The sequence below is a fragment of the Mercenaria mercenaria genome, chromosome 17 (genome assembly GCF_021730395.1).
Source record: "Mercenaria mercenaria strain notata chromosome 17, MADL_Memer_1, whole genome shotgun sequence".
Lineage (NCBI taxonomy): Eukaryota > Metazoa > Mollusca > Bivalvia > Venerida > Veneridae > Mercenaria > Mercenaria mercenaria.
In genome coordinates, this window is record NC_069377.1 from 28,338,653 (window position 1) to 28,464,020 (window position 125,368).

Here is a 125,368-nt window from a genome sequence, read left to right on the forward strand (position 1 = left end):
TATATATATATATATATATATATATATATATATATATATATATATATATTTTAAACAAAATGAAGTGAAAATTTGGATATAATTGAAAAAATCCAATGGTGGATTTTGTCCCCCTTGGACAAATTGAGCATATGGGATTTTGTTTGAAAGGTATTTTGTCCGTATCCCCCTGCTTCACAATTAACCTAAGATATAATAGTATAAACTAAAACCTTCTTACTATTATAAGGCCCTGGGGGACATAACGTTACATCAAAGGAATGCAAGATACTAGATCCAAGTGACATATGATTTGGGCAACAGAAAAGAATGTACTTCATGGTATTGCAAGTGCAATCTAATGATAAAGCCTACAATTTTACAAAAAAATGAAATATTAAGAATAGAATGTAAAAGCTATTATTAATTTAAATCAGGATCCTATTTTCCGTTAAATTTTGAATGTAAATAGGTTTAAGACAGAAAGTTTTATTTGAATAAGGCATTTTCTCCAACTTTGAGTCGGCGTTGCTATAATTATATTCATACTTACAAAGTTTGATGAAGTACCTTCATGCAGTATTTCTGGAATAGTGACATTTTCCTTTGCAAACTGTTATTTTCGCTTAAAACTTTCTACTGCTAGGTTGTAACTGTCAAATATGTTAAGTAATGCTTTACAGTACAGACCTACGTGTTACCCGGGAGCTGACAAAAATGAGAATTTTACATATTTAACAAAAATTACATTATCATTACATGCAAATTGTCATCTACTATCTAAAAGTATTGATAAATTACAAAAGGGTATTTTCATTAGATGTAATGATATATAATTAGCGAGCAATACAAATAAGTTAGTGGTGGCATGCTGAAATATTCTGTATAAAAATCAGTTTTTCTTGCAGTCTCATGATGATTTGTCTTGAGAGGATAAATATGTTGGTTATGAAAAAGATATTTTCCATTTTGCTATTATTTTTGTATAAAAAAGTCAGTAATAAATTAGTCTCATATACCTCGTTCTAGCTAATATGTATTTATAGTATATTCAGTAATTACTCTAAATGCAACAAGGTGGGTTTATGACTTTAGACATATTATATATTTAACAAAGTGACACATAGAATGTGTATAACAATCCTCTGAAGTGCTGTGTGAATAACAACGATTTTTTTTTAAATTTCACGAATGTAAAACAAAATCCCCCCTACCCCTGTGTCAGGATATGACCCAGGGAAGTGCCTACGCCTTTAGTATCTTGAACAATGAAATGGGTCCAATCGCTAAGGTGACTATGTCTTAGACTAGCTGACAAACGATGTAGAATGTCCTTTGTTAAAACGTATAGCTGGTGAGACTATATATCTCACATATAAAAAATTTCTCTGGCTATCTCGCCTAAATGATTCGTGTACCAATGATTCGTAAATGATTTTAATAATGAGCTAGATAATTTCAGGGATCAGGCAAATCAATAGATACCTTCAAGTAATACAAATCAACTCAAACTCCTATATACTTGACTGGTCTTTTTGTTGAAGTTCCCGTCAGACAAAGTCTTTGAATCAACAACCTACGAGTCCTATCGCATAGATGTTCAGCCTATGTCCTCTTAATTGAAGATGTAACTCACTAAGATTGCCCTGACTCCTGGATGCTCAGCGCTTGTATGCTATCACATATAGCATTCAACTACTATATAAATATAACTACTGTCTCAGTAGATTACCAAACACTATGTCTCTGCCTCAGCTTTCCGATGCTCAGGCAATATTTGCAATCGTCTATAGTATTCAACTACCCTTAAGGTAAAACTCCTATGCGCTGGCCCTATAGCTCAAAACCTTGTTGAAATTCTGCAAATCTTCTTTAGTCTATGAACTTCAAACGTCTTCTTTTTAATAATTTATCCGCCCTGACAGTGTAGTTACAATTACTTCCCCATTAAGGTACTGGGATAAATTATTAGTTGAATCCTCGATGTGTCTACATCAATCGCTGGATACAGAATGACCTCTCTGTCATCCATCTACCTATTTATACCTTAGCAGAAGTGAGCTTTGATTGGTGCTATTTATAGAACTTATTTCTGATTGGTCCAAATTCGCACATAGTATTTTACAACGAGTACTTGCTCTAGCAAATAGTTGGTTCCCTTATACTATCGTATTTAACATAATGTGTGGTGCTGGGATCCAGCTATCAATGTGATTAACCCATATCGTCCATAAATGACCCAAATCCCATTGTTTACAGCAATCAACTATAGTAACAGCAATGATAGAATGAAAAAGGAGTCAAGCACTATCTGTGCTTACTTGATATATATATCAAATACATTAAATATACAAATTATTCTGACACCCTGCGGGCACCCCCCCCCACCCCCACTCCCTCCCGTTGCTAAATTTGACCAAGACGGTCAAAAATCAACACCATCGCCCACACTGATTTTGTTGCTTAAAACATTAAACGAAGATGAACAGAAATGAAAAAATATAATTAATTAAATGATAGTTATCGATTGTAAACGGAATAAGGTGAAAATTGACAATGACCACTAGCGGAATATTAACTATTTCCGATTAAAAATTGAGATTGCTGTCACATCCGCTTGTTGCTACGTGACGTGATGCGCTGAATTTCAGGTTTGTCAAAGTATAACAGTTTCAGTATTAATTAAGTTACTTTTGAAACAATGATGATCATTTAATAACACTATACATTTATAAATATTAATTAAGTAAGTATGAATGTGACACTTTAAGATGGAATTTAATAATGTAGTCATTAGTCCCTTTTAAAAAAAGTTTATTAGTCCCTTTAAAAATAAAGTTAACTTTTCATACGAAGTACTATTTTCAAACTTAGTGGGTTAATCTGTGAATAATGCTCCTTCTCAATATGTATTTTGCAATTAATACATTAACTTGAAAAGGGCAATATTAACAAGAGGGCCAAGATGGCCCTAGGTCGCTCACCTGAGAAACACACCATAACAGTGTAAACATGTTTGACCTAGTGATTTCATGGAAACAAACATTCTGACCAATTTTCATTAAATGTGGTCTCTTAATCAATTTGACCTAGTGACCTAGTTTTTGAGCCAAGATGACCTACATTCGAACATGACCTAGATTTGATCACGGCAATCATTCTGACCAAATTTCATGAACCTCAATTGAAAAATACAGCCTCTATCGCATACAAAACGTTTTTCTTTGATTTGTCCTAGTTTTTGACCACAGATGACCCATATTCAAACCTGACCTTCATTTCATCAAAGCTATCATTCTGACCAAATTTCATGAAGATCAATTGAAAAATACAATCTCTATCGCATACACAAGGTTTTTCTTTGATTTGACCTAGTGATCTAGTTTTTGACCACAGATAACCCATATTCTAATTTGCCCTAGATTTCATCAAGGCAATCATTCTGACTAAATTTTATGAATATCCAGTGTAAAATGCAGCCCCTATTGCGTACACAAGGTTTTTCTTTAATTTGACCGGGTGACCTAGTTTTTTTATCCTAGATGACCCATATTCAAACTCGACCTAGATTTCATCCAGACAAATATTTTGATCAAATTTCATAAAGATCCGGTGTAAAATGCAGCCCCTAATGCATACAAAAGGTTTTTCTTTGATTTGACCTAGTGACCTAGTTTTTTGATTCCAGATAATTCATATTCAAACTTGACCTAGATTTCATCAAGGCAATCATTCTGACCAAAATTCATGAAGATCAATTGAAAAATACAGCCTCTATCGCATACACAAGGTTTTTCTTTGATTTGACCTAGTGACCTAGTTTTTGAGTCAAGATGACCCATTTTCGAGTTTTGCCTAGCTTTTATCAAGGCAATCATTTTGACAAAATGTCATAAAGATCAGTTGAAAAATACAGCCTCTATCGCATACACAAGGTTTTTCTTTGATTTGACCTAGTGACCTAGTTTTTAACTCCAGATGACCCATTTTCGAACTTGGTCTAGATTTTATCGAGGTAATCATTCTGACCAAAATTCATGAAGATCAATTGAAAAATACAGCCTCTATCGCATACACAAGGTTTTTCTTTGATTTGACCTAGTGACCTAGTTTTTGACCCCAGATGACCCATTTTCGAACTTGGTCTAGATTTCATCAAGGTCATCATTCTGACCAAATTTTATGAAGAACAGTTGAAAAATACAGCCTCGCCTCTATCGCATACACAAGCTAAATGTTGACAGACAGGCGACAGACGACGGACAACAAACGACGGACGCCGGACATCGAGCGATCACAATAAAGACGCATCAATAGCTCTATGGTAGAATGTATTCTTTGAGTGTGGGAGGTCTCTGGGGTTCGATCCCCGGCCGCATGATACCAAAGATGTGATGTTAGTAGTGGTAGATCCCTTGGGCACTCAGCATTTAAATGGCTGTACCAAGAGGTAAAATAAGCACAGTTTCTGTTACTGGATACCTAGTATGTATGTTGATTATATTCGACGTTATATAAATCTTACCTTTAACCAAAGAAGTATAACACACTTAAAATAGTTTTATAGCTCTTTGCTTTAACACATTTTTCTTTCTGAATGAAGATAATATTTAATAATTTTCTTGACATACAGTTTAGAGCTGTGCTGTATTTTGTAAGTTCTGAAAGAAATATGTTTTTAGACATTTATGAAAGACTCTTATGTTGAATTCATCAAAGTTCTATGCGGACAGTTTTATGCGGATTACCAGACTGCATGGGCGGACATCTACTTCGCCAAAATAGGTCTTCAACCCTTCAAAAAATAATGACATTGATTATTTTACATGTACACCGTGTTTTAACTTCCGGTTTGAAATACATGCTGCACTTTCGTCAGATTGACATTGAATTATTTAACACCTTAAACATTCTAATCTTAATCGATTTATCACACTTTAGATAATTGAAACAATAAAGCAACTACGTTAAATTGTTCTGCGATCGTACAAAGAGTATGGCACGTCTTCTTAATTCCCTAGGAACTCTTGGTGTAGGCCTTGTTGTCGCCGGGTCGGTCGTAAATTCTGCATTATATAACGGTATAAAATACTGTATTTATACTTGTACTCATCATGTTTGTTAGTTCTTCAATACCCTGAGGGTAACCAGTCGCCTAGTGTCGTGATAAGTTACATGCTTTACTGCCAAAATTATTTATTAAAAACTTGAGGCAGTGGCTAGGGGTCTGGTAAACGGACCTCTAGACCCAGAGTCTACAGGTCCCTCTAGACAACCCGTACAGGGCAGGCTAGAGGTCCGGTAATCAAAATGAATACCGAGAACAGTATTTACAAAGAGCTAGGAGACTACATAATTTTTTATCTTTAAAAACGGGAGATGATTTCAAATATTTGTTTCGTATTTTTCTCGTTTTGAATACATGGAAACAGAAGTATTTATAACTTTAATCCCGGGAAAAACATGATTGAAAATTCGACAAATAGTTAATAGCAATTTGTATGCCGTAATCGGAAGTTTTTATTGTTTTTCTCAGGACTGATGAATAAAAATAATAAACTGAATGTTTTCTTCCCTATTTAAGACGTGGATTATGCTCATGAATTGTTGAATTCGTTTTACAGCTTGAGTAAATAAATAACGGTGACTACCGGAAATCGCTGTTAAAATTTCATATTCAGTGTGTATCGAACCAGAGTGAGAGCTAATTATACATAAAATATTTACAAAAATAAACGTAATAAAGGCACCTTTATGACAACTAATCATAACTTTTACCAGCAATTACCTTGTCAGGGATCACTTGTGGCGGCGATATTCTCGCGGTTTTTTGGTTAAAATTGCATAAATTTTGCTCAAAAATCGCATCTGCGCGGCCATGGGTCTTTTGCCGAAATTGCGACTTTTTGCTGCAATGCAGACTTAATGTTACTTGCTGATCGTATGACGTTTATTGGGCTCTTGAATTTTGCTTTTATCTCCTTAGAGCGACCGGTGATAATGATTACCAGGCAAAAATCACCTATTTTCGCCAAGTTGAAGCTTCCATTCTCGCGAACGGGTAGCAGTGAGAATAACAACAAGGTGGAGAAACCCCTGGTGAAGTCCCTTCATGAAAAAAATGCTGAACACTTGAAATTCCATATGAAATGTTTGTAATCGAGGGGGAGGGTAGGGTCATTATGAGTTTGACTTCAAAGCTGTCGTGGCCTAATGGAAGTGTATCAGATCCAGAAAGATTAAAATATAACTGAACTTTCACTTGGACAGAGCAGCTTCGAAGTAAAAGCTCAAAGTTAACTCCTTACTGAAAGGAAAAATGCATGTGGACCCAGCACTCGGCTACAGCTTCATCAACTTATTCAGGCACAGAATATTGAGTTATGTCAGTCTTCGACTTAAACCGCCAGCCCGAAGCCCGAGTCGAGTGATTTGCAGATCGGTCGAGTATAAAATCCAACCTTAACGCCCGACAGGTCAAGTGAATTTAACAGGATAACTTTACCTTTTAAACCCCTAATATCCAATATATGTCAATTGTGTACACTTTTCAATACACATTCCGCCATTTTTTATGTACATTCACCAGAGAGGACTTCCAAAATTTTCGAAGGACGACAAAAGCAATACTGTACACCATGATGTAACTTCAGTTAATGATGTGATTAGCTCCGCCCCGTAACTAATCAAAGCGGTTTAACTCTTGATGATTGACAGCCTCCTAAAGACTGTCGGCATTTCTTTAGATGTCATGTTTGGAGTGTGAAAGCATCGTGTTTGATAAAGAGACCGTCTGTAAATGTAAACCGTCATTCAGATCAGTTGACATGTTGAGAAGGCGCTAATTGTCAATAATAAAAAAGTACATGCAATAAAGAACTAATTGTCGCAATGATATCGACAATTTCAGCACAAAAAAATAAATGAATAAATTTTATTTGCAAATTGGTGAGTAAAATAGACAGTTCAAAGTCAAAGTTAAAAACCTTTTTTCCGATCAGTAATAAATTTGCTACTTACTTTGGATTTTCAAAAAATTATAAATCCTTCTTTTTCAGTATTAAAAAAAAAAACCAACACTTCAATCTGTCTCCTATTTACCTATATAATTTAGGTTTGATCTATATCTATGACACATTTTGATGAATAGCCTGAAATAAACACCAGCACATGGCAGCTAAACTTCAAAGGGAAATTTTCCTTTATTGATTTTTGGCATTTCTCTTTGATGTCATCATGTGGGATGAAAGTTAACTGGTTGGACATTGCCAGGTGACTGATGTAATTTGACATAATTCTACGTCAGGTGTATAAAAATGTACTTTAGATTTTTTTGTGGATTTTTATTATGTAGAGGAAGAACAGTAAGTTTGTTGATTTTAATAAAATGCTGACTGTTGCTATATACCTATAATAAAACTATAAAATATTTTTTGTTAAATATAATGTTTTCTCTCAATTCTATTACTTTACACATTTTTTGAACCAATTATATATGACGATGATAGTACTGATGATGATGATGAAAAAGAGTCATTGTACAAAGTAGTACTAGGACTCCAAGAAAATTTAAAAGGGACTCCAAAATCTGAATGTTAGGCAGTCCTGACTCCATGAAATTGAATCCTAAAGGAAGCCCTGCTGTGAATGAGAAATATGACTTTGAGGATGATGATTATGAGCCAGAGTTATCAGAGGAGGCCGTGTTTTTGTTTGTTCTGTCCTTCAGCTTCAGAGAATAAATAACAAAGAAACATCAACCTGTTAATGAGTTATGACTATTTATTTACAGGAAAGTATTGCTCTACAAAGCAATGCTGTTTCATTTCATACAATGCTGAAATACGAATTACTTTTCGGGCTAGCAAACTTGGATTCGGGCTAGTACTATTTCAAAGGCACTAGCCGGAACAGGCTACTGAAAAGCAAACATCTGTTTTTTAGCTCGACTATTCGAAGAATAGTCTAGCTATTCTACTCACCCTGGCGTCGGCGTCGGCGTCACACCTTGGTTAAGTTTTTGCATGCAAGTACATACAGCCATCAATTAAAGGCATATAGCTTTGACACTTATTTTTTCTTTTTCTAGGTCAATTACCAACCTCTCTGGGTCAAGTCCCATAACTCTGACATGTATTTTGAGCAAATTATGCCCCCTTTTGGACTTAGAAAATTTTGGTTAAAGTTTTACATGCAAGTTACTATCTCCAAAACTAATGCAGATATTGATTTGAAACTTCACATGTGTCTTCGGGGTTAGAAAACTAGTTGATAGCAGCAAGTCCCATAACTCTGACTTTCATTTTGGCCAAATTATGCCCCCTTTTGGACTTAGAAAATTCTGGTTAAAGTTTTGCGTGCAAGTACATACAGCTATTTCTAAAAGGCATATAGATTTGAAACTTACTTTTTCTTTTTCTAGATCAATTACCAACCTCACTGGGTCAAGACCCATAACTCTGACATGTTTTTTGAGCAAATTATGCCCCCTTTTAGACTTAGAAAATTCTGGTTAAAGTTTTACATGCAAGTTACTATCTCTGAAACTAATGCAGATATTGATTTGAAACTTCACATGTGTCTTCGGGGTTATAAAACTAGTTGATAGCAGCAAGTCCCATAACTCTGACATTCATTTTGGCCAAATTATGCCCCCTTTTGGACTTAGAAAATTCTGGTTAAAGTTTTGCGTGCAAGTACATACAGCTATTTCTAAAAGGCATATAGATTTGAAACTTACTTTTTCTTTTTCTAGATCAATTACCAACCTCACTGGGTCAAGACCCATAACTCTGACATGTTTTTTGAGCAAATTATGCCCCCTTTTAGACTTAGAAAATTTTGGTTAAAGTTTTACATGCAAGTTATTATCTCCAAAAGTAATGCAAATATTGATTTGAAACTTCACATGTGTTTTCGGGGTTATAAAACTAGTTGATAGCAGCAAGTCCCATAACTCTGACCTTCATTTTGGCCAAATTATGCCCCCTTTTGGACTTAGCAAATTCTGGTTAAAGTTTTGCGTGCAAGTACATACAGCTATTTCTAAAAGGCATATAGATTTGAAACTTATTTTTACTTTTTCTAGATCAATTACTAACCTCACTGGATCAAGTCCCATAACTCTGGCATGTATTTTGGGCAAATTATGCCCCCTTTTGGACTTTGAAAATTCTGGTTAAAGTTTTACATGCAAGTTTCTATCTCCAAAACTAATGCAGATATTGAATTGAAACTTCACATGTGCCTTCGGGGTTATAAAACTAGTTGATAGCAGCAAGTCCCATAACTGATATGCATTTTGGTCAAATTATTCCCCCTTTTGAACTTAAAACTCTTTTGATATTTAACCTTTTTGGGTAATATTTTCCTGCTTCTGGGACAATATTTCGAATAGTCGAGCTTGGCTGTCTTACGGACAGCTCTTGTTTGTAATAACAATTTATCTTTATAAATAAACAAAACAGTTCCTTTCAGAGACACTTTTATCATAACAGTCTTCAACTTAATTTTTTTTAAGCACTAACGGGCTAGTGCTTAAAAAAAATTAAGTTGAAGACTGTTATGTTAAAAGTGTCTCTGAAAGGAACTGTTTTGTTTATTTATAAAGATAAATTGTTATTACAAATAAACAGATGTTTGCTTTTCAGTGTAATAAAGGCTGTCCGCCGATGTAAAATCTCATTATAAAAAGAAAAAATCCCATTCATTTTGTCAAAATCTCATTGATTCAAGGCAAATGGGAATTTACCTCATAAAGGTATCTGCCAAAAGTGATCCTTGCCTTAAACGCTGGTACTGTAAAACGAAAGAAGTGTATTACAGTTCATAATAGTACATGTATATTGATTACCGGACCTCTAGCTAGACTCCGGGTCTTACCGTTATCTGTTTACTCAAGCAGTAAAACGAATTCAACAATTCATGAGCACAATCCATGTCTTAAATACTAAAGAAAAAATAAGTTTATTATTTTAATTAATCAGTCCCGTGAAAAACAATAAAAGCTTCCGATTACGGCGTACATATTGCTATCAATTATTTCGTGTTTTTCCCCGGGATTAAAGAATTATAAATACTTCTGTTTCCTGTGACTTACCATTTATTTAAAACAACGAAAAAATACGAAAACAAATTTTTGAAATCATCTCCCGTTTTTAAAGATAAAATTTTAGTCTTCTAGCACTTTGTAAATACCGTTCTCAGTATTCATATTGATTACCGGACCTCTAGGTCTAGAGGTCTAGTTACCGGACCTCTAGCCACTCTCAAAACTTAAAAGGTCTGTGGTTCAAATCATGGTCAGAGCACAGACACTTAGGTGTTTGCCCCCTCTTTCCTCCTCCACCCCTGCCAACTGTCCGCCAGTATCTCTCAGCTCCTTTAAGTGGACGCATTGGTCAAGAGAGCAAAGACGCTTTCCTACAAGGGTGAAGGACCTGGGTTCGATTCCTAACCTCCCATTGCGGTGTGTTCTTGGGCAAGGCACTTTATCACAATTGCCTCAGTCGATGGGTATCAGCAAATTGCTGGGGGTAAGGTATAATTGGTTTTAACTGTTCTTAATAGGGTCTCTCAAAAGCCCTATAGATCTCGTGTTCAATATTTCACAAAGGGATGGTAAATAAAATTTACCTTTACCCTCACCCCTGCCAACTGTCCATAAATCCCCAAATATCTCTTGGCCTTTTAAAAAACAAACTAAGCTCAGGTCTCAAGATTTTAAACAGGATTTTCTTGCCCAAGGAATATAATTATTGATCTGAGCTTGGTGTTGCGCACTCAAATTTACATTGTATCGTCTATGCTCATGTCTAGTACATAGTCTGATTGGTGCATGATGTGCAGTTGGTATATGATGCACCAATTGGTGTATTCAATGATGTTCCAATTGACGCCTATATCTTATGTTTCAAACAGGCTTTTTTGTGTTGCCGTAACATTTAATCGATCTCTCAAACCGCTTAACTCCGATGCCTGCTATCTCGGGGATATTTTCAAGTCTCATCTTGAAAATACGTGCACAAATTACCGTTTTAAGTCAAATTTTGGTTAGTTCACAAATGAAAATGCTGGACCCCTTCAGATTCGAGATAGCAAGTTTCAACTGTATATAAAATATTTGCATAGCAGTTACATGTCTTTTAGAATTTTTGGCACAGTTTCTGTATGAATAGTCACTTTGCTCTGTAAGATGTGTTGTAATGCAAGTTTTATTGTTAGTGCTGGCATATTCATGATTTTATCATTACTGCTGTTATAGTTGATGGTGGACATCGAGCTGTGATATTTGACAGATTCCGTGGTGTACAAGAGACTATTGTTGGAGAAGGAACACATTTCCTCATCCCCTGGGTACAAAGACCAATCATATTTGATGTACGAGCTAAGCCAAGAAACATACCAGTAGCCACAGGAAGCAAAGGTTTGTCACGTTTTATTAGATCACCGGTCACATACTGACAGGGTGAGCTTTTGTGATTGTCCGTCCATTCACAATTTCTTGTGAACACGATAGAGACCATATTTTGCAACCGATTTTAATGAAACTTGCACACAACTTGTATTGGCATAATATCTCGGTTCCTTTCGAAAACTGGCCATATCCCATCATGGGTTCCAGAGTTATGGCCCCGTAAAGGGCCAAAATTTCTATTTTTGGCTTGTGAAGATAGAGACCACATTTTGCAATTGAATTTAATAAAACTTGCACACAGGTTGTATTGGCATAATATCTCGATTCCTTTCGAAAACTAGCCAGATCCCATCATGAGTTCCAGAGTTATGGCCCCTTAAAGGGCCAAAATTTGCTATTTTTGGCTTGTAAACTAGATAGAGACCACATTTTGCAATTGATTTTGATAAACCTTTCACACAACTTGTTTTGGCATAATATCTTGGTTCCTTTCGAAAACTTGCCATATCCCATCATGAGTTCCAGAGTTGGGGCCCCTTAAAAGGCCAAAATTTGCTATTTTGGCTTTTGCAGCCATATAGAGACTTCATTTATGGTTGTATTTGATACAAACTTGCAAGATATCTTTAACAATGGGGCCTCTGTGGCCGTGTGGTTAAGGTTGCTGACTTCAAATCACTTGGCCCTCATCGATGTGGGTTCGAGCATTACTCTGGGCGTTGAATTCTTCATGTGAGGAAGCCATCCAGCTGGCTTACAGAAGGTCGGTGGTTCTACCCAGGTGCCCGCTCATGATGAAATAATGCACGGAGGGGCACCTGGAGTCTTCCTCCACCATTAAAGCTGGAATTTGCCATATGACCTGTCATGTGTCGGTGCGACGTTAAATCCAAAAAAAAAAATCTTTAACAACAATAGATCTTGGATCCCATGATGATTCCGTCAGATCCAATCATAGGTTCCGAAGTTACGGCCCCTGATTGACCCCTGAAAGAGCCAAAATTTGTTAATTTTTACCTTGTGAACACGATAGAAGTGACATTTTACATCTGATTTTAACCACACTTACACACAACTTAAGTCACAATTATCTCGGTTCCTTTCGAAAACTGGCTAGATTCCATCATGGGTTCTAGAGTTACTGCCCCTGAAAGAATGTAAATTTTCCATTTTGGCCCTTTCAGCCATACAGAGGTTTCATTTATGCTTTGATTTGATACAAACATGCACAGAATGTTTATCTTGATGATATCTAGGCCAACTTCACAACTGGCTCATATGGGGTCAAACACTAGGTCACCAGGTCAAATCAAAGGAAAGGCTTGTTATTGTGCTATTTTTTTAACCTGTCAAATGTGCATACATTATACGCTCTGTGCGTTCGATATTATAATATTTGGCCCAACTTCGGTGCTATCCGTATGTTTTACGGGAATAAATTTTGGTTAAGTGTCTAAATGCCATTATTAGTATTGTAAGTGAAACCCTTATTTGTCATTCATATCGATAGCTCATTGGTTACAACACATGGTTTTTATGCGGGAAATTGCTGGTTCGAGCCCATAAGTGAGAACATTTTTTATTTTCATTTTTAATTGTTCATTGGTTTATGTGTTTTAAATTACAAGGGGACACCTGAAAATCAAAATTCACGGGCTTCATGTTTAAATGTGTTTCGCACTGAAATTATAGCGATCAAAACTGAATCATGAATATAGCTTGTTTTAATTAATATCTATGAAATTGTAATATACTAAAATAAACCGTGAATAAAAATGATATTAAAGAAAAGAAATTAAAAAAGAAATAAAAAAAAATAGTTGTAAAAATACAATGGAGGAAATATTAGATAAAATGTACATGTACAAAGTGTTTGTGAAAAAAATACAGATACTGCACGGTTTATTTATGAGCTCGAGGTTTCATGCTACTGACAGTGACCACTGAGCTATCGTGACTATCGAACCTCGGTATACACGCTTTAAATATTAAACCATTTTAATTGCAGGTGACTTTCCGTACACTGTACGGAATGTATCGAAAATCAACCGAAGATTAAATATTCTGTGCACCGACCATGTAATCAATATGCAGTTTGACAGGTCAATAAAATAGTACAATAATACCCTAGAGGTCACATTTATGACTATATCCAGTGTTTTTTTTTTTTCACTTTTAGGGGAAGGGGGTCAGTGCCCTTTGGAGGGGGAAAAAACGACGTAAAACTAAGAAAAGGGGAATTTTCGTTGGTGTTGAAGTATTAAACAAGTTTCAAGTTTATTGATAAATTCAGGGCCCATAAGAACATGTGACATGACATATAACACAATGTAGCATAGTAATACCAGATGGCAAAACAACTGTTATAAATTATAACCAAATAAGTTTTTCAAATGTGGTGGATAAGACACCCATTTTTGACCAGAAAATGTTGAACATTCAGTCCCCAGAAAAACTGACCTACCAAAATTTACAACAGACATTAGGTCCCTTCCTAGACAAGCTTACTGTCGCTGAGTGGCTGCTTTTTTATGCCCCCGAAGGGAGGCATGTAGTTTTTGAACTCTGTCTGTCTGTCGGTCTGTCCGCAATTTTCGTGTCCGGTCCATATCTTTGTCATCGATGGATGGATTTTCAAATAACTTGGCATGAATGTGTACCACAGTAAGACGATGTTCAGTGCGCAAGACCCAGGTCCGTAACTCAAAGGTCAAGGTCACACTTAGACGTTAAAGGATAGTGCATTGATGGGCGTGTCCGGTCCATATCTTTGTCATCGATGGATGGATTTTCAAATAACTACGCATGAATGTGTACCACAGTAAGTGGAGGTGCAGTGCGCAAGACCCAGGTCCGTAGCTCAAAGGTCAAGGTCACATTTAGACGTTAAAGGATAGTGCATTGATGGGCGTGTCAGGTCCATATCTTTGTCATTGATGGATGGATTTTCAAATAACTTGGCATAAAGGTGTACCACAGTAAGACGACGTGTCATGCGCAAGACCCAGGTTCGTAGCTCAAAGGTCAAGGTCACACTTAGACGTTAAAGGATAGTGCATTGATGGGCGTGTCCGGTCCATATCTTTGTCATCGATGGATGGATTTTCAAATAACTTGACATGAATGTGTACCACAGTAAGACGACGTGTCACACGCAAGACCCAGGTCCGTAGCTCAAAGGTCAAGGTCACACTTAGACGTTAAAGATCATTTTTCATGATAGTGCATTGATGGGCATGTCTGGTCCATATCTTTGTCATTCATGCATGGATTTTAAAATAACTATGCATGAATGTGTGACACAGTAAGACGATGTGTCGCGCGCAAGACCGAGCTCCGTAGGTCAAAGGTCCTAAACTCTAACATCGGCCATAACTATTCATTCAAAGTGCCATCGGGGGCATGTGTCATCCTACAGAGACAGCTCTTGCTATTTCTGACATTTGCAGCCACCGTTACATTTGACCTGTCACAATATAAAATGAACTGTAAAAAAAAGTGCATTTGTTGGATTAGTTGGACAGTGCATTGAGTAGTCCCTTCTCAAAGCATAAAATCAAACCCTGACCGGCCAGAAGATGCAAAGCTCAACTGTGAGAATTCCGAAATTCGCGTTTTAGTAAAGCGCTTCGATGATACTGATTTATCATGGTAAGTTACTCGTATAATACCGGTGTCGATGTAAACAAAACGCGCGATACCACGGTGAACTGTTTTCTATATAAAAAATAACAAAATAAACTAGTAAATTATGATTTAATTGATTGGCGATTTTTTTTTATTTTCGGAGGAAAATTTACGCATCGAGAAGGGGAAACTTAGTTCATGAAACTTAGAATGTTTATCTTGATGATTCCAATGCCAAGTTCAAAAACTGGGTCATATGGGGTAAAAAAACTAGGTCACCTGGTCAGATTAAAGGAAAAGGTTGTTAACACTCTTGAGGCCACATTTATGACCCTATCTTCATGAAACTTGGTAAGAATATTTATCTTGATGATTTTTAGGCCAGGTTTGAAACTGGGTCATGTGGCATCCAAAACTAGGTCACCTGCTCAAATCAAAGGAAAAGCTTGAGAGCCATATTTATGACCCTATCTTTATGAAACTTGGTCAGAATGTTTATCTTGATGATTCCTAGGCCAAGTTTAAAACTAGGTTTAATGTGGGGTCAAAAATTAGGTCACCTGCTCAAATCAAATAAAAGCTTGTTATCACTCTAGAGGCCATGTTTATGACCCTATCTTCAAGAAAATTGATCAGAATGTTTATCTTGATGATTCCAAGGCCAAGTTTAACAGGTGAGCGATATAGGGTCATCATGGCCCCCTTGTCATCAATAATTTCCCTAATGTTGAAGAAGCCAACCACTTCATGTGTAGGACCCACCTGTAGGTTAGAGTCCCACTGGTTCACAGTTTAGATATGACATTATGATTCTTTCATCAGGAAGTAGATTCAAGAGTGATTAAGTTAAGTGATTTCTTCTCGTGAACAACTTGATTTATGTTAATCTTTGCCAGACTTGATCAAATTTAAAAAACTTTGTTCATACATGAAACTTTCTGAAATTTGGTCATAATGGCTAGCTAAACTTCACATGGGGGCTTCTTCAGCTAAAAATAGAAACAAAAAGGCTGTAAGGGCAAGAGTCAATCATTGATATGATTGTTGAAATGATCCATCATTGTGAAATAACAGAAAAATATACTGTGCTGTACTATTTGAAACAACCGTCTGATCTACATTTTAGGACTTTATGTATGATATAACTCTTCTCCTTTATTATTCAGATTTACAGACGGTGTCTGTCACATTAAGAATCTTGTTAAGACCAAAGCCAGAGGCATTGCCATCAATTTACACAAACCTTGGTATCGATTATGATGAGAGAGTCCTACCATCCATTACCACAGAAGTTCTCAAAGCCGTTGTTGTAAGTACCTCAGAGTGTGATAGAATGTAAGACAAAATTGCCACCCCCACCTCCCACTCTGAAAAAATATTTTTATTGATCTGGTGTAGCATTTTCTTGGTTTTATAAATTTTGTCTTTTCCCTAAAACTTCCTGTGCAAAAAATTTCTGAATATATTTCATGTGACAGTGCGGCTTATTTAAACAAGTATAACAATTTTTGTACCCCCTGACAACAAAGTTGTAAGGGGGGGTATACTGGTTTCAGGTTGTCTGTCTGTCTGTCTGTCCGTCTGTCCGTCTGTCTGTCTGTCTGTCCGTCTGTCCGTAGACGCAATCTTGTGCGCACCATCTCTCCTTATCCCCTTGACAGAATTTAATGAAACTTCACACAATTGATCAGTACCAACAGTAGTTGTGCATGGGGCATGTTAGATTCTTTTAGAAAAAAAATTTGCGGAGTTATGGGACTTTGTTTTTTTGTTACTATACTATATACATAGACACAATCTTGTGCGCACCATCTCTCCTCATCCCCTTTACACAATTTAATGAAACTTCACACAAGTGATCAGTACCAACAGTAGTTGTGCATCGGGCATGTTAGGTTCTTTTAGAAAAAAAAAATGCAGAGTTATGGGACTTTGTTTTTTTGTTACTATACTATATATACATAGACACAATCTTGTGCGCACCATCTCTCCTCATCCCCTTGACACAATTTTATGAAACTTCACACAAGTGATCAGTAACAACAGTAGTTGTGCATGGGGCATGTTAGGTTCTTTCAGAAAAAAAATTTGCAGAGTTATGGGACTTTGTTTTTTTGTTACTATACTATATATACATAGACACAATCTTGTGCGCACCATCTCTCCTCATCCCCTTAACACAATTTATTGAAACTTCACACAAGTGATCAGTGACAACAGTAGTTGTGCATGGGGCATGTTAGGTTCTTTCAGCGACAAAAATTGCAGAGTTATGGGACTTTGTTTCTTGTTAACATACTATGTACATACAGTCTGCATATGCAATCTTGTGCGTGTCTAATCTACCAAACCCTTACACACAATTTAATGAAACTTCACACAAGTGATCAGTACCAACCCTAGTTGTGCATGGTGCATGTTACATTCTTTTAGATAAATATTCTGCATAGTTATGGGACTTTGTTTTTTGTTACTATACTGTATACATACATGCTATATACATAAGTCCACATAATTATGCAATCTTGTGTGCGTCAAATTGCAGTGAACTGTGTCAGTGCATGCGGGGGGTACATTCATCACCTTTAGTGATAGCTCTAGTTTACTGATGAATTCCTTGTATATTTTAGGCCCAGTTTGATGCCTCAGAGATGATAACACAGAGAGAAATTGTGTCAGCCAAAGTCAGAGAAGAGCTGACAAAAAGAGCAGCTTCTTTCAGTTTGTTGTTAGATGACATTTCATTGGTAGGTTCTATTCAAGTAATATTTTTTCTTGGGTTTCTTGAATATCCTTGAATATTATATTTATCCAACTGCAAATTGTCTTGGGTCAATTTAAAGCTTTTCATATCTTTTTAATTAGTTACTAAATTTACATATAGCCCTGGCAAGTGTTGAGATAAACTCAAAATGACATAAATATATACATGTATGTAGGACAACAGAGGGTCACTCCCTGAAATTTAATGCCATAACTAAAAAGATTTGATCGAAATGTTGTAAAATAAAATACAGTAGAAGCGCGGAGCACATCAAAATCACATAGAGGCACACACTACAAACCAGACAAGCCTCGGATGAATTTACACTGAACTGGAAAGATGCAGCTCTGACATGTTGTTATCACTTTTTTACTAGTCTACATTTTTAACCCTTAATTTGGAACAAAATATATTCTGTTTAGCAAACATCCATCTGTCAACAATTTTAGATTTTAGCTGTTACAGTTGTTTTCTCTAATAATGAATTAATGAAGTTCTTTTACATTTCCTTTAGACACATTTGACATTCATGTCAGAGTTCACAAGCGCCGTAGAACAAAAGCAGGTTGCACAGCAGGACGCTGAACGTGCAAGATACCTTGTAGAGAAGGTATGTATTTGGACTCCACAAACTGATTGATTGATCTTTACCGTAACAGGGTTTTCTTTGAATTATCTTTAAATATAAGACAGTCATTATAGACTGGGTAGGGGACTGTCTTGGTCTCTCACATTTTCTTAAAAGTGTCTACATTCAGTCAAAACAGTACTAAGTAGCCAGCAAAGGAACTGATACAATCTGGCTGCTTAACCTTTACCCTGCTAAATTTCTAAAATGGACTGGTCCATCATTCAATTTGGTCAATACCACTTATTATTCAAAGGGGTGTTCACTGATAATTTTCTGACTAAATAGTGTATAGTGCAGACCATGATCATGATCAGCCTGCACAGATATGCAGGCTGATCTTGGTCTACACTGGTCGCAAAGGCAGAATCATTTGCTGCCAGCAGGTTAAAGTTGAAGTTAGAACAGAAAGTCAACTTGGGAAATTTGCTGACTGGTCGCTTAAGGCAAGTGGCTGCTTAATACATTTGGCTGCTAAGGCAGATTCAGCTTTATGTAAACTTTCTGACTTTATCTCTGTGTCTCTGTGTCCGAGTGCATAAGGTCGCTGTACCTCTGTGTCCGAGTGCATAAGGTCGCTGATTGGAATCACTTGCCCCTTATTGATGCTTGTTCAGAACCTTGTTAGGGATGTGGAATTTTTCATTTGAGGAAACCATTCATCTGGCTTACAGAAAGTGATGAAACCAAAAATACACTTAAGTTATTTTTCAATAAAATTTTAAACTGTTCCTAAATATTCAAACATATGATGTTTAGTAAGTGATATGCAAAATTTGTTGCATAACTGACTTGAAAAGTACACACCATGCATGGCGACGTCATACTGCTTTTATGACGTTCTTAACATCACGTATCAGAATGCGTTCATTGACTTACTTAAAATCATTGTAACTCTTGAAATAGTGAAGATGACTAAGAATGTTCTTCATGAATATTTTGTTATCTCAATTTTGATTTTTTTGTCACTAAATACAGGTTTTCTCATTGAACGGCCCAAATGCTTACAATGCTCATTATGCTGGTATGACAAAATTATGTTTGCAGGAAGAACAAGTGAAAAATGCTGCCATTATCCGAGCTGAAGGTGAATCAACAGCTGCTAACCTGGTTGCTAAGGCGATTGGCGAAGCTGGAGAGGGTCTTGTAGAACTGAGAAAAATTGAAGCGGCAGAAGACATTGCGTACCAACTGTCACAGTCACGGAACGTTAACTACCTACCCTCTGGACAGCAAACTTTGTTAGCTTTACCCTCACAATAAACTATTTATGACAGATAGAAAAAATAATTTGGCACTTGTGAGCTTGGACTAAGTATTAGAAAAAAAACGTTTTAGTGTGAAACCAGTCTCAAAATGTAACCTTTGTCATTGGTCAGTTTCAAAAGTAAGCTTAGAATCAGCCAATCAAATTTTTGGAGACTGGTCTCCTGACTTGATCTTATGACCCTTGGAAAAGAAAAAATCGAAATCACACTGTAAAATGTGTGAAGTGAATAATTGTTCAGATATTTTTAGAACAAAGACTTTGATATTGTTTATGAATATATATGTAAAAGAGTTAACTTTAAATAATATGTTCAGAGATTTGTATGGAACATATATAGCCTTGTAGATATATACAGTGTGTATATCTGAACAAGGAGGTTGTAGGTTTAAGACGTCCCAGCAACTTTACATCTTTGTCATTTTTAGCTCGACTATTCGAAGAATAGGGGAGCTATCCTACTCGCCCCGGCGTGAGCGCTAGCGTGAGCGTCACACAAATGTTAAAGTTTGCGTACCACCCAAAAAATTTTCAAAGTCCATTGAGATATTGCTTTCATATTTTGCATACTTGTTTACCATCATGACTCCAGTCTGTAAAAAGGAGGAGGCAACTCTATCAAGCATTTTGACTGAATTATGGCCCCTTTTCGACTTAGAATAATGTTAAAGTTTGCGTACCACCCAAAATATTTTCAAAGTCCATTGAGTTATTGCTTTCATATTTTGCATACTTGTTAACCATCATGACCCCAGTCTTTAAAAAGGAGGAGGCAACTCTATCAAGCATTTTGACTGAATTATGGCCCCTTTTCGACTTAGAATATGCTTATTGTAATGTTAAAGTTTTACTCATAGCTTATATTATACTATCAAGCACTGAGAATAGTCGAGCGCGCTGTCCACTGACAGCTCTTGTTACTGATTACTAGTACACTAGAACTTAATTCTACCATTGCTTTGATTGTAGAAGTAAGTGAAGCAACCGTTCATGTGTGATGTATGTTACATCATGTAAGGTAAATTCTAAAAATCAGTTCACGATATATATCATTTGTTCAAGTATTTGTATCTGATGAAAAAAAAAACTGGTTTTGTGTCCAGATTGATATGAATACTGTCAAGCCACCTTTTTTTGTTTCAGCTAGCAATATAAAATTTACGACATGCTAAAAATACATGTATTTTGTTATTTTCAGAGGTATGATAAAAAAACAAGTCGTATTTCTACTTAACATAATGTTATTGACTGTACTAAGAGTATAATTATATTTGTATGTGATGTGCTGGTAAAACAAAGAAATAATCTCAAAACCACAGTCTCTATTTACTTGATATATTCCTAGTCCTGTAATTATTTGTTTGGGGGAGGGTTTAAGGAGTGCTCTTGCCGGTTGGTCCATTGGTTTTCATGGTTTCCGGACGATAACTCGTGAAAGGCTTGACAGATTTAAACAATTTTTGGTTCACAGGTGTAATATCCTAAAATACAGGTCAAGTTTGACTTTGAGGTCAGTAGGTCAAAGGTCATGGTCACAGTGACCCGGAACAGTTAAACCATTTGCGGATAACTTGAGAACGCTTGGGCCTAGGGTCATGAAAGTTGATAGGAAAGTTGTTTATGACTAGCAGATGACTGATGGAATTGATTTTGAGGTCAAAGGTCAAGGTCACGGTGATCCAGAACAGTTCGACTTTGACATTGGCTTACTTCTGTGACAAGGCTGTAGTGTGGGGGTATAATTCGTCACTCCTGTGACAGCTTTACAATTTACAATTTGGACCTAGCTCATTATACATTGGTACCATTTTAATGCTTCCCAAAACAGTTTTTGTGGGTTGGGAGCGTGGGGATTATTGCTGCTTGTCCATCTGTCTGTCAGAAATCATTGTTCAAATGGATAATTCCAACAGTTTTAATGGAATTTGGCCCAAACTTAAGAAACATATCTTTAAAGTTAATGTGTGAACTATATTATAGAGACATGAATGTTCATTGCCTGGTTTAGGATAATTTATTATATGACCCTTTAAAATATATGGAAAGCAGTACTGTATAATATGCAATACTGATACCAGCTTTGACGGTGTTCAGCTTACAGAACTAAACACTGTGAAGTAAATTTTTGCAGTTAATAATATGCATTTTTGTACCTTGCCTGGTTTACGAGTTGTGGTCCTTTGAAATATTTTGTGCAACACCAACGGATAACTCTTTAAACAGTTTCAACGGGTTATCTTGCTCAGACTTGGAGCACAGTATCACTATAAAGTGAACTTTCATATATACTGTCAGGATGTGAATGTATTTAGTTTATAGTATTTTAAATCTAATACACAGTGCTGTTAATACACATAAACATTTTAGTTTTATGTTTTTACATAAACTATATATGTAGAAAGAAATTATATATAATTAAATATGAAATTTGTGAACTGAGGTTTCATTTGTTGAAAGGACTAACAAAAAGGTTAAGTAATCCAAAAAATGAAGGTTAAAAATGTTGAAACTAGCTATAGAAGCTGCAGAGCAGATACGGTTAAGATGCTTTAAACTATCGGTGTGGATAAACAGAAGAAAAAACTTTCTCAAACCATAAGTAGTTGGAAACCATTAAAGTTGTGTAAACAAGAGCTAGGACGGAGCTGGAGAGGGGCTGCTTTGGTTTAACAGCCGAAGACATGTGGCAACCTTGTTAAATGCATTTAAAGGCTAAACCAAATAAACGGGTGGTTCACCAAATTTTATGAAAGACACTGATGAAATTGACAGAAAAGCAAGTGAAATGTAAAATGTTGTAAATGTGTAACTATTAAAATACAACTGAACAAATGAGATGACAGAACTACAAAATATTGATAAGACCTTAAAGAAATCGAAAATGTGATTTTAAGTATGAAAAGGCAAAAATAAAATTTAGGATCAAAGAAATCGGTGATTGATGTATTGATGTAAGGAGAGAGTTTCTACAAAAGCTTTTAAAAATTGAGCCGTGCCATGAGAAAACCAACATAGTGGGTTTGCGACCAGCATGGATCCAGACCAGCCTGCGCTTTCAAAGTCTATTGCAATTAGAGAAACTGTTAGCGAACAGCATGGATCCTGACCAGACTGCGCGGATGCGCGGGCTGGTCTGGATCCATGCTGGTCGCAAACCCACTATGTTGGTTTTCTCATGGCACGGCTCAGTTAGCTTCCTACTTGGTCCTCTTTGTTGGTACTTGTAATATTGTAACAATAAATTCTGTTTAAACCGAACTGTATGAAACACATGGGCATGGGGAAATTTGACCAAGGTCGGTAGGGGATATTTCATCAGTAATAATTGCCATGCATAGGTTGTATGTTCCGCAATTATAGAGCGACCTTTTTACAGCAAATATCCTTTTGTCTAACAGCGCTCTTTGTTTAAATAATCTCAATGTCAACAGTAGAACTGAAGCTACAGCACTAAGGTAATTAAAAGTATGAAATGTTTAAATATGTGTTTTGTTTAGATCATCATCAGCAGCCACAAACCCAGAGAAATGCACTTCCTGTACACAAGAATTTTTCCGCGCGCGGGACTGCTTTCGTTGGCAGTAGCATGCAACAGCTATTGAGGCTATCAATGTAACCAGGGTCAAGACAAACACGACAAGCACTGCAGTACCCCAATGATCTGTATAACCATTTGGGTGGTAGTCATCTCTTTCACTACTGTCGTCTGAAAATGAAAAATATGTTTTTTTTCAAAAATATGTTTAACTTTCGCGGGTATTCACAGCAAATCGCAGTAGAATATAATTATGTCTCCACCCCACCCCTCACAACTCGGGGAGACATTGTTTTTGCCCTGTCTGTCCATCCATCCATCCGTATATCACACGTCATTTTCGATCAATAACTGGAGAACCATTTGACCTAGAACCTTCAAACTTCATAGGATGGCAGGCACATAGGACATTTTCAAATTGGGGGGTGGGGGAGGAGGGGCACACATTTTAGTTCTGCATAGTTAACCCATCAAAAAACAACTACAAAACTGCAGGGCACAGCTAAAATTGACTCCCTGTCAAAAGAGGCACAGCTAAAATTGACTCCCTGTCAAAAGATTGCTCAGATAATTACCTTAATTGGTCAAATTATTGGGGGAGGGGGGGGGGGGGCTAGCCCCCCTGTTCCTATGGCCCTGGATGGTAGGGCTGCTGGAGTAGACGACCCCTATTGTTTTTGGGGTCCCTCGATCAAAGGTCAAGGTCGCAGGGGCCTGAACATTGAAAACCATTTCCGATCAATAACTTGAGAACCACTTGACCCAGAATGTTGAAACTTCATAGGATGATTGTTCATGCAGAGTAGATGACACCTATTGATGTTGTGGGTCACCCTGTTAAAGGTCAAGGTCACAGGGGCCTGAACATGGAAAACCATTTCCGATCAATAACTTTAGAACCACTTGACCCAGAATACTGAAACTTTATAGGATGATTGGTTTTGCAGAGTAGATGACCCTTATCAATTTTGGGGTCATTTTATAAAAGGTCAAGGTCACATGGGCCTGAAGATGGAAAACCAATTCTGATCAATAGCTTGAGAACCACTTGAGGTTAGAGACCACCAATTGTTTTTCCATAGACTTACATTGTAACATTATGGTGTGTACGGCCTTCCATACATCGATACATGTATATCTAATTACAAGTTTTTCAAGAACTATCTTAGTTCTACCAAAATATCTGACGAAAAACATATGAATAGTGATACTTTATTTAAGTAATTTTCGTGTGAATGAGATGACTCCCTGTTTACATCATTGACATGGCGGGTGAAATTCGTTTGATTAAACTTTTTTCAATACACATGAAATGTAGCAAATTTTGTCAAAATATATGATAAAATACTGTAAATGCAGTGAAGAAATATCAATTCTGACCAATCAGAGCGCATGGATGTTACCTTATTCCCAGGTATACACTTACCTCATTCCCAGTAAGTTCCCTGTACTTTTTTGAATTGGTGGTCTCTGACCTTGACCCAGAATGTTGAAACTTAATAGGCTGATTGGACATGCAGAGTAGATGACCCCTATTGATTTTGGGGTCATGTTAAAGGTCAAGGTCACAGGGACCTGAACATGGAAAACCTTTTCCAATCAATAACTTGAGAACCACTTGACCCAGAATGTTGAAACTTAAATGGATGACTGGACATGCAGAGTAGATGACCATTAACGATTTTGGGGTCACTCTATTAAAGGTCGGGGTCAAAGGGGCCTGAAAATAAAAAAACGTTTCCGCTCAGTAACTTGAGAACCACTTGACCCAGAATGTTGAAACTTCATAGGATGATTGGACATGCAGAGTAGATGACCCCTATTGAGTTTTGGGTCACTCTATTAAAGGTCAAGGTCACAGGGACCTGGTCATGTAAAATAATTTCCGATCAGTAACTTGAGAACCACTTGGCCCAGAATGTTGAAACTTCATAAGATGATTGGACATTCAGAGAATATGACCTCTATTGATTTTGGGGTCACTCCATTAAAGGTCAAGGTCAAAGCAGACAGAAAATGGAAATCTCTGGTCAATAACTTGGGAACCTTTTGACCGAGAACCTTCAAACTTGATAGGGTGATAGGACTTACAGAGTAGATGACCTCTCTTGATTTTGGGATCACTTAGTCAAAGGTCAAGGTCACAGGGGCCTGAACCTGGAAAACCGTTTCCAATTCATTACTTGAGAACAACTAGGCCAAGAATGTTGAAACTTAGTGGGATGACTAGACATGACAAATAGATGATCTCTATTGCATCCAGCCATCAATGTCTCTTTGACTTTCACTCCTGTCCCCTGTTGACTTCTTGCCTATACGGCTATGCATTGGGGGAGACATGCGCTTTTCTACAAAAGCATCTTCTAGTTTAGGAAGTCTTAGTGTTGTTTTAGTATTAGTTTCGATTAAAAGAACTGCCACAATCGGAAACAATGAACACAACTAAGCAGAATAAAAACGCACCCGGCTTAAGACTGGTTTAGGCACACTGTGTTCATAACTAAATGCTTAAACTTAACCAGAACTCAACGTTACCATCAACCATATAGTACTGGAGAACGAAGCCTGATCCTTCAGTGTTGTTGTTAGTCTTGAGTACTATTTTGACATCTCTTCCTAGCACAAGTTTCTCGTGCATTGTTTCGTTTCCACACACCTGAACAATCTGTTCGATACCATTATAATCTGAAGGTAAAGTAGGGAAAATCTTCATACTTGATGTGCACGCTTTCTATCTATCCATTTATACACATTTAATGGGATTTTCATGAAAGTTTAGTAAATGGTTTTGTGAACTGCATGCATCATTCACGTTCGTTATTACATTATTCGGAAAAATGATATCCTATAAATGACCATGAGGATAATTGTGATTTTTTATCCACACTATCTGGGATATACAGCTCTTACCAGACATTATAACCTAGATCGCTCCCTGACCCGCATTAGGCTCTATTATTACCAAATGATCAGTTATACGATGTGTCTGTAGATACCTTTGTTAAGTAAATGGACCGAGACACCCCTACGACTTACTATCATTTTGTCTCTGGAAACAGCATACCATAAGATTTTACGACATTGTGCATCGGAAACAAACGAGTGTGTAAACTAAAAAAAATGACAAGAATTTTTTGTTTGGAATGACAATTAAGTGTTGTTTTTTTTTTGTCAAGAATGGCAATATGTTTTTTCAGGAATGATAAGTTTTTTTTTTCAGAAATGATATGAAGTTTTTATGCCCCCGAAGGGAGGCATATTAGTTTTCAACTGTCCGTCCGTTCGTCACAACGTTAACCTTTTGCATGAAGGCATTTTACTCGCGAACCACTGCACCCAGGACCTTCAAACTTCACATGCTGATAGTACTTATTGAGTACACGATCCCTACTGACTTTGGGGTCACCAGGTCAAAGGTCAAGGTCACCAGGTCAAAGGTCAAGGCGCTGCGGGGGCATTTGTCACCATTAGTGACAGCTCTTGTTTTGTCAGGAATGACAAGTGATTTTTGTCAAGAATGGCAATATGTTTTGTCAGAAATGATACGTAGTTTTTTTGTCAGGAATGACCGGTGATTTTTTGTCTTTAATGACAAGTGAGTTGTGTCAGGAATGACAAATGATTTTTCGTCAGGAAGGACAAGTAGCTTTTTGTCGACAAGTGATTTTTTGTCACTGTCTTAGAATAAAGATAAAAGTTGTTATTGCACTTACATTGGTACATTGTGAGGTTGTCGTTTTCACAGTTATTGCTGTCCTCCAGGTCAAGGTGTTTGAACTCGATGTGTATATCACTATACAAATATAGAGAGGAGATCCACCAAGTGCATATTATATTTCTGAAACAGATAAACATCCGTGAAACTTGTAAGTCAAAATACTTTGAAAAGAGATTCGCGCCATACGAATTTGACAGATACCTGTCAAAATATGGGCCTTCGTTGCCGAATGGTTAAGGTTGCTGACTTCAGTGTTGTTATATTTTCTGGTCCTTTGGGATCATGGAGTCCATTCAATATTTGTGTAATATGAGTTCCGCTTACGCCGGTGCTAGGGGACGTGAGAGGTGTTGCACATTTCATTACCTCTCATGCACAGACTCGATCCAACCGAATCTGCTATTATTCTGCTTGGTTGCATTCTATGCTTCCAAAGGATCTTTTTACAGATTTTATTTCGAATCACTTGTCCCTAAACTCTTTGGGTTCGAAACATCACTTAAGTGTATAGTTTTTTCATGTGAGGAAGCCATGGCTATCCAGCTAGCATACGGAAGGCCGATGGCTCCAACCAGATGCCAGCCCATGCAAGAAATAAGTCGCCATATGTCATATACTTGTGTCAGTTTGACGTTAACACCAAACCCACTCAAAAAATATGTCTATCTCCCATTCTCCACTGAAAAAAAAATCTTACACTCAAAATATCATAAAATACATTTTTCTTTTTTTTGGCGCAAAGCCAGCAAAGGCCATACTTTCAAAATACATTTCAAATGCTTGTGTTAACTCACCTTGGATACGCCTCTGGGAAATTAGGAGATGTCAAATTTTGCGGAGTTTCGGTAGCTGGTCTGAAACTCTGCCCACAGTCACCACTTGCATCTACATAAACTAAAAAACAAAGTAAAAATGCCGACCACAAGATACATTTCAATATCCAGTATAGTTGGATTACGTAATGTCAGAAAATTGTCTCTTTTGCCCCCTCCCCGCCCCTCGCTTAGCAGCGCGGATCTTTGGATCGCGGAGTTGTGAGTTAAATTCTCGGGTGAGGCGTATGTTCTCCGTAACGATTTGATAATAGACATTGTGCCAGTAGTCATTTCGTCCTTCGCCTATGAATCACGTGGAGAAGTTGACAGTTACTTGCGGAGAAAAGGTTAGTACTGGTACAGAATCCAGGAACACCGGTTAGGTTTACTGCGCGCCGTTACATTACTATATAAACGGCTCTAAACCTAAATATAAAGTTTAATTCATTGAGAAATTCAAAGTAATTAAAAAACGACATACCTGTAGGTTCTGAAAGTGTTAGAAAGAGCAACATAAGTTTTATTGTACTATTAATTGAACTCATAGTTAATTAATTATAATTCTATAATGAATTTAGTATCAGTTCCACATGTAAAACCTAAATTTCAAGTGTCTTAATTCATATGAGAAAGTTATTTTGCTGCGATATGAACACATATGGACACTTTCCAATTTTGTTATTCATTACATTCAAAAGGCTTTTTAAAACTCCAAAACATCACATGAGCGGTTTAAAATCACTGACATCTACAGATAGAGTTCGTATTTTACGTTTCAATAGAAGATATTCACGTGTTTTTGACTTTATGCAAATCGACTGAAGCAGCTTAATGTGTTATCTTTATATATTCAATGCAGTTCAAAATAAAGTAACACCATCCGTTCACCTAAATTGTATAACTTATATACAGTTGTGTTATCTATTTCCGTCTATTTTGATGTTGGTGCCATCTTACACATACCATACTTTTTACATTTTGTTATAGCTCATATATGAGCCGTGCCATGAGAAAACCAACATAGTGGCTTTGCGACCAGCATGGATCCAGACCAGCCTGCGCATCCGCGCAGTCTGGCCAGGATCCATGCTGTTCGCTAACAGTTTCTCCAATTCCAATAGGCTTTAAAAGCGAACAGCATGGATCCTGACCAGACTGCGCGGATGCGCAGGCTGGTCTGGATCCATGCTGGTCGCAAACCCACTATGTTGGTTTTCTCATGGCGCGGCTCATATGTAAAAATATTTAGACGGATGTTTTATTTCTTCGTTAGACATATCAGAAAGGGATCTTTGGCCCAAGTGGATAAGGTCTTTGGCTTCTAATCACTTGCCCTTCACTGCTGTGGGTCTGAGACCTTGCTTAGAGTATAGAGGAATTACGGAAGTTTGATAGTTCTACCCAGCTGGTATTCTCATCCTATCCGCCAGGGGTTATTCAAAACCCCGACAAGAACAAACTAGGGAACCATGGTAAACCTCTGCTATGCGAGAATGCCCAGCTGGGTACCTACCCGGTTTAGTGAGTGAATCCTGGAACAATCAATAAATACAAAATGGAAACACGACGTACTCACACAGTATTTTTTGTAATTAAGTAATTTGAAACACAACACAACTGTATCAACTTTATTAATGATAATCCACATGGTATATAAAGGTAAACAAAGTATAAAACAAACAAAAGAAACTGAAACAGGGAGCGTGTATTGCTTGGCATCAGAAATATTATTCCGTGAATACTAACATACATAAAAATCTAGTTTTAAAACGTCAAACTGGAACAGAAAAATGTGCACTATAAAATACCTTTTTCTAATCACCAAGTACAATAAACTTTAAAAACGTAATGCTTTAAATAACTGACTCAAACAACAATATCACATGTCGAGTAACATATTATACATGTTAAACATGCATTTGAAAAAAAAAATGTAATTGAATTAAGATCTGTAACGATATGATAATCACAACAAAACCGATGTCACTTTTATTAATCCAGTGCTTGCATGTTTAAACCACTATAGAGAATTGTAGCAAACATATGAAATGTTGTATATGCTACATATACATATATAGTATGATCTTATTGCACAAGTCAGAAACAATTTATAACCAGGACTTTCTCAGGGAATATTTGTTTTTGGTTAAAAGCTGTCTTTTTTTTCAACAGTAATGGCGGGCTGTTCAGTAACCTAACCAGCATCCCTGAATTCAGTACCAATCCTAACCTGTTCTCCGTAAGTAAAAACCAACTTCTTCATATCAATCAGAGGACGTATGATTTTTAGATACAATGTCTTTTATGAAATCGTCACGAAGTACATATACGCCTCGGCCGGGGATCGAACTCAGGATCTCGCGATCTGTAGATTGAGCCAAGCTGGCCAGCAAAGGGAGTATTTTGAAAAATGGAAAAAAAGGTGAGATTCGTGATTTAAATGAACACATGTTTATGGCTTAACATATATGCCACGTGTGTCTTGATAGTCTGGAATTAAGTTTTGAGCAAAGCGTTAAAAAGAAAAAAAAAACAGATGAAAACAAAATATTGGGACTAGGCAGACACGGACCGTATGACAAAATGAGACACCTCGCGGAAGTAAAAAATGAGATGTTTAACGAAGTCTCAAATATATAATGCTCGTAAAAATATACTGTGTATGTCTTTAAAAGTAGACACTTTTCCCTACGCTTTTACACCCCACCCACAAATTACAAAAGTCAAATGGAAATATGACATTTATCACCAGATTACGAAAACATATAAATGTATATTATACATAACGCTGTTATATAACTGTTGTATCTTGCTGAAAAATGTAGACACTAAGCCTTGTCTATCTACCTGTCTGTCTAATATCTGTTAAAATTACTGCATACAGACACCCACTCAAATGGTCTGGTAAATGATGTAATGATCACATTGTACAAAAACATGAGAATTAACCAAACATGCTTATATATATAATTTTCTGACTAAATATAAATGATAACGGTACATGGTATTTACAATTGTTGATTAAGACAACAAAACTAAACGTAACTTAACTAAAAAAATAAAACTGGAATTACAATGAGACATAGCCTGAGTAAAATAAATTGGAAAGATTGCTTTAATTATACATGTATATTCTCGCATGGAGAACAGTTTGGTAATGGCCATTATAATTCCATTTTGTTTGCAACTAAAAAGGAAAACAGGTAAAAATGAAATGAAACATCAAAAGTAGTAAACAATAAAAAAATATCAAAAATAGTGACCTGTTTAATTCATTTCAAGCGCATCGTTGTACAAATTTCAAAAATCATAGTGATTTCACTGGTACATATCACTATAAAATAAAACAGAAAGCATCTATCATGCCCGCTTATATATTGTTCTATTTCAAACAGAAATTGTAAAGCTAGTGTCGTACATATTTAATTCGGTTGTCCGATGCACTGAGATTGTGTGTTAATTATTTTTCATCTTTCTAACACGACACGAATTATTTTCCTGTTAAACAAAGAAGACTGAAATGTTTGTACGTAAAAATTCTTACATCATAAAGTGGAATGTCATGTAGCGACGCGCTAGAAAAGACAATTACACTAACATGAAGATAATTTGTGAATGTATTCCAAGTTTAATTTCCAAGTTTATTAATAAATTCAAAGAGAGAGAGAGAGAGAGAGAGAGAGAGAGAGAGAGATATATATATATATATATATATATAATTTCTTAATAACGTGTTAGAATCGAAATAATATCTCTCAAACAGTACTTTTCTCTTGAAAAAATCATAGTTTGTCAATTACATGTATATTATTATCACTCAGCATATAATTCCTTCACATATGAACTCCAGGCAGTGATTTTATTCAACTACAAGTCACTGTCTGGGATATATCATTTCTTAAGTAAAAGTAATATCTATCGTATCTTTAATCTCAATGTATGTGGATGGAGTTTGATTTTCTTGTAAATTCAGTACGTTACCAAAGCAAAGAAAGAAAAATCAGCCAAAAATAATGAAAGAAATATCACCAAACTACTCTGGTAGACGCCCAAATTATGAGAACATTTAACTGTATATTTTTACATCAAGCTTGTACATGATTTTTGTAATCTAAAGATTAGTTAAAATCTGTCTGTTTGTTAAAATTATTGAAGCATACTATACATATTGGTTCAAATGATGTAATGATTATATTGTACACAAACATGAAATAAATCAAAACATGTCGATTACATGAACTCGATATCTAGAACTCGCTTATCTAAAAATCCGCCTATCTCAAACCCCGTCTAGAAAAAAATGTGCACAAAATATCACATTAAGTCGAACTTCGGTTACCTTAAAGTAAAACGCTGGATCCCTTCGAGTTCGAGATATCGAGTTTGAACTGCATAATTTCTAGACTAAACGTTTACAATTACGGCATATGCTACTTACAATTGTTGATAGAGTCAACAAAACTGAACCATTAACATAAAACTGGAATTCCAGAGATATTGTCTGAGCAAAATAGACGCGAAGAGTCGGTTTAGTTGTACGTGCAGAATGGAGCCTATATAACAGTTTGGTAAATGTCTTCTAACTTTACTTTGTCGGTAACTTAAAATATAAATTAGATGAAAATGAAAAAAATATATCAAAAAATAATTACAAAAGCTATTGCCCTATTTAATTTAATATACCTGCATAGTGTTATTAGCTTCTAGAATCATAGCGACATAGCCTGTAGGCCTACATATCGCTCAAGAATAAAATAGGAAGTAATTGCCTAACTTGGTTCCTTTCTTTATCATGCTTACATAATGTTCTACTTAAATAAAAATTGTAAAGCTTACGAGCCAGACATATTCAATTCTCTTTACCAATGAAACCGAATTTGTTTTCGGAGTATTTTACATCAGCTATGTTAATCTCGATCGTTTCTTTAATCTCAACGTTTGTGGGTGGGGTTTGATTTTCTGGTAGATCTAGTATCTCATCAACAACTTTATCAAAGCTTGCCATTTTCAGTGCATTGCAAAGAGCTTTGACAGTGGCCTCCTTGTCAGCCTGTTGCAGCCATATTTTCAGTACTTCCAGAATATATGCAGGGAAAGATATTATTTCCAATCGCCATTTTTCTTCTTCCGGATCAGTCTTGGATTTCTCTATTTTCAGGTAGGAATGAAACAGTTCATGCCGTCTTTCACCATGTATACCACTGGCAGCCATAGTAAGTGTTTTATCATCTTTGCCCAGAACTCTATCATAGTATGTTTTCACTTTGTTATGTTCTTGCGGAATCCTTGTTACACCATATGCACTGTCCATCGCAGCTGTTAAATGAGATGTAGCCGTGAGTAAACGCTTGAAACGCTTGAGATTAAATGAGATTAAATAAGAAAATAGTATAAAGGTACATAGAAAATTTCGGAAGTATAAGTTTACGAATGAAAATGCATTACCCTTTTATTTTTAGAAAAAAAAAGTAGACCTAACTTAGTAATCGTATCAGCAACGACAAGTTATTCTTATGTTCTTGTTGTACAAATTAATGACACCTACCAAACTCATCAATCGTAACAAGTGTTGGACGTTCTCCCCTCACTTTCTCTTTCTCGTTGCCGTCTATCTCGATATTGTCTTCGCCAAAGCTACTTTCACTGCTAATCAGGGCTGCTTTTGATTCTACCAAAGCTTTATCTTAAGTAAAATAAATATACGAATATGAACTTTGCCGAAACCGCTTCCACTATAAATAAGTCGAAGAACACGTCCGCTAGCTAAGAACCAGAAACTATAAAACAAAAATTAAACATATAGACAGGGTAATTCATATACTAGTCTGTTAACCGACTTGATAGAAACAGATATATATACATGTATTATGTATATATATTATTTTACAGAAAAAAACTCGAATAGCATAGAAGTTATCTCTAATGGTTAAAGTACAGTCCTTACATAATTCAACATCTACAAAAATACCGATCTGTTTATGATTTTATTTTGTGTTCTAGTGCCAGCGATCTAGTCAACATTTCTTTTTGTTTAAGTTAAATACGTTTTGTAATCATGCATAAGTATTCCATACTAAATTAGCAACAAACTGTCATACAAGATCCAGAATCATTAGAAATTAAAGTGCAGTCAATCTTCGTTCGCTCGAACCCGACGGGACCCGCAAAATTTGTTCAAATTACATGTAGTTCGAGGCATCGATCAAATACATCATATACATGTATAGGAATTTTATTTGCCGAGACTCGACGAGACCCTTCTAGCGAAGTGTATGTAGTGTTCGAATTATCCCAGTTCGAGCGAAGGAAGTTTGACTTTATATCAAATATTCAAGGTATTACGTAAATATTTAATAAATAAGTACAATGTCAAATCGTAAGAAAGATATAAAATGGTAAGTTTTGTCCCTTTATCAAGGATGTACCTGAATTCGGTGGTAGTCTATTCCTGGTTACACTGTGCTGTCCTCTACGAGTTCCGGCATACACTGCACATAGTAGTGCTATTAAAATCAGAAACAGCAAGATTCCCGCGGGAATCCACACTGGAAGATTGGCAAGGGGGTGTGACGCGCTTTTCTCGTGTGGATTATCATTTTTTTCTCTAGATACGCTTGATCTTGGTTCAAGTTCTGTTTCTGGTTGAACTGTAATGACCTTTTCCAGTTCTGCAAAAGAAAAGAAATAGTTGATACATCAACAAAAAAAAAAAAAAGAGGAAAGAATTAACACAAAAATTTAGTCTAGAGTTTTGTAAAATATTGACTAGCATACAGCGTACCTTCTGTTGTCTTTATCGTGCACATACTGTTTGGCTCCTTCGAGTCGGCTTTATACCTGAAATATAATGTATTTTTCACATTACTAGAGTACGATGTGTTACAATCTAGAAGAAGATCCTTTGAAAGCATAGAAAGTAATCAAGCCGAATGTTACCAGACTCCTTACCGTGCTAAATTTCTATAATGAACTTGTCCATCTTTCAATTTGGACAGTACCATTAAGTGTTAAAAGGGTTGTTTACAAAAAGATACTGACTGAATGGCGAACAGTTCAGATCATGATCAGGCTACATGGATGTGCAGGCTGATCATGATCTACACTGGTCGCAAAAGCAGAATCAATCGTGTCCAGTATGACAAGGACTGAGTCTGTTCATGAGAGGTAATGAAATGTGCAACACCCTTTCAGTCCTCTAGCACGGAATGTACTTCCTGATCCTAAAGGATCTGCAAATATAACAACACTGAGTCCAAGTACAGGGAAACTTTCTACAGCCAACACATGACACTTGAAGACCGATGTTGCAATAGTTAATAAAATCATAAAACATAAAAGCATAGTTAACTCAATTATGTAACTGGATGATTTTGAGTTTGAAATTGACCAACAATAAGGCAACATTCAGGGCAAGTTTTATAATCTCAGAATAGACAAAAAGCGAAGAGATCTGAATAAAGTTACGAAACAAATTTAAAAGTAACAGACAGAATTGGGCCAAGGTAAGAGTTTTCGTTAGTTAGATATTGCTTCCATAATTTATACTACATTAAACCAAATGTTTATGCTCGTTAATGTTTAAGAATAGAGTAATCGTATTACCTGACCATGCACTCTCCACAATGACCAGGGCTAGCTCCTCCGCATCTGACAGAACCATATCTACGGAGTCTAAGGCAATCAAGCGTACAAGGTTTACACTTCGAGTCGTCAGAATCTAGTTCTCGATACGTACCGCCAGAACATTTGGCACACGGATAACAAGATCTAAATCCATGCTCATCTTCTAATCTTTCCGCCTGAAAATGTAAAATTGAACATTTCTAACCAAGAAAATTGCATTTCAAGTTCACGTAAGCAGTTGCAAATGGGTAATTGTAAGATTGTTTACTATTATAAAAAAAACTGCTTATATGTACTTTTGATATCTAATTGCTTTGACAACAATCAACTATTGAAGTTTGCCAAAAAGCAAAAAGCAGGAAAAAATCAAACAAACAAACAATAATATGCCATTCTACAGCTGTAGACTCATCAGAGCGAAATGGACCGAATGCAGCTATCGATGTACTTACAGTTGTGTTCCATCCTATGCCACCACCTTTACACGCTGGACATTTCTTACAAAAGGCTTGGCCATTTTTCTTCACTCTGTAGTATGTGTTATCTGTGCACTTCAAATCATTCGTACAATTGACACACAAGTTACACACAAATAGGATGGCACTGACTCCAATATAGATCTTTCTTACAGATATGCCCATCTGTGTAACAAGAAAAATAAGTATAGGTTATAGATCATTTACAGTATTGAAGCGCAGCGACGTTAAAGCAAATTGTACCCATAATATAGTAACCTATCTATATAATTATTAATGGATTCACTAAATACTGCGCAACCTAATATAATATATAAATAAGTTAGACAAAAAATTAAAAATCTCTAGAAGTTGATTGCATGTTTAGACTAGTTAAACCATAAATCGGGGGACTATTTTACCAGCTAACAGGATAAAAATCGATGTGATATGAAGACAATTGAAAATGCACTCAAACTGCTCGGCTATCTAGATATTACAAGATTACGTATACTAATTTACGATATTTAAATAAACCTATTTTTGGAGAAAAACTATTCAAGCCTAACCTTTTCTATTTGGAATAAAACTAATCGAGTGTATCCTATTCAAATTAACCTATTATGTCTAGGAGCGTACCCTATCAAGTAAGTCTATAGTCCAAATAGAATAAGAAATAATCGAGCGTGTACAATTCAAACTACAAGATGCTTTTGTAGAAAAGCGAATGTCTCCCCCAATGCATAGTCATATAGGCAAGAAGTCAATAGGGATCAGGAGCGAAAGTCAAAGAGACACTGATGGTTGGCTGCAGTCAAATCATCCCACTTATTTCAACATTCTGTGCATGCTGGTTCTCAAGTTATGAATAGGAAACGGTTTTCCATTTTCAGGACCCTGTGACCTTGACCTTTGATCGAGTGACCCCAAAATCAGAAGGGGTCATCTACTCTGCATGTCAAGTCATCCTATTTAGTTTCAACATTCTGGGTCAAGTGGTTCTCAAGTTATTGACTGGAAAGTGTTTCTATGTTCAGGCCCTGTGACATTGACCATAGCTCAAGTGACCCCAAAAACCATAAGGGTCATCTACACTTTAAGTTCCATCACCCCATGAAGTTTGAAGGTTCTAGGCCAAATGGTTCTCAAGTTACTCATCGGTAATAGATTTCCATGTTCTGTCCACCGCGACCTTGACCTTGACCTTTAATTGAGTGACCCCAAAATCAATAGGGGACATTTACTTTGCATGTCCGATCATTAAATGAAGTTGCAACATTCTGTGTCAAGGGGTTCTCAAGTTACTGACCGGAAATGGCTTTCAATGTTCAGGCCCCTGTGACCTTGACCTTTAACAGAGTGACCCAATAATCAATAGAGGTCATCTACTCTGCATGTTCAATCATCGTATTAAGTTTCGATACTCCAGGTAAAGTGGTTCTCAAGTTACTGATTGGAAATGGTTTTCCATGTTTAGGCCCCTGTGACCTTGACCTTTAACAGAGTAACTCCAAAATCATAAGGGATCATCCACTTTGCATGTCCAACATACAAATTTAAACTTGGTTTATTATAGGGTCTAATTTAACTCGGAAAGTCAACAGTTGGGTCTGAAGTCGATTGTCGGGTCACGAAGTGGAAAAGTGGGTCTTTTGAACCCAACTACTTTTTTACCATTTCGCTAACGGTGTAAGGGGAGGGGCGTTACCCCTATGAAACTAGCCTTATGTGTTAGGAACCGATAAGTGGGTCTGTTTGATTATATCTGATTGGTGGGTCAAAATTTTATTTACAAATTTTGTAAAGGCCCTTTAATTAACTAAATATGAGTATATTTGTACATATATTCTATTTAGAATTTTCGAATTAAAAGTATTTCAAACAATGTCCCACTACCGGCGCTTGATAATATATAAGAACAATCATGTGCTCTGAATCAAATTATGAAAAACTAAATTAATTTATGAATAAAAATATACATATTTTAGGTGAGAGTTTTCAAAATATGTTTTCCCATTGAGTTTTGCTTAGAATGTACAGTTAGCTTCGTCCACAAATAAACAGACAGCAAACTAGCCTTTTATTATACGACATGCGTGTTCTACTTTTTAACCTTTCCATTGCCTTGCGTACCAACTGGTTTTGTCTTTGCTTACCTACTTATCCAAAAGCAAACGGGATGAAGTAAACTTGACCTGCAATTAAAACAATAAATAATCATATTTGTATGTAAGTTGTACGAAATATAAGTTGTACGAATAAAAGTTTAATGTTAGCTGTTCCTAAAATAGTTTTGGGGAAAACATACATGTTTCTATTTTTAGTCTGCGACTGTTCCGCATACTTCATGCGAACTCCTTTAGAAGTAGATCATTACTATATCAGTACTGTAGATTTTAACACTTCGTTACTTTTTGCAAATATAAGATTTATATATAATACATCAGTTACGGATTTGAAAACGTAATGCAAAATTATATAAAGCTAAACAAGATATCTAAAAATAATTATAACGGGAAACCTAGCTTAAGTCTTGTGATCTTTGAAATTGTGCCAAGATTATGATATAAATCGATGGAAAAATACCATGGAATTGTAAATATTCAAACGTTCCGATTTCATAACTTAATCAGGCAAAAAAAACAAAAACAAAAACAAATAAATTTATGAATTTTCATTTCTATTGATCGTAGATCTACAACGTTTAAACAGTATTTTTGCATATTGCATCATCAAAATGTTTCCCAGGTTAAAGAAAGCGTATAAAATGTGTCAGGAAAACGAACGTCCCTTTTACTGAAAAACTTACGGTTTCTTAATCAGATTTCGTTTTTTTTCTTTTCATACCTGAGGAAAAAAGCTATACTAGCACTAAAGAGTGAATAAAATATAGCGGAATAGTTTAGGCAAAGTACGTGACCTTGTCACGTGGGGGAACCGATATCCAAACAGATCTTTGCAATTTTTAACGTCCAGCTGAATTAAAGACTCCATTTTCATAATAATTCTTTCTTTATCGCTCAATGATCTATTGTACAAATATACATAATATATGTAGTAATTGTAGGTAAGCTACTGTTTATAACTGTACATTGTAGGCCACGTGATACTTGTGTGTAAGCGTACGTATCAAATAAACTTAATTTGACTAATAACCCAAATTTCATTTTACATGTAAGAAGTTATGAAAAACATTATGAAATCCTTTAAATGCTTACCCGACAAGGAAATTTTCCAGATCCTGTTATCCAAAATGCACGTCCGATTATTTTGAAATGTAAACAGTGAATGAATCATTTCGATTCAGAACGAGGGCGAAAATAAATCACTACGCGTCAATGAAATACCTTGGGTAGAGGTTACCAACAATAACGCTTGATCACGAGTGTTATTATTGAGGTATAGTTCGGTTTTGAGGTCAGCGATGTTTTTGTACTTTTAATAATAGAACGGTCCGTTATTTAGGTAATGTTATTCGGTACGATAGTAGTTCTTACCTAAATAACGAAAGGTAAATCATTCTGATTTCCCTAATCGACAGACGAGTCTATAAATTGACCTCTCAAACGTGAAAACCAAACTATAATGTATAGTATTCAATCATTTTACAAGTCATTCTGTACAGATATGTTTTAATTTAATTAGTTGTTTTGACAACGAAGAAAGAAAGCATAATGCTTGCTACAAAGCCATTTTGTTCTTAATACATTAAACATTGATAATTTATAATGGCGACCTGATACTGTGTTCTATAAATAAAATTTACAGTTTGTTTACAAATAAAATACGGTTTGTTTATAAACAGTACTACTTTCAAGCGTGTCTCATTTTAGGGATCCTGGAAAACCTGGGATGGGCTCATGGGATGGGCTCAAGGACATGGGCTGAACTTATTTGCTCCTAAAATTTTCTCAGATTCTCGAAGGTTTTGACAGTTCTCTATAAAATAAATGATACCCCTGGGAATTCATGCCATACTGTCAATAAGACCTGGCCGAGAGTAACAAAATGGCATGTTCTAATCTCTGGCCTTGCCTGGTCTGGCCCGGCCCGATGAACCCAATTTTCGACTGGGCCGGGCCAGGCCAGGCCAGATTTTATTGTACATAGAGAAGTGAATGGCATAAAATCTAAATATACAATTACAATGGGATCCTGGAAAACCTGGGATGGGCTCATGGGATGGGCTTTGGGATGGGATGGGATGGGCTCAAGGACATGGGCTGAACTTATTTGCCCCTAAAATTTTCTCAGATTCTCGAAGATTTCTTAAGGTGAACAGTTCTCTATAAAATAAATGATACTCCTGGGAATTCATGCCATACTGTCAATAAGATCTGGCCGAGAGTAACAAAATGGGTTAATGTCTTATTCTGTAGGCTAATAACAGTATATTGTTATCATTATTATTGTTAATTCTCTTGATTCAGTCAGTAGTACACTTAATAAAACAGTAATAATTTTAAAGTAATATTATGAAAAATAAAAAATATATACTTCTTGCATGTGTATTTATAATTGATACCTTTATGAAATAAAAGTAGACTTATTATTATAGCAGAAGAAGTTGAATATCAAAACAAAACAATTTGATATAATGAAGAATTACGAAGATAAAGGGTAGAATTACATGTATATATGTCACAGGGAGAAAAATGATGAATTCAGCAGTTGACCTCTAACCCAAGTAAGAGAATGAACCTACAACATTAATGTTTGATGAAATTCATTTTGAGAGAAAATATGAAATGGAACTTATGATAAATCAGTTCTGAAAAAAAAAGTTACTGAAAAGAAAACAATAATTGACAAATTTCAGAATAAAAAGATGACAGAAATGAATTTAATATATTAGACATATTATAACATATGAAAAGGGGGATTCTCAAACATATGACAGTTTTCAATTTATTGATAATAGATTTTGATGTTTACATTAACACCAAGTGGACAATAAATGATTATATTTTATCCAAATTAATTGCTTTTTTTTTGCTTTAAATGTAATAAAAAATGATGTTTATATTAACACCAAATGGACAATAAATGGTCATATTTTGTTCAAAATAATTGCTCTTTTGCTTTACTTATGATAAAAAATACAGTCCATAAATTTTTCATCACTTATATTGGAACCGTAGAAGTACATTCTAACAAGTTAGAAGACTAAGTGTTGGTATTTTCTTTCTTTGTTTCCCTTCTTGGCAGCCAATACAGTGTGAGTCTCACTCTGGGAATTGTAATTACAGGCTGTGTCCCTGTTATCCTTAGCTGACCTCTTAATTGCCCAGTTGAACTTTTAATTAATGTTTCTCACTATATATTTCTCTGACCTTGGGCCCACGATCCCATGACCTTCAGCCCATCCCATCCCATCCCATGAGCCCATGCCTCGAGCCCATCCCAGGTTTTCCAGGCTGCCAATTACAATAGCTGGCAGTAATAACCTGCATTGTTTACTTGCTGCATGTCAAACAAAATGAGAAACCAGTCCTCTGGAGAATCATTAATTAGCCGCCATTCATCTTATTTGAAATACAGATTTGCACTGAAGAAAATGGTGTAACTAAATGATAACTACCCATTTTTTCTGTGATCAAATTATTTAAAGTCAACTTTAACACTTGGTTTTAAAACTAATGGCTAATTTCATTGAGAAGTTTACCTGCTGCAATATAACTGAATATTTGCATGCAGAGAACACATCTCTTTGGGAATTGTAATTACAGGTTGTGTCCCTACTATCCTTAGCTGACCTTTTAACTGTTCAGTTGAACTTTTTAATGTGTTTGGTTTAGTTAAGCTGATGTTCAATTTATGGAAGAGTAATAAAAATAATATTCATTGTGGGACCTCTAACTCATTGTCAGCCGGTGTTGGCATTTTAGATTATTGATATTTTTCTTGCACAAAAAAATAATGGTGCATTGTGTTTATGTTATTTCTAAGTGATATATTTAATGCTAAAAGATGCTCTTGAGCCTGTTTCACAAAACTTTGTAGGACTTTTTAAATATAAAAACAATCTTACAAAAATATTCAGTATGTGTATAACCTAAACTACAAAATTTATATATCGCTTCCCCGTACCATACTATCCCAGATTCTAGAACGGATGTAGCATTATTTTAGAAATTGAAAGTTGTTGTCCGTTAGTATTGACAGGTGCCACTCTTTATTTTACACCATATTTGTAACCTGAAAATATCTAAATTGACCAAAATAACATGCAAAGTTTACCAATGGCACAGTGGCGTAGTGATAAGTTCTCCGACTTTCACACATGTTACCGTGGGTTCGAGTTCAATTCAGATTGTTTTCGTTAAATCAATATAATGTCATTTTCTTGATACTGGTTTTATTCTTACAACACTTTATGGTAATAACTTGTATGTAGAAGAATGTCAAATACTTGTGTATTTCTTTCAATAAATGAACAATAAATCACGATAAGTGACAATTTTCCCTGCATTCTAAGTTTACAGAGGAAATTAAAAAAAAATGATAATGAAAATGGTCAAACAGGTGTTTTAAACTTACAGTCCCGAGATTGGTAGCTGAACGTTTTGTCAGCACAACTTTATCTGCATGTACGGCCTGGCAGTAAAAAAATGTTTATATTTTATTTGGTTTTCAATATTTATATTTTTATTTATGTTTGGGCACCGAATTTTTTTTAACGGAAGCATACGGAATATTCTTGAGTGCTAGTTCAATAATTTCGGACAATACTAAATAATCCTCAATAGACAAAATAATAAAATTAGTTAAGTTATTCAATCGGGGGAAAACCAAACCACCAGTCAAAAGTCAGTTGAGGTGGAGATCCCCTGATAATAGTCATAACAATTAATCAGGCTTCCCCTTTAAATTAGACATAATAGTTATGTTAGCTACAGGCTTATTCCCAGGTGTATAATTTTACAGAGTGGGAGTTCAAAATGTATTTATATAATGTCTGAAATATCCAAACTTATTCCAAAAGTCAGATTTTAAAGATGCTATAGAAATCACTTTCACCTTTTACGTAATTGAAATCTATGGCCTGGCCTGGCCTGGCCTGGCCCGACCCAGTCGAAAATTGGGCTCATCGGGCCAGGCCAGGCCAGGCCTGGCCAGCCAGAGATTAGAACATGCCTAACAAAATGGGTTAAATGTCTTATTCTACAGGCTAATAACAGTAACTACATTTTCTTATTATTGTTATCATTATTATTGTAATTCTCTTGATCCAGTCAGTAGTACACTTAATAAAACAGTAATAATTTTAAAGTAATATTATGAAAAATAAAAACACGTAGAACAGTGATATTTTAAAGTTATATTATGAAAATTAAAAAATATATACTTCTTGCATGTGTATTTATAAGTGATACCTTTATGAAATAAAAGTAGACTTATATAGCGGAAGAAATGTATTTGAATATCAAGATCAGATTTTATTGTTCTCCAGAAACATTGAGAAGATAAGTATATGATAGTCAAAAGAAAACATTGCTGGTTTACACACACGTTTCCTATTAAATGACTTCAGTTTGAGAGGTAATTTGATGCAATAGAACATGACAGTTTGGACTGTTTCATAAATGTTCACACTCTTTCATATATATGTACCTGTCTGACTGGACATTTATTTTCAGCAACTATATGTTAGTGGCTTGAAGTGTTCTGACGGCCATAGAAGCAGTTGCAAAGCAGAACTGGCTTGTTCAGAAGGCCCCGATCTTCAATCGTAAGTTTATAGTTTTCAGCATGGAATAATAAATGCAAGATTAATTTTAGAACAGTGTTTTATTATATTTCTTTCTTTTGCTTTCCCTTGTTAATAATCAAATTAATCAAATACTAATCAAATCTATAAGAAAATCCTTTGAAAGCATACAACTCCACTGAGCAAAATAATACACGTAACAGATTTAGTTTGATGAGAGGTAATTAAATTGGTAACCCCACCCCCAGCAGCACCGATTTAAGTTCTGTTATAAGAAAATCGAATGTACTCAACTATTCCAAAGGACAAACAATGTAACAACACTGAACCCAAGTACAGCAAGACATTTTACAGCCGCCACACAACACTTTAAGACAACTGTTGCGATAGTTAATGAAATATATAAGAAGATCCCTTGGAAGCACAGAACTCAGTAAAACAAAATAACAGCAGTCTCAATTTCACTGAATCTGTTCATGGGAGGTAATATAACGTACAAAACCAATGACACCCTTAGCACCGGTGTATAAGCGGACTGCTAGAGTTCAGATTTGGTATTACTGGCCGCTGTTCTTATAGTCATTAATTGGCAACAAAATTCATTCTTTTCGGACAAAACTCTCTGGGAATTGCATATAGGTAATCTGTATCCCCATTTGGCAACAAAAACTCAATTTAAGAACATGAAAAGGGACATATTCTACGTGGCATATTTATGCTTCATTGTGTCTGAAAGGGCGGATGGACAGTAATTAAACACTGAGTCTGTCAAATTTGGAAGTAAATTTAGCGCTTGGAGACCAGCGGAATATTGTTTGCAAGATTGTTTGTAAAAAGGACAAACATCAAAAGTCTTACTTTTTAAAATCTCCATTTACTTTTTTAGATTCTGATGTTGACGACAAATTTTGGCTGAGTGGCACGGACTGGAGTGTAGAAGAAAACGGAGTGTGTGAGTCAACTTTTGAGCCATTAAGATACCACATGTCCGTTGACCAATAACCTGACAACTGGACAAACTTGCTACACTGAATTTCTTCGCCTACAGATGGAGTGATGAATTATTTGTCAGGGGGTAAACTGCAATACGTCTGTGAAAACCTTGGGATAAAATGACATCTTTCTGTGAATTTTTGCTTTTAACACGAAGGCCGACAACAAAGAATTTTTATCACATTTTATTAAGTTCTGTAAGGGTTTTCAACATAATCTAATCCTTCAGCTGGACGCGGTCTTGTAAAAACGATGCTGTGAAATTCTGTATTCATTTCATTGTTGCTACAAATGTTATCTTTACACGTTTCCAGGATCATGACAGGTATCGTAATTCCTTTTCTGTTATGTTATTAGCTCATCTGATTTTTTTGAAAAAAAAAATGATGAGTTATTGTCATCACTTGATCGGTGTCGGCGTCGGCGTTGCCTGGTTAAGTTTTATGTTTAGGTCAGCTTATCTCCTAAACTATCAAAGCTATTGCTTTGAAACTTGCAACACTTGTTCACCATCATAAGCTGACCCTGTACAGCAAGAAACATAACTCCGTCCTGCTTTTTGCAAGATTAAGGCCCCTTTTGGACTTAGAAAATATCAGATTTCTTGGTTAAGTCTTATGTTTAGGTCAACATTTTCTCTTAAACTATCAAAGCTATTGCTTTGAAACTTGCAACACTTGTTCACCATCATAAGCTGACCCTGTACATCAAGAAACATAACTCCATCCTGCTTTTTGCAATAATTATTGCCCCTTTTGGACTCAGAAAATCAGTTGTCTTGGTTGAGTATTATGTTTAAGTCAGCTTTTCTCATAAACTATCAAAGCTATTGCTTTAAAACTTGCAACAATTTTTCACCATCATAAGCGGACGCTGTACGTCAAGAAACATAACTCTATCCTGCTTTTTGCAAGAATGATGGCCCTTTTTAGACTTAGAAAATCATGGGTAGGACAATATTTCTATTATCCAAAAAAATCAGATGAGCGCCAGCACCCGCATGGCGGTGCTCTTGTTTCTCTAAATGATATCTAGAACTTTGACCCCCATAATATCTGCAATAAAAGATATCTAGTATTTTGACCCCATAATGGAAGGCAGTTTTCTTTCAAATATTGCAAATATCGGGAACTGTCTTTCCAATATTTTACCGTAATATTGGGATGTCTGTTTGTCATCACTGACAAAGAATACCTTCACTCTTTAGTAGCTGACGGTCATTGTTATATTTCAGAGACTATGCGCGTACTTTGTATCATTTCGTTCTCAGACATTAAAGCAACAAATAGAGACATACTCGTACAATTATAGTTTTCATATTACTTTGTACTTTAGATATTCAATGATAAATGCTAATTCTAATGATGTTTTAGTATATTAAAGATTTTGGCACGTTAATCAATGCTGATTTTTATGCGAGAGCAGTTTTTATATATGGTATTATGTCGTACTCGGGCAATAATGTTCATTTGTTGACACTCCATCTAGTTCAAGTGCTATTTATAATGCTACTGTTTACTGCATACAACAGTTGTATATCATTAATGTATAAAAAAGTGTCTAAATATTGTCATAGATACCGAATTCGGTCCGTCGGTTCAGTTTAATGCCATAAGCAACGACATGAAAAAAGGAATATAATCTTTAAAAACTTACATTGTGATATGTTATGTGATTAAATACCCGATGAATACGCTCTTACATTTTTGCATGGCATATTGCCAAACATTACAATTTATAACCTGTGGCACATTAACAGCATTTTAGAGAAATATTCCAGTAACCTATATTCCTAACTAAACATTAATTATCATGTAGTAAAAGCATGCTCCAATATTTATCCAGTATGTATCTATTTTAGTTTTATATTAATGTCAATCTTGAAGTTGATTGGCAATTAATATCAAAGTAATTCTTATTTCTTTTTTAATTTCACATTAGTTATCACTTTCTTTATATATTGCGGCATCATAATGTTTGCAAACATTGCTTTATGGAGAGCTATCAGTTCACATATAAACGCTCAAATTACAATCGAAATGTCAATATGAAAATATTTTTGTTGGAGAAACTTAAAATACAATATACACGTATTTTCTTTTCTTATGATACAAAGCAGTTTTACTTTAAAATAGATATATCGTAAAAAAACAATTTAATATTTGACAATAAAGTGGCTATTTTAACCAAAGTTTTGTGAACGCTATTTTAAATTAGACAGTCCCTTTTGTTATTATAAGTAAGAAAATATACCAACTTTTTTCGACATAAGTAGTAATGCTATAATTGCTATCAGGCAATACAGTTACTGATATAATACAAACGTCATTTTAAGCAATTGTGGTGCCGTCGCAACATTTTCATTCAGACAACTTCAACAATATTTGAATGGGCTAATCTTCTACCCCTGAAAAAATATGTGTACAATTTTAAAGCTCTTACGTTGCTGTACAAAGAAACTCTGTATGGTAACTGCCCTAACTGTAGAGGCCGCAAATTTCAAACAAAAGATGGCCAAAGATACAAGAATATTTAAAAAAAAAAGAACACAGATCCAAGAAGTAGAAACTTTACAACAATTTTTGTAATTTCATACTTCTTCTAAACCAAAACATTGTTGATTTACGCAAACATTTTCTAATGGTGTTATTTTAAAAGGTAATTTTATGCAAATAGAAATATTTGAAGTGAACCGTTTCTGGAAGTTTCACATTCTTTCGTTTACAAGTAACAGTGGTACATATATAGTTCCTAGATTAGGCTTTAAAACATAGATACTTATACCTTGTTATTTTACAAGAACATTTCGTAATGTCTTTACTATCGGATATATTTTCATGCAAATGTTTACAGTTACAGTTATATTTGAAAGACTAATGCCGTTGTGAAGTGCTATTTAAATGTTCACATTGTTACAAACAAACATTCATTTTCTCAGCAAATGTGTAAGTGGCAAAATGGCGACCTGATGGCTATAGAAACAGAATCGGAATAGAACTGGCTTGTTAAGCAGGCACTGACACTCAATAATTTACTTTTAATTTTCAGCATTGAACAATATATGCTAGATATATCAGAAACAATGTTTTATTTATCTTCCCTTTTTCTTATAATTTCGGAGAGTAATCAAATGAGCCACACCATGAGAAAACCAACATAGTGGCATTGCGACCAGCATGGATCCAGACCAGCCTGCGCATCCGCGCAGTCTGGTCAGGATCCATGCTGTTCGCTAACACTTTCTATAATTGCAATAGGCTTTGAAAACGAACAGCATGGATCCTGACCAGACTGTCCGGATGCACAGGCTGGTCTGGATCCATGCTGGTCACAAAGCCACTATGTTGGTTTACTCATGGCCCAAATATGTAAGACGATCTTTCGGAAGCATAGAACACAGCCAAGATAAAATAGTAGCAGATTAAGTCTGTTCACGAGAGCGAGGCAATAAACTGTGCAACACCCACCACATTCTGTACTGTTGCCAGTTTAGCGTTTTGAAACTTTCGGAATTATTTGCAAGACTATTTGTAAGAAGAACAGATACTTTTACAACACTGCAATTTGCTTTGAGGTCTTACATGTGTTTTTAACTCCTCCGCTATTTACAGATTGTAATGTTGACGACGGATTTTGGCTGAGAGGTTTTCAGATTTGTTTTTGTACTTTTGATTTTGAAATTTGTTTCAATGTTAAATGCTAATTCTAATAATGTTTCAGTATATAAAAGATTTTGGCACGTTAATGCTGGTTTTGTTGCGACAGCAGTTTAAATATAGTCCTTTGTCGTATTCACTCAGACTTTTACAATTGTGCATGGCATATCGCCAATCATTACAATTTATAACTTTTGACACATTAATGGAATTTTAGAGACATTTTTCAGTAACCTATAATCCTAATTAAACATGAAATTATCACGCAGTAAGGCATGACCAGTATGTATCTATTTGAGATTTATAGTAATACTAGTAAATCATAACTTCAATGTAATTCCCCATTAATTTCACTTTAGTTAACTATTGCGTCATCCTAATGTTTACAAACATTGCTCTATGAAGAGCTATCATTTACATATAAATGCTATAATTACGGTCAAAATGTCAATATGAAAATCCTAAAGCAGTAAATTGGTTGTGTACAATACACACGTATTCTTTTTTCGCAATCCTGATCTTAAAAGTTTATTGTTATGATACAAGTACATTTTAATCTAGTCAAAATACAGGACAGAGTAATTTTACTTTAAAATCAATATTATACAATCATCCATTATTCAACAATAAAGTGGATATTTTAACCCAAGTTTTGTGTACGTTATATTAAAACTCGACTTTTCCTATAAGATAGTGATACTATGTGATATAAGGCCCTTAAATTGACATAGGGTCGGTGCAAGTGCCAGTGCCCTGAAAACCCACTGAAAAATTATGTGTATCAATAATGCATCACACTATTTTTTCTGTCATAAAATTGTATTCATTTATTCAATTTTAACCATTTTACAAATAATGATGCAACAGTGTTCGTTATTGATTTCCCCTTTCAACAGCCAGTATTTTTCTGATCGGAACAATTGTACTCAGGTCATTCAATCAGTGATTGGTTAGCATTTACTTATTGTTTAAACATGTCGTCGTAACTGATTAACCAAGAAGCAAATAATTGACTTATGTTTTCTTAGAATCCAACCATATCAGCTGGAAACATCATCAAAAGTAATTGTGATACAAATTTGCTCCGACACCACGCGGGTAAGAATAATTTCAATTGAGTATAATGATAATCTTGGAATTCTACTCATTTTATCTGGAAACATTACCTTCAAGTTGAAATATATTCAAAATGTGTACAAACGATGTAACGCGAGTCCCAGGTAATGTGATGAGGTCTTTAAAGTACTTTTTACTTTTGGGCTACTGGATGGAATGCTACCAAATTTTACTGGAATCGGCCCCATATTGTAGATTTTGAATGATTGATACGAGTATTAACCCCTTGGTCGGGATGAGGTCGCCAGTTTCCTCCAAACAAGTCCAGCCAAATTTGACGGGAAACAAGCTTTTGAGTGAATGCGTTTAAAAGTCCCTTACAAGTGGTAAAAATGGCCTTTACCAATGCCCATACCTGCAGCGAAAGTGTAGAAAGGAATTTCACTCAGACCACAGGACATGTTCCCAGGAATTTAACAAAATTTGTTTTTGGGAGACGGAATTCAAAATTGTACAAATATAGATACATATATGTTCGATTATACTGTAATAGGACATGGTCGAAAACAGATCTTTGCTTTTTAAAATTTTCACGTCCCGTCACATGAATCGAGTTTGCTATCATTTTACTCGGTTGCACTATGGGCTTCATATGTTCAAATTTCTGTTCTACTGACAGATTAATTATGGTATTGACCGAAATGGACTGTATTCTTTTTAAAAAGCAAGTGACTTCAAGGTCGTCATATGGTCAAATTTCTGTTTTACTGTAATCAGATGGACTGTATTCTTGATAAAATGCAAGTGACTCTAGGGACTTCATTGTAAAGTTGCCATATTTCTGTATGTTCATGTAAAATCATTTATTATTATTATTGGTGTTGTTGTTGTTTAGGGTTGCGGTCGAGAAGATAAGGCTTTTGACTCTCATTTATGTGGGTTGGAAACCTTGCTCTGGGGTGTAGACCTCTTTCACATGACTTAGGAAACTATCCAGCTGACCTGAGGACCTGAGGCTCTAACCATTTTCACGCAAGTGTCCGAAATTGTTTTCGTTGGGGCAACTGTCATGAAAGCTGGAAAATCGCCATGTAAGTGTGTCGGTGTGATGTTAAAGCCCAACAAAAAGAAAAGACAAAAAACATGATTATCATCATCATCATCATCATTACTATCATTATCATAATTACTATTATTATTATCACTATCATCATCACTGTTATCTTTATAATTTCTTCTTCTTTTTATCATTATAACTATTACTAGCAGCAGTAGTAGTAACAGTAGTTTGTGGTTGAACATGATCAGCAGATGATTCCTATTGATTTCAAAGGTCAATGTCACAGTGATCCGGAACAGTTTAACGGTTTCAGATAACTCAATAACTCTAGGGCCTAGCATAATAAAAGTTGATAGTGAGGTTGGTCATGACCAGTAGATGACCCTTATTGATTTTGAGGTCAGCAGTCTAAAGGTCAAGGTCACATTGAACCGCAACATTTAAACCGTTTCCGGACGATAACTTGAGAAAGCTTTGGCTTAGGATCACGGAACTAAATAGGGAGGTTGATCATGACCAGCAGATGACCCTGTTGATTTTGAGGTCAATAGGGCAAAGGTCAAGGTCACATTGACCCAGAGCAGTAGAACCTTTGTACACAGTGACCAAATAATCTCTATTCCTTGTGCAATTACTGAATGCATCAAGGTGGAGGGATTTTGTGTTCTACTAGCGCTTGTTTTGATTTTCGTTTAATCTGCGCAACCACATGTTAAATCAAACGTTTAAAGTTAATGCAGTAATAATATAAAAAACATCCATAACGCAGTTCCGAACAATTTTGAAATTTTCGATTTCTACCAGTAAGAGAAGTATTTTTGAGAGTCCCTCGTTCGTATTTGATAAATATATAAAATATATAAAAAGAATTAGCAAATAAAGATTTTAAAATGCAAATAAAGAGCCTTTGTGTTCTTTATATCATAAAATCTTTGTTTGAAATATTCATATTAGAAGTTTAACATCGTGGCTAGTTAGGGTATATTTATAGTTCGATAAAATGCTGTTCTAAATAGTGTTCTATGTTTCTTTAAAACCAAGATGTATTAAATCAGAAGAAATAGACTGACCTTCTATGCCCGCTTTTTGTCAATTAGATTTAAGCAACAATTTATGACATTTGTCAGTTTTCGCATATTTTATAATGAGATTTATCTAAGGTAGCAAATTAGGTACATTACATAGAGTTAGATCCATATTAGAAATGTATGTTTGACATTTTGTATGACATTTTGCCATTACCTTCCTCCAATATAACATTAACTGATAAGCAGAATTTTTTTTATTTCAATATACATTGTAATCATTGGTTGTATATTTGCATTTGATACTGGGACATTTCAGTTATATGAAACAAAAGACAAGCTATTCGTCTATTTTTAAGCTTAAACCAATGTAGGAAAGGGAAGTAATGGCAATTCTACATACTTGCACTTTTAAAGAAATTTGGCAAAATGTATGCTTGTTAATGGAACTCTTTGAAAAATATAATATATTCACATCATTCTATAGGTAAAATAAGATTATTGAATTTATACTTTTGCTAAATTATCTTTGATGGCCAACCGGGATATGCAAATTTAATTTAAAACTGCATCAAGTAAAGACTACCATTTATTAAGAAATCAGTGAACACAGTTTAGTGTAAGTTGTCAATTGTTAAAGTTTTGAGCAAATCTATTGGCTGACCAAGATCTGATTAACCACCTTTGAACCAGAATTTACTTATCTCTTGCAAATAATTAATAACTACAGAATGACGAGAGAAAATCACCATCTGGATTGATTTTAGAATCGTTTTGCAGTTATATACAAAACCATGCGTCACTCATGTAGAGTGTCGTTTGACGGGGTAATGTTCTCTTCCTATAGGACGATAGTCCCTCAGTTTTTGTTTTAACTAGAAAACTTAAATTGAAAGACCTTAGACAAAATGCGTTTAACTTGCGACCTTTGGATTGAATTTCAAAGCAAATTATTTAGGTTAACATGTAGGATAACCTTTCATTATCACTTGTAACAAAACAGATTTTATTTGAACTGGTACTATTTGCATAAATTGTTTGAACAACCCTCTTTTTAAGCATTACGTTCAATAAGAATATAGGCCGCGATTTCATAGCAAAAAATGGTTGAAAATAATACTCCTAGCAAACGAAATAATGTCGTCCATACAGCTGGTCGTTTCAGTCTTGTTGATTGTTACAGGTAAGTTTAATCTAGCTTTACATTTACTCTAATTTCATTTATAATAAGTGTTTTTTTTTTGTAGATAAACTCCTTTATTTACAGGGTATTACTACTCAGCCAGTAGAGCGGTTTTATTCTTTGACTTGAGTGTTCTCATATGCCAACTGTAGGTTTCAATGCTCTGTTTTGCTTTTGCGCTGACGGTTTAATTGAATTTTCTAAAACAATTTGAACATAGATGCTAGATATAATAATGTAAGGAGGGGTTGAAAAAGAAAAAGGATTTTCCTGATAATATCACGTTGTATCATGCATTTGCTTACATGTAGCGACGTAATGCCGCGTTATGAAATTGTTTTCTCTAAAATATCTAACTGTTGGTGTCTTTTTTCTTTTAATATTTGGAAAGTATACAAATGTATACATTTTTGTAAAGGAGTTTTAGATCTCTAAAATAGCAAAACAAAAATATGACTACAAAAAGATATAGGTCACTTAAGAGGATAAAATATAGTAGTCATCATCAATTTCTGAACAAAGCCTACACCCAGCTGACACAAAGGGTTTTAATTTTGTTGAATGGAATTTTCTCTGCTTTACGGAACCCTGCCATATATTTTTTCATATAATTATTTTTGCTTATTGTAAGATTCTTTCAGCGGCAGTAGATGTAGATGGGTATACTAGGCCCTGTCGAGTTATCACATGAGCTGGATATTCCCATATGCACTTACAGTCAGTGTTTACATGCCATTTTTCTAACAGTTGCGTATTTAATCAAAGAGAAATATTCTATAAGGAACACGGAAGAACATTTTTATGATCACTAACAATTACTGCACGAATCTACTATATAGTTCGTGATATTTACAGCACGAGACTCGTGTTACACCCGGGTGTAAGATAGGATGTTCCAGTTCCAGTGAAAATTCCGGTATAAAAGAATATAACGTTCTTGTACGGATAAGGAGGAGGAAGTGGGGTGGGGAATTGGGTAAAATTAGTTTGAGAATTAATATCTTTTTTTTTTTGTGGCGCTGTTAACAAAGTCACCTACTTTGAGGATATCAGCAAAAGATAAACAGTTACATAAAGCGTTACAAATCACCTTAAATGCATTACAAAAATTATCAGACAAATTTGGTGCGGACTATGAAAACACCATCAATATCTACATTTCTCTTGAAATTGTGTTCTAAAGGGAAATGGATAAATCAGCCATAATTGTTAGAATGATAATGTTAATTAAACATATTCTTTTGAAGGATGGAATATCCACCTTTGTTCTTTGTGCTATAATTTCATTTTAAACACTCCTGACAAAAGTACAGTACATTGAAGAACAGAGATCATTTGAGTCACACCATGAGAAAAAGAACATAGTGCATTTGCGACCAGAATGGATCCCGACCAGTCTGCACATCCGCGCAGTTTGGTCAGGATCCATACAGTATGGATCCTGACTAAACTGCGCGGATGCTCAGGCTGGTCTTGATCCATGCTTGCACTATGTTGCTTTCCTCATGGTTCTTTTTCTGGCTCAATTTTCAAGAAAGCATTTTCTTACACTTCAGTGTTCGGTGACTGTCCTAATGGATGGATAAGAAACGACGGTAGATGCTACAAGTTTCAAACAGAAAAACAAAACTGGCCGAACGCAAGGGTAAGGGAAAGTCAACCATATTTACTTTTGTTTGTAGATATAATTTAAGGCTCATAAAGTACTAAATTACACAAAATTTCCATAACGCTATTGTTATTTTGAAGTTAAGATTTTCTTTAGCTTTATTGGGAGATGAGCTTATGAAGTGTTAACAGAAACAATCATATTTGAAAAATTTACCTTTAGCCTACCCTTCTTTTGCGACCAGTGCAGATCATGGTCAGCATGCACACAGGTTGATCATGGTCTGCACTGTTCGCTATTCAGTCTGTAAATTTTCAGTGTACACCCCTTTGATTAATAAATGGTATTGCCCAAAATGAATGATGGACCGGTCCGTCTTAGAAGTTTAGCAGGCTTGGGGTTAATGACATCTGGAAGTGTTACCTAAATGGTAACATTGTTTCATATAAACATTTATTTTTAGCAAATGTGTAAGTGGCATGACAGTGACCTGATGGCCATAGAAACAGTAGCAGAGCAGAACTGGTTTGTTCAGCAGGCCCTGACATTCAATCGTAAGTATGCTGTGTTTGTTTATATTCGGTATTAACAGCACATACTAGATAACCTAAACGGCATACATTGCAAAGGCAGTGTGCATTCTAAAACGATGAAGCAAAATCACAGCTAATATGGAAAGGCACTTCTGTAATATCCTGTTTTAAATGTACAACTTCAGAACTATTTGCAAGATTTGGTTTTGATGTTAATATTGATTTGGTAGTGCGAACCTAAACAATGCAATCAGCTTTAGATTAAAACTGTAGCACTTGATTCACCTGTTAGATTCGGATGTTGACGACGGATTTTGGCTTAATGGTACTGACTGGAGTGAAGAAGGCAATTGGGTGTGGAAGTCAATTACTGAACCGTTTAGGTACCAAATATGGGGTGACCTACAACCAAACAACAGGAACAATAGTGAACATTGCCTTGCTGCACTCAATTTCTTTACCTATGCATGGAGCGATGAATGATGTGACTGGGGTAATCTACAATACGTCTGCGAAAAACCGTGAGTAAAAGAATATAATTCATTGTATTTCAGTATACTCCCAACATAGAAGGTGAGTGAAACAATGCATTATAGCCAATTTATAGGTATACTTTTTTGGCCTAGCTTTTAAAATTCTATTTTGGAAATGAGAATGAAATGAATAACGTTCAAATTACAAGCTTTGTAATGTATAACATAAACATTGCCGAAACACCACATACAATTTAAGTGTGTACACGTTTCTGTCGTTGAAAATTGACCCACGCCACGTTTTATTAGCTGGCGATTTTCTTTTTCTTTCAGAGAACCTGTACGTTCCTGGTATCATTTCTTTTTCGGACGTTAAGCAACCACAGTTAGAAGAAACAACATTTACAAATAAACAAAGACTCGTTCAATTGTAATTTTCAAATTTTTGTTTTTGTATTTTTGCTTTCACATTTTGTATCGACATGTTTATTCTTATAGAGTGTTAGTTTTGAAAATGTTTACCATGCTAAAATTGTGTAAATTGTTCTTTTGTCCTATTCAGAAAATGGTGTACATGCAATAAAGATTCCCTCCTGACACTTCCGCTAGTTCAGTTATTAATTATAGGTTAATAGCTCCGTATAAAAAATCCACGAGTACTGTATGGGAAATATTTCGCGACTTCAGGAGCGGAAACTTTACGCGAATTCAGGAGTGTAAACATAGCGGAAACACTGCGCGACTTTAGGAAGAGAAAAACCCGCTTAAGAACAGGGGTTAAGCTAACAATTTATTTATCACATGCGTATTAATATACTCTGCTGTATATAAAAGTGAAGCATTAGTTCAATATCTGGAACAAAAGTAGAAATATTGCCGTAAATAAACATTTTAACGGGTTGACATCCAAACAATCAAGAAGAAAATATATCAGAAAATAACTGTTATAATTCTTAAGAAGGATTTGATAATTCGTTACTGACATATTTTATGTGATGGAAATACTTGAGAATTGGTTGTTTTTAACTTTTTACTAATATATCCATTCAGAATTGAAGAGCGTTTGTAATGGGGTACGATTGTATGTAAATAAGTATGTATGTAGTTACTGCTTACTAAAACAATAGTTGTGCACAATTATTACATACTGTAAGATATCCGGACAGTATAAAAGATTTTGCAAGTGCATTCCAGGCACGCCTTAATTTGTAACCGACATGCACAGCGACATAGGCAGTTAATACTAGAAAAGGGATGGACAAAAACTGAATATATTTTCAAAACGTTTACCGTTTCGCTTTAAGGAATGTTTATTTTGAAGTATATACAAGTGTTTAGTAAATAATAAAGCCAACATCTAATATCGTTAATTTGTACCTGACGTATTGACAAAAGTTACAATTTACAACATTTGGCACATTGCCATGCTGACATGTTTTCAGGACGATACACTACGTTTTTAATTAACGTACTTGATAAGAGTAAAATATAAATCATGCACTAAATGCATGCTCAGTTAATAATAACCCGGTATGTAGTTATCTTAATTTTAACTTGATGACGGCCTTGATTGATAACAAAACATAGGAACATAAATAATACAATTCAGAAGGACTGTGTTCTGTTCATTCATAAAATGTGTATCAACTTGATAAAATACGCATGTGTATTTACTTCTATTTAAGTTATTCTTTAAATATGTATTACTGCGTCATTCAAATGTTTGTAAACATTGATTTATAAATAGAAACATCTCATTTAAACTAACATCTTCTGGTTTGTAATCGTTTACGTAAAATTAAAATTAAAATTAATGCACATATTTAGCGATGTTTAAATCATACTATCATCTTTATTTTTATTTTGTTAAAGAGCAATGATATAAAGAACATCTGGTAATATACGTTTTAGTGTGCAACTTTTTAAAAATATGATATTGCGCAACAGTTCATACTCATGCTGCATGTATGTCAGTTTGCTATTGTTATATCTGCTTTTAAGGAGAACTAGGAGTATTTAAATTTTATACTTTAAATTCTTGCTTAGACTATGATTGTACACATTAAATTTGTACATTTATTAGTAGGAATAAAATAAGTTTAAACTAACATGTTTTTCGGTGATTTATGGAAAGTTTAGAGTGAAATATATCTGATATTTTGTAATATGTAATATTTTGTATTCTGCAATCATGTATAAGATATATACCATGCATAGAAAGAACTTCTTCATCTTCTCTAGTCGCGCGTTCACCAAGGTGGTTTACGGTATGAACATTTCACTAGTGACAAGAAAGCCTCTTTTAAAAACAGTACTATTACCAATGTCTCAAAAGAATACTAAGTCTTGTGAACTTATGTCTTTGGAAAAGAAAAACAATTACACTGCTGCTTTTATTGTCAAAAGCAAAATGTGCTGATTCGTATGTATGTCAGTACATTATGATTTAAGTCCAATCTACTAGTAATTACGATTCAACTGATTTAAATATTTTTCTTCGCCTGATAAATTGTTAACATAAGAGAATATCCAGAGATATTTGTCCAATAAACAGTAATTGTCAAATTGTAATATAATAAAAAGATCTTGTCTACGTGTCCTCGTGTGGCCGGGATAAAGACAAAAGGGCAGGAAAGGACAACAAAATAGCGATTTTATGTTTTATACCCACCGACATGACATTTTGACGATATAATATTTCGTGTCTTCGCTCATAAAGTTTTGTTATTTCGCCTTCAATGTTGCCCTCGTGTCTGAGGCCAAGAAAACACAACAAATTAGCAGTGTTTTTGTTCTTTTGCATCTTCGCGTCTTCGTGTCCTCGCTCCGAAGACATGAAATGGCAGAAATCAGGCACCATAGTAATGCCATTTCAGGCTATTTTAATAGGATAGTCTTTTAATATATCACACACTGTCTTCGTTTTTTTGCAACCTTCCAATTGTACGACTTGGTTTTCAGCTTGTAGTTATAAGGAAAGAAATATACTACTGGAATATATTTTCAAAATTTTTACTTAAACATGTGCTAGTATATATTCATTAACAAACACATAAAGGGCTTTAGAAGCCTTCCGTACAACTTAGTAGTAAACAAATTTGGTCTAACCTCTATTATCGGAATATAATATAACAATTATTTTTGCACTTAACATGACCTACTGACAAAGTTTGGAATTTATAACGTTTGGCACTTTGACAGAATTAAATATTTCCAGTAACCTATAATGTTCTTTTTTTTACTTAAAGGGTACGCTACTATTAATATATCATGCAGCAAAGGCATGTTCAGCTTTTAATTCAACATGTAAATTTCTATTAATGAGAAACTTTATTTACATAACATTTGCGTTGTGTATATTTATAACACTTTCGTTAAATATTGCGTTATTACAATGTTTGTAAACATTGAGTTATAAATAGGAACACCTATTACAATTTAACTAATTTCCAACTTAATTCAGGTCAGATTGGCCAACTTCATATTAAAACTTTTTGTGTTGTTCTGTGTTCATTTATACTTCGGAATAAGACATATTTGTATGTGTGTGAACTTAGCCAGAGCAGCCAGAGTAGCCGGAGTTCAGCCAGAGTTTAGCCATAGTAGCCAGAGTTCAGCCAGAGTAGCTAGAGTTTAGCCAGAGTAGCCAGAGTTCAGACAGAGTAGCCAGAGTAGTCAGTACTCTGGTTACACTGGCTGGCCGGAGTTTAGCCAGAGTAGCCAGAGAAGCCAGAGTTCAGCCAGAGTTTAGCCAGAGTTCAGCCAGAGTAGCCAGAGTAACCAGGCCTCGTGTTCACAAACTATTTTCAGTCTGAGCTGAGTTGATTATGAAACTTAATATGTTATTTCTATCTTAATAACATGTTTTAACTGAATTTCAAGTTAATAACTATTTTCAAGTGGCTATTCAGTAATTATGGTCAGTTCCATATGGAATTTAACCTTGAAGATTTTGTAAAATTTGTAGTAGAATTTCAAACTCAAACTCAGCTGAGATCGAAAAATATTTTGTGAACACGGGGCCAGGATTTCATTTGCTCTGGTAACTCTAGCAAGAGTTCAGCCAGAGTAGCCGGAGTTCAGCCAGAGTAGCCAGAACTCTGGTTACTCTGGCTAAACAGAGTAGCCAGAGCTCAGCCAGAGTAGCCAGAGATCAGTCAGAGTAGCCAGAGTTCAGCCAGAGTAACTAGGCCCCGTGTTCACAAAACATTATCAGTTTTAGCTGAGTTTTATGAAACTTAATGTGTCATTTCTATCTAAATAGCATGTTTAAAACGGAATTTCGAGTTAATAACTATTTTCAAATGGCTATTCAATATTTAAGGTCAGTTTCAATTGAAAGTGTACCTTGAAGATTTCCTAAAATTGATATTAAAATTTCAAACTCAAACTCAGCTGAGATCGAAAAATGTTTTGTGAACACTGGGCCAGGATTTCATTTGCTCTGGTTACTCTAGCCAGAGTTCAGCCAGAGTAGCCAGAACTCTGGTTACCCTTGCTGGCCAGAGTAGCCAGAGTTCAGACAGAGTAGCCACTCTGGGGGACCAGAGTAGCCAAAGATCAGCAGAGTAGCCAGAGATCAGCAGAGTAGCCAGAGTAACCAGGCCCCGTGTTCACAAAACATTTTCAGTTTTTTATTTTATAATTTATTTTTTCTCTTTTATGACATACATCATACAAACACGTTACACTTGTTTTTGTACAATTCTGCAGACCTATTAAATATTAATAAAACAGAAATAATATCTTTGAGATACATAAAACAACTGTAATTATTTCCCGTTCAGCTTTGTTTATAAAGTCGTTTTGTATGTCAAAAAAGATAAAATGTATCCACTTTGCATGGTAAGACGCTTAAAACATTTTCAGTCTTAGCTGAGTTTGATTATGAAATAATTGTGATAAAATTTCTTGTCAAATGAATATAGTAACACTGTACCAATTCTTATGAAATTTTCTAAGCTGCAAAGATTAAACATTGATTTACTATTCTATGAAGACACTTGGTACCTTATTTCCTTATATTATTCATCTCGGCGATATATGACCATTTTGTGTAGATTCGCCGTAAAACCCAACCCACTTACTCACTTATATCATTCATGTGAGAAAATAAATACGTCCAGAACAAAACCTTTCACTCACCCCTCTGCAACTCCATACCCACACCTATCCTGTCACAAATCCAGTCAATCAAAATCTATTGCAACAAAGACACATAGTAAGGTAGGGTTTTCATATCTAGAAGAGTCCAAACACATTCAAATAGCTGCTTGTCATGTAATAAATTACTGAATTAATAAGATCTGTGACATTAGCCGCTGATTAGTGAAAAATGCCACCAAAGTGTGGCGAAAAAATGGTCAACAGTCTGATGAATGAAACGACGGAAATGTGACAGTGCAAATTTAATATGCCGCCCTTCAAGGGAATAAAATACATTTTACTCTACAACAAACAGGATTAAAGACAAAAAGCATTATTTTGACAAATAACTTCCGTAAGCATTTTTTTGTAAGGGAATGGTAATAATGCCTGTCAGCAGAAAACAAGCTCCAGTGTTCTGCGTATTGATTATTCAAGGGATTTCCCCTAGTATTTGAGGTAGGACATCCGGTAATTTGGAATTAAGAAATGTAAAATTTGATATCATGACCTAATATCAGTTGACAAATGTGTTTTCAAATATAGCGATTTACAATTAAGGAGCTCTAGGGTGCTAGGGTGGCGTGGGCAGTGTTGCATTTTCCATTACTGCTCATGAACAGACTTAACCAAACAAAGGCTGCAATTTTCACTGTTTGCATTGTTCTCGGTGCTTCCGAGGGATCTACTTTCCAGATTCATCTCGTGTTGTTATGTTTTCTGGTCCCTTCGTGATCACTGATTTCAACTCATTAAGATTTGAAGATTGAATACTGCTTAAGCCGGTGCTAGGGGGCGTGGGCAGTGTTGCATTTTCCATTACTGCTCATGAACAGACTCAAACAAACCGAGTCTGCAGTTTTCACTGTTTGCATTTTTCTCGGTGCTTCCGAGGGATCTACTTTCCAGATTATATTTACAATCAACATCCGGTGTTGTATTAACTCGGTACTTGTGTATGTGTATGAAACGATATTGACTGTGTTTGGACTCAGCAATTGTAGGACTGCTGTCTAAAAAGAAATACATTTTATTTGTCCGTTTGATCAATCACTTGATATATAAAACACAAAAAATCACCCCTGAGAGTACAAAAAAGGGTCATTTCGCAACATGTTAAAATCCTAGAAACTCTTGCTACTCTGGCTAAAGTCCGATATATGAATCACTTCATACATAAAACACAAAAACTCAACCCTGAGAGAACCAAAATAGTCAACAGTCTTCTCACACCTTTCCAATATGGCTTCCGTTCCAAACAAACCTGTGAGACTCAACTATTATCCTTTACACAAAAATTGTTTGACATCATCAGCACATTCTCTATAAACTCATGGAAATTGGTGTCAACAAAACATCTTTACCCCGGATTCAATCTTTCTTTATTAATCGTTCTCAGTATGTAGCAGTTGAAGTATCACACTTATTACCAGTTCTATCAGGAGGTTCCCCAAGGTTCAGTGTTGGGCCCTTGTCTCTTCCTTTGTTTTATCAATGACCTTCCCGACTCTGTTATAGGTAGAATACGCTTGAAATCTACTGATGACACCATCATATACCTCACCATTGACTCGTTAGTAGACTCTTACAAACTTCAAGATGATTTGACAAAATTAGAAGAATGGGGACGTAATTGGTCATTGGAATTCAATCCTGATAAATGCGAAGTCATCAATATATCATCTGTCCATATAAATTATATAGTCAAGAATTAAAAACTACAGAAAATGCTAAATATCTTGGGATTACTATCAGTGATGACTTAACTAGGAAAAAAAAACATATTGAAATTACATCTTCAGAAGCTAGTACCACTCTCAGATTTATAAAAAAGAAACATACAATGTAATAACTGTAATATCAAAGAAACTGCCTACAAAATATACGTTCGCACACAATTAGAATACTGTAACATCATATGGCGTCCATGGCAGAAAAAAATTAGTCCTATGAGAAAGAAAAGGTGCAAAGAGCTGCAGCCAGATGTGTTATGAATGACTACTCATTCCAAAGCAGCGTAACATCAATGTTTGAAACTTTTAAATGGCAGGCACTAGAACTAGAAGAATGCATGCATCCTTAATAATGTTGTACAAATTATCACACAACCTCGTCTCTGTAGATCATAACCACCTGACAGCCTCTAGAAATTTAAATTTTATCATTCCACCTTCAAGAACACAATATCATATGAACTCCATTTTCCCCGCACTATCAGAGACTGGAACGCCTTCCATAATAACATTAAAGACAGTGTGAACCTTCAGTGCTCCACATCTGGCATAGACTCGTGTATGTACTAATGTCATCATCCTGATGGGTTTTTTTTTATTTTTAACATAGCTGTATATATCACTGCTCTTACTCTCTTAAGACATTAATATCATGTATCATGTAACCAAAGTAGCAAGAGCAAATGGAATCCTGGTTACTCTGGCTACTCTGACTCCAGAGTAGCCAGAATATGTTACAATCCTGGAAACTTTAGCTACTGGCCCCGCGTTCACAAAATATTTTCCGATCTCAGCTTAAAGATTTCGAAAACTTGATATTAAAATTTCAAGCTCCCTCAAAATTCCCTACCTTGTGCAGCCTTCGACCAAACTTTTCGTTCTTTCTGGTACGGGTTGGGGACCATCCGTGTCTAGGCCACATATTGAAACACCTTCTTCCGCTAATAAAATGTAAATATACTGTAGGTGTAGATAAAGATAATATATAGACGAAATGTATGAATCGATTACTGTCAAAATATATAAGAATTAAGATTGATCATTAGTCTTATCAATGTTTGGGATGTTGAACCGTATCATTACCTCTCATAAACAAACACGGTCAAACCTAGTCTGCTAATATATTGCTTGGTCAAATTATATGCATATATTATATCTTCTTACAAGTTTTAATTTCTTTGCAAATCAAGAATAAACATCTGTTTTGCTGTTTACAAACTTAAGTCTATAACTGAAATGAATAGACTTGTCCAGGTTCATGTTTCTTGAGCCAGTAGCAAATGATCATCGTGAACATTGTAACCATCAATGCAACCATAGTAGCTGAGCCGAGGATAAGTAGGACTATCTGTGCTGTGTCCAATGGGCAGGGGATACGTGGTCTGGAAGTTATTTGTACTTTCGGTCCTGTAGTCTGGTCGCCATTATCTGCAGTGTAGCATGAAATACTAATTCATAGCTTTGTAATTGATGCAAACGTAGATAAACGCGCCATGTATTCTGTAAAAGTCACTTGCAAGACAGGCATATTTGTGATTTTTTTGTTTGCTTTAAAATTTATTACAATAAATCTAAAAATTTACCTGCCTTGAGACAGATGTCATTTAATTTACTATCCTCCGCTTTAAACCTGCAATAAATAATTTGGAGCTGCACAGTATTGTAAAGACGCATAGAATATAACCAAACAAACAATCGTTGATCAACCACCATACAAAAAGCTAGACAAACATGAGTTTTTCCAATCAGTTTCGTTCTAATACGACAAAGATGCTCATTTGGTATATCTTTCAATATAAATGACTACTATAACTTGTATTAGTTTGAGTTCTACAGCTTATATTCATCAATCTGATATCATTATTGATGGTAGTCATCGCCCCCAGGGAAGCCAGCTTATTCCCCTTTTATTCCAAGCGAGTACTGGTACCATTGTTCATATCTTAGGTGAGTTTTTAACATGCCCAAAATGAAATAATGTGTTTCTTGATCATAGCATAACGACGACACTTTCAATATTTACCATATATATCAAAGAAAGAGTTTGCTAATGAAAGTCTATCACATAAATGAAATTAATTAATTAATTAATTACCAAGGCATGCAGTCTCCACAATGCCAAGGCGAATCATACCCATATGATACCGAACCATATCTGTTTAAACGCTTACAGTCTAGCTGACATTTATAGCGTACATATCCGTACATACGATACTGTATGGATTCGTTTTGACAATGATTGCATTAAGGGTCTTTGTCCTTGCATTTACATTATTTTATATTGTCACAAATTATTAGTATGTTTGGAAAATTTAAATTTAAATTATCTTTGGGACATGGGCGGTGTTACACATTTCATGACTTCTCATTTACAGAAACTGTCAAACCGAGCCTGCTAGTATTTTGCTTCGCCGCTTTCTTTGGTTTCAATGTAAACTTGACTGACAGTTCAGTTTGTAGAATATTGAACTTATAAAAAGCCTCACTGCTTTAAAATTTTGCCCAAGTGCAGTATCAGTTAAACTTAAAAATGGATATAATTCTGGCAGAATTGTGTTTCTTGGGATAAAGGAAAGTTCTTACGCTGGTATTCCACCCTCTTCCTGCATAACACAGTGGATATTTCTTGCATCTCTCTTTTCCATCCTTTCTGTATATGTGGTACGTTCCTAAACTCGCATTGTAACGCGTGTAATTCCTCAGTTATCTACAATAGTCACAAGTGTGAGTATTGACATCTGGACATGAAATGGTTTCAGCTATCTGTAAAGAGAAAATATAGTGTAGTTGGTGCTATGTTCATTTTGAACTTTTTCATCCAATGCAGGAAACAGTTTATCTGTCTTTTAAAACCGGCGAGTGTTAAAATTGTTAAAGAGCTTTAAAGGCACTGTAATAAAATACCATCGATTTACATTCTCCCTGTTGAACATTAGGACGACCCGCAAAAGGAAAAGCGCCAAAAGTACGATAACGCTTCTAAGTAATAACGTTTTGACGACGTCCACGTGTAGACAGGGAGAACGTTCCTTAGATGACATCTTAGCTGTTCTGTCTAGTAAACAGAATGACAGGGAGGCTGATTATGAAGTTAAATACAACATAATTTGAGCAATGTATAATTAAACCTGGTTGTCAAATGGGAAGGAAATATAAGATATGAATCTATTTTGTCAGGTTTCATATGAATTTAACGAGATAATAGGATCAGCTAGCCCTATTAATGGATTTTCCAATCCTATTCTATCGTTCATATTGCATGAACTCCGAAAAACATTCATTTTTTGACTGAACAAGATGGCGCCGCAGCGTTCACAATACACAATCAAATGCGCAATACTACGTAGGAAAATGTATGAATGAAAAGGCATTCTATAATTCATAAGGAAATGATTCAACTCATATCTTTAAACATAATATACTCAACACTTTTAAATAAGTCAATATGTCCTGCATTGATATTCTAATAAAATCTTTAACACCTTATCCACTATCTAATTCTTATCAAAAAATTATAAAAAAGCTGGCCTTTGACATAGGCTACTTGTTTCACAAGATGTTTAAAGATTGTAGCCAATCAATTTACTGGTCAATTTTCACATTATACTGAGTGTATCATTGCTAATTTTAATATAAACTTGATAATTTATTTTCTTCTCTGATGTTCAACTACACTGGCTGGAAAGCTGAAAACCATTGAATCAAATTAGGTTCAGCCGGAAAATTGTGTATGGGTGTTTGTCTGAAACGAACAAAACATCTTTGAAATCAGAATTTATAAAAAGACAGTCAATGGTCTGACAAAAATAGATTAAATCACCAATAAATATGTTGCTCAAAGAGTCAAATTCCAAATACAATGAGTGACGTTATGTTTAAATGATATTCATGCAATTTACAAAAAAGGCGATAAAGACTAATCAAGTCAGCAGTGGCTAAACATAAGCTCACACACACACACACACACACACACACACACACACACACACACACACTCACACTCACTCACTCACTCACTCACTTCTATCTTATTTTATGTATATCTGTGTTTCTTAGGGCGGTTTGCAGTGTCCAACAAAGCGTCTGAAAATCTTTCGTCAGAATGGCTAGACTCATAGTGACGTAAAACAGTCAATGCAAGACACATATTTGATGGCCCTTTGGCTGCCTTTACCGATTTATTTTGTTTTCCTGACCAAGGGCGACAATACGAGGGCATGATAGAGCAACAAATAACAATTCGTCGTACCGTTGTGTCCTCCTTCACTCTGAATGAAGACACACATACAAGAAAAATAATGGGCGACGACACATAGTTTTATACCCATTGAAACAACATTTTGCAGATGTTATTTCTTTCGTGTCTTCGCCCATAACGTTTTCTAGCTAGAAGTTCTTTGCCCTTTCTTGTCCAAGTGCCGAAATGCCTCTCCCCGAAGACGCTTAATTGCAGAAATCAGGCACCAAAGTAACGCCGTTTTCTATTTACGGGAAATTTACGAAAGCATTTTGATATATTACATACATTTCCGCGTTTGCCTCCAACCGGCACGACGTGCCACATTTGGTTTTCAATTTGTAGTTGCCAGGAAAGAAACATACTGTACAATAATGTATTTTCAAAACTTGTACTTCGGCAGGTATTGGCATATTTTCATTATCAAACTCATAAACTGGTTTACAAGAATTCTACTTTACAATTTAGCAGTAAGTCAAGGTTGTTTGAACCTCTATTATCGGAATATTTACAATTTTTGCACTTAGCCCTTACCCTGCTAAATTTCTATAACGAACTTGCATATCTTTCAATTTCGACAGTCCCTGTTAAAAGGGGTGTTTCCCAAAACGATATTGACTGAATGGCGAACAGTCTAGATCACGGATGTGCAGGCTGATCACGATCTACACTTGTCGCATGTTTACGTAAATTGCAAGAAAATAATGATATATCATGCAGTAAAGGCATAATCATTTTTTTCCATTTAGCATGTTATAGTACAAAAACAAAGTAAATAGAAAGTAAGACAACTTAGCTGTCTTATTTAATGTAGCTTTATTATTCAATTTAGCTGTCTTATTCCTTGCCGATTTTGATAAAAGATACATCAAAATGAAAACATATAACTATAAAAATCAATACAGTACAGTGACTAAGTCTCAAAAAGAAACCTATTGATTTAATCAATAATTAAAGAATTTGTCGCCTTTTCCACATAGATCTAGTTACCCATTTCTTTGTGTTTTTTTTTTTCGCATTTCGAAATATAGTAAAAGTAATATGAATAGTTTCAAGGCCTTAATAATTCTTTATTGACATATAAAATATTGGGCAGTTTATTGAACTATTTGTCGCAGTGTGCTTTTTTATTTTGAAGATAGTTCAATACGCCTAAGTTTAACGTTTCAATGCAGGTTCAATTCTCTTCACAATTTAGGTATAAATGTCCTTACTAGAGTGTTCTGTCTACCTAAAAATATTGATAAAAAAGATTTAAAAGTCTATGTTGAAATACCTTTTATTGGAATTTTCAGAATCTTGTCTTTATTTGCGAAACTTTTGGGTAATAGTAGTAGTAGAAACATTAGTTGTAGCACCGACTGAATAGAAAATGGATGACGCTGAAAGTGTGCAAAAGAGCAACGTCAAGTCATACGTTGTATAAAGTGACGTCATTTCTTATAAAACCCGGATAAATTTCCACCAAAAAGTAATAAGAGATAGAGACAGTCTATACGAGGGCGGTTCAAAAATAACGTAGACTTTTGGTGTCAGAAGAAGACACATATTGTGTAAAGAGCAATGTATTACACGTATTAAACGAATATTTAATGTCTTCATCATCTCCCTTTGTAAATTATTGTTTCACTATTATATAAAAAATCAAATATTTTACCTAATGACACATGGATGATTGATATGTTTAGTATCAAAACTACTTTTCCATACCCCTACTTTTTACTACGGTTGCACAGAGGTGACATAGATACTTTTAATACTAACATGTGGGAATGTCGTAACTTAAATAGTGCAAATAAAAATCAACATAAGTGCACATATTAGTTCGTGCGCACGAACTAGTAAAACATTCTAAGCACGTATAAGTAATACGTTCGCACGTATTAGTATAAAAGCAGGTATTAATATAAAATATATATTTGTCACCTCTGTGCCACAGTTGTATCCGCATTCTAGTAATAGATCATACGTTTAGACTTGCTTTGATATACCGTCGATTAGAAGATACGATCTACGCGCAAGTCACTCATATGGACATAAATACAATCCGATTCAGTGAAGGCTAACAAAGATATATATTTTTTAATATACTGACATATGTAGCGTATGACCTGATCAATTAAAGTTGCATGATAGGTAAGTAGGATAGGGCAGACCGAATGTAAAGGAATGTAAAATAGTGTTTATTTGACTTTGGAGCTTATTATGGTACTAATTTAGAAGATGCCAACTAGATCTATGAGGAACTTTATTTGTATTAATTCTATATTTATCATTATGACGATTATTACTTTTACACATGCCGCTAAACCAGAACGTAATGAACATACAGAAGGATTTTATTCCTATGTTTTAAAAAAGGGAATATCCATAAAACAGATTTTTGAAAATGTATACCGAATATCTTATAAAAGGTGGTATTCTGATATAAATACACTGATTCCAAAAAACTTAAAAAAATGAACATTTCACGGACGGACATGTTTGAAACCAGAATAGATGTGTTGAAACAAAAAACCGTACTCTCACCAAAACAATTACGTAAAAAGATGGGTGTTTTGCCCAAAGATGGATCATCCGTTACTATAGTAGCTAGACAAGGCAATGTGAGCATACCAAATGAAAATGTCATTATTCGTTTCAACAGGCATGGTCCATTAATGCAAGAACGACGATGGTTATGACTTTGGCCCATCCTGTTAAGACTGTTACCTTGTCTGCAACCAAATAAAAACTGCTTGCGCCTTTGTGTCATTTGTTCATATTTCGAGTCCTTAAAAAAGATAGAGAGATAGATAGATACTTTTATTTCCTCCATAATATGAAGAGCAGAACATACATTACATATTATACATAGACAAACAAATGCATTAAACAATGAATTCACAATACATGTATACCAACATACTATCTACAAAGAATTAACCACCGACAGTGAAACTGTTAAATACATTTATATGAAATATTGTTTCAATCATTCCTTCATCTGTAATGATACTGACAGATATCTGAGACTGTATCTATAATCCGGTTGCTGATCAATCATTTCAAGAGGTATAAGGTTTAATAAAACGTATCTATCGATATTCGAAAGTGATCGACGATAATTCTTAACCAAGTGAAACTGATCGATATGAGTCCCTTAGAATTATTAAAAAAACAAAACAACATAAAACCCAAAGTAGCATAAGGTGTGTACAGCAACCTTAACCCGAAACGAAATTGTAATGGTCCTACAAGCTTTCGATGAATATGACTTATGAAAACCTCGTCTTGAAATGAAAAAAACAAACATTATATCATTACTATCGATATTTTAAGCATAACTAGGAAAACATTTTACAAAACAGTTTTAGCAATGAATTATGTCGTAACTGACCACTGAGCTCGCCTAGAGTACATAATTTTATAAATACCACGAGCTGTATTCGTGAAGGTTTGCCCACAATATCATTGTATGCTTCTATACCAGCCCTGTTTATCATACACGATTAAAGTTCATGTCTCAGCGTATCCGTAGAATGACAAAAACACAGTGCATGATTTATAACAACTTGAGTAAGAGATTCACAATTTCGACACTGCACAGGGTATGTTCTAGAAATTAAAGACACGGCTGATAACAAAGTTCATCTTCTCCATCAGAGGACGTATTCTGGATTGGATTTACAGATTGTAAGTAGACTACAAGGATTATCCCGGTGTAACAAATGTGCAACAGCCAGATCACGTGCAACCGCATCATTTAACCGTGCTTGTTTGCAAGTCCTCAAGACATTAGCTTCTAATGTTTTCTTCCAAGCATATTTACTTGGCAAAATGACCGGTATCTAAGAAGTTCGTGTGAACGTGAATTAGATTGTACTTTTGAAACAACCTTTAAATGTCTGGAATATAGCCTTTGTATTGTTGATCTATATTCATGTTTCGGGCGAGTCGATTCACAAAAATATGCTTTGCTAGAAAGTTACATGGTAGAGAACACAACTGACCAAAAATGTAAGCTTCTTGATATCTATTATCTCTTCAATAGATTTCATACTGATTGCGCATAATACATAGTTTGTATCTGTATTTATAGATTTTTTATGTATTTCAAACAAAATCTACCCGAAATCTCCAGTCGCGATATATCCATTTGAGTATAGGAGTTCAATAACCCATACAGGGCTTTTAGCATTACCACAGATTTGTAAATGGTGCGCAGAGAAACGGTATTCAAACAGTACGGATCCAAACCACTAATTGTAACACAGAGTAATGTACCTCTGAGTTTGACGGCATATTCTTGCATCGACGTCCGATTACTTAGATACTTTTCACATATAGTTCCCAAATGTATATATTGTTCTACTTCAGGAATACGGTCTGGCCCAAAGGTATTCATGGTCTATGAATACTTTTGTTGCCATTGAAAACAATAACCGCACTTTAAGCGGCATTATATTCATAACGCCATTTTCGTGCATAATTATAACATATGCGTAACATTAAGGCCGTGAGGCGAGAACGACATCAATATCATGTCATCAGCTACTGTTGCTGATAATATTGGTAGATACACAAACCGTAACACTTGCTTCCAATTCTTTAATAAGATCATTGATGTATATGATGTAGCAAATTGGAGAACTTTTCCCGCCTTGCCTGGTTCCTTGTTGCACTTTGAATGTCTCTGAACGTAAACCAAGATTTCTTGTCATATCACGTCATATCACGATATAGTTCATGAAAAGCTAGATATGAAATATCATCTGTAATGACACGAAGTTTAAACAACAGTCCATGATTCGAGACAGTGTCGAATGCCTTGCGTCCATCCAGAAAGCAAATAAACACTTTGGACTGATACTCCTTTGCAAAATAGACACATTCTCTAACTAAAAAGGAGGTCGTAAGACAGCAATGACTTTAATAAGCTTTGAATATCTCCAGAAACCAATGCAAAAGACAGATCAGGATGTATTGAATTCAACGACGATTCAACATTCGATTTTTCTGTATCATACCACGTTTGTTCAAATTCTGACGACAATTTCGGCGTATATAGGTCACGAAAATATATTAGTCTCCACTGTTCTATTACACATTCTCCGTCTCTACACACTTCGTTACCAAATGTGATGCCATCTCTATTTTGTTCACATTTACGACGACGTCTAGACTTCACATGTTTCCAGCATTGGCTAGAATCAATTTCTGCCGCTTTGTTAATTCCTTCATCAAGGTCATTCGTATGTTTCACTACTCTGTTCCTGTGAGCTTTACGAAAATGGCCTTTTGCAGTTTTATAGTTACTGTATATTTCATCTTCACAGTTACGAGGTCCACCTGCACGACACCATACATTACGCACCTTCGTCATTTCCTTGTGTAGTATGGTAAGTTCACTGTCCCCGTAAGGTTTGAGATATGCTCTGAACTTAGATTTGGGTAAGTAGTGTTCCGAACCTTCGCTGATAACATCTTTCAGAAGATAGCATGCCAAGAGTATTTCATTTTTGTGTAGTTCAGCACTCTTCAAGTGTATACGGTCTGATCTGCTCAGTAGGTTACATTGAGTCATGAAAACTCTCAATGCGCTGATCGTTTATCTTTTTCCAGTTAACTCGTATACCTAGGTCTAATTGATTAGCATACATTTGGCGCACTTCCGTACGACATAACGGAACACTTAAGTTCGATATAATTGGACTATGCCTAGACACATTTAAACATCCATCGTCTAAAATTGCAGTATGTACAACAATGTGAGACATTTCTATAGGTATCAAGATATGATCTATTAAAGTATTGTACTTATTATACTTATTGTCATAAGAAACATAAGTATAATTTACACCAATACAATTGTCTAATATATTGACAGCAACCAGACTACAATCATTTACAAATTTACCTAGAATGTTGTCGCGTATATTATTTCTATTACAATTAACATTTTAGTTGAAATCACCCATAAATGTTACAATACCAAAATTTTTGTATTCATACCATATGTCATACAGTTTATCAATGTATTCCCTGAAATAATCTATACTATAGTTTTAGCAAGGTATGTATACCTGAAATATATATATTGTAAGCATTTATAGTCATACTGATACTGAATTCCCACAAAATGATCTCAATAGGCAAACGTGTCACTTGATTATCAATACTTCTATGCCAAAGAAAGGCCACAACACCCTTGCCAACTTTTCAGTTAGTGGGGTTACGCAGATCATTTTCACAAACAATCACATGTTTATATGAGCTTGCAAGTGAGTCAAAGAAATGCACATATTGCTCAGATAACCAATGTTCTGACAGTCCACAAATTGTCACATTACATTTCAATAAAGTATCACACAAATATGATGAACTAGACATTACTGCAGTTTGATTCCAAGACATTAAATTAATGTTTTGCAAAGTCAAAATATTTAATTTAGTACATGTATACATTGTATACCTTACATCAATTTTCAACATTATACCACAGTATGGATCCATACGAGCTAATCAACATCGAGGTTTTCATAAATGTTGTAACTTTCAAAGTTGTTTGAAGCCTAATTGGATCCTGTATTTTGTCTCAGACCGACTGATGTATGACTAACGCCTTTAGTACTTTGCTTCATCAAAGCATTGCGCGTTAACCACGGTTTGCATATAACCCCATCCGGCAAGAATCCAGGTTCGACAGCTTGAAACGTATTAAGGTCAGTTTCCACATTGACGCGGATAACAACGTCATTTTTGGATCTTTTCGATGGAAAAAGCGTGATCATAGTCGCTTTAAAATCTCCGTGAGAGATATACTGATGTATCAGATGAGTTGTAATCGTGCGTTTGAATCCACCTATATAAAAATGCTTAGTTCGCTTTCGAACATGAGACATAAATTCATCGTCGTCGATTTGTCTGTACTGATTATCAATATGTTTGCGCGAGTCGCAGTTAGTTTATACAGAATTTATTTTCGGTCGATTGTGAAGGAAGTTCTACAACTTATATTAATCACTCTCGACACCTTATTCCTGATGGAATCGCGGTTATTAACTTTAGTGACACGAACAGGTATTCCTTTTTTGCCGAAGGAATTTCGGCGTACCAAGGTCAGCCCAAATTTGGGCAAAAGTCACACTCGTCGACCATTAACCGGTCTTTTGCGATTATTTGACCTTTTGCGTCTCTTTACCTGTACCGTTAAGTCATCATCCAGTATATTACTTTTCACAGAGCTACGAGCACTATGATTGGTACTTGACACAGTAGCACGCGTGGCCTTCTGGCGAGAAGCTATCTCACTGTTCACAACGTCCGGTCTGAGACATACAATTGTCTAACATTTGTATTTTCATCCCAAACATCGACTCCTACACTTCTAGCCGGCTCCTGCTCGACTGCGACATGCGGTACATATACTTTACGCCTTCCTCTGAGAAAGGTTTCAAGTTCATTAACAACAATATCTGATCTACTTGCACAAGGTATAGTATCATTATGTTTACTATTTACAACACCAACTCCAACGCCAACGCCAACATCGTTGCTATTCTGTCTAGTAAACAGAATGGCTGGGAAGCTGATAATGAGGTTAAGTAAAGAAAAATATGTGCAATTTATAATTAAACCTTTTCAAACGGAAAGGAAATGTAATGTAAATATCTATTCTTTCTACGTTCATGCGAAATTAACGATAGAATAGAACAGGCTAGTGCGTTTCATATATTTGACAGTCCTATTGTGTCGTTAATTTCTCATGAACTTAAAACATACATTTAACAAATGCGTAATACTACATACGTAGCAAAATGTTTGAATGAAAAGACATTTTATAATTCATAAGGAAATAAGTTAACTCATTTTTAAAAAAAATACTCGCCACCTTCAGATAGCTCAATAATGTCCTGTATTGATCTTCTAATATAATCTGGAACACCTTATCAACTATTTCATAGTCCTATCTAATTCTTACTAAAATTATAAACAAAAGTGGCCTTGCACACACTTGTTTTAAAAGATGTTTAAAGATTTCAGCCAATCAATTTACTGGTTATTTTTCACACTACACTGAGTGTAGCATGATTTTCTAAATACATGTATAAACTTGATAATTTATCTTCTTCAATGATGTTCAACTACACTGGCTGGAAAGCTGCAATCTATAATTCAACACAAACCTCGAATATTGATAATTTCTAACTAGCTCTATTTATATTCAAGTTCTGCGGTTTGCAAGAGGGTGTGTGTGTGTGTGTGTGTGTGTGTGCGTGCGTGCGTGCGTGCTTGTGTGTGTGTGTGTGTGTAGGTGGGGTTGACGTGGGGTGGGGGTGGTAAGCGAGGTAAACATTTGTTAAACCATTGAAATATAATTCAATATAAACCTCGAATATTGATAATTTCTAACTAGCTGTATTCATATTCAAGTTCTGCGGCATCATTTGTTTCTTTGGAACGGGGTGCGTGTGTGTGTGTGGGGGGGGGGGGGGGGGGGGGGGGGGGGGGGGGACGTGGGGTTGGGGTGGTAAGCGAGGTAAACATTTGTTAAAACATTGAAATATATTGGGTTCAGCCGGAAAATTGTGTATTTGTTATTGACTGTTCAAAACGAACAAAACGTCTTTGAAATCAGAATTTATAACGAGACAGTCAATGGTTTGACAAAAAAATAAAATAAAGTACCAAATTGAATAAATATGTTGTTTCAAGAGTCAAATTCCAATTACTATGAGTGGTGATATGTTTAAATGATGCATATTCATACAATTTACAAGGTTTCTTAAAAGGCGATAGTCCAGTCAGCAATTATCTCAATAAAGTGGCAAAACATAAACTCTCACACACACTTCTATCTTATTTATCTATTACTTAGGACTACAAAAGTTTGTAAAGTATCACTTTTTTAAAAGTTGAACATTTTTTGGTTTGTCAACTTTTACTCGAAATTTAATTGAAATCCGCCATGTTAAAGTCATACTTTTATACAGAATTAATTAAACAGTAGATATGAAGAACAACCTCAGTTTTTGAATTTTGATTAATATCTGATAATGTAAACTTTGATAAGGATGCCATATTGTGTTACTGTTTTAAAAAACGATATTGCGCATCAGTTTAAGCTCTTGCTGCAGGTTGATTATTTATGCGTATTGATTTTCTTAACCAATAACCTGATAAATTTCTATAATGGACTGGTCCATCATTCATTTTAAGCAACATCATTTATTATTCAAGGGGGTGTTCACTGAAAATTTACTGATTGGATACCGAATAGTGCAGACCATGGTCAGAGCAGGCTGATCTTGATCTGTACTGGTCGAAAAGGCAGAATCATTGCCACCAGCAGGCTGAATGAATTATTTTCAGCTCAACCCGAAGCGAACTTTTAATGAAAGACTGGAAGAACGAAATCGCTTCATTCATTTCTATTAAAATGTTTATGCATTTTTATAAATTAGAATATATCGCAAACCCATTATGTTGATTTTCTCATGGCACGGCTCACATATTTTCGCCATCGACAATCCTATGTGTATTAATAGTCAAATTTTGATAATTGGTCTTGTTGACCTAGATCAAATATATCATGTGATGGGTATTATTATGATCGTACTGAATAAACATTTGTAAACTTTTCCTGCCGAAATATTAAAAATTCTTCTTTACTTTCCTATCTTTCCTATATAAATTTTATCGTTGGTAGCAAGTTCAAAGTCGCCACTTTTCGCAGACCAACTAAAAACTAAAAAAAAAGAATCTATCATCACATGATCTCTCAAAGAATGTAGTCATATCGCTGTCGTTTAAATTATCGTGCGAAAGTAGTACACGCTATAGTATGAGCAAGTCACTTATTTGTACATAAATACAATCCGCTTCAGTGAAAATTAACAAAGGTAAATATTTCAATATTTTGTCATTTATAACATTCGACCGTATGATCTGATGAATAAAAGATGCACAATAAGGAAGTTGGATAGGGCAGACCGAATGTAAAGGAATGGGAGATAGTGTTTATTTGACTTTAGAGTTTATAATGGTACTACTTTAAAAGATGCCCACTAGATCTATGAGAAACTTTATTTGTGTTCATTCTATATTTATCATTATGACGATTAACACTTTTACACACGCTGCTAAACCGGAACGTAATAACCATACGGACGGATTTTATTCCTATGTTTTAAAAAAGGGAATATCCATAAACCAGATATCTGAAAATGTATACCGAATATCTCATAAAAAGTGGTATTGTGATATAGACACACTGATTCCAAAAAACTTTAAAAAAATGAATATTTCATGGACGGACATGTTTGAAACCAGAATAAAGGTGTTGAGCAAAAAAACCGTATTCTCACCAAAACAATTACGTAAAAAGATGGGTGTTTTGCCCAAAGATGGAACACCCGTTACCTTGGTCGCTAGACAAGGCAATGTGAGCATACCGGAAGAAAATGTAATTATTCGTTTAAACAGACATGGTCCATTAGATGCAAGAACGACGATGATTATGACTTGGGCCCATCCTATTAGGACTGTTACCATGTCTGCACGCAATCAACCGAACCAAGAAATAATTCACTGGATCCATTACATTCCTTCTAAAGACATAGGGCAAGCTAAAGATTATGGATTATGGAACACGTCACATCCGCTAGTAGTACCTGAAGAAGTTTGGGATCTCGAAAATTTAACATATTATAGAGGAGCGTTATTTTTCATGAAGGGAAGGTGTTTTATCGGAAACTTTGCAAAATGCACCTTTAAAGATTTTATTGGGTTGGGTGCATTGAATCGACTAATTCATTTAAAAGGTACTGTTACAACATTGGGATTCAGTACAAGTGCAGATAAATACAATACTAGATCCGAGAAAAGGGTCCATTATCTTGCACACAAACTGGCGTGGTCGTATTACGTTGTAAAAGAGTTGACAGATACCAGTGCTCAGGAGTTTAGTAACGTGACCTATTCTCGTAGAGATGAGAAATTTAGCGATCTTTTCCTAAAAAATATTTTCCTTTCAGGAAGTATTTTTATTTATTCAGTTGTGACAGTAGTTATGTGTATATTGACTTTTACAATAAGATATAGGAAACTAACCAGTAAATGACTTAGATGTAGTAATTTCTAATGATCTTAGTTCTAGGACCTGGATCTATATCTTTATCAGAAAAGTTAAAATCGCATTTTACTGTTAAGAATATGTCCATTATCGCCTATAATATATGCAAAAACAGGATTCTATGTTGATATTACTAGTCATTGTACAACTTTTGAAGTTAAAGCTTGCGTGCTGACTTTGTGTCATTTGTTCGTATTTCAAGTAAGGGTAAGTTTTGCATAAATAACTCGTGTTCACCCTGTAGAAAACTATTCTGTCGTTTTATCTTGATTTATTAATGTAACAAGATAGTTCGTAAAATTGGACGTTTATAAACAGCGTGATAACTTTTGACTGTCGCCGTCCCGTCCAAACTTATTCTACATATTTCTGTTGGGAAATCCCCAATATAACCTCTTTGGGACGTGTTCTGGTACAGGTACGATGTATTTGATGCGATTGCAATATTTCTAATAAGTTCATGATTACATTTAAAGTATGGAATTGCCTTGCTGTCCTGTTTTAAATGTATATTGTGTGGTGGTTCACTGTGTATTGATGCTGGTGTCAGACATAGTAGATATTGCTGTTTCAATTTATCACCACGCACCTCTTCTACACAATGCTGAGCGCCGATGCAATACTCGGAATATAATATGATGCGATTCAAGAATATCGGGTTTCTGCTAATATTGGTTATATATTGGAGTCAGGTTAAAAATATGGAAGCAAGTGGCATATGTTAGAGTTATTTCTAGAGCTCAAAAATGGCAGAACGCTACCTAAAAGAGGCAGGGTGCTGTTTTAAATGGGACATGTATCGTAGCAATGATTTCTCTTTTCGGTGTTTATATTATGTCTTCATTCCATTTATGGTTAATGCACACTTCTCACATTACTATATATTTTGGTCAAACCATTTCATGTTAGTTTTTTCTTTTAAAAATGTCATCTAGAATGTTTAGTTATTAAATAACAAAAGGTAGCGGGTCCTTTTTTGTTTAACCTCAAAACCAAGATCATGATACAACATCATACAAATTTATGTTTCAGCACACATCGTAAACTAATATTTATAACGAAAATTATGTTATATTGAAAAGGCAGTATTTGGTTACAGAAGTTTGGATATATAAACAAGTCGATCAAGTCATACCATAGGAATGTTTTTCATCAGTATTTTATTAAAAGAAAAGTGGTCTAACAGTCTATATATATCCAAATTGTTATATCCAGATATTGATACACTTTCGGAATTTCTGCTGAAAGTGATGTTTACTTGGCAGACTAGAGTAAGCAGGAAAACGTCCTAAAATCTTGACATTATTTATCATACAACATTACACACTGCTCGGAATTTGCCCGAAATATCGCTCTTTTTGTGCCAGGTAACCTCAAGGGCATGCATCATTAATAGATAATTATAATTACATGCACGTCACTCTGTGGCAGAGAGAAATCAGCATGATAGTTAGCATGATTAGATAATGATCTGGAGATTGCTTATGATAATGAGAACACATTTCTTTTATATGAGTTTGCAATAGAAAATTATTTGTTTTATATAGACAAGTACAAGTAGATAAACATTTTTCTTTTTAAAAACAGTTTTATTTTCCATTTTAGTATGATAATAAATTATTTATTAACAAAGTAATAAATTGAAACAAAGAAATGATTTATAAAAATATTTTTACTACAAGAAAATTGGTTAATGCTTAGATAAAGACTTATTCTTAAGCATGAAATGCATGAATAGTTAATATATGGAGACACATTTTTTAAAATGAAAAATGATAAGAAATTCTGATAAGAATTTCATTTCAATTGCTAAAAGTAAGATATGTGACATGTGTATGGCATCGATATTTACATATAAAATATTACAAATTTTAAACACCCGGACCTATATGTCACCTTTCATAAATATTCAACGTTATTTAGTTTATACTAATTTGTTTTAGTTCGATTGTAATGAAAGCTTCAAGCTTATTGGAACCACTCTCGAGTCCGCTTCCTAGAAAAACCAGTACTGGTGTCATATGAGAAATCATGGTCGTGACCCCAGTGGGGCTGGAATCCATGACCCCTGAATTCAGCGGCCGACATCTTATCCACTATACCAACGCTCCCCTTTTTGTTAACTGAAAACATTATTTCACTGATACACACACTAACAGAATACAATAGTGAACAAGGGCATTTCAAGTCATGGTCGTTACCCCAGTGGGGCTCGAACCCACGACCCCTAGATTGAACGGCCGACACCTTATCCACTAGACCACCGCTTCCCTTTTTGTTAACTGAAAATATTATTTCACTGATACACACACACAAACAGAATACGATAGTGAACAGGGGCATTTCAAATTTAAATTGCTTAAATAATTGTTAAGTTATTCGTCATTCATTTATATATATGATGAAAGAATGTAATGATATCAGTTAAAGAAAGGAGGGTATAAATGTTGTTGTTTATATGTCTTTACGTGTGATTTACACAAACTATTTAAGTAAACACATCTTTTAACATGATATTTTACTACATCCTATAAACAGCTATGTAAGTTTCGTGAAGAGTATTACAATATATTCTAATTTTTCTCCAGTTAAATGTTTTAAAATTATGTACTTTATGATGTACTTTAGGATGGATATTTACAAACTCAATAGAGAGTGTGCATTTTAAATAATGTACAATTAATCATGCCATTCGTTGAATACATTACGAGAATACTGTATTCATTTACAACCTCTTCTTTGAATACAAAATAAAAAACAAGGCAACATAAACAAGAATAGTCAAATGCATTGCAGAATTTTGTTAACTGAAAAATGCGTTGTGTTAATACTATGGAATAAATTATTATAAACATTATGTATAAAATCAAGGTAACAGAAAATCTACTTATATAGCAAAAAATTATATCTTTAAAATAATCTTTCAATCTCAAAATGGTTTATATATAAAAAAAGTTTTGGCCGTGTGTTTGTTTTTTATATAAAGTCTAATCTTTTTTTTCATTTCGCTGATTGTGATTATTGATACATACACAGAATGAAAGGCAGCCTGTACAAATAATGTGATAACATAAGATAAGATTATTTAGTATAGTTGCAGTGTAGCTGACTTATAATCAAGCTAATTGCTAGCAATCATATGCCCTCAATAAGAACCTTGTTAACACCTTGGTGTGAGAAGGAAAGAAATTTTGTAGTATTTTTGCTTTCCCTGGGCATATTCCATGGACTGTACACTGAACGTCAGTATACGACATCGGCAGTAAATTAATGTATGAACGGACATTCCAAACGTATTTCATTAAAAAAATTTCAAATGGTAATGGCTGCATCGATATATACTAAGCAACTGTCTTTTTATTTCAATCTAAATTAAAGCTTGCAAGAGGCAATTTGACGGAGTTCTTTTCACATATTCGATAATAACCGCTTACTTTTTCATAGTACACAGGATCAATATTCTTATCAATTTTAATACTTCATGGATACCTGGTACATGTGTGTTTGCGCCGTGACGTGTTCTGCTGATCCGAAAACCGGCGACACATTTCCGCAGGATTCGACAGTTAGCAAAATATCAAAGGGCAACGTAGCGGCAGTTGAAAAGAGAGCAGACGCGGTGGTCCAGTTGTAATATTGCCAGACTACGAAACCAGCCCCCGCTCCATCAACTAAAAATACTAAAATTGTTTGAGTTTTCCGGGTAAGGGTGCCTTACATCTGCCAAACTTAATAACCAGAGAAGCTTCTGGAACAGGAGCGTCATCTGTACCATGCAGTATCCTCCCACTAACATTTCTATCAGTCTTCTATCAGGGGACTGTAAATAAACTAACATACAACCAAACATTTGAAAGGGCAAGAGCGCATCGCTTCGTCGCTATAGAAATAACACTATTATAGTATGTTTATGTCACCAATCACAAAAGTTTAGAAACTAGTAGAAATTTTGTATTGCACGCATTTCCGATAGGACCGAAGTCAGGTATTCAATATGTAATTGATATGTTGTATGCTTGAATGTTTAGAATTTTCAGAAAACGGTATTATAATAGATAAATTAGTCTGATATTGAGGTAAGAATCTGGAAGGTATGAAAAACCTTAAAATGACCGTGTGATCTACCCCTTAAGGTTCACTCTGTCGACAATTGGGTTGCTATATGCTAAATACTCTAGATATGCGGGTTTGTAACTGAAAATAAAGTATAAAAAGTATATACAAATAAATTCGTCTTAGCACAAAGTATACGATCAGATCAAACTACAACCTCGACTCTTATATATGTCGTACGTTGAGAAATTTGAGAACAAATTTTTTTATTTTTTTTTCAAGATCAAGAGCTGCTTCGAAATGCACGTTGTTAACCTAAGTGAATCAATATACTGCAAAGGCATGCATCTAGTTCCTGCCACACTTGGTTTTAAAAAGGCGTTTTAGTTACTATGAATATTAAATACTGCTTCTATTTCCAGCCAGTTATCATAGAGTATAATTCTTTATGCCGTTTACTTTAAGGGAGAGTTTCTTTTATCCAAATAATCATTCACAAGCGTTGTTATAGATCAAGTAGCACTATACAAACGGTAATTCTAAAATTCTAAAACTTTTCAAGAATATTTAAATGTTCTGTTGCAAAATAATCTTAAACTTCTAATGAAATCTAAATCATATCCTTCATTAAAATGTTTTGTATATGTTTCTAGGAGTCTAATTAAATTAATATACATATAATCCACCTTTTGAATAATTTTTACTACCAAACCAGTTACTTTCAACGCAGAACTGCAAACTGCTGTATACAGTACACATAGGCAGTTATTTAAACAAATCAAACATGGCGGATCTCAAACATGACTTTGAATGACTTTATGTCAATGAGGGCTTTGATGACGGAGGAAGGCCACAGGTGCTCTTCAGTGTATTATTTCATCACGAGAGGCGAACCCACATCTGTGAGCGGAAATTGATTTGAAGCCAGCGACCTTAACCATTCGGCCACGGAGGCCCCGTTACAATATATATCTGCAACTTGAGCCGTTCAACAGCCGAGCAGCAAAAACACATTTTATGATGTCATCTGAAGTAGTTGACAAACTTAGTACTTGCAAAAACATTCTTGTTTCTCCATTTAAGACCAACGGTCATAGTTTTATTATGGAGTGCCTCTCTGGACATTTTACTCACACTTTGGTACAGCTTAGGATTTTCAACGAGTCAGGTAGATAGCTTCCTCACATGAAATATAGATCACATCCTAGGTGGAGTTTCAGACCCTCAGTGTCCGTTGAATCGACATTGAGACTTAACAACGACCTTAGAAACCCATAGAAAGAAGTTCCATTCGGCTCAGACCTATGCATTACTTTGAACGAGCCTTTAAGGACAGAAAATGGATAATAAATGTCAGAATAAGTATGCAGAACCGATATCATGTTAAATTATTTCGTTGTTTATTGCATAACTAATGCGAGCTTCTCTATATATTTTCTCCCTTTATGAACTGATTATAATTATGTATTTTTGTAGAAAACAGTGCTGTAGGATTTTTTTTCGTACACATCGGCTTAAAAATAAATTCTTTACATTCAATTTTAAGGTGAACATATTAATATACAGAAATTATAAGTATACATCATTCAGTGTATTTAATCGCACTGTGAATGATTGTGCCAACCAGGTAAAAGAACGATTAACTGGCAACAATGTAAAGTAATTTATAATGACTTTTACACTGCAGTATAATTCATGCATTTTCAACAACAAAAAAATTATTTATTACCAATGAACAATTCTGCATAGAATTTCGTTCTGTAGAAAGAGCAGTAATGGAGGTGACATTGTTAGCCAGACATTTTCCGAAAATGCTCAATTCAGGAATGTCATAAAGTCAGAAAAAACGACAACTGAACACAAAGAACTCATACCGACGTTATGTGCATGATTTTTAACATGTTTAACATGATACGTCATACTGACGATGTATACAAAGAGTCTTTTCGATTGGATGGAAATGTAGAACACAACTTTCTGATGCAGCTGAAATGTTTCAAATTATGGAAAATGGGAAATAACTTCAAAACAAGTACTGAACGGTCGTGTCCACCGCATATTCATGCAATCCAGCAATTTCATTTCAATTCGATGAAAACTAAGAGGAATTAATAACACAATGTTTAAATGTCGTTTTAATATTCAAGTCCAAAAAAATTAATAAACGTAAGCGGTGTGTATATTTATACATTTGTTACATTGTTCTCATTTAAGTTTTTGTGCTTTCGTTATGTAAATATTGCGTTATGATTACAATGTTTGTAAACATTGAGTTATAAATAGGAACACCGAAATATAATACAGGTCTTCATTTACTATCATAAACTATGATTTACTACGTTAAACCTAACCAAAAAGGTAATATGTGTACGCAACCGCTCCATTGACTACTACTGGCCTGGCAAAATTACAGAAATAGGAATAGCATGTGCTTGTGACCTTAAAACGGTACTGTATCACACTACTGAAATATTATATAGTCAATTAATTGTTGAAAGTTTCAGAATAAAGAACATCTTATCAAATATTATCCTTTCCTATACTTAACGCTATATTATCCCTTATTCTAACACGACCGGCAAATAACCTACATACATGTAGAGCAAAATCTATCTCAGGTTATTCTGCAATAAACCACTCGCGTGCAATGACGTCATCCGATCAAGGCGCCTAGCACGGTCGTAAAAAGTACTAGTAGTTGCCATTTTTTTCTAACACTTTTGATACTAGTTTGTCGTGTTAGAATCGAAATAGTTAGTTCCTAAGTGTGATTTATTGTAGAATAACCCGAGTTTTTCGTTCTTATGCGAAACAATATATCACTCAGGCCTACGGCCTTCGTGATATATTCTTACGCATAAGAAACCAAAACTCGGGTTATTCTACCATAAACCACGTTTGTGAACTTATTATTTCTTAAATATACCAATAGTTTATAATGAACAAAATGACAAGTGTCCGAAAAACCGTCGAAAGGTAAGTACATACAATATTCCACGACATGTTTCATAATTTAGTCTATTTTCCTGTATTGGTACCTACTTTCCTTCAGGTTGTCCATATTATATTTATCTAATAACCAGTATCCAAACATTTTCAATTTATATTAAAATATTGTTAAACTGGATATGATATTATTTGAAATACTCACTTTAAATCGACCGTTTACTTTTTAATTGCGTTTTAATTTTGAGTCCACGATATTGGTCATGTTTTCATTTAGGTTATCTAGCTCTACTCAAAGACATGTTGGGTTTCGCAGACAATAAAAAGTCACATGTTCGTCTGTCAGCCTGTAAACCACTAGTTTTTTTTATCGAATGCTGTCCATACGTTGAAATGAAATTATTATAGGGATATAAAAGACAGCAAACTTTTTAATATCTTAAAATTTCAGTAATGAAAATGTGTTGTTCAACAAACAGAGAATATAAAAAATTAACAAATGAAGTAAATATATAACATATTAATAAATAAAATATACTGTGAAATCATTAATATTCGCGGGGGATTAATTTCGTGGAATTCGTGGTTGAGTTAGTCCACGAAATTTAATCCCAACGAATAAGTGGAATTCCCATTCATTTTATGTTCAAAAGTTGTAATCCACGAATTCATATCCCCACGAATTTGCCATTCTGACCTAAACCACGAAATTTCATGCCCACGAAATTAAATGATTTTACAGTAAACTGTAAATTTACGTCAACGATAACTTCAACACTTCTCAGATATCACACAGAAGTAACAATGGATAATTATAATCTTTGCCCTATACGCCTTCGCAGAAATATTATTCTCTGTTACAGTCATTCTCATTATTTGTACACTTGGTATATTAATAATACAAACTTTTTACCAGGTGCACATTTGATGTCCCTACATTGGACATAAACCGTAGTATCTATCATCAAACCTAATGCATTTTGTTCATAAATCACAAGAAAAACATGAAAAATGATAGTTTCATACAGCTACCAAATTCAGTGAGACAGATCCACAGCTATCATGAAAACTCTAATGCTTATCACTAGTCTGTTACACAATATATACATACACATACAAAGTATAATCATCTCCTTTGAGCTTTTTTCAACCCCAAATGAGAGTCAATACCACTCGTAAGCTTTGAATGTCAGCTTGGGAGACAAGATGTTACTCTTAATACTGACGGTTCACTAATACAGTTACTGACATAAAATATTATAGGTTTTACCTGATCTGTCAGTTTACGAGTGCATCATAATTTGAAATCAACTTTTACACACACATTCATTAAAAAGCTTTATTCATTATTTCTGCGATTGTTTCGTCGCAGATTGTTTGCACATCGATGTGACATTTATTTCACCATTAATTAGAGAAGTGTCTAACATATTCTTTCTCATTTTGAGAAACTATTCTAGAATCAGTAAACACTGCAACTTTCAACTTAAAGTCAATGGGCCTTTAATCCATATCATATAAGCGGATCCTTATAAGAAACGTAAAGAAAGAGCCGGGAACATACATTTTAGTCGTTAACAACAACTTGATTTTCTTTAAGAGTAAGAATTTGTTCCACAACTTTATGAAAGGATGCTTTCTTTAAAGAATCACAGAGCCAGACTAGATTTGGGAACGGCTGTGCAGACTTGGTCCATTCTACTAATACATTAAGAATATAATTCGGGTATGTTATCTTTCCTCGTTCCCACAACTCTTCCTCTGGATCTGTTTTGCTTCTGTGTATCTGAAGGTGATCAAAGAATATTGGAACATTTTTGCCACTAATCGTTGTGGCGATCATTGAAAGCGTTTCGTCATCTTTGTCAATGGCACGATCAACAACGTGATGAGGGTTTGAGAACTCTGCTGTTGCCATTGATATAACATCTGAAAAGAATTTGGTTAGTACAATATATTAATGAATTAGTTTTAAAGACACAAACTAGACAAAACTGCATTTGTAACAAACGTAAACCCTGTAACATGGACTTTTGGCAAAAGTTCAATCTTATCAATATTATACAGTTATTGACTTATGTTGAGGTCAATATGAGATTTTTACAGGTCCGTAAAAACACATATTGGCCTCAACGTAAGTCTATAATTGCTATATTATATGCCCTTCTCAAATGAACTCATTTGACTGGCCCATATTTCATACATATAAGAAGAAGTGATATCACCAGAGTCATTATCACTTTTGCGGGTCAATATCGCTTTTTGCGGACCCGCGCCTGCACCCCTTTCGACCAATCAAATGAGTCCATTTGAGAAGGGTATGTAATATAACTATTTGTTTGCAGAGACAGAAGCTTATCGTACATTTTTGTTTCCTTTTCGTGAGCACAAACAACTTTAGCAATGACGTAACACATCATCAAATATTCTGCTTTAGTACAAATCAGAATCTAAATAACACTCACATATATTTTTAATAGAATAAAAGTTTCATACCACATTCATTCTTCAACCATAATTCAGCTCTTTCCGGGACAGGTTGAGGACCGTCAGTGTCAAGATCACCTTTTGATACAGGGGCAGATTTATCAGTAGGAAGAAGACCTTCTTCCGCTAGTCAAAATATACAAGCATGTATTAAAACTGCGCAATGTAGAGATTCACTGTCACCAGTTATAAGGTTTAAAAATTATCATTATTATCTATTTATGTTTACTTTGAAAATCAAGTTAAAATATGTGTTTTATGTAGTGGACAAACATCTTCAAAGTCAACAACTTACATGAAGGTGCAAGTTTCATGTTTCTTGGTCCAGTGGCAAATGATCATTGTGAAAATTGTAATCAACACTGCAACCATAGTAGCTGAGTCAAGGATAAGTAGGGCTATCTGTGAAGTATCCAAGGTCCAAGAGTTCTGTGGTCTTGAAGGTGTTGGCACTTTCATTTCCGTGGTCTGTTTCCTAACATCTGCAGTGTGGTACAAAATATTTATTCGTGGCTTTGTAACTGAGGCATACGTAGATAAATTCAGCGTCTCGTATTCCATAAAAATCACTTGTAAAGCAAATGGTTGAATGTGAATTTTTAGTTTGATTAAAAAATAATCAATTTACCTGTCTCGAAACAAATATCGTTTGGTTCACGACTCTCTGCTTTATACCTGCAATAAATAATTTGAATCTGTACATGATCGTATGGATACAAAAAATGCAACCAAACAAAATTAAAGTTTGACCAACCACCTTCTAAAAGGCAATACAAATACTAGTATGACATATTTTCAATCAGTTTCGTTCTTTTACGAAAAAGATGTTCTTCCTTTAATAGTTAATACATATAATGTATTTCATTATATTACTATTATTATTATTATTATTATTATACTTTATTTTAAGTCGACTTCTACAGCTTATATCTATCACTCTCGGCACCTTGCATCGCCCCGAGGGAAGCAAGTGTGCTTTTCTTTTATGCAAAGGAGCTACTGGTAAAATTTTCCATGTCCTTGGTATGTTTAGTAGGTCGAAATAAAATGATTTGTTTCTACATAATAGCATAACGACTACATTCAAAATTTGCCTGTTACACAAATGAAATTAATTACCCTGACATACAGTCTCCGCAATGCCCAGGCGAATCATACCCACATGATACCGAACCATATCTGTTTAAACGCTTACAGTCTAACTGGCATTTATAGCATGTCTGAAAAGCTGAATGTGTTGGCCGGTAATACCCCTCCAGACACACAGAGCATCGATAACACTCCAAATAACCGTGCTCAGCATCAACCTTTATCTCAACCTATAACATAGAAAAGAGACTTTAAACAATGGTATTATTTCTGTATATTTTACTTTGTCTACCAATCATGCACACAGCCATACATACGCTACTGTATGAATTCCCTTTGACGATGATTGCAATCTCAGAACGTAGCTATATATTTTGGATTTTCCCTTGCTTTTATATTGTCATAAATTATGTATGGAAACTCAAGTGGAATATAATTTTTTGTGGGGATATGAATGGCGTGATACATTTCATAACATTTCATGAATAGACACTATCAAACCGAGTTTGCTATTATTTTGCATCGTCGCATCCTTTGGTTTCAACGAATCTTAAATAAGTTTGATACATTTAATTAGCAATCCATCTTTAGACTATTGCTCAAATAAAACGATTATACTGAAAACAGATGCAGTTCAGGTCGCATTGTGTTACTATAAGTTTACTTTAGCATGCTAGATAAATTGTCGTCTGCTGGAAATGTTGTTGCTAAAATTGTAAAGTTCATCATTGCTCAAATTGGAAAGAAATTGTAAGTAGCAAACAGTGGAACCTGATCAGACGCCGATTTATCGCGTGATCGTTCAGCTTTTGCAAAGGCTGTTAAATTCGCCTGCAGCAGGCTAAGGGTTAAGGAATGTTCTTACGCTGGTATTCCAGCCTTCTCCTGCATTGCACAGTGTGCATTTCTTGCATCGTTCTCGACCATCCTTTCTGTATCTGTGGTACGTGCCTAGCTCACATTGCAACGCGTACAATTCCTTAGTTATCAACAGTTCTAACAGAATCCAACTGACCAACGGGAATACAGACATCAGGAAACGAAATGGTTTCAACCAACGCTGCAGAAAGAAGTTTGATGTAATAGGTGATGTGTTCATACTGAAATTTAACTTCCTCATCCGAAAGAAAATAAAAGAATAAATGAAACCTTTATATGTCTCTTGAACAACACAGTGAGTGTTAAGCATGTTATATAGCTGCCAAAGCACTGTGGTATAATGTCAGAGTGAAAATTGGTTTTATGAATCTAAATTACTAAAAACAAAACGGATCACATGACACAAACAAATGCGTAATACTACGTAGTAAAATATATGAATGTAAAAGATCAATGCCAGGTAAGACATAATTAAGTTCAAAAGGAAATGAATGTTAGCATTCAAAATATAATATACTCACCCTTCAAGATAACTCAATGTGTCCCGTATTGACTTTCAAATAAAATCTTGAAAATCTTATCGAGTTCTTGTAAACAAATCTGGCCTTGAAAATAATTGTTTTATCACGTGTTTAAAAGCTGTCAGCCAATCAGATCACTGATCGTTTTTCACACGACTCTGAATGACGCATGATTTATTGAAATAAAAACGTGATGATTTATCTTAACCATGCTGACTGGAAAGCGCAAGAATATATTACAAATAATTGTTTAACTTGGATCTTCATAATTTCTTTTTAACATACAAATTATACAAGTCAAGAGTGTTATTCTGAAGGTAAACTAGGTAAAAATTGTATGTATGTATGTTAACCAACAAGGACCAATAGCCAACAAGAACACAACAAATAATTAAAAAAAAAAACGCAGTGGGGCATCGCACTAGAGATACCGGTGGCAAAATACAACTGGAGAACCCAAACTGGTATAATGCTCACATACATAACGCATGATATAAAATTGTCAATTCAAGTCGCATATGGTCACCATTATTCGCAGACCAATAAAAAGACACCTTAAAGGATGTAAAACTATTTTTTTTATCACATGCTCTTTGATATTTAGACATATTTACCTGGAATAATGCACGCATGTCTTTTTAATATTAAGACTGATATTTTCAGGAAAAACTATTCTCAGATTTAACATGCGATATTTTGTACAACCTTTTTTTGCATTAGATTACATGAAAAGGAAGTGCTACGTCGTCTTCGCCATTCACGTGCACACCAACGCGATCTCCCAAGTGACGGGGAAGCCTCCTTATAAACAACACTATTACCAGTGCATCAAAATATTACTTGTGATTTCAAACAAGCACCTGCAAAATATGCTGATTGATATATACCCCAGTGGATTACTATCTAAATTCTAAGTAAAGTTCAACAGTTGTTGGCATAACAAAATGACAAGAAACGTGTTTCCCTATTTAAAGGTAAATGTCAAGTTGTAATATTCATAAAGACAGAAAAAAGCTACATTTTTCTTTTTATCAAAAAGTGATTAATCTACTTTTTTTTGTAAATTTAATATATCGCGTATTGATTGATTGATTAATTAATTAATTAATTAATTTTTTTTATTTATTCATTAATCATATAAGAACAACAACAAAAATAGAATTCTATTACTGAATAATTACTCTATCCATTGAAAACTTGTGTATAAAGCAATGTGTCCCATTATCAATTGATCATGCAGTAAAGTGTTTGTTTCACATTATCTTTCATAGATGTAACAAATATTAGAATAAATAAGAAACAATATAGTAGACTCGTTTTGACACAGTGAGATACCTGGCTTAAGCAGAACATTATCATTAACATGCATTGAATGGACTCCATGATCCCAAAGGAAGAGAAAATGTAATGGCATTAAAGGCGTACGCTAGAATTCCCTGTATATGAGATGGGCGAAAATTTTCCCAATAACAGAATTTCTTCAAACTTTGGATATTGAAGGACAATCATCTAAAAAACAAAAAAATGCAATAAAAATCATAGGTCACCGGATTCGAAAAAGAGTTATCTGCCCTTGAAAACGTCATTTTTGGGGGAAATGCCGTTTTCAAGGGCAGATAACTCTTTTTCGATACCGGTGACCTATGATTTTTATTGCATTTTTTGGTTTCTTAGATGATTGTCCTTCAATTTCCAAAGTTTGAAGAAATTCTGTTATATGGAAAATTTTCGTACCAAATTCTAGCATACGTCCTTAAGTCAAAGTTTACTTGAGACTACGATTAGTTAATAAAATCTAGGATACACCTTTTTGTATCACGCGCCAAACTTGATTTTGATGATTTATTTTTATTCTGATATGGTCAGATGACTTTACTGTGGTTACTTTTCTTACTGATGTTGTCATTCTAATGTGTTAATAAACACTATATAGGGTAGAAAATATGCCACAATTTCCAGAACTGTTACATATTGTGGCTGATTTGTGTCATTTTGGTTTTCCGGGCGACTCGAAAGGACGACAAACTACTAATTTATCATCGTATTCCCGCGTGTCGGACAAAGAAATAATTAATGCGAAATAACGAAACTTGATATGCGAACACATGAAATATTCTACTGGCAGAATGACGTATCGGCGGGTATGAACCTTTAATTTGTCGTGTCTTCGTGTTTTTGCCCCAAGCAGATAAGGAAATGAAGACACGACCATTCAAAGGTTTGTCGTATTTGCGTGTTCTCGTGTTTATGCCACAAACAAAGACACAGAAATGATGATTCGACAGTTTGTCTTCTTTTTGTATGTCACACAAGGACAGGAAGACACGGCAAAGTGGCAGTTTATCGTCCATTCATGTCTTTGCCCCAAACACACGAAAACAAAATATCGGTAGTTGGTCGTCCTGTCTTGTCTTCGTGTATTCGCCTTGCAGTACACGTGCACCAAAAGGCGAAGACACGAAAGGACGAAAAACTACCGATTTTTCGTGTGCTCGGGGCAAAAACACGAAAGGACGACAAATTTCCGATTTGTTGTGTCCTCGTGCGCTTATTAGCAAACTTCTCCTAGTTATGGCATATAAAGTACCACATTTACTTTTCAATGTGTAGTTATTAGGAAAAAGGTATTCTGAAAGAATACGTTTTCAAAACTTTAACTCAGACATTTATTATTATATTTTCATTATCAAACACATAAATGGGTTTAGAAGAAGGCATTCTTACAATCTATAGTAAGACAATGCTGTTGTAACCTTATCGGAATATTTACAAGTTTTGCACTTTACACGGCGTTTTGCAATAAGTCAGATTGACGGAATTTCCAGTGGCCTATAATCCTGTATAACATACTACGGTTTTACTGTAAGTGCATGACAATACTAATTATATCATGCAGTAAAGGCATGTTCAGTTTTTAATTCAGCTTGTTATATTCTGATATTGTATTAATGAGAAACACTGGCGTTATGTATATCTATAACTTATTATATCAATACTTTAAGGATATTGTGCTAAATATTAACATTTTAGTTGTATATTGCGTCATTATGTTTGTAAACATTGAGTTATAAATAACAACACCTATCACAATGAACTATTTTTTAACCTTCGAATCATTGTCAATTTACGTTATTTGATTTGTCAACTTCAACATGAAATGCAAATTTTATCAATTCAAAATAATGTTTTGTGTTGTTTCGGTACCATTTTTACTTCCGAATAAGCCATATCTGTTCTAAATTTATGTCTCTTTCATTTGATATCTTATTCGTATATATAAAAATACGCACAGTTTTTAACACCATGTACTTTTAAATATTAATAAATACAGTTTTAAAGTACATATATGTGATTCAGTAACTAAAACCTGTTTGCGTAATACTAGTATACTGTTGAAAATAATGTAAGAAAAATAACAAATCATTTTGCCATTTAAACTTCCTCATTTTTGATTTTATGTTATTAAAAATATTTTTGTACCAGATCAGAAATACGTATTATTGATTCTAGATTTATTTCAGTATATCACATAACATTATATGAGCTTGACGTGAATTGTATTTTTTGGATTTAACATGTGAATTTCAAGAAATAATATTCAATGCACCCGTATTTTTGATGTCAGTTGTTATGGAACATGTAGAAGGAACTTTCATGTTATAACAAATATGGCATGCAATTTCAATTGATTTCTGAATATGATAAAATAATAGTTTGTGTTGCCTCTCATCGATGTGGGGCTCTGATTTCTTCACGTGTGGAAGCCATCCAGCTTGTTTACGAATGGCCGGGGGTACTATCCAGGTGCCCGCTCGTGATGAAATAATGCACCGATTTGCACCTAAGGTTTTCCTCCACTATCAAAAGCTGGAAAGTCGCCATATGATCTATAATTGTGTTGGTGCGCCATAATAAGAAAAAAGTAATTTGTGTACGCAACCGCTCCATTGACTTATCATATTAATAATACACTTGGCCTGGCAATTTGACAGAAATAGGAAAGATGTGTGCTAGTGACCCGAAAACCGACAGAAAACATACGGTAATTCATCACATTACTCATTTATTACGCAGAGAAAGTACCTATCAAGTTATAAATTGTTTATGTAGAATCATCCTAGATGTAACATTATTTAATGACAAATAAAATGATTACCACATACACCGGGTATTACTAATTTTAAATATTATATCATCGAATGTTTGTAAACACAGATCTATAAATAGATTAACAAATTATAAAAAATATATCAATGATAAACGACTAACAAAACGCGTCTTTCGAGCACATACAGGTTAGGAATTGTTATGTAAAAGCAGCATTGTTGAAACTTTGAGAATAAAGAACATAAATCAATTAACTGATTTTAAAATTTTCATCTATCAATAGCTTAGCCAAACGTTTTCAAGAACTTCATGTTAAGGTTAAATGGTATGTGATACTTTTTAATTACTTACTGGAATTATACCGTGTATTTTTAAACCGTAATCTAATTTTGAGTTATACATTACTGAAACACGATCTCTTGGTTCTATTTTTATTTTCGCATGGTATTGAGTTTATCTATCTCCACCTAAAGACATCTTGAGTTTCATACGCAATAAAGAGTCGTATGTCCGTTTGTCAACCTGTCTGTTTGCAGATAAGTAATGGCCCATTTAACCACTCGTGCATTCAGTGTTTTCATATGTTCTGGTCCTTTGGATCATGGGGTACATTCGTTTCAACCCTTACCCTGCTAAATTTCTATAATTACCTTATCCATCATTCAATTTGGACAGTACCAATAACTGTTAAAAGGGGTACCTACCAAAAAGATACTGACTGAATGGCGAACAGTGCAGACCATGACCAGACTGTACGGAAGTGCAGACTGATCTTGGTCTGCACTGGTTGCGAAGGCCGTATCAATACCACTTAAGCCGGTGCTAGGGAGCGTGAGGGATGTTGCAGTTTTAGTTACCTCTCATGAACAGACTCAATCAAACTGAGTCTGCTAGTATATATGTCGCTTGGTTGTGTTCAAAGATCTTTTTCACACAGTTTATTATTGAATGTTTTTCAGACATTGAGAAACAAAAACACCGAACTTTTTTTCAAAACACTTCAATAATACTATTATTTGTGCAACAAACAGAATATATAGAAAAAATGTATGTACGTATTTATAAATAAGATATATCAAAACTGTAAATATACATCACACATCTAATATCACAGAGCAGTAACAATTATAATAGTTTGCCCTAAAGAAAGAAGGTTCTTACAAGAAACGATTTTAAATGAAAGAGCAGGAAACATTCATTTTAGTCGTTAACAACAATTTGATTTTCTTTCAGAGCAAGGATTTGTTCAACAACTTCATGGAAGGATGCTGTCTGTAAAGCATCACATAGCCATGCTAGATTTGGGAACGGGTGAGCTGACTTTGTCCATTCTACTAGTACATTAAGAATGAAATTAGAGTATGTTATCTTTCCTCGTTCCCACAATTCTTCCTCCGGGTCTGTTTTGCATCTGTGTATTTGAAGGTAATCAAAGAATTTTGGAACGTTTTTACCACTTATCGTTGTGGCGATCACGGAAAGCGTTTCATCATCTCTGCCAACAGCACGATCAACAACATGATGAGAATTTGAGAATTCTACCTTTGCCATTATAATATCTGAAAAGAATTGCAAGCATAATTTATTAATGAAGTAGTTTTAAAGACACACATAGAACATCTGCATCTTTAATAAACATAAACCCTCAAGCATGGACATTTGGCAGCAGTTCAATTTTATCAGTAAAACTATTGATTGGCAAGGAAAGCAGCTTACCATACGTTTTTGTTTCCTTTCAATGAGTACATACAACTACAGTAATAAACTAATACATCATAAAATATGCTGTTTAAGTATAAATCAGAAGTAAAACATATCCACTAATATTTAATTTAATTCAATACAATACAAATTTCCTACCACATTCATTACTCGACCATAATTCAGCTCTTTCCGGGACAGGTTGAGGACTGTCGGTGTCAATGTCACACTTTGATACAGGGGAAGATTTATCAGCTCTTTCCGGGACAGGTTGAGGACCGTCGGTGTCAATGTCACACTTTGATACAGGGGAAGATTTATCAGCTCTTTCCGGGACAGGTTGAGGACCGTCGGTGTCAATGTCACACTTTGATACAGGGGAAGATTTATCAGCAGCAAGGAGACCTTCTTCCGCTAATCAATTGAAAATATATACAAGTCAGAATTAAAATGAAAATATATACAAGTCAGAATTAAAATGAAAATATATACAAGTCAGAATTAAAATGAAAATATATACAAGTCAGAATTAAAATGAAAATATATACAAGTCAGAATTAAAATAGCGCAATGTAGAAATATTTTAAAAACTGCTGTTAGCCATGTTTGGTTTAAAAAGTTTACATTACTTTTTACTAAGCAAATTTAGATTGAATGCTGCAAACAAACTTATTTCAAAGTCTAAAGAAAGCTTACATGAAAGTGCTGGTCCAGTTCCACATTTTTTGAACCAGCGGCAGATGAGAACTGTAAGTGTAATAACTATCACTACAACCGTAGTAGCCGAGCCAAGGATAAGTAGGACTATCTGTGCAGCGTCCAAGGGCCAGGGTGTCTGTGGTCTGGATGATGTTGGCACGTTCATTTCCGTGGTCTGGGCCCTAACATCTGCAGTGTAATAAGAAGTTCTAACTGATACATGTGCAAATAAATTTAGTGTGTAGTATTCTATAAAAATAACTTAAAAGCAGCTTTTAGTTTTCTTAAAATTTCTTAAAGTAAATCGAAAAATGTACCTGTCTTGAAACAAATATCGTTTGGTACCCGACTCTCTGCTTTAAACCTGAAATAAATAATATGATTCTAAAGAAGATCATATGGATGCATAGAACGCAACCAAATAAGATAAAGCATTGTCTAACGACCATACAAAAAAGCAAGGCAAATATAATCTTTCTAAGTAATATTCGCTCTTTTAAGACATAGAAAATGTGCTTCTGTTTTAGCAGTTTATACTTATTTATTTTTGGTCAAATTCTACAACGTTTATCAATCACTCTCAACACCTCATTCTTGATGGTATCCATAGAAGAACCCAGCTTCTATTTTATGCTGATTTTCAAGTAAGGCAGCTACAGTTACCATTTTGTCTATGATATTTATTTAACATGTTGCAAATGAAATGGTTTGTTTCAATCTCTTAGCATAACACCTATTTTCAATATTTGCCACATATAACATAGAACGACTTTAACAATGCAAGTTTGTTAACACGAATTTAGTTAAAGAATTACCCTGACATACAGTCTCCGCAATGCCCAGGCGAATCATACCCACATGATACCGACCCATATCTGTTTAAACGCTTACAGTCTAACTGACATTTATAGCATGTCTGAGAAGCTGAATGTATTGGCCTGTAAAACCCTTTCAGACACTCAACGCACCGATAACACTCCAAATAACCGTGCTCAGCATCAACAGTTATCTCAACCTGGAACACAAGAAAGGCTTTGAACAATGGTTTACATTTTTCCTCGCTTTCTTTATATTTTATTTTGTTTATCAATCATGTACATTTCCGTATATTCGCTGACAAATTCATCTTGAATTTTAATTGTCCTGATGACGAGAGTGGTGCTTCACATTTCACAGCTTGTAATGAACAGACGTGAGGACCTTCTTGGCCGAGTGGTTAAGTTCAATGCCTTCGAGTCACTTGCACCATCATCGATGTGTGTTCGATACTATGCTTCAGGTGTAGAATTCTTCATGGCTTTACAGATTTTTGTCGGGTCTACCGAGATGCCCCTCCCCCACCATGCCTGAAATTATGCCTTGAGGAGGGGTACCTGGGTTATTCATCAGTAAATACTAGAAAAGTCTCGCCATATGAAATAAATTGTGCCGATGTGACTATAAAATCATTAAACGACTTATATAGTCCTATTTGTAAGCTTTATCACGTTTTATGGTTCCCAAGAGGTCTTCTGATAAATTTGATTTACAGTATAGCCTTACGAATATTGTACTTAATATGCACAGTAACTACTTTTAAATTCTTTCCAAGTCTCAATTAAAATAAAACTGGATATAGATGTGATAGAATTTTGTTACTAAAAAGATAAAGGACATATTCTTACGCTGGTATTCCAGCCTTCTCCTGCATTGCACAGTGTGCATTTCTTGCATCTTTCTCTTCCATCCTTTCTGTATCTGTGGTACGTGCCTAGCTCACATTGTAGCGCATACAATTCCTTTGTTATCAACAGTTCTAACAGAATCCAAATGACAAACGGGAACACAGACATCTGGAAACGAAATTTTTAACCAATGCTGCAGAGAAAAGTTTTTAATGTAATAGGTGATGTTTTAATATTGGGAATCAACTTCCTCGTTCGTAAGAAATTGACTGAATGCTATTTTTTTTTATATATCTCAACATAGTGATCGTTGCCATAGCTGTCAGAGCTTAAAAGTGGGTCAAATGCGAGTAGCATGTGAATTTTAAATAGCTAAAATGTAAATCAAGATGGAGTCATAGTGATCACATGACATAAACAAATGCGTAATACGTAGTAAAATAAATGAATGAAAATAAGACGGCGATAACCTATTAAATAAAAACTTTTTACAAATAATGAAAGACAAGTAATTATGAAAATGTAATATACTCACCACTTAAAGATAAGTCAATGTATCCCTTACTGGCTGCTAAAATCGTGTATACTTTACATACTTTTTAATAATCGACGTGCACAAAAATGTAAACAAAAACGGCCTTGTAACACATGTATTGTCGCATGATAAAATTTTTCAGCCAATCAATTTACAGTTTCGGCGTGATCGTTTCTCACGTGATATATATTGAGTTCGTTCTTCTTACCCTGCATAGGTATACGAAACCTTATATGTTTACAGATATTTTGGGTGACATAGCAGATACCGATTTAATTTATAGCATATTACAGTACATTAAATCGTATATCTATCGTGGTTTCAAATCAAATATATCACTGGTATGCACTATACAATTGAAAGCGGAAGAATGTAAACTTAGAATGATGTAGATGTTCGTAAGTTCATACAAACACAGAATATGAACACTCCTTAAGTTTTGCCTAATATAGACATGGCTCAGTTTGAATATGTATAATGTTGCACTGACTATTAACCTGAAAGGAACTGACGAGTCAGTGCAAGAAATTTGAGTATGCACGGACACATACACAAGTGACCTCTACATCAAAGCAGAATTCGAAATTGGAAGTGTCATTTTCATATTTAGAGGAATCCAATACTATTTAATCGACACACTGGTCTGAAACAATGCCGCCAGACCAGAAATGATGTGTCATTGTACACACACGATACGGGTGGGCCGATAGTCTAGTGGTAACACGCTTGACTGTCAATCCAGAGGTCCGGGGTTCGAATCCCGGTCGCACTGGAAATTTCTGAGATGCTCTTGAGTGTTTTCCACCTAACTAGAGGCCTGTACTGGTTCTTCCCAGGAAAGATGGCTTCGCGTGTATCGGTGCTATACACCAGGCACGTTAAAGAACCAGACTGTCTATTCGCAAAGAGCTAGGCTAAGTTAGCCGGTAACGTCTGTATCTAAAACGTTCTCTCTGTCTGTTCTGGGGGCTTTATCTCACTCTGTCCCTCTGGTCAGATCGCTATGTGTCTGTACTAGTAGAGAATGAATTTCGCGCCCTGTGTGGCTGCGTCTGCTATATGTAAAGCGCCTTTGAACGTGTTTATCATGAAAAAGGGCACTATATAAAGCTGGTATTATATATATAAAAATATGGTCATGTACGAGAAAAATACTAGCTCATTTCAATCACATTCGACAAATTGGTACTATGCATTTTAAACAATCGTGCACTTTTTCCAATGTTTCTAATTGCAGAGACACTATGCGTTTTTAAAGTTTTCGGGAAATGTTATAATTTATTCTTGCACAAAGTTTCCTAGTAAACACTCGGTCTAGACGATTGCAGATATTCTGATTGGCTGATGCGAAAAGGTATGTCAAGTGCCGTTTTTGCCAAAATGTGTATATGTAACATAAATGCGGAATGTGAGTTGTTTCAATTTAATAAACAAAACAAAATTTATCACTCACAGTATGGTTTCAGATTCAGAATCGTTTTTAGACAACTTCTGCACGTTCTTTGTTTCGCATACACGTGCACATGGACGTGTAGGTATCGGGAGTATAGAGGGATTTAACTTTCGTTACTCATAAAATACTTTGAAATATATTATGCAGTTGTGTTTGTTTTGTTTGTTTTGTTGGGTTTAACTTCGCACCGACACAATTCAGGTCATATGGCGACTTTCCAATTTTGATGGTGGAGGAAGGCTCCAGGTGCACCTCTGTGCATTATTTGAACACCTGGGTAGAACCTTCGACGTTCCGTAAGCTAGCTAGATGGCTTCCTCAAATGAAGAATCCAACGTCAAGAGTGAGGCTCGAACCCACATCGGCGAGGGGCAAGTGATTTTAAATCGGCGGCCTTAACCACTCGGCCTGGAGGAGGCCCCTTTTGCAGTTGTGTAATATGCATGGCACGCACGCTCAAACTGAGAGAAATGGGCGATTGATACGGGCTAGTTTACCATGGTTAGTACATGTAAGGTATGACATGTACACAATACATATTTAAACGATATTTTCTGTCAGTTATGAACAGGTAAACAACAATGGTAATGAGCATAGGAATCCAAATACTACGAGCGCGGTCATGTTTTACAAAGTTGTTGCCTGCACAGATATACGCACCGCCAGTAATGAGCAAAGGAATCCAAATACCATGGGTAGCCTCATTTATTAATTTAGAAATGATAAAGCTGTTATAATATTTTATCTGTCAATAAAATATCAGCAGGAGTTTGGATGCGTAATAATTAAATCACGAGTGCGTAGTACGAGTGGTTTAATTATTCGCATCCGAACGACTGCTCATATTTTATTAACTGATAAAATTATTGGAACATATTTATTATTTCGTTTCTAACAACGCAAATAATTCGCATTTTACAGTACTATATTTCAGCGTTATACGTCATTCGGGACATATGCAGTTACAATTTACTCCTATGGTTAGGAAGTATTGCATAGCCAATGGAACGTATAGAAACTTGTTCTTTTTTTTATTAGAATTTTGAGAAGTATTTATAAACTAGTTGTCTAAGAGCCCGCAAATTATTTATGAACAGAATCACAGGAGCCTGAAATTCTATCCAAAAAGCCATGAAAAGTCTGTATATGAAAAAAGACCCCCCTTCTATATAATAAAAAACACCAGGAATGAAACGCATTCACACCCCACCCACCACGAGAAGACAAGAAAATTTCAAAGTAAGCAGTGCGAGTGTTCTCGGATTGCGTAATTATCTAAAGGCAACTAAAATATATGCGGGGCTGTGCTTACTGGTCGCGTCACCGTATTAACTAACACGAAATCAACGATTTCGACAACATTTCGTTCATTGTCCAAACCATTGCGTGACGTCACACCTTCATGTATATTTCTGCGCCGGAGAGAATACAAAATAATTTCAATAACAAGGTAAAAAAATATCTGTATATGTCATGTTTTATTATTAATACTTCTTTCAATAAATATTACATCTTTGAATTTCTTTAACCATTAAATAATAAAAGAATTAGGCATATCATGTTGGAAAAAACCCATTATGGGAACTAACTCTAGCATTGACAAAAGAGGGGAAGTAACTCAACCATTGACGGAAGCAGCGCATAACAGAAAAAAGAATAGTACCATGGCTGCTCAGCTACGCTTAGTGATACGGAATGAGTTTTCTGATATCAAATATTAATTGTGTTGTAAATGACAAATGACATTGTTTACACGATGCTGTTCTGTTCTATTCTAAATTGTGTACGGATCGGACCGGATACTGGCATTTACACAAAAGCAATATTAACTCCGGTGCAGAAATATACTTGAAGGTGTGACGTCACGCAATGGTTTTGACGATGAACGAAATATTGTTAAAATCGTTGAGTTCGTGTTAGTTAATACGGTGAAGCGACCAGTAAGCACAGTCCCGCATATATTTTAGTTGCCTTTAGATAATTACGACACCCGAGAACACTCGCACTGCTTACTTTGAATTTTTTTGTTTTCTCGTGGTAGGTGGGGTGTGAATGCGTTTCATTCAGACTTATTTCCTTTTGAATATATATTCTAACACGATCCGCAGCAATTGCTATATAAATATATAGAGAAAATCTACGATAAAATATGGTTCGCTGACATTACATTTCACCCCTACGATTGTGACGTAAAAGATTCTACCTCTGTTCCATACACACTAAGCATTTCAGGGCCAAACGGTTGAAAATAACATTTCAAAAACATAATTATGATAAAAAAATAATACTGCTTCATCTGCTTCACCGGAACGAATTTCCATTACACCCTTTACTATATTCTTTTCGCCAATGAGCGGACTGATGGAAAACTTAGACAACACCGGGGCATGAAGAATACACTGCAGCAATTGGAATGCATAAAGTATTTCCTATAATAGACATAAGAAAGTAAGACGTTTACATGAATGCCGTTTCGAATGAAAGCTGCTACACATTTAATTGTTCGGGCAGGTAAACAAGTCACAGGAACTGAGACCTGTATCAAGGTAGCAAAGTAATTTCATGTTGATATTCCTTAATCGTTTTAAAAAAGTTTTTTATTTCCTTTTCAGTGTTGGCTATCAGTTTTGAAGGGACTGAACTCAGAATTCCAGATCTAGACTAAAATGATGATTTTTTTTTTAATTGAAGTTTGGTCATAATATACACGTTGGGATATGAGTTCTTGTTTCTAAACTGTTTGAAAAGATGCTAAATAAATAAATTAAAAAAAAAAAAACTCCGTCTGAGTCGGGAATGTAACCCGGATCGCCCCGGTTGTATAAACTTTCCTTACCAATACAGCAGGGAGGAATTCGAACTCAACTGCTTTATAGTTCAGACAGTTTACCTACGGTACCCCGTGACTTTCAATGGAGATAATTAGTAAAATCCATTGATTTAAAGCCTTCTTTAGAAATATAGCAAAAATTTACTGATGATTTAAAATTTTCTTTTTTGTTTGTTGTCGCTGAGGTCAGTCCCTTAAAGAGAATTCCTATAGTTTTTTTCCTTTCATAGATTTTTTTCAAATTCACATATATGATAGGAAATTTTGTGCTGAAAACAATGAACAAATAAAAACAATGGGTCACCAGGCTTGTTTTTGTGAAAAATTGTTTTGAACACACCCACTGTTGCTGAAACTGCTAGCGATTTTTCAACATTTTCATAATTTTCTGATGTTTTTATAAATACCAACCAAAATATACATAAAGACAGCACAATAAGGTTGATTCATTTTACAGATTTTATTATATACTTATTAAATATCATAGTCATATTTGTAATACTATATCCTTACAATAATGGGTACAAATGAAAAATAAATCTTGTTTCCTATTCACTTTTGTGAACTTTTTTCAATGAAAAATACCCATAGTGAAGAATATTTTTTTAAATTTTGAAAAAAACTGTTTCATAGAATTTTTTCCTATTTTTCTTGTGTATGAATAATTGTATTGTGAGCATAAAAATGGCTAAAAATGTATGGGTCACCAGGCTAAATTTTATGTTAAGACCGCTTGAATACAATACCTGTCCGGACGAAAAATGGCGCGAACCTAACTAAATTGATTACATGTATATCTGCTAGAAGTTAAAAGAAAAGTTTGAAAAATTCTTAATTCTTTCTATAATTGAATTACTAAATAATCTGAAAGGTGATATTGTCTTATCAGTACTAAGTAAATTGTCTTACATTATATGAACAACACTGTCTTTATACTAAAATGCGATGTGAAAACACAACCACAAAAATGGCAAGATACCTGGCCGGCATGATACTTGTCAATACAACATAAACCAGTATCAACATTTGATGACTGATAAAACTTATCAAAAATGTTATTTCATTCAAGATTCCTCATTTTTAAGGTTGTATGTCACATTTTTCAACAAATTTTGACTTTATTTCAGTTTTCCATAGAAAGTGTGGGCTGTGCAGAAAGATGCGCATAAAAAACTATAGGAATTCCCTTTAAAGGGGCGTCTAGAAATACTTATAAGTCAAGACAGGTAACTCTCCTTGTCATGAATTTGCAGTATTCTCACAGTGGCATCCCTTTGTACAGATTGTAGCCATGATCATTTATCCATCTTTATTCAGCTAAATTTTGCTAAAACGAGAGGCCTTATCATTTGCGTCTGTTTTCATTGTATACAATTATATGGGCAATCACATGCAGTGAATATATACGGACCTTTTCTTTGGTGTTATACGTGTTTAACGGTGTGGTTTGGGACTCGGATCAATTAGGTAGGGCACACATATATTTACAAAGTATGTGTCAAAAGTTTTAAGAGTGGAATGGACTCCATGGTCCCAAAGGACTAGACAAAATAATAACACTTAATCAAAGTACGGGGAAACATTTTACAGCCGCCACACGGCACTTAAAAGAGGATTCATATACATGTATAAATTATATGAATTGTCCTACCTTGGCATTGACAACACGGTCCAATGCAACCTCAGAAAATGGCAGTTATGTTAATAGAACAAGTAAAAATATGAACCCCAACATTTTTTCAAGTACAATTAATTTAGACTAGATGTATATTCTTGCAAGTTTTATTTACAGAGTAGTTAAAAAATGTATACATTGTCATGAAAGTGAAGGATTCTAAGGAATAAATTTCAAAGTATAAAAATAGATAGAAATAACTAAGTAAATATATATGAAATTCAATGCATCCTTCATTTGAGAATGCTTAATTTTCAAAGCGATTACAGACAAGGCATTAATTAGTATTATAAGAAACAAACCCAGAAATGATATTATCAACATGAATTTATAAAAGCCAAATCGGCCATTTAAACAGCATCAGTTTTTTTTTATTTAAGTAACATTATGTTTATTTTGTGTTGCCTCCTATTATTTTTGTTTCCATCTTATGAACCCATTGTACCTCTTGAACTTGATAGTCGCTGATGAGGGACTGTTTAATAAAAAGAGACCATTCCTGCATGGACCGTGGAATTAAACCTGTCAATAAAACAATTACCAACATACCCTGCTGCCTATGACAAAATTTGTAAAACTGAACAAACATGGATATTTGTTAATAATGTTTAAAAGAAAAAACAAAACAAAAAAAAAAAAAACAAACAAAAAAACAACAACAACAACAACAACAACAACAACAAAAAAACAACAACACACACAGCATGCTTTCAGAGCTTTATCTCACGAAAACCACAAAATAGCAAAACACATTGTTAACCACAATACAGAAAACGAACAGTTAAAGTACGGAAGAAACAGGTGTTTGCACAATAGATCTGGAAATTCATCCATCTTCTGACAAGACTGATTCTAAGATTTGTAAGTTCATTCTATAAAAAATACATATGCTGTCAACTAATCGAACGATAAATGAAATGGAGCTTGTATAGAAAGAAAGCATTTACGAAACAATAACTCTTCGATTTGTAAAAAGGAATAGGATGATATAAAAATATTTCAAAGTGTATTGCAACTTTTTGAACAAAGGGGGGGGGGGGGGGGGGGGGGGGGGGGGGGGGGGGGGGGGGTCCCAGTTAGGTGTCTGCGCAAAATGTTTTTTGATTTTATTAATATTTTGTGGTAATATACCTACATGTATTAAGTTTCATTAACAAGTGTTATTGTTACCAGTTTATACTTACTTCTATAGATATTCGCATTTAAAGTGGGTGGGGTAATCTGACATGTGACCAGCCAGGAACACAATTTCTGTTATTCTTTTAAAAATAGTTCTAACCTTTTACCTGAAACTTTCATGATAAAATTACTATGCAATGGACATTCACACAATATGTTGCATTTTAAATTGTACTGAATACTTTTTTAATCACAGAGCCACAAAGTGGTCTAATCAAATTTACTGATTTTCAATGGACGAACTTTACCAAAAAGCTAAAACATTTTTCATTAGTTGAGATATTAAGGTGTTATTTTCAGCAGATATTGTAAACTAAATAAACATTAAAATGACAGTATATCAGTATACTCTGATTGATATTGGAAGAGTGGTACACTCTCAAACTGGGAAAAAGTGGGTGGGGTAAATAAATATTCGAACCAAAACTACAAAAATTGTGCAGTTGTTACGAAATGGTCTCAGATTGTCTATTACTTATTGTGCCACCATGAGTGGTGGGGGCATATAGATTTGCATTTGTCCGTGCGTCCGTCCGTCAATCCGTCTGTGCATCCGTCCGAAGTTCGTGACGCACTAAGATCAAAAAGTATTTGATATAAATTGATGAAAACTTGCAAGAGTCTTTATCATGATATGAACTTGCACACCTTCTATTTTTCGTCTAGCTCCGCCCCCTAATTTTAGAGTTACTGCCCCTGGAATAATAAAAAATGCACATTTTCACCTTGTGACACGCCTGGCTTCAAAAGTATTTGATATAAATTGATGAAATCTTGCAAGAGTCTTTATAATGATATGAACTTGCATATTTTCTATTTTTCATCTGGCCCCGCCACTATTTCTAGAGTTATGGCCCCTGAAATAGTAAAGATTGCACATTTTCACCTAGTGACACTCCTAGCTCAAAAACTATTTGCTATAGATTCATGAAACCTTGCGTAAGTCTTAATCATGATATGAACTTGCGCATCTCCTATTTTTAATCTGGGTCCGTGCCCTATTTCTAGAGTTATGGTCCCTGAAATAGTAAAAAATGCACATTTTCACCCTGTGACATGCCTAGCTCAAAAAGTATTTGATATAAATTGATGAGTGTTTATCATGATATGAACTTGCGCATATACTATTTTTATCTGGGTTTGCCCCCTATTTTCAGAGTTATGGCCCCTGAAATAGTAACGGATAAATGCACATTTTTACCTAATTATGTGCCTTACTCTGAAGTATTCTCGGTGCATTACTCAGAAGTATTTAAATGTAAATTCATGAAACTTTGCTTGAGTCTTTATCATAATGTGACCTTTGCACACATGACACTTCTTGAGAATTTTAGCATTTATTAAAGAGTTATGGCCCTTGAAATAGCTAAAATAGTGGATTTTTTGTTTGTGATGCTCATAAAGTATATGGTATAGAATAATGAATCCTTTTCATAGTTTTAAGAGGCTATACCCCATTAAGACTGCAAACATTTGAATTATTTCCCCTTATTTGTGACAAAGGTACAGTGCGAGAGGGTGGGGCGTGGGGAGGGGGACACACCCTGTGTCCTTCAGACACATTCTAGTTCTATTAAATACAGACTTGGTTGATAAATTTTAACAATTTTTTTTCACTTTAATAAGACTTTATACATGTGTGCCATGGAAAAATCAATGCAGAAAATTTAATGTTAATTTGAACAATAGCTTTCCTCAAAATATACTGCCTCAGGCAAAACATTTTGTTAAATACTTTGAGCTTTCAGGGTTAATTTGGTTTGTCTACATGTCATGTTCAAGGTCTATGCTTTTTCCATGACACACATGTATAAAAGGGGAATTTTTTGTTAAAATTTATCAATCAATGCTGTATTTAATAAAATTAAGATAGTAATAGACAATCTGAGGCCATTTCTTAACAACTGCACAATTTTTGTAGTGTTGCTTCGAATTTATTTACCCCACCCACTTTTTCCCAGTTTGAGAGTGTACCACTCTTCCAATATTAATCAGAGTACACTGATATACTGTCATTTTAATGTTTATTTAGTTTACAATATCTGCTGAAAATAACACCTTAATATCTCAACTAATGAAAAATGTTTTAGCTTTTTGGTAAAGTTCGTCCATTGAAAATCAGTAAATTTGATTAGACCACTTTGTGGCTCTGTAATGAAAAAAGTATTCAGTACAATTTAAAATGCAACATGTTGTGTGAATGTCTATTGCATAGTAATTTTATCATGAAAGTTTCAGGTAAAAAGTTAGAACCATTTTCAAAAAAAATAACAAAAATTGTGTTCCTGGCTGGTCACATGTCAGATTACCCCACCCACTTTAAATGTGAATATCTATAAAAGTAAGTCAAAACTAGTAACAACAATACTTGTTAATGAAACTTTATACATGTAGGTATATTACCACAAAGTATAAATAAAATCAAAAAACATTTTGCGCAGACACCTAACTGGGACCCCCCCCCTTTAAACAAATGTGATCATCAGTATTACAAGCTCTTTGAGCATCTAAGTCGCCATATGACCTATAATCAGGTTATAATAATGTTAAACAAAACAAAAAATGACACTAGTAACATGCGTCACAAAAATGCTTGATCCCATGGTTCCATTGGACAAGACTGGTAAAAGTGGTTACGTAATTATGGGGCAGTAGAAACAATGCAGCAACAATATGCACCGGCTCTGAAGTTTAATCTAGGTGCATGAAAACATTGGTTTTCAAAGGGTCGGTGGCTGAACATATTATATTTGTTTCCAAAAAGACATCCTTGTTTGAAATAAAATAAAATCTGAAAGAAGATCCTTTACAATCGCTATATTGGTTATGGAAAGTGCAAAGCAACTCTATCGGCTTAGATTGATAGCCGAATTGTCATATATTACCCCTAAAACTGAACTTGTCATAAACTTGATAGTAAATTTAGTAATATAACGGAACGCGGACAAAAATCTTTGGATATCATTGCTGGACTAAGGACCAGATCACTTGCATCTATTAAGTTCGAAACTGAGACTAGATTACATATTATATTTGACTTAAACGTTGGAGCCAGATTTTTTTTGTCAGAACCCGCCAAGGCATTGACACTAGAAGCGTCGTCCTAAGCAGATTATGCTTTACTGAAAGGCTATAGATTTCATTTTTTGTATGAGAAATAGGAGTTTTGATTTGTTTTAGGAACAAAAGAACCAACCAGGTGATCTTATTAGATTACAATTGTCATAACGCTTACAAAACATCTACGCTCTGTTCCACGTATTGGCAAAATCGGTTGTACAAAGTTGCTTTCAATATCCGTTAATAAAGTTCAACATGGGTTGTATACATACAGTCATATAGTTCCAAGCAATGTTGTGGTGATCTGTCTTATCAATACGCTGTAAGGTAAACTAATGTACGATGTATTATTAGAAAAAGCTAGTATTACTATTGGTTGTACCCCACTCCACCCCCGCCCACCACCACAAAAAAAAAACAAAAAAAAACAACAAAAAACAACAACAACAACACAACATGAATGTCAAGAATGAAGAGGTGTTGTATTAAGATTTATGTAAATTAAATCTTTGATATTGGGGAATAGTGCGTTCTTCAACTTTTCTTACAGCAATGGAGGTAACGTCATGGCAATGAACATAGAATAAATACTGGATACAATTACTGTATTGAAATAAAAAAATAAATTAAAAAATATATACGGTCTAAACAAATACATGAAAGGAAAGATGTGAAATAAATAAAACTCACGAATAAATTACGTCTAGTTGCAATCTGTGACTCTATGACTCTATTTACCTCCCTTGACGGTTCGTCAACAGAAATAAAAGCGATAATTACGTCACGAGTTGGAATAGAAGGAATGCAGTCTGTCCTGATTAGACAAGCATCAATTTAAGAACACTTGGAAATAGGGCGTCTAACATAGAAACAGTGATAGATTCCATTTATTTTGATACCTGAATATTTATCAGAGCGTCTACTGTATTTTAGGCACCATAATTGACAAAGCATTAGTTGCATACGGTGTAACTGCTTTTTGATGCCAAGTTTATTTCATTTTAGATAAGAAACGATTAAATAATAATGCATGTTGGCATATTATATCTACAAAAAGGTAGATAACTATATGAATAATAAGATGTTGTACTCAATTATGTTATATCGGTTAGAATACAAGTAAACTTAAATATTAAAATTTAAACTGAATAAAAATGGTACGCTATATTAGTCTGTTTTCGGATCAGAATTTTTGTTCATATGATATAACGTATGAGTTTAATAGAAGTTTATATGAAGTTGTCCCTTTTCTTCTAAAAAAATCAAAACTATTAGGAAATATGCTGAAATAGTAAAAGCGAAAGAAAAAAAAAACAAAAAGAAATCTTAAAAAAATACCTTGAAAAAATAAAAGAAATATTATCTAATCAGTAAGTAGACTAATGCTTGTTAATTATAATTGCGACGTGGTATTAATTTGCAAATGAAATCATAATGTGTGAGAGTATAAAAAATGCTTCGGGTACGGTAGGTCATGGTTCAATCCTCGGCCGTGTCAAAGATGTGAAAAACGGGACCAGTGGCTCTCTCGCTTGGCACTAGGTATTAAAAGTGAATCTCATACCATAGTGGCAATGAATTCCTTAAGGAATAAAGCATCGGGAGTGATAGCTATAAGTTGTAGAAATTGCTTCACAAACGACATAAAATTATTTTTTTTTATAAACTAACGAATTTAATTAAGGTAGTGGGTCTGTAATGGTAACAGGCATTTTCTGCCCGATAACATGTTCTCTGTGTGCGATTTTCAAAATGCAATTTTATTTTATAGACGAAGGATGCCGAAATCGTACACGAGAATACGTAAACGTAAGGAAATTGGCGTTACAGGTGAGATCATCCGTCTGCCTGTCTGTCTGTTGGTCAGCTTGGTTCCAGGTCATGATCGGTCAGTGAAATCAACGGTAAAGAAGGTAAAGCAGTCGACTTTTTGCCTTTAAAGGTTTTAAACGGAGGTCCTACGATGGAAAAAATTCATATGGTAGCAGGCTTTGGGTTACATGACACAAACGTTCCATAAACAATGTGTTACACTTGTCACAGCGTGCATAACATGATAAAATAGTGGTATTCATTTATTTTTAATTTCAAGTGGTGAAATCAAATGTCCGATATTGGTTAAAAAGTCTATCTTGAACAATACATAACTGCATGACGCTCAAGCATATATAATAGAGATCGATGTCACGAAAGCAGAATTGCTTGTCATTTTTATGAAGTTAAAACGCAGTTTTATGAATGATCCTACTCGTAAACTATGGTGTTTGGCGTTACGTGTGGATGAACATATGGTTTTGACGTCACGCGTGGATAAAGGTATCATGTTTGAGTTTGGCGTTACGCGTTGATGAATATATGTGACGCACCATGACATTCTGGGTCTAAATTCGGCGTTACGTCATTTGAGAAAACATCGATTAAAGTTCCGACACAAAAAAATTGGTTGACGTTACCACGTGTTCGCGGCAATTAATGCATTTCTTGTTTTCAATAATACTCTACCTTGCCGCAAGAAAAAAATGAAGTGACATTTATAAACATTTCCGTGTTTTGCAATTCCGTTACTTTAAAATTTTTAAATGATTGATAATTTATCGCCCTTTGAATCGACACGCCATTTGTAAACATCGAAGGTCGCGGAGAAAATGAAACTACCAAAAACAATTATTTGATGATTTATTTCGATTGTATAAAGAACGACAGATAGCGAATTTCAAGGTAAGTAAGTATTTAAGCGATATGTAGTGTTAAAAATATTATTTGAGTTCATATCGACAGTTTTGTCCGATATCTTTTCCAAAAATAGCCCGGATTTGACACTAATGACAGATTCGAGATAGATTTAGCGCAGTTCACAATTTATTTACAAGTGTCAATATATTGTAGACTATATATTATTTAGATCTACTAAATCTGCCATGAATTCAACTTTTTTTAAATCGGTTTTGACTCTTATTCAGTAGAATCTGTATGCAAGACAATATAGTGATTTTTCACTATACAGGAGCCGAATTGCAAGAAATACAATGTTATCTGGCTGCTTAGCTTAACAGACAACAAGGATGGACAGTACATACACAAAAACGACTACTTACAACCGATATATATCGAGGCTGCAGCAGATTTATGAAGAGCAATGCAAAACACGTCTACACAATAGGAATGCTTGGACTCAACTGACGCTGGTTGGCTGGAATCCCCGCGTGCTGCTAGAGGTGACGTCACTTCTCAGGTCGGCGACCCCTTCCATCGCTGATCGCAGGCCACAATTCACTATACTCCTCCCTTTCTTATAAACCAGGTCCCCGGGGTAGAATATTAGTGACTCCCCGGGGGTAAGGCTGATGTCAGGGACTAACCCTGGCTTATAAGTTTGGTCAGGGGGAGCACTGTGACCTGCTAACCTAAGTGAAGGCAAGAGCCTAGCTAACCAAAAATTCAAGCCAAGTTTGGCCTCCAGGCGAGAATGCTTGAACTGCCTCACTAAGAGTTAACCCCAGGGGTATCTATTGCCCCGGTGGAAAAAGAAGGGTATACATAAAGTAACCAGCGTCCCAAAGAAAACATGGATAGAAATCAATTAAAACAACGGGGACAACTCTATAATTAATCTTTATCAATGCAACGGTGTTAGGTTTCTAGAGTAGTTACAATTCCTGTATATTTAAAGTGTCTGACCCAGCCTGCATACGAAAATAAGATAAAGCAACCCCCCAGAAGTTTAATGACTTCTTAAACAACATAAATAAAACGGGTTACATAATAACTAAATAACTGAAAGGTATAGCACCATGATCGGACTCAGGAAAACAGCCTATTAGCATTTTCGCAGCTTCCGATCATTAGGGATCCTGGGGGGAACCTCAGGAGGTGTGGCATCGACAACAATGATGCCACAGGGATGAGACATTAAACAAGTATTCCACGAAGGGCAAATATGAATGGTTTGATTCACACAGTAACGACCCATGGAATACTCTATTGACTAACCAGTCTAACTGGTCGGTGTCGTAATTTCCTGCCTCATTGTTTACGCTGAAAGAGTGGTACGGTTAAGTATGCAGCCACTGCATGGATAACGAGATCAGTGGGTCCCTGAAAGCAGTGCAGACATATATATATTTAGGATATGAGAAATACTAGCTCTCTAGCATATTGCCAGTAGTCTTAAGCTGTATTTCATATGTAACTTGTCCCGTGGGGCACCCCGGGCATACAGGACCAAAATTCCCAAGGAGTGTACCCATCCAAACCTCCCCTGGAATTTATTAATCCTGGCGAGCTGTCGGAAGCAATCTACACTGCATCATTGGAGAATGCATGGGGCCAAGGTCTGGCATTGGGTTAAAGGAAAAATCATTAGCCAAAATAAACAGGCCAAAGTCTGAGACCTACTTTTCCAACGGAGATGAAGTTCCAGTGTTCTACAGGGCAAATTACTAACCTTGGTCAAAACTGGGTTCTACTGACCCTTCCTCATATGGGAAGGTTTCAACTTCAATCTTAAATTACATCCCTGTACATCTATGCCAGAGTAAGATATATTTGGCATTGACACTGTACTTAATTACTCTAACAATTTGCAAATCCAGCTGCAACATTCTACACTGAAGTACCTCTTTTAGATAGACTGCCTATATATTTAATTTATAATACATTGGGACAACCAGAGTAACCATTTTATAGGTACCAGGGTGATCCCTGATTCATATCGGGATGATCCCAGATATCAAGTGTAACCATTATATATATATGTATCAGGGTGATCCCTGATTTACCTCTTTAGAAAGAATGCATTTAGTATGTGCACTCGTCCACATACATTACATCGGGGGTGATACCCGACAACTAGTGTAACCATTTTATATATACCAGGGTGATCTCTGAATTACCTCTTAAACAGAATGAATATAGTATGTCCATTTGTCCACATACATTATATCGGGGGTGATCCCCGACAACCAGAGTAACCATCTTATATATCAGGGTGATCCCTGACTTCCCCCCACCCAAATGGCTGGTACCAACCCAGCCCTACTTACAAGACGACCGGGACTGGTTTGCAGGTTCTGGTACCCGGTTCTGCCCATCTAGCGTTGTACCAGGCTCCAGTCCTACAGACGACTCCAATATAGCCTCAACAGCTGGAGGCCTCCAGATGGAAAGGCCACTAACCTAGACAACCGTAGGTTTGGCCCTACATGATATTGGGGCATGGGTGAGACAAGTGAGTTTCTTTGTAACCGGGTAGATTACCCCGGCCAACCAAACCCTGGTAGGAACCTGAATTTGAACATAAGGGAAAATGACCCACAACTACTTGATACGAGCGCTGTCGTACCACTTGGCTTTCAGTGTCACAGGTCTCCCTCACCTTACTCCCCACAACAGCCCTAGGTGTGTCCACATGACCATGATCCGCTTGGGAAGCTGGCCTGGCCTGGATAGCTTTGAAGGATGATTCCCCAGATTCCACCAAAGCTGCCGGAGGTATCGTCAATATATTCCCCTCCCTGTGGGTCACAGTTCCACAGAGTGAATCCACATATGGCACCACTACCTCTGTCAAAGGTGTTGCAGGTATGTTTCCTCCTCCGTCAGCCACTATTCCAGAGGCTAATGGTGTCCCCATAACAATTTCTAAGGAAATGGCTGGAATACTCCCCTCCCTGTGGGTCACACTTCCACAGGGCAGTTCTAAAGGGGACTCTTCTACATCCGTTGCGGGTATTGCCCCTGTATTCCCTGCCAGAATTACTGCCCATGATGTAAGTGTTTCCATAACATCTGCTAAAGAAATGGTGATAACATTTCCCTCCCCGCAGGTCACTCTCATACAGGGCGATTCTGCCAATAGGGCATTCCCCTCCCTTTGTGTCACAGTTACACAGGGTGATTCTGTCAATAGGGCATTCCCCTCCCTGTGCGTCACAGTTACAAAGGGTGGTTCCGTCAATAGGGCATTCCCCTCCCTGTGTGTCACAGTTATACAGGGTGATTCTGTCAATAGAGCATTTCCCTCCCTGTGTGTCACAGTTACACAGGGTGATTCTGTCAATAGGGCATTCCCCTCCCTGTGTGTTACAGTTACACAGGGTGATACTGTCCATAGGGCATTCCCCTCCCAGTGTGTCACAGTTCCACAGGGTGTTTCTGTCAATAGGGCCTTCCCCTCCCTGTGTGTCATTGATCCACAGGGTGATTCTTTCAATAGAATATTCCCCTCCCTGTGGGTCACAGTTCCACAGGGTGATTCTGTCTGGGGCATTCCTCTCCCTGTGGGTCACAGTACCACAAGCTGCTGTTAGAGTCCTCAGAATGACTGTTGAGGAAATGGCCAGACCATATCTCTCCCTGCGGGTCACTGTTATACAGGGTGATTCGGTCAATGGGGCATTCCACTCCCTGTGGGTCACAGTTCTGCAGGGTGATTCTGTCAATAGAATATTCCCAACCCTGTGGGGCACAGTTCCACAGAGTGATTCTGTCAACAGAATATCCCCCTCCCTATTGGTCACAGTTTCACAGTGTGATTCTGTCAAAAGAATTTTCCCCACCCTATGTGTCACAGTTCAGTTCCACAGGGTGATTCTGTCAGCAGAATATCCCCCTCCCTATTGGTCACAGTTTCATAGTGAGATTCTGTCAATAGAATATTCCCCACCCTGTGGATCACAGTTCCACAGGGTGATTCTGTCAGCAGAATATCCCCCTCCCTATTGGTCACAGTTTCACAGTGTGATTCTGTCAGTATGCTTACTGCATTTACAAGAAATGAGTCAAATAAGGCAATGTCACCTTGACAATCCGGCCATTTAACAGCACTATCCTCTCCCTTACCTAATTTACAAAGACTTTCTCCACCTTGATTGTACTGAATATCTGAGCACGTCGTGCTTTCGGAGTAGGTGGTAGGCCCGGTACCCTGCGGTAAATTAAGTTGGGGACTTTCTCCACCACCTTCCCCCATTACATGCAAGGTATTTTCCTCCCTGTGGGTCACAGTTCCACAGGGTGAACATTTGGGTGATGCATTATTAGCCTCTTATGAGAGTTCCAGATGTTTATCATCCAGGTACTGAAAAAACTGTTCTAGGTCATCATTCGAAAGAATAGGTTTATCCGGCCGGTAACCCCCCATTACATGCAGGGTATTTTCCTCCCTGTGGGTCACAGTTCTACAGGGTGAACATTTGGGTGATGCATTATTAGCCACTTATGAGAGTTCCAGATGTTTATCATCCAGATACTGAAAAAACTGTTCTAGGTCATCGTTCGAAAGAATAGGTTTATCCAGCCGGTAACCATTCCTATCTTGACACTGTTCCTCTTTGCCGTCAGTCTCTTGGGACAATTCTTTGACCAAACTTATCAGGGACTGACCATTGACCACTGTTTTACTAGACAGGCCCTTAGCCTCAGTAATAATGGACCGACTCTCAACATTATAAAAGGGTTCAACCTCAGTTTTATCATACTGACCCTCCATGTGATACAAGGGCTCCACCTCAGTTTTAATGTACTGACCCTCAATAGTATACGAGGGATCAACCTCACTTTTAATGTTCTGGCCCTCGCTGTTATACAAAGGCCCGCCCTCACAGTTAATGAGCTGAACCTCAGTACAGCAATAGGGCTGACCCTCTGCCTCAGTAAAGGCAGTCTGATCCTCTGCGTTACTTATCCGACACCTTACCTCAGTATAGAGGGACTGTTGAGCATTAAATCCCTCGACTTCGGTATGAGGGTAGTTGCTCTCGGCCTCTACCTTTTGGGTTTGACATTCAGTATGTAAAGCACATTCTACCAAGGCTTCCAATAAGGAATCTTCAGATTTATCTTGGGACTGATCTTTAATAGGCTTAGGTACAGCATGTTGACCCGGTTCGATAAATACCTTGTGTAAATTATCATAATCTTTCTTACACAATCTTTTGCTCTGTTTTACAGGGCTTAATGTTTTGGCCAACTTGCTTAATGGACTGATTATCGCCGTTTTTATAGGGGTTGAGGTCATAGGGCACGACGGATTATCGGTAACTGTTCCTTGATGGAAATAGCATTTCTCAAGGAAAGCCTGATGTTGGGATGTCTTTGTAAAACAACCTGGTGGCCTTGGTTGTATGGGACCATACAAACTATGAGATGGATTGGGGTATCCAAAATCAGCTACTGCTCCCCGATCCAAAATTAGTTCCCAGACCCAGTCACTGTCCTGCAAAAGCTGTGGCGAAGTAGACCAAGAAGTATCACAGGCCTGGGTTTTCCCCACTCTGTTCTGAAACATCCCACATGCTGAGATTCGGATCTAAGACTGTGTAGCTTTGTGTATGGGCACTGTCCCCGTTTCCGGGTGACATGTGGGCATTGTCCCCGTTTCCGGGTGACATGCTCCACATGCTACTGTTCCCGTCAGGGCCTAAATGGTTTGGTGTATTGGAGCTGCCCTCGGACCTTGAGGGCAAAGTCCCTGTGTGAGGAATCAATAAGAACCAAAGTGACGCTGTGTATGGGGGTAGTTCCCACACACAAGTGGCATGTACCACCCGGTAGGATCCCAAACATGACCCAATTTACATGGTGTATGAGGGCTTGGGTGGTATTGGTTATCTGCATAGGCGGTTACCCCCGGCATCCCGGGGGGTTGTCCCCAACTGGATTGTGTTACCTGTGGTGGACCCCCACTAGCCTGATTCCAAGGTAAAGGATACCAGTGTGCGGGGGTAGTGTGGGAAGCGTCCCCCACAGTTTGTGCTGCAGGTGGAGGGTGCCAAGGAGGAGCAGTACCAGAGGGTAAGCCTCCATGCACGGCTGTCACTGCAAATAAGCACCGTGGACCCCCAACTGATGGCATTGAACTTAGAGGTTGCCAGGGGTCTGGGAAGCTTGTCTTTGGTCCCTGATAGGTTGGGTTTGCTGGTGGAGGCCGCCAAGGTACGGGAACTGGCAGTGCCATAGATGGTGGGTACCCTGGTGAAGTAGTTTCAATTGACCCCGTGGGCGGTACCCCGGTCTGTGGCATCCAAGGTGGGGGTGTAGTGGGTGTTGTACCCACCAATTGATATACTGGTGCTCCAGACAGGACATGACCGCTGTGTCCCGAGGTGCCTGGGTAGGTACCAGGTTTAGTAAACAAGGGTTGGCAAGCGCCAATGTCCTCCTCATATGTAGGAAGGACATCCTGGCCAACGGTGGTTGGACGTAGCCCCTGGGGATTGGACGCTTCAGCACCATAAACCCTTTGAGTATTATTCCCTAGGTCCCTATACCTAGGTGGACAGGGATTTTCGCTATTGAAACACTTAATCTTGACGAGACATTGGGCCTCCACCTCCCATGGTGTTTCACAAGGGGTGTTCTTGTTTGTTTGCTCCCTGGGGAAGGGTGTAACCCTAATTACGAGGGTAGAGTTTTGTAAGTATTTGTCTTTGATTGTAGTGTCTTCATCACAGTCTAAAATCTCTAACCTTTCCTCTTCCCCCTTAATATCAAATTCCTCATCTTCCCACTCAAATGAACCACCCAAATCATAATTGTCAGTGAACATTATCCTCTTGATAATATCCTCCCCAATGCTGATGTTAGGCAATTGCATGAACAGATCATACTCTATGTTGCCATACATTTTTCTGTGCACGGCGATTGCCTTTGCCCCCTCCCGGGATAGACCCGGAATTACCGACCGCATATCAAATATTTCAATGAAATTTATGAATATCGGGTCAGAAATGTCGGGTAATTGGTCTTGATGCTCCATGTTGAATGAAAACAAAACAAAACAAAACAATGATTTACCAAAGTATTTATAAAATCAAACAGCGTACAATACAATTTTGCGGCCTACGAACAGTAGAATACGCAGTATGTCTGCGCAAGGAAACCGGAAACCGGGACCACGCCGCGTCCCGCGCGCAGATGTTCTGCGCAGCGGTTTTCCCTAACACAATTTATAGACTATTTTATTCCAATATGCCAGAAATACCAAATCAAAAATATATTAGAAACGTATTTAAACCTCCCTTATAGAATTCCCCACCCCGGGATGACCTCCCGGTACGCTATAAGTTTATAGCTATTAGGGCCCCAATGCTGATGTTAGGCAATTGCATGAACAGATCATACTCTATGTTGCCATACATTTTTCTGTGCACGGCGATTGCCTTTGCCCCCTCCCGGGACAGACCCGGAATTACCGACCGCATATCAAATATTTCAATGAAATTTATGAATATCGGGTCAGAAATGTCGGGTAATTGGTCTTGATGCTCCATGTTGAATGAAAACAAAACAAAACAAAACAATGATTTACCAAAGTATTTATAAAATCAAACAGCGTACAATACAATTTTGCGGCCTACGAACAGTAGAATACGCAGTATGTCTGCGCAAGGAAACCGGAAACCGGGACCACGCCGCGTCCCGCGCGCAGATGTTCTGCGCAGCGGTTTCCCTAACACAATTTATAGACTATTTTATTCCAATATGCCAGAAATACCAAATCAAAAATATATTAGAAACGTATTTAAACCTCCCTTATAGAATTCCCCACCCCGGGATGACCTCCCGGTACGCTATAAGTTTATAGCTATTAGGGCCCCGGGCCCGTAAGGTCCGGGGGTAATGACCTAAGTGGTCGAAGACTCACAAAACACGACAATTCCTTGGGAATTGGGGACTTTTGGATAATTAGCGGCGATGTATTTCGAGCCGCTAGTACCCTACTGTCACCCAAAAACCTTTGTAATTTGGCGGATGTTGGCCCGAAAACCACTCTGACACAATATAGTGATTTTTCACTATACAGGAGCCGAATTGCAAGAAATACAATGTTATCTGGCTGCTTAGCTTAACAGACAACAAGGATGGAAAGTACATACACAAAAGCGACTACTTACAACCGAAATATATCGAGGCTGCAGCAGATTTATGAAGAGCAATGCAAAACACGTCCACACAATAGGAATGCTTGGACTCAACTGACGCTGGTTGGCTGGAATCCCCGCGTGCTGCTAGAGGTGACGTCACTTCTGCAGGTCGGCGACCCCTTCCATCACTGATCACAGGCCACAATTCACTACAACAATTACAAGAAGTATTCAGTAGAATCAGTATGCAAGACAATTACATGAAGACCTTGTGACTCTGGTGCCAGACAAAATTACAACAGTCAGTCATAATGTTTAGTTAGATATTAAAGTTAAAGCCCTGATCATTTTATAAATATAACCATGCCATGAAAGTGACTGATTAGGAATAGTTGAAACACATCTATTGTCAGCTTCAACCAGTAATTTCTTACATGTAATGTCAAATCAGTCCATACATAAAACTTCTACATGGCATAAATTTTGTTTTTACTTGGAAAGAGACAGTTTTTTCCAAAGATTTTCATGTTAAATTTGCATACTGTTCACTTGGCCATTATTTCTGGATTCCTCACCATTTTGTACTGTTCTTGGCAAGTGACAAAAAAACACTTAGTAAAATAAATAAACTTTAGATACATTTTGTTTTGAAAGCCTTGCCAGGAATTCAAACCTATTACTCTTTTTATAGAAGTCTATGTGCTAAATATGTACTGAGCTAACTGCCCAGGGCATTTTTATCTCACATTTCAGCCTTTTTCAGTATTTTTTTTTTCATTTTACAGATCAACCACTGAGGATTGTTTGGCTTGATGCAATGACCTTAAACAGTGAAATGATTTTCCAGGAAGGGCTATATACAACAAGCTGGATTTTATGGGGGATTGTAAATTTCTTCATACATTTTTACAGTTACTATACTGCTATTCTAAGAAAGATAAAGACATTAAAGTAGCATAAACATAAATGATACATTTCATTCATAACCATTTAAGAGAAATGATTTTGATTATAGACCCATTCAACAAATATGTGTAATATATTAAGAAGTGAATAAGTAATGACATACAATAATTGAATATATCATGTATGTATTTTTTCATATTTCAAAATTATTTTTACAGTATTTGTGTTTACATTAAGTTTGATTTCATGAATTGTATGTCTAGTCTGTAGGAATCTTAGCTAGTTTATGTATTCTTGAAAAGCTACTTTTTCTGCATGAATACTGTAAGATTCTTAGATGAGTTTATACTTATCAAATCTGCTTTCATTCAGCTTTTAACAAAAAGACTCTAAGCTTAAAAAGATGCTTTACAGTTTTTATATTCTGTAACCTTATACTAATCTTATTAAAATGAAGTTCTAATGTTGATAAATTTTTGTTTTGCAGTGATGAAAGAACTATGAATATGTAAATGGGAATGAAACATAAGGAATTAATATGTTCTACTGATCATCCAGCTGAAATCATGCCTGTGGAATAGAGTGCATGTCACAAACACTGATATGAGCAAGTAACTCCATATTGCACAAATAATGTCATGTTTCCTGCCCTCATGACCTGTAAAAGTTAAAAATTCTAGTTCAAATTACAAATGTGTTTCAAGAAAAAGTAAAACTTAGTCAACTGTGAGAAATATAGGGTAAAAGTAGTGTTTTGATGTCATGACAGCTGTGAAGTTGTTTGAGGAGCACTATGCTAATTGTTCTAACAATACAGAATTTAACTTATAAATTTTCCAAAACTGCATGCATGAAATACTAAGACATGTCTGTCTGTTGAATGAATCCTAGTTGTTTCAAAACTACAACATGTGTGACATTAAAGCACAACCTTTGGAGGAAACATTTTTACAATAAAAACTGCCTTGCCAGTGTGAGTGTAGGAAGGATTTTTCCAGAAATGGCAGAAAACTACCAATATAGCAGAAAATATTTGTTACTGGCTGAATATAATATATTTTATTTCAAGAATTAATCATGTTAATCCATGGTTATAATTGTGTTAAAAGATATTTGTACATGACATGACCTTTGCAGAAATAGCTATTTTTTTTGCAAAACATTGTGAGTTGCCATGGTAACACAAATTTGACTTAAATTTAGATTTGTTTGATTATGTTAACAGCATGTGTCTTGTTTATATTCTGCTAATCAGACTATGTTCTGCAAGAAAATATTTTTTATGTGTAACCATCAACAAAAGATGTTATAACACAAATTTGCCATAAAATGGCAGAGCTGTAATGCAGGTAGGCATATTAATGCAGTCCCTAGGGACATTTGTGTGATTTTTTTTTCCAGAGCATTTCTTGGTACCATTTTGTAAGGGGAAGCATGAGGTTAAATTTTAACTAGGGTTGACACTTGAAATCATGTCAGTTTCCATGGAAACCAAGATGTCGTCCAATATGGCCGCCATTTCATGCGCTACTGACTAGTTTAATTTTACCAAATATACCAATTAAGTACCCAGATATTTTAAATTTAATGTGTTTGATAACTTACATACAAATACATAGCTTTCTAACGATCTCCACATCAAAGTCAACAAAGGTCAAGGTCATTTCAAGGTCAAAATGCAATAAAGACTCTTAAAACACGTTTCTACCATAAAATAATTTATTTCTTAAACATAGATTTTGCCATATGCCCCCAGAAAGTATTTTGTGACAACTTGTTATCAATACAGAAAACAACAAATCTTAATTCAAGGTCATGAATTGAATACGCTTGAAATTAGATGGAATTATGTGACACAACATCCATATGTAATTTGAAAGAAATATGAGGATATAATATTACCATATTACATGTGATTACATAAGTTGCCTGAAATGTATGTCCATGTTATTTACATATATATATGTGTGACAATGCATGCACAGGTAAAGTTCTCTTAAATTATTTCCACTTCAAGGTAATTGAAAATGAAGGTCAAGGTCATTTCAAGGTCGAAATGCCAAAAAAGGGTTTCTATTACTTTTGCATAGTACATAACTTTTAATTCCATCACACAGTTTTAGCCAAACGTTTTGAATAATGATTTATAACATCTCGTCATCGATGCAAATTGCAACTAATCATATTTAATGGTCAGTTATTGAATAATGATAAAACATCACAATCACACATTCAAAAGTTCAAGGTCAAAACAAAGTGAAAATGTTAAAAGTAAGAAAAACATGTTATACATAAAATGGCTAGATTTCATTTGCTTTAAATAAGCAACATACATCCAAATATATGTATTTCCGCCACTTCCTATGGCTAATGCAAATAACATCGGAACTAATTAATCAGCAAATATCTGATAGTTTGCTATAAACACTAACTTTCTACCAAGAAAAATTATGGGCTCAACAGTTCCTGTAAACACACAATGTACTACCAGATAACTGAATTTTATATCTTAATATTCACATGTAATATGCATTTAGTCAAGATGATGCACAGGTACAGAAAGTAGGATACTTGGATTTTTACAAACATTTCTTACAAACGTTTCTACATTTACAATATTTACAACTTATATTGTAATTTAATTAGTCTGCTTGCCGCCATATTGTTGTTATATATTATGCATCTGTTTTATTTACACGTTCCATCGATCGACCTACCGACCGACCAACCGACCGACCTACCTACCTACCTACCTACCTACCTTCCTTCCTTACATACCTACCTACCTACCTACCTTTCTTCCTTCCTTCCCTACATACCTACCTACCTACCTTCCTTACCTAACTACCTACATACCTACCTGCCTTAACTGCCTACCTACCTACCTACCTCCCTTACCTACCTCCTACCTACCTACATTCCTTACCTACCTTCCTTCCTTACCTACCTACCTACCTGCCTACCTTAACTTCCTACCTATCTACCTTCCTGACCTGCCTACATATCTACCTACCTACCTTAATTACCTATCTAACTTCCTACCTTACCTACCTTCCTACCTTACTTACCTAGCTACTTAACTACCTTCCTTCCTTACCTACCTACCTACCTACCTTCCTTCCTAACATACCTATCTACCTTGAAAGTTCTTGACCTACCTACTTGCTTAACTTCCTACCTACCAATTTTCCTTACCTACCTACCTACCTACATTACCTTACCTACCTACCTACCTACCTTACCTACCTACCTACCTACCTTCCTTACCTACCTACCTGCCTTAACTTCCTTACCTTCCTACCTTACCTTCCTTACCTACCTACCTTACCTACCTACCTACCTTACCTACGTACCTTACCTACTTTACCTACCTTCCTTACCTACCTACATACCTTACCTACCTTGACATTGTGTCTGAAATCATTAGTCCTCCACCTCTGATTCATGTGGGGAAGTTGGCAGTTACTTGCGGAGAACATGTTTATACTGGTACAGAATCCAGGAACACTGGTTAGGTTAACTGCCTGCCATTACATGACTGAAATACTGTTAAAAAACAGCGTTAAACCCAAAACAAACAAAAACATTACCTACCTTACCTAATTGTTTCTACATTTACAATATTTACAACTAATATTGTAATTAGTTTGCTTGCCACCATATTGTTGTTACATATCATGCATATGTTTTGTTGCCATGTTCCATCGATCTATCGACCGACCTACCTACCTACCTACCTACCTTTTGTACCTACCTACCTTTTGTACCTCCCTACCTACCTACCTACCTACCTTCCTTACCTACCTACCTACCTTCCATCCTTACGTACGTATGTACGTACGTACGTACCTACCTACCTACTTTACTTACTACCTACCTACCTTCCTTACCCACCTACATAGCTACCTACCAACCTACCTTACCTACCTACCGACCGACCGACCTACCGACCGACCTACCTACCTAACTAACTTACCTACCTACCTACCTACCTTACCTACTACCTACCTACCTTACCTTCTTATCTACCTACCTTACCTACCTACCTACCTACCTTACCTACCAACCTACCGACCGACCCACTTTTCATCCTCACTTTTCCTACAAAAAACAAACAATCTTTGCATGCGCATGTCACAGCAATGCTGTCTGGGACACTCCTGTATGTATGTGTGGGCACTATATGTCTATCATCATCACTTGAATATTCATACATGTAAGGGTCAAGTTTAGTCACTTCGCTCATGTCCACAGAGTGTATTTGTAGGAATGCTGTAAACAAGCATCTTAGTATATGGTCCTTTAGTGCATGATGTCTAATAATCTAAAGCCTGCAGCTGAATCATTTAACTTCCTTTTTGTCTTGAAAACTGTTTTCTTCTGTGTTTCAATAATTGACTGAAAGCTTTTTAGCTCACCTGAGCACGAAGTGCTCCAAGGTGAGCTTTTGTGATCACCCTGTGTCTGTCGTCCGTCGTCGTCCGTCAGTCGTCCGTCGTCAACAATTTGACTGTTAACACTCTAGAGGTCACAATTTTGGCCCAATCTTAATGAAACTTGGTCAGAATGTTACACTCAATAAAATCTTGGACGAGTTTGATATTGGGTCATCTGGGTTAAAAAAACTAGGTCAACCACGTCAAATCAAAGGAAAAGCTTGTTAACATTCTAGAGGTCACAATTATGTCCCAATCTTAATGAAACTTAATCAGAATGTTACCCTTAATAAAATCTTGGAGGAGTTTGATATTGGGTCATCTGGGGTCAAAAACTAGGTCACCAGGTCAAATCAAAGGAAAAGCTTGTTAACACACTAGAGGTCACAATTTTGGCCCAAACTTAATGAAACTTGGTCAGAATGTTGCCCTCAATAAAATCTTGAAAGAATTTGATACAAGATCATCTGGGATCAAAAACTGGGTCACCAGGTCAAATTAAAGGAAAAGGTTGTTAACACTCTAGAGGTCACAATTTTAGCCCAATCTTAATGGAACTTGGTCAGAATGTTACTCTCAATAAAATCTTGGACGAGTTTGATATTGGGTTATCTGAGGTCAAAAACTAGGTCACCAAGTTCAATCAAAGGAAAAGCTTGTTACCATTCTAGAGGTCACAATTTTAGCCAAATCTTAATGAAACTTAGTCAGAATATTACTCTCAATAAAATCTTGGATGACTTTGATATTGGGTCATCTGGAGTCAAAAACTAGGTCACCAGGTCAAATCAAAGGAAAAGCTCGTTAACACTCTAGAGGTCACAATTTTAATCCAATCTTAATGAAACTTTGCCAGAATGTTTTCCTTAATAAAATCTTTTACGAGTTTGATATTAAGTCATCTGGGGTCTTAATGAAACTTGGTC

General features: G+C 35.6%; 6 protein-coding genes and 1 long non-coding RNA gene across 13 annotated transcripts; 2 read left to right on the forward strand and 5 right to left on the reverse strand.

The window, feature by feature from the left end:
* Positions 1-4,815: 4,815 nt before the first annotated feature.
* On the forward strand, positions 4,816-20,999 carry LOC123536619 (prohibitin 1-like). The gene is made up of 6 exons (XM_045319944.2): positions 4,816-5,060; positions 11,243-11,404; positions 16,189-16,331; positions 17,653-17,769; positions 18,301-18,396; positions 19,462-20,999. The coding sequence occupies exons 1-6, from the start codon at positions 4,976-4,978 to the stop codon at positions 19,675-19,677; spliced, it is 819 nt and encodes a 272-aa protein (XP_045175879.1). The 5' UTR covers positions 4,816-4,975; the 3' UTR covers positions 19,678-20,999.
* Positions 21,000-22,858: 1,859 nt separating this feature from the next.
* LOC123537386 (tumor necrosis factor-inducible gene 6 protein-like) lies at positions 22,859-28,617 on the reverse strand. Its single transcript, XM_045321084.2, has 5 exons — positions 28,231-28,617; positions 27,729-27,828; positions 26,930-27,054; positions 25,752-25,901; positions 22,859-23,387 (listed from the first exon to the last, which is right to left on the reverse strand). The coding sequence occupies exons 1-5, from the start codon at positions 28,292-28,294 to the stop codon at positions 23,158-23,160; spliced, it is 669 nt and encodes a 222-aa protein (XP_045177019.2). The 5' UTR covers positions 28,295-28,617; the 3' UTR covers positions 22,859-23,157.
* A 747-nt stretch (positions 28,618-29,364) lies between these two features.
* LOC123537385 (uncharacterized) lies at positions 29,365-39,166 on the reverse strand. Its single transcript, XM_053529345.1, has 8 exons — positions 39,046-39,166; positions 37,984-38,022; positions 35,825-36,013; positions 35,352-35,548; positions 34,531-34,586; positions 34,175-34,417; positions 33,295-33,432; positions 29,365-33,065 (listed from the first exon to the last, which is right to left on the reverse strand). Exons 3-8 carry the CDS (start codon positions 36,011-36,013, stop codon positions 32,599-32,601), a joined length of 1,290 nt encoding a protein of 429 aa, XP_053385320.1. The 5' UTR covers positions 37,984-38,022; positions 39,046-39,166; the 3' UTR covers positions 29,365-32,598.
* An 8,665-nt stretch (positions 39,167-47,831) lies between these two features.
* On the forward strand, positions 47,832-58,871 carry LOC128550390 (uncharacterized). The gene is made up of 5 exons (XR_008368253.1): positions 47,832-52,511; positions 54,068-54,156; positions 54,584-54,674; positions 54,946-55,174; positions 55,460-58,871. It is a non-coding gene; the product is annotated as an uncharacterized LOC128550390 (long non-coding RNA).
* Positions 58,872-84,769: 25,898 nt separating this feature from the next.
* LOC128550391 (uncharacterized) lies at positions 84,770-89,468 on the reverse strand. Of its 3 annotated transcripts, XR_008368254.1 has the most exons (7): positions 89,333-89,468; positions 88,798-88,992; positions 87,963-88,162; positions 87,472-87,518; positions 87,139-87,325; positions 86,853-86,969; positions 84,770-86,285 (listed from the first exon to the last, which is right to left on the reverse strand). XR_008368254.1 is itself a non-coding variant. In XM_053529346.1 (6 exons), exons 2-6 carry the CDS (start codon positions 88,963-88,965, stop codon positions 86,234-86,236), a joined length of 654 nt encoding a protein of 217 aa, XP_053385321.1. In that variant the 5' UTR covers positions 88,966-88,992; positions 89,333-89,468; the 3' UTR covers positions 84,770-86,233. The 3 variants fall into 3 exon arrangements, 2 of the variants coding, with proteins under 2 accessions (XP_053385321.1, XP_053385322.1); XM_053529346.1 differs by lacking the exon at positions 86,853-86,969; XM_053529347.1 differs by lacking the exon at positions 86,853-86,969 and having other exon boundaries at positions 88,798-88,965; positions 89,333-89,443.
* Positions 89,469-91,105: 1,637 nt separating this feature from the next.
* Positions 91,106-98,246, reverse strand: LOC128550392 (uncharacterized). Of its 5 annotated transcripts, XM_053529353.1 has the most exons (9): positions 98,039-98,246; positions 97,504-97,696; positions 96,655-96,854; positions 96,157-96,203; positions 95,837-96,028; positions 95,494-95,554; positions 95,411-95,463; positions 95,300-95,341; positions 91,106-94,998 (listed from the first exon to the last, which is right to left on the reverse strand). In XM_053529353.1, exons 2-9 carry the CDS (start codon positions 97,669-97,671, stop codon positions 94,640-94,642), a joined length of 1,122 nt encoding a protein of 373 aa, XP_053385328.1. In that variant the 5' UTR covers positions 97,672-97,696; positions 98,039-98,246; the 3' UTR covers positions 91,106-94,639. The 5 variants fall into 5 exon arrangements, with proteins under 5 accessions (XP_053385328.1, XP_053385327.1, XP_053385324.1 ...); XM_053529352.1 differs by having other exon boundaries at positions 91,107-94,998; positions 95,411-95,554; positions 98,039-98,240; XM_053529350.1 differs by having other exon boundaries at positions 91,108-94,998; positions 95,300-95,463; positions 98,039-98,240.
* An 18,471-nt stretch (positions 98,247-116,717) lies between these two features.
* On the reverse strand, positions 116,718-117,860 carry LOC128549945 (amyloid beta A4 precursor protein-binding family B member 1-interacting protein-like). Its single transcript, XM_053527736.1, has one exon. It carries the CDS (start codon positions 117,858-117,860, stop codon positions 116,718-116,720), a length of 1,143 nt encoding a protein of 380 aa, XP_053383711.1.
* Between the last annotated feature and the right edge of the window lie 7,508 nt (positions 117,861-125,368).

Bases quoted from the DNA above. Each gene is read 5' to 3' on its own strand.
- LOC123536619 (XM_045319944.2), top strand. From the start codon at position 4,976: ATGGCACGTCTTCTTAATTCCCTAGGAACTCTTGGTGTAGGCCTTGTT. The intron at 5,061-11,242 runs GTATAAAATACT...CTGCTGTTATAG, and splicing joins AAATTCTGCATTATATAACG to TTGATGGTGGACATCGAGCT. The intron at 11,405-16,188 runs GTTTGTCACGTT...TTTATTATTCAG, and splicing joins AGTAGCCACAGGAAGCAAAG to ATTTACAGACGGTGTCTGTC.
- LOC123537386 (XM_045321084.2), bottom strand. From the start codon at position 28,294: ATGAGTTCAATTAATAGTACAATAAAACTTATGTTGCTCTTTCTAACA. The intron at 27,829-28,230 runs GTATGTCGTTTT...TTTGTTTTTTAG, and splicing joins AACACTTTCAGAACCTACAG to TTTATGTAGATGCAAGTGGT. The intron at 27,055-27,728 runs GTGAGTTAACAC...TATCTGTTTCAG, and splicing joins TTCCCAGAGGCGTATCCAAG to AAATATAATATGCACTTGGT.
- LOC123537385 (XM_053529345.1), bottom strand. From the start codon at position 36,013: ATGGGCATATCTGTAAGAAAGATCTATATTGGAGTCAGTGCCATCCTA. The intron at 34,418-34,530 runs GTACGCTGTATG...TTTCTTTTGCAG, and splicing joins CACGATAAAGACAACAGAAG to AACTGGAAAAGGTCATTACA. The intron at 33,066-33,294 runs GTAGGTGTCATT...CTCATTTAACAG, and splicing joins TGTTACGATTGATGAGTTTG to CTGCGATGGACAGTGCATAT.
- LOC128550391 (XM_053529346.1), bottom strand. From the start codon at position 88,965: ATGTCTGTATTCCCGTTGGTCAGTTGGATTCTGTTAGAACTGTTGATA. The intron at 87,519-87,962 runs GTAATTAATTTC...TATTTATTGCAG, and splicing joins TGCGGAGACTGTATGTCAGG to GTATAAAGCAGAGAGTCGTG. The intron at 87,326-87,471 runs GTAAATTGATTA...ACCACACTGCAG, and splicing joins CGATATTTGTTTCGAGACAG to ATGTTAGGAAACAGACCACG.
- LOC128550392 (XM_053529349.1), bottom strand. From the start codon at position 97,671: ATGTCTGTGTTCCCGTTTGTCATTTGGATTCTGTTAGAACTGTTGATA. The intron at 95,555-95,836 runs GTAAGCTTTCTT...TCAATTGATTAG, and splicing joins AACTGGACCAGCACTTTCAT to CGGAAGAAGGTCTCCTTGCT. The intron at 94,999-95,299 runs GTAGGAAATTTG...AATTCTTTTCAG, and splicing joins ATGGTCGAGTAATGAATGTG to ATATTATAATGGCAAAGGTA.
- LOC128549945 (XM_053527736.1), bottom strand. From the start codon at position 117,860: ATGTATGGCAACATAGAGTATGATCTGTTCATGCAATTGCCTAACATC.